Here is a 144,179-nt window from a genome sequence, read left to right as displayed (position 1 = left end):
TATATGTGAACATGTGAACAGCACAGAGTCATACAGTTTCAGGTTATGTACGAACCACACATGGATTTACCTTAATGCATGTTTAGAATTGTAATCAAAAAGCAGGTATTGTCCTATAATTACAAATATATTTGCTGAACCCACATAACCATGCACATCAAGTAATTCGGTCCAAACTCTTATAAAATAGTCAGAGACCAAATTCATTCAGCAAAACATCAAATTTTTATTGATAAAATACACAGACAACGAATAAATATAGGATAAAAAGTACCTCCATACTGTGAGGGAACGACCATTACATATACGTGCCTAGTATGATATGTATTTTGTGTGGAATAAATACTGTATTACTATATAATGCTAAAATGCAAACTGTGAGTAAAGATACTCTAACAGTGCAGAATGCAAAAGATAAAATAACAGGATAATAGACATACCACAGAGCGGCTGTATTGCAGGCACACAAGTTATGCAGCGTCCCTCTACCCCAAAGCACGTTTCATCACGTTGACTTCTTCAGTCACGCTGACTATTTTATCAGAGTTTGGACCGAATTACTTGATGTGCATGTTTAGAATTGGTTACTTATTGACCTCATGCACAGGGACTCATTAGCAGAAGTCATATCAGCAGACTATATATGCCTCTTATTTGCAGGCTCTGCTATATCCATTAGAACATCTCATATATGTGATGATATGATTTGACCACATCATAGTACATAGAGCTACCGGGTAGGACTACAGTTCTCCAACATGACATTGTCACCTAACCTGGGGTAAGGGTGCGAATGAGACCATACCAGGTACCCGAAGCCCGGAGGCAAGCCATCACGGCTGAGGTAAAACACATGCTCCAGTTAGGCGTCATCGAGGAATCACGGAGTGAGTGGGCTAGCCCGATCGTACTGATTCCGAAACCAGACGGATCGTTACACTTCTGTAACGATTTCCGGAAACTAAATGAAGTGTCAAAGTTTGACCTTTATCCAATGCCCAGGGTGGATGAGCTGATTGAGAGACTGGGTCAGACCCAGTACTTTACCACGCTCGATCACACCAAGGGTTACTGGCAGGTACCTCTCACGGAATCGGCGAAGGAAAAGACCGCCTTCATAACTCCGGAGGGTCTATATCACTATGTGGTCTTACCTTTTGGGTTGCATGGGGCCCCGGCTACATTCCAGAGGTTGATGGACATAGTGCTCAAGCCTCATCAGGAGTACGCGTCCGCGTAGCTAGATGATATTATCATCTTTAGCATACGCATCTATCCCAGGTACAAGCAGTGCTGGATTCTCTCAGAGCCGCAGGGTTAACGGCAAACCCCAAAAAATGTGCGAAAGGGCTACAGGAAGCCCGATATTTGGGGTATGTGATTGGCCGAGGTGTTATCAAGCCCCAATTCAATAAAGTTGAGGCCATAAAAAATTGGCCTAAACCGTCAAGTACAAAGTAGGTGAGGGTGTTCGTTGGCATCCTTGGGTATTACCGCCGGTTTATACCTAATTTTGCTAGGAGAACGGCGGCCCTGACCGATCTCTTGAAAGGAAAAAAATCGGTAATGGTTCGGTGGAACCCTCAGTCAGAAGAAGCCTTTCAGTCCATGAAGTTGGCCCTGTGTGGACAGCCGATCTTCATCAGCCCAACCTTCAAGGAAACCTTCATTGTACAGACAGATGCCTTGGAGGTAGGCCTAGGGGCGGTATTGTCACAAAAAGTGAATGGTGAAGAGTAGTGTTGAGCCACCCCCATAGTGTTCGAGTTCGGTTTAGTTCATCGAACACCCATATGTTCGACGAACTGTTCGTCGAACTGTTCGACGAACACCTTCGAACACCGTTAAAACCAATGGCAGGCAAACAAAAACACATAGCAACACATAGAAAACACATAGAAAACACATCAAAGGTGTCCAAAAGCTGACAAACTGCTCAGAAGACACAACTAACACATGGAAAAGTGACAAGTAGAGATGAGCGTTGTTCTACTCGAACTGTTCGCCAATCTCAAATTCGAGCTGTTTTGGGCGGTGTTCGAGCCGGTCAGCGAACACGAACAATTTGAGAAAAATTCGGCTGTTCGAGGTTATGTTCGATAACTGTTCGTGCACCAAAATCATAACTGGATTTTTTCTCAGTAATGATGAAAATTAATGTTAATACGCAGTTTGAGTGTACAGCGGGGCGGGGGGAGGGGCAGGGGATGGATCTCTGCAGGAACAATGAAGATCTCCATTTTTTTTTCTCTTTCCCGCATTTGCAGTGGGGAGGTGCAATCTGTCAGCCTATCAGCAGCGCACACACGGAGCGAAGTGCTTTTTTTCACACAAGCAAGGGCATGTGTGATTGGCAGTGTATGTCACATGTCCTTGCCCTATAAGACCAAGCCATTTTCCCCGTCGCCACCATTTTCTCACTGCTGCAGCTGCGTGTTAGACGGCACCGCTGTTGCTGTGTGCGCTATACCTTGTTAATTTCAAGCCAATTTTCGCACAAATATACAGATAGCTTGGGAGTAGGGAATAGTTGTGATTGCAGTCCTTTTAAGGACTAGGTTACAGCATTTCCTACGACTTTTATCAGGCAGGTCTGTGCTCTTAAATAGATAGATTGTGGGAGTAAAGACTAATTGTAATTGGAGTCCTTTTCAGGACTAGGTTACATCAGTTCCTATCAGTTTTTGCCAGGCAGGTCTGTGCCAGTGCTGTGCAAGTTTTTTTCACAGCATTTGGCTGAATCTAGCAAAGCTAATCCTTTTTGGCCTATTGCAGAGTGTGTTAGTCAGTGGAGTAGCCTATCTGTGTTGCAAGATATACCACCTGTGTATAGAATACCAATTTTTTTACTGCACCTAGTGAAGTAAAATCTTTTGGGCATAGCATCATTCTATTAGTCCATCTATACTGACCTCCATCAGGTTGCAAACTGAATATAATTTTTTTCTGCATCTAGCTCTGAAAAAATATTTGGGCTTCTAGCAGTGTGTGGGACTTGGTCTATTAGTCCATCTATACTGACCTCCATCAGGTTGCAAATTAAAAATAATTTTTTTCTTCATTTAGCTCTGAAAAAATATTTGGGCTTCTAGCAGTGTGTGGGACTTGTTCTATTAGTCCTTCTATACTGACCTCCAGCAGGTTGCAAATTGAATATAATTTTTTTCTGCATCTAGCTCTGAAAAAATATTTGGGCTTCTAGCGGTGTGTGGGACTTGGTCTATTAGTCCATCTATACTGACCTCCATCAGGTTGCAAATTAAAAATAATTTTTTTCTGCATCTAGCTCTGAAAAAATATTTGGGCTTCTAGCAGTGTGTGGGACTTGGTCTATTAGTCCATCTATACTGACCTCCATCAGGTTGCAAATTAAAAATAATTTTTTTCTTCATTTATCTCTGAAAAAATATTTGGGCTTCTAGCAGCGTGTGGGACTTGTTCTATTAGTCCATCTATACTGACCTCCATCAGGTTGCAAATTAAAAATAATTTTTTTCTGCATCTAGCTCTGAAAAAATATTTGGGCTTCTAGCAGTGTGTGGGACTTCGTCTATTAGTCCATCTATACTGACCTCCATCAGGTTGCAAATTAAAAATAATTTTATTCTTCATTTATCTCTGAAAAAATATTTGGGCTTCTAGCAGCGTGTGGGACTTGTTCTATTAGTCCATCTATACTGACCTCCATCAGGTTGCAAATTAAAAATAATTTTTTTCTGCATCTAGCTCTGAAAAAATATTTGGGCTTCTAGCAGTGTGTGGGACTTGGTCTATTAGTCCATCTATACTGACCTCCATCAGGTTGCAAATTAAAAATAATTTTTTTCTTCATTTATCTCTGAAAAAATATTTGGGCTTCTAGCAGCGTGTGGGACTTGTTCTATTAGTCCATCTATACTGACCTCCATCAGGTTGCAAATTAAAAATAATTTTTTTCTGCATCTAGCTCTGAAAAAATATTTGGGCTTCTAGCAGTGTGTGGGACTTGGTCTATTAGTCCATCTATACTGACCTCCATCAGGTTGCAAATTAAAAATAATTTTTTTCTTCATTTATCTCTGAAAAAATATTTGGGCTTCTAGCAGCGTGTGGGACTTGTTCTATTAGTCCATCTATACTGACCTCCATCAGGTTGCAAATTAAAAATAATTTTTTTCTGCATCTAGCTCTGAAAAAATATTTGGGCTTCTAGCAGTGTGTGGGACTTGGTCTATTAGTCCATCTATACTGACCTCCATCAGGTTGCAAATTAAAAATAATTTTTTTCTGCATCTAGCTCTGAAAAAATATTTGGGCTTCTAGCAGTGTGTGGGACTTGGTCTATTAGTCCATCTATACTGACCTCCATCAGGTTGCAAATTAAAAATAATTTTTTTCTTCATTTAGCTCTGAAAAAATATTTGGGCTTCTAGCAGTGTGTGGGACTTGTTCTATTAGTCCTTCTATACTGACCTCCAGCAGGTTGCAAATTGAATATAATTTTTTTCTGCATCTAGCTCTGAAAAAATATTTGGGCTTCCAGCGGTGTGTGGGACTTGGTCTATTAGTCCATCTATACTGACCTCCATCAGGTTGCAAATTAAAAATAATTTTTTTCTGCATCTAGCTCTGAAAAAATATTTGGGCTTCTAGCGGTGTGTGGGACTTGGTCTATTAGTCCATCTATACTGACCTCCATCAGGTTGCAAATTAAAAATAATTTTTTTCTGCATCTAGCTCTGAAAAAATATTTGGGCTTCTAGCAGTGTGTGGGACTTGGTCTATTAGTCCATCTATACTGACCTCCATCAGGTTGCAAATTGAATAAAAAAATTTTCTGCATCTAGCTCTGAAAAAATATTTGGGCTTCTAGCGGTGTGTGGGACTTGGTCTATTAGTCCATCTATACTGACCTCCATCAGGTTGCAAATTAAAAATAATTTTTTTCTGCATCTAACCCAGCCAATAGTTTTGGCCTAATACCACAGTTTGGCCACTCAGCTCTGCTCGGTTACCATCCATTGTTTTTTTGTGCAAACAACTCCAGAGTTGTGAATTAGTTAACCACCAAAATGAGTGGAAAAAGGCCTGCTGCTGGTGGAAAGGGGAATAGGCGTGTTGGGAAGGGGAAAAAAGGTTGTGTCCGTGGGGTAGGTGCAGAAGAAAGACCATCTTCCAGCCAAACTAAAATGTCTACTTCTTTTAGCGGACAATGTGATAAGATCCCTTTCTTACGGCCACGCCAATCGCTACAAATTCCAGATGAGGCACAAAAACAGCAGGTGTTTCAACGGATATCAAGTGCTCCTTTAAGTGGGCTCTCCTCCACATCAACTTCAACATCACAAAAACTCCAGTCCTCAAAGGTGTCACCCAAATCGCACTTGCTTCCTCACAGCTCCCAAATCTCCAGCTGCCCGTCTGAGTATGAGGTAGAACAGATGGTTGAGTCTGCAGAGCTGTTTACTCATACTATAGCCTGGGAATCAGAGGTCCACTCCAGCGCTTCTGTGAATCCAGACGAGGAAATGATCTGCACTGATGCCCAGAATCTTTATGAGTCGGATCCAGGACCAGACGCAGAAGGTTCTGACCATAATGTAGACCCTCATTCCCAAACTGTAACTCCTGTTGGTGGAGACAATGAGGAAGACGATGATAAGACTCAAATACCTGATTGGAGCGACAACTTTAGTTTTTTGTCAGGGCAGGAACAGGTTGGCTCTGAGGACGACGGGTGTGATAACGCACAGGGTGATGATGATGAGGTCGGAGATCCCACTTACTGTCAACCCACAGTCAGCCAAGAGATGAGGTCAGCAGAGGAGGTGGAGGAAGATGCTAGTGACGACGAGGTCAGGTTGCGCCTTCCTGGACAGAGACGTAGTACTGGAAGCACGTCAACAACTGCATCCTCAAACACAACTCTGCCTCTCACCACAAGTCGTGGTGGCTCTTCAGGTCGCATGGGTGCTAAGCCTTGCATAGCCTGGGCATTTTTTCAGATCGATAAAGATGACCCAACTCGTGTTATCTGTAACATTTGTCAGCAAAAGCTAAGTAGAGGCCAAAAAATACATAGTTTGAGTACTTCATGCATGAACCGGCACATGGACATGAAGCATAAGTTGCAGTGGGAAGCTCAGTGTGCTACAATGCGGTCTAGCCAGCCGGGCCAACCACCGTCTGCCATATCTTGTGCATCCGCGGCCTCTTCATCCTCTGTGACTGGGGGGACAGCAGTCACACCTGTTTTGGGGCGCAGACCTGCCACCTCTTTACCCGCAACAGCCAGCGTGATTGGCAGGTCATCATTTTCTTTGGAGGTGGTAACACCAGCTGGTCTTGAGCGCTGTCCGACATCGATAGCACCACCTTTGGATCAAGGCAACCTAACATGTCCGCCTGCATCTTCCTCACAGACCGGCAGTTTGCCGGGGACACCCTTATCAACCCCGTCTAAGCACAATAGCCAGCCCTCGGTCCCTCAGATGTGGACAAGTAAAAGACCATTTCCTCCTAGCCATGAGAAAGCTAAGAGGTTGAATTTCACCATCTGCAAGCTCTTGGCTACAGAAATGCTGCCTTTCCGCCTGGTGGACACAGAGGATTTTCGAGACCTTATGTCCGTCGCAGTGCCCCAGTACCAGATGCCCAGTCGGCACTACTTCTCAAAGAAAGGTGTGCCTGCGCTCCACCAGCATGTCGCACACAACATCACCGCTTCTTTGAGAAACTCTGTGTGTGACAGGGTGCATTTCACCACAGACACTTGGACGAGTAGGCATGGACAGGGGCGTTACATGTCGCTGACTGGGCACTGGGTAACTATGGTGACAGCAGGACAAGGGGCTGCTGTCCAAGTCTTGCCGTCCCCACGAGTTGTGCGTCAATCCTCTTTATGTCATTTTTCCTCCACTGCTTCTGCCTCCTCAACCTCCTCTCGGTCTTCCACCTGCACCCAAAGCCTGTCTGGTCATGCCACAAGCTTTCTAACTGCGCAGAAGGGATCCTGCACACCTCCTTACTATGCTGGCAGTAGGGCTCAACGTCATCAGGCGGTTTTTACATTGAAATGTCTGGGAAATGTGAGTCACACAGCTGAGGAGTTGTGGTCAGCTCTGGAGAACCAATTTCATGAATGGTTGTCTCCACTGGACCTGAAACCAGGGAAGGCCGTGTGCGACAATGCTGCAAACCTGGGTGCGGCCCTTCGCCGGGGCAATGTCACACACGTGCCTTGTATGGCTCACGTGTTGAACCTGGTTGTCCAGCAATTTTTAGCCCACTATCCCAGACTAGATGGCCTTCTGCAGAGGGCACGGTCGCTGTGTGCTCACTTCCGCCATTCGCATCCCGCAGCTCAGCGACTTACATCTCTACAGAAGTCGTTGGGCCTGCCACTTCACCGGCTAAAATGCGATGTGCCTACCCGGTGGAATTCAACTCTGCACATGTTGCAGCGACTGTGGCAGCACCGACAAGCCCTGGTGCAATACGTTCTGACGTATAGCCTGGGCCAACGAGATTCAGAGGTGGGGCAAATCACGCTGGAGGAGTGGTCTCAGATCAGGGACCTATGCACCCTTCTGCACAGTTTTGAAATGGCGACGAAGATGTTTAGTGCTGACGATGCCATTATCAGCATGACTATTCCGGTGATTTACATGCTGGAGCACATGTTAAACAGAATTCGGAGTCAGGTGGTGGCACAAGAGGAGGTGGAGGAAGTAGAGGAGGAGGAGTTGTATGCGGAAGGGCTAACATCTGCAAGGTCCAGACGGTCGGCAGCACCAAGGCGGCAGGCATGTGAGGGTGGGGGAGATGGTTTTACCAGGGCGCATGGTAGCAGCCAAACTAGTGAGGAAGGTGCAGGAGCCCAGGAAGAAGTGGAGGACGAACTGATGGAAGACTCATCAGATGAGGGAGACCTTGATCACATTTATGTTGTGCGAGGTTGGGGGGAGAGGACAGAGGAAGGAAGCATGATTGTTACCTCGCCACCAACACAACAGGGACTTGGTGCTCCTGGATGCGCAACACACATGAGTGCCTTCTTGCTGCACTACCTGCAACATGACCCTCGAATTGTGAGAATTAGAAATAATCCTGACTACTGGGTTGCCACACTGTTAGATCCCCGGTACAAAAGTAAATTTGCAGAAATTATTCCTGCCATAGAAAGGGATGCACGCATGCAGGAGTATCAGCAGAGACTGTTGCAGAATCTTACATGTGCTTTTCCACAAAATACCAGTGGTGCACGTAGTGAATCTCACAGTTCCAACTTGCCAACCGTGGGACCGTCAAGTGTTCAGCACTCAAACCGTAACAGAACCACAGTATCTGCTGGTAACATCAATTTTGCGGAATCATTTCACCACTTTTTTAGCCCATCCTTTGCAAGGCCACAGGAGACAAGAAGTCTGACACATAGTCAACGCCTAGAGACGATGGTACAGGAGTATCTCCAAGTAAACATTGAAGCCACGACTGTGTCACTGGACCCTTGCTCTTTTTGGGCTTCCAATCTGGATAAATGGCCGGAGCTAGCCACTTACGCCTTGGAGATCTTGTCATGCCCCGCAGCCAGCGTTCTGTCTGAACGTGTGTTCAGCGCTGCTGGTGGTGTGCTGACAGATAAGCGCACGCGGCTCTCCACTGATAATGTAGACAGACTCACGTTCATAAAGATGAACAAATCATGGATCCGAAACGACTTTTCTACCCCTGTGTCATCCTGGGGAGAGTAAAAGCTTGATGATTGGTTAAAATCACCCTACCAACCGTTTTAAGCTTTCAAATTACTAATCATGTTTATCTGTATCTTGACTGGAAAATAATTTGGGCTTTGTAGCAGTGTGCAGCACTGATCCTATTAGGCCATCTATAATAAGCTTCACCAGATTTAAAATTAAAAATAATTTTTAGCTGCATCTAGCCCGGAAAATAATTTTGGGGCTCCGAGATGCGCAAGACACATAAGTGCCTTCTTGCTGCACTACCTGCAGCATGACCCTCATATTGTCAGAATTCGAAGTAATCATGACTACTGGGTTGCCACACTCTTAGATCCCCCAAACTTTTCGATCAACCTTTTCATTTTAATAAAGACCAAAAAAATGGTCATTTTTGAAATTATAAGCATTAGCAGGTTGTTAGAAACTGAAATCAAACAGTTTTCAACTCAAAACTTTATTCTAGGTGATGTTACATTTTCACATAGGACCCCTTGTTCGAAAGGAGCTTCTGAACTCTCTCGTCCATTGAATTTGTCAGGTTTTGGATGGTTTCTGCTTCAATTGTTTTGCATGAGGACAGAATACCCTCCCAGAGCTGTTGCTTAGATGTGAACTGCCTCCCGCCATCATATACACTCCTTTTAATGATGCTCCAAAGGTTCTGAATGGGGTAGAGGTCAGGGGAGCATGGGGGTCACACCATAAGTTTGTCCCCTTTTATGCCCATATCAGCCAGAGATGCAGATGTTTTATGTGCAGCATGAGATGGTGCATTATCATGCAGAAAAATGATCTTGCTGTGAAATACACGGTTCTTCTTCTTGAACCATGGCAGGAAGTGCTGTTTGAGAAAATCCACATACATTATGGAGTTCATCTTTAGCGCCTTCAGGGATCCTAAAGGGGCCGACAATCTCTCTCCCCATGATTCCAGCCCAAAACATTACTCCACCTCCTCCTTGTTGGCGCTGTAGCCGTGTTTGCGTGCGGTGTCCATCAACCAGCCATCCTCCACTCCATTCATCTGGACCATCGAGCGCTGCACGGCACTCATCCGTGAACAAAACAGTTTTGAAATCAGTCTTCATGTAATGTTTGGCCCACTGGAGCCGTTTCTGCTTGTGTGAAGTGGATAGAGGAGGTCGACAAGATGGCGTATGCACAGCTGCAAACCTCTGAAGGACCCTGCATCTTGTTGTTCGGGGGACGTTGGAGGCACAAGCAGCTTCAAAAACTTGTCTGCTGCTATGACAAGGCTTTTTTGCCGCTGCTCTTTCAACCTGACGTAATTGCCTGTAGGAAAGAGTCCTCAATTTGCCCTTATCAGCACGCACACGTGTGTACTGTGAATCAGCTACATACTTCTTGATTGCCAAGACACTTCATCCTGATCATCGCACAATGTTGATTGTAGTCATGCCTTGACCTAAACACTCCACAATTTGTTGCTTCTCAGCAGCCGACACATCCTTTTTCTTTCCCATTTTGGCAGAAAATGTAGGCTGCTTAATAATGTGAGAGAGCCTTCTTAAGTAGTCTTGCCTTTCATTGGACACACCTGCCAAACTAATTAGCACAGGTGTCTGCAATTGCTTACAGTGATATAAAGAGCCCTGACACACATCACCATCAATGAGTTTAACTGACAAACAAACAAATTCTTCCCTTATCACTCCTAAACACTTTTTGCATAATAATTTGGAACGCGGTGTACATGTGCTTTTCCACAAAACACCAGTGGTTCACGTAGTGAATCTTACAGTTCTAACTTGCCAACCGTGGTCTGTATGGAATTGTTCAATAAAGGGCCCAAAATTAAGATAACATAGATGGGAGAGGTCTCTATGAATAGGAATTCCTAAGTATTTGATACCCTGTGAGGGCCAGGCAAAGGGAAAGTTGGACTGGATGGAATCCTATATGGATTTAGGGAGGGAGACATCGAGGGCCTCAGACTTCGCTGCATTGATTTTAAAATTTTACCATGTAACAAAGTGATCTATTTCAGCCATAACAGCAGGGATGGATATATGTGATTGATTGATATATACTAGGACATCATCAGCAAATAGAGAGCACTTGTACTCGGTGCCTCCCACCTCAATCCACCTAATATTGGGGTTATGGCGAATTGATGAGAGCAGGTGCTCCGTCACTAGGATGTATAAGAGAGGGGACAGAGGACATCCCTGCCTTGTCCCATTGGTGATTGTGAAAGGTGATGAAAATGTTCTGATGCACCCCCTGGGCCTTGGGACACCCGGAGCCGGACCCTTTTTGGTGGATGCTGGTGGTTGTAGTCTTCGTGGCGGCGATCCGGTTCCGTGGCTGAGGGCGGTCAAACCAGTGGCGGAACTATTTATGTGGTTTTGATGTTTAAATGTCCGACTACGCCACCCGTGGATTGCGGTCAGAGTGAACCGCCGCTACAGGGCAGACCGCTAAGGCTGGTGTTGTGGGTGCAGCAGAGCGTAGCATAACTCCCCACGGGAGGAGTATAGCCTCAGGGCAGTGTATGCGGAGGATGGGGGTGATGGTGCATGCAGCAGCAGTAATGACACGGAGTCAGTGATGCAGTTCAGGGCCTTTACTCACAGTTCTTATTATCCAGACCACGTCTGCAGGTAACGGCTGCCCACGTCGTACTGTGCTCACCAGGTGAGGGGCTCAGACAACTCCCAGATAACTTTGGAGCGCTTCACAGGACCCCCTTTGTGTGTCCTTTGTCTGGCCTTTCTTACCAACACTTCTGTCCGGCTGCCTCGGCCTCCTCTTGGTAAACTTGGCGCCAGTTTCCCTGACCCTGTGTGGTGCCTTCCTAGCGGGTGGAGCAAGGGGATGCGCCACATAAAATGTCAGAGCCTCCGGTTTCTAGCTGAGGGTCGTTTCCTGCCTCCACTAGTTCGGGGACCGGTCTCCCCCTTTGGCCTGACCCCTCCACGCAGGTGGATTCGGGCGTGCGGTGGCGACTCGCCCGTCCGCACCCCTGGGATCCCTTCATTCCTCGTTCCTGGAGCCTTCTCCGCTCCTCTTCCTTCCTTCTCCCTCTTGCAGGCCTGGGCCTCTGTTACTAGGCCCGCCTCCGGAGCAGAGCTCATGCAGAGCCCCTGCTCCCTGCCACTTCTGCTCAGACTTCTCTGCACTGAACTAAGATGGTGCCCACCTTTTATACTCCCTTCTCAATGCACCCAGGAACTGCTTCCTCCCTGCTCCTGCACTGCAGGGTTCCCCTTCCTCAGTGTTCCCTCCCCCCACTCCAGCCAGGGACAGGGACTGTCGTGCCTATCTCAGGGGCATATTGGTCGCCCTGCCCCACGGCAATGTGGTGTAATGCATGCAGGTGTCGGGTCCTGATCCACACTCCATCCTTATCTGAGAGTGAGATATCACACCTCTGGGTGAGGTGCAATACGTCTGTAGCAACCGAGCCCTCGGTGCTACAGTTCCATTTATCTTCAGCCTAGGTGACGTATTGTGATACAGGGCCGTGATTTTGGCTATAAAAGGGTCCACTAGACCCCTACCCCAAGCTTTTTAAGAGAATCATATATGGCGTGCCAGGAGACTCTATGGAATGCTTTCTCAGCATCCAACGAGAGTATCTACTTACAAATTTTTAACTGCATCTAGCCCAGGAAATACTTTGTGCCTAGTAGCAGTGTCTGCTAGTCAGCGGATTATCCCGGCTGTTAAGCAAGCTACACCACCTGTAGTTTGGACACTTAATTTTTTCAAAGGAAATGCTTCGGGACCATGGGATACTTAGTGAAGAGCATCAGGAGGCACCCCAAGGCATAGGGGCTGGGACTGGCACTAGGATGCCTTGCGGTGGACAGCCGAGCTCGATCCTTATAAAAGCTTTTTAACTGCAGCAGCTTTAGTGGACGCTACTGGAGCTGGAATTACGCGGCAGCTGGCATGAGACTTGCCCTCCAATAGATCCTTGTAAATGGATTTAAAGAGTATTCATTCAAATTAGAGGGACAATTTAAATTAAAAAGCTTAGAGCTGCCTCCACCACAGGGGGGCTCTCTCGACCCACCAGCGGACAGGCACCAGTATTGGGAGAGGGGGGCTGGCCGTCAGGGTTCACCGCGGCTCTGGCACAAACCCGGCGACACGGAGGTGGCACGGGCAGGAGCGGACTGGCCGTCTCGGCTTCTCACTTTTTGGATTTTAGAAGGGCATGACATGCCTATATCTGTGTCTCCCCCTCCTTTTACTCCTCCACCTCTTTTCTTTTCGCATGACTATATGTACTTGTCACTTTTCCATGTGTTAGTTGTGTCTTCTGAGCAGTTTGTCAGCTTTTGGACACCTTCGAAGGTGTTTTCTATGTGTTTCTATGTGTTTTTGTTTGCCTGCCATTGGTTTTAACGGTGTTCGAAGGTGTTCGACGAACAGTTCGACGAACAGTTCGGCGAACACACGGGTGTTCGACGAACCGAACCGAACTCTAACACTACGGGGGTGGCTCAACACTAATTGGCACCCTCCAAGTTATGAAAGGTTAAATAGCAGACAGTTAAAAAAAGGATTCATCGGACTTTCCAAGTCACCAGTAGGTGCTTGTTTCTTTTATATACTGTATATACAGATATAGATATCTAAAGATATATAGATAAGTGATGACCGAGCATGTTCGCTACTGCTCGGTCCTCGCCTGAGCATCTCACTGCTCAACATGCTCAGCGCTCGCCGAGTATTTCCGGGGTTGCTCGGCGGGAGCTCGGGTCTCCTCCCTGCATGTTTGGTGCTCTTTAGAGCGCCAATGAACATGCAGGGATTGCCTGCCACTTACTGTAATGCCATAGCCATGTTGGTTGTGGCATTACAGTGATTGGCTGGCTGCACAGCGTCATCAGGTCTATATCAGACCTGGCGCCGCCATGCTCGTCACAGACAGTATAGGGAGAGCTGCTGCTGAGCTAGGGAGAGATTCGCTTGTTTCTAGTTAGTGTATGTGTACAGACTATATTAGAGACACATATCCATCTCAACAAACAGTCCTTCTGAGGACTAATCCATCTGCAGAGATATCAGGCAGGCAGTGTTTATAGCCAGGCAGGGTACATAGCAGACTGCAGTGCACATAGCACAAGAGGCTCCATTCCAGTTCTGCCTTCTGCTGCTGTTAGATATTTCTAGACAAAGGCCCAGGAAGGCTGACGGGTGGTCTGGGTAGATAAGCAGGCTGGTTCGGCAGATAGCCAGACGAGTGCTCCGGGTAGGCAAGCTGCCGGGCACGACAGGTAACAGGTAGGTGCTCCAGGTAGCCTGGCTGGAGTGCACTACAGGTAACAGACAGGTGCTTCCAGGTAAGCAGGCTGGCGGGCATGGCAGGTAACTGGTAGGTGCTTCCAGGTAAGCAGGCTGTCGGGCAGAACTATAGACAGACTGGCTGGCTGGACTGTAGACAGACTGACGAGCAGGACTGACAGGCAGTGGGACCTGAGGGCTGAAGCAAGTGTTGGCACACAGAACAACGACCTTGCACAGGCACCTCCATTTTGGAGGAGGTGCCTTATACAGGGGCAGTCCTCCGGCCATTGGCCGGGGACTCTAAGCACAGAGCCCGGGAAGCTGCGCATGGTGCGCGCCACAGCAGCAGGGGAGCGGGAGGACGCAGGACCTGGACCGCAGCGGTGAGGGGAGCGGTGTCTCTGCCCAGCAGGAGGCAGAGACACCGATGTTACAACCATCTTTTCAGTTAGCCATTAAAAGGTATCAACCACTGAGGACTCTCAAATCGTAATATTTTTCTGTCTACCGGCTAATACAGTACAAAAATATATATTTTCCCTGTGTAAAAATAATAATCTTTCTTTAATCTTTGAACTTTAGATTCCCCTAAGCTCCATTTTTAAATTGTCCCCTACTATCCATTAAAAGTGTAGATGATCAAATCGATTCGATGAACTTTGAATCTGTATTAAATCAGAACACGGGAAAATAAATGACTTTGGAGGAGTAAATTATATATCAACCAAAAGGAGTAAACCCCATATTAGAATCCCACATTAGCAAGCCATAAAACTTAATTTTTATTATTAATTATGTTTAAAATGCAGCAGGATATTAATAAAATATTGCCCCTATTTTATATAGCATTGAATTTGAGTCACAATTAATTAAACTTGCAGGTATCAGTGAATAAAAACTATTTGCAACTTGATTGGTACACAACCATGTTAGGCACAACCATGAGGTCTTCCTCATAATGCCTTTCAGCTATCACATCACATTGCATTGAGTAATCAATCATTAGAGAATATCATGGCCTGTATAAAAGCCTAAGCAGGAAATGGAGCAGCCATTTTAAGGTTATTGTTGGATAATGAGAGTTTAACAATGGAGATGGGAAAAGCAAGCCCCAAAACATTGGACAAATTCTCCAGAAAGGATTATGTTTAATATCTGCAGCACTGCAGAAGAAAAATATAGTAGTGGGCGAATAATGCAGAAATTAAAGGTGCCATCAGCAGTGCCAGATTCAGTGATATTGATAAGTGATATTGTTTTTTAACCCCTTTACCACATTGGGATTCTCCGTTTTTGTGTTTTCTTTTTTTGCTCCCCTTCTTCCCAGAGGCATAACTTATTATTTTTCCATCAATATGGCTGTGTGAGGGCTTGTTTTTGCGGGACGAGTTTGTACTTTTTACACCATTGGTTTTGCAATACTGGAAAACGGGAAAAAAATTCCACGTGCTGTGAAACTGTAAAAAATTGCACTTTCACAATTTTTCTTTAGGTTGTTTATTCACCATGTTCACTAAATGCTAAAACTGACCTGCCATTATGATTCTCCAGGTCATTACGAGTTTGTAGATACCAAACGTTCTTTTTTATTTAAGTGGTGAATAACAATCCAAAAGTTAAAAAAAAAAAATTAACCATTTTCCGAGCCCAAGGTCGTCTCCATTTTTTGGGATCTGGACCTGGGTGAGGGCTTATTTTTTGCTCGCCGAGCTGATGTTTTTATTGATACAATATTAAGCTAGATACAATATATAGATCACCCGTTATTGCATTTTAATGCAAAGTTGCAGCAACCAAAAAACTTAATTTTGGCGGTTTGATTTTTTTTCTTGTTACATCATTTACCAGTCGAATTAATTATTTTTATATGTTGATAGATCCTGCGATTCTGAATGCAGCAATACCAAGGATGTGTTTTTATTTTTTAAAAATACTGTTTTATTTTGAATGGGGCAAAAGGAGGTGATCTGTACTTTTATATATTTTTTATTTTTTTTTATATTTTTAAAAACATTTTTTTTTAGTTTTGACTTGAATCAATAGTCTCCTTAGGAGACTAGAAGCTGCAATCATCCGATCGCTTGTGCTACACATAGCAAAGCTTTCAAATCATGCTATGTGTCAAATCAGCTGTCATGTGCCTGAAAAGGTGCAGGCTCAGCACTGGAACCCACACCAAAGAGTGGGAGGCGACCTATGATGTACCTATACATCATAGGTCAAAAAGGGGTCAATGATATGAAAGAAAATTCTGCAAAACCCAAACATTTAACTGTGACTGTCTACCTTATAAAGTGTGGGTATGTCTCTTACAATTTTATTTTTTTTGCACATCTGTTCATAGTCAAATTTTATATCAGTATATGCCACATTAAAACAGCTCCCAGTTGCAGGTTCAGGCTTTTTGCATGAGTACCTGTCTATAATTTCTTATTGTCATTTTTTTTCAGAAGGGATTGAATTTTTTGGAAAAAATAGAAAATAAACTGTATAAAATGTAGACAATTGAATGTTTTACTAGTCTAATTAACAACCATGCAAACCACACCTATTTTGTGTAGCCTACTGACGCATTGTGCTTTCCTTGCATTTACCTATCTACCTAGGATTTCTTATAGAGTCCTTTTTGGCAAGAGTTGAATAATTAAGGTTGAGAAAATTCTCAAAATAAATTACAGTGTTGTACAAAATTTATGGCAAAAGAAAAAGTGGCAATGACAATGGAAGGGGTAGTGTAAAAGAAAAAAAACATGCCACGTTTAAGAATGTGGGCTCCCTAACAGCAGAAAAAGCACCACCTTTGATACAAGCTGTCCAGGCAGTAATAGTGCAAAACAGAGGCCACAATTGACCTCCTTTGCCTGTGGACTTGCTTATCAGTGGGAGCAAGTGTAGGGCATAAAGGAATATGTGGTACATCACTTGTCCAAGTTATAGCAGAATAATGTTACCTCTAACAGCGACACCATCAGTTTGAGGCAGTACGAACCGAACCGAACTCGAACACTACGGGGGTGGCTCAACACTAGTGACAAGTACATATAGTCATTCGAAAAGAAAAGAGGTGGAGGAGTAAAAGGAGGGGGAGACACAGATATAGGCATGTCATGCCCTTCTAAAACCAAAAAAGTGCAAAGCCGACACGGCCAGTCCGTTCCTGCCCGTGCGACCTCCGTGTCGCCGGGTTTGTGCCAGAGCCGCGGTGGGCCCTGACGGCCAGCCCCCCTCTCCCAATACTGATGCCTGTCCGCTGGTGGGTCGAGCGAGCCCCCCTGCGGTGGAGGCAGGTCTAAGCTTTTTCATTTAAATTGTCTCTCTAATTTGAATGAGTACACTTTAAATCCTTTTACAAGGATCTATTGGAGGGCAAGTCTGATGCCAGCAGCTGTGGGAATTCCAGCTCCAGTAGCGTCCACTAAAGCTGCTGCAGTTAAAAAGCTTTTATAAGGATCGAGCTTGGCGGTCCACCGCAAGGCGTGCTACCGCCAGTCCCAGCCCCTGTGCCGTGGGGTGCCTCTCGATGCTCTTCACTGAGTATCCCGGGGGCCCGAAGCATTTCCTTTGAAAAAATTAAGTGTCCAAACTACAGGTGGTGTAGCTTGCTTAACAGCTGGGATAATCCGCTGACTAGCAGACACTGCTACTAGGCACAAAGTATTTCCTGGGCTAGATGCAGTTAAAAATTTGTAATTAGATACTCTCGTTGGATGCTGAGAAAGCATTCCATAGAGTCTCCTGGCACGCCATATATTATTCTCTTAAAAAGCTTGGGGTAGGGGTCTAGGGGACCCTTTTATAGCCAAAATCACGGCCCTGAATCATAATACGTCACCTAGGCTGAAGATAAATGGAACTGTAGCACCTCCCGAGGGCTCGGTTGCTACAGAGGTATTGCACCTCACCCATAGGTGTGATATCTCACTCTCAGGTAAGGATGGAGTGTGGTTCAGGACCCCGACACCTGCATGCATTACACCACATTGCAGTGGGGCAGGGTGACCAATATGCCCCTGAGATGGGCACGACAGTCCCTGTCCCTGGCTGGAGTGGGGGGAGGGAACACCGAGGAAGAGGAACCCTGTAGTGCAGGAGCAGGGGGGAAGCAGTTCCTGGGTGCATTGAGAAGGGAGTATAAAAGGTGGGCACCATCTTAGTTCAGTGCAGAGAAGTCTGAGCAGAAGTGACAGGGAGCAGGGGCTCTGCATGAGCTCTGCTCCGGAGGCAGGCCTAGTAACAGAGGCCCAGGCCTGGAAGAGGGAGAAGGAAGGAAGAGGAGCAGAGAAGGCTCCAGGAACGAGGAGCGAAGGGATCCCAGGGGTGCAGACGGGCGAGTCGCCACCGCACGCCCGAATCCACCTGCGTGGAGGGGTCAGGCCAAAGGGGGAGACTGGTCCCCGAAACTAGTGGAGGCGGGAAATGACCCTCAGCTAGAAACCGGAGGCTGTGACATTTTATGTGGTGCAGCCCCTCGCTACACCCACTAGGAAGGCACCACATAGGGTCAGGGAAACTGGCGCCAAGTTTACCAAGAGGAGGCCCGAGGCAGCCGGACAGAATCGTGGTCACTGGTGGGGTAAGAAAGGCCAGAGAAAGGACACACAAAGGGGGTCCTGTGAAGCGCTCCAAAGTTATCTGGGAGTTGGCCGAGCCCCTCACCTGGTGAGCACAGTACGACGTGGGCAGCCGTTACCTGCAGAAGTGGTCTGGACAATAAGAACTGTGAGTAAAGGCCCTGGACTGCATCACTGACTCTGTGTCGTTACTGCTGCTGCCCTGCACCATCACCCCCATCCTCCGCATACATTGCCCTGAGGCTATACTCCTCCCGTGGGGAGTTATACTACGCTCTGCTGCACCCACAACACCAGCCTCAGCGGTCTGCCCTGCAGTGGCGGTTCACCCTGACCGCAATCCACGGGTGGCGTAGTCGGACATTTAAACATCAAAACCACATAAATAGTTCCGCCACTGGTTTGACCGCCCTGAGCCACGGAACTGGGTCGCTGCCACGGAGACTACAACCCCCAGCATCCATCAAAAAGGGTCCGGCTCCGGGAGTCCCAAGGCCCAGGGGGCGCGTCAGAACATTTTCATCACCTTTCATAATCACCAATGGGACAAGGCAGGGATGTCCTCTGTCCCCTCTCTTATACATCCTAGTGACAGAGCACCTGCTCTCATCAATTCGCCATAACCCCAATATTAGGTGGATTGAGGTGGGAGGCACCGAGTACAAGTGCTCAGCATTTGCTAATGATGTCCTAGTATTTATCACTCAATCACATATATCCATCCCTGCTGTTATGGCTGAAATAGATCACTTTGTTACATGGTCAAATTTTAAAATCAATGCAGCGAAGTCTGAGGCCCTCGATGTCTCCCTCCCCAAATCCATACAGGATTCCATCCAGTCCAACTTTCCCTTTGCCTGGCCCTCACAGGGTATCAAATACTTAGGAATTCGTATTCATAGAGACCTCTCCCATCTACAGTACAGACCAAAAGTTTGGACACACCTTCTCATTTAAAGATTTTTCTGTATTTCATGAATTTGAAAATTGTACATACACACTGAAGGCATCAAAACTATGAATTAACGCATGTGGAATTATATACTTAACAAAAAAGTGTGAAACAACTGAAAATATGTCTTATATTCTAGGTTCTTCAAAGTAGCCACCTTTTGCTTTGATGACTGCTTTGCACACTCTTGGCATTCTCTTGATGAGCTTCAAGAGGTAGTCACCGGAAAAGGTTTTCACTTCACAGGTGTGCCCTGTCAGGTTTAATAAGTGGGATTTCTTGCCTTATAAATGGGGTTGGGACCATCAGTTGTGTTGTGCAGAAGTCAGGTGGATACACAGCTGATAGTCCTACTGAATAGACTGTTAGAAGTTGTATTATAGCAAGAAAAAAGCAGCTAAGTAAAGAAAAACAAGTGGGCATCATTACTTTAAGAAATGAAGGTCAGTCAGTCCGAAAAATTGGGAAAACTTTGAATGTGTCCCCAAGTGCAGTTGCAAAAACCATCAAGCGGTACAAAGAAACTGGCCCACATGAGGACCGCCCCAGAAAAGGAAGACCAAGAGTCACCTCTGCTTCTGAGGATAAGTTTATCTGAGTCACCAGTCTCAGAAATCACAGGTTAACAGCAGCTCAGATTAGAGACCAGGTCAATGCCACACAGAGTTCTAGCAGCAGACACATCTCTTCAACAACTGTTAAGAGGAGACTTTGTGCAGCAGGCCTTCATGGTAAAATAGCTGCTAGGAAACCACTGCTATGGACAGGCGACAAGCAGAAGAGACTTGTTTGGGCTAAAGAAAACAAGCAATGGACATTAGACCAGTGGAAATCTATGCTTTGGTCGGATGAGTCCAAATTTGAGATCTTTGGTTCCAACCACCGTGTCTTTGTGCGATGCAGAAAAGGTGAACAGATGGACTCTACATACCTGGTTCCCACCGTGAAGCATGGAGGAGATGGTGTGGGGGTGCTTTGCTGGTGACACTGTTGGGGATTTATTCAAAATTGAAGGCATACTGAACCAGCATGGCTACCACAGCATCTTGCAGCGGCATGCTATTCCATCTGGTTTGCGTTTAGTTGGACCATCATTTATTTTTCAACAGGATAATGACCCCAAACACACCTCCAGGCTGTGTAAGGGCTATCTGACCAAGAAGGAGAGTGATGGGGTGCTACACCAGATGACCTGGCCTCCACAGTCACCAGACTGGTTTGGGGTGAGCTGGACCGCAGAGTGAAGGCAAAAGGGCCAACAAGTGCTAAGCATCTCTGGGAACTCCTTCAAGATTGTTGGAAGACCATTTCCGGTTACTACCTCTTGAATAGTGTTGAGCCACCCCCATAGTGTTCGGGTTCGGTTCGGTTCGTCGAACACCGGGATGTTCGAGGAACTGTTCGTCGAACTGTTCGTCGAACACCTTAGAACACCGTCGAACACCGTTAAAACCAATGGCAGGCAAACAAAAACACATAGAAACACATAGAAAACACCTTCAAAGGTGTCCAAAAGCTGACAAACTGCTCAGAAGACGCTCTCTTTAAAAAAGCCGGCCGGCAATTCAGCAGCGGCATACACCGGTACCCGACAATTTAGACAAGAAGGAATAGAGCATCACACATAGATTAGATAGATAGAAACATGTCAGTCACACATATAAGAAGCACAGTGACAGTGTTGGTTACTGTACTTGTCATTTAGTGTAAAGCATTTATTTAAAAATATAATAGTGTTTTCATGCACCGTCTCTTTAAAAAAGCCGGCCGGCAATTCAGCAGCGGTACCCGACAATTTATAACAGAAAGATAGAGCATCACACATAGATAGATATAAACATGCCAATCACATATATAATAAGTACAGTGATAGTGTTGGTTACTGTACTTGTCATTTAGTGTAAAGGATTTATTTAAAAAAATAATAGTGTTTTCATGCACTGTCTCTTTAAAAAAGCCGGCCGGCAATTCAGCCTCGGTACCCGACAATTTAGAGCAGAAAGATAGAGCATCACACATAGATTAGATAGATAGAAACATGTCAGTCACATATATATGAAGTACAGTGACAGTGTTGATTACTGTACTTGTCATTTAGTGTTAAAATAAAGGATTTATTAAAAAAAAAATTGGCGTGGGGGTCCCTGTAATTTTAGGCTCTAGCGGAGGTTAAGCAGACGGCTGGGGCAGATGTTTGAAGCCTGGGAAGGGGGTAATACCCACGGAGCTTCCCAGGCTACTAATATCAGCCCCCAGCTGAATACCTAGCCTTTACTAGCTATTTAAATGGGGGACCCCCCCAAAAAAATGACGTGGGGTCCCCCCTTTTTTAATAGCTAGCAAAGGCTAGGCAGACATCTGCGGGCTGATATTAATAGCCCAGGAAGGGTACCATGAATATTGGCCCCCTCCCAGGCTAGAAACACCAGCCGTCAGCCGCCCCACTTAGCCGTCAGCCGCACTTAGCCTCGCTCTTCCACGCTGCCCTGGTGCGGTGGCAGGGGGTAATAGGGCTGGGGTTGATGTCAGCTTATAATGCCAGCTGACATCAAGCCCAGGTTAGTAATGGAGAGGCGTCTATAAGACACCCCCATTACTAACCCCATAGTCAAAGTTAAAAAAAAACCACAAACACCCAGAATAAAGTCCTTTAATTGAAATAAACACACAATTCTTTATTGTTCAAAATTAAACCATACTTACCACCACGCCCATTCCAGTTGAAGCCAACGATCTCCTGCAATAAAAGTAAAATAATAAAGCAACCTCATCCTTACCTTTCCATGGTTCCCACGACAGCTTCAGCTCTGCTACATCGAGATGACAGGCTGGACCGCAGCAGAACGCTGCCATCCAGCCTGTCATCCCGCAGACACTGTGAAGCGCAGGCATGCTTGCGCTCCTCAGTGTCTCTCTGTGACGGCATAAAGATGAGCCGAGGTCATGTCCAATGAACTCAGCTCACCTCATGCACGTCACTGACAGCGTGGGAGAATTCTCCTGCACTCAGCGCTTCAGCGTGAGAATTTTCCCACGCTGTCAGTGACGTGCATGAGGTGAGCTCATGTCCAATGAACTCAGCTCACCTCATGTACGTCACTGACAGCGTGGGAGAATTCTCACGCTGAAGCGCTGAGTGCAGGAGAATTTTCCCACGCTGTCAGTGACGTGCATGAGGCTGATATTTAAATTTGGCGCACAAACCGGTGATTTGTCGCGGACAGCGTCCGCGACCAATCAGCACGGTAGTGTTTAACTTTGGCGGCAAGATCAGTGATTGGTCGCGCGCCAAGACCGCGACCAATCACCGATTTGGGCGCCATATTTAAATATCGGCCGCGACCAATCAGCACAGCGTTGTTTAAATGTAGATCAAAGATCGGTGATTGGTCGCGGCCGATATTTAAATTTGGCGCACAAATCTGTGAATGGTCGCGGGCAGCGTCCGCGACCAATCAGCACAGTAGTGTTTAACTTTGGCGGCAAGATCAGTGATTGGTCGCGGTCAAGACGGCGACCAATCACTGATTTGTGTGGCACATTTAAATAGCGGCCGCGACCAATTGGATGTCAGCGCAGCTCCCCGGTCCTCCCTTCACACCCTAGCCGCTGATGTCCCCACATGGTGTTACAAAGGTCCGGACATTTGTGTTAAAAATCGCTGATTGGTCGCTGGCGCTGCCCGCGACCAATCACCGATTTGGGCACCAAATTTAAATATCAGCCGCGACCAATCACCGATTTGGGCGCCAAATTTAAATATCCTCCGCGACCAATCACCCATCTTGGCTCCACATTTAAACACCGCTGTACTGATTGGTCGCGGACGCTATTTAAATGTGGCACAGCACAGCGGTGTTTAAATGTGGAGCCAAGATTGGTGATTGGTTGCGGCCGATATTTAAATTTGGCGCCCAAATCGGTGATTGGTCGCGGGCAGCGCCAGCGACCAATCAGCGATTTTTAACACAAATGTCCGGATCTTTGTAACACCATGCTGATACTGTGGGGACATCAGCGGCTAGGGTGTCAAGGGAGGCCCGGGGAGCGGCGCTGCGGGTCGAGATACTTCTGCTGCGAGCAGTCGCGCATCTCCCGGCTTCTCGCAACGGAAGTATCCGACCAGGCAGCGGCGCTCCCCGGTCCTCACCAATACGATTAGCTGATTGGTCGCGTTCTCCGCACGCGACCAATCAGTGATCTTGGCGCTAAAGTTAAACACCGCTCTGCTGATTGGTCGCGGACGCTGCCCGCGACCAATCACCGATTTGGGCGCCACATTTAAATAGCGGCCGCGACCAATCAGCGAGCTTGGCGCCAAATTTAAACAGCGCTCTGCTGATTGGTCGCGGACGCCAGACGCGACCAATCAGCGAGATTGGCGCCAAATTTAAACCCCGCTCTGCTAATTGGTCGCGGATGCCGGCCGCGACCAATCAGCAGTATTGGCGACAAATTTAAACCCTGCTCTGCTGATTGGTCACAGTTGCCTTCCGCGACCAATCAGCGATTTTGACGCCAAATTTAAACACCGCTCTGCTGATTGGTCGCGATGCCGGCCGCGACTAATCAACATTGTTGCCGCCAAATTTAAACACCGCTCTGCTGAATGGTCGAGGTCGTGACCAATCACCATTATTGGCGCCAAATTTAAACACCGCTTTGCTGATTGGTCGCGACCACAACCTATCAGCATTATTGGCGCAAAATTTAAACCCTGCTCTGCTGATTAGTCGCGACCGCCGGCCTGACCAATCAGTGATATAGTTGCCAAATTTCAACACCGCTTTGCTGATTGGTCGCGGTTGCTGGCCGCGACCAGTCAGCGATTTTGGCGCCAAATTTAAACACCGCTCTGCTGATTGCGCCGGGTCTGCCGCATACATATTCTAGAATACCCGATGCGTTAGAATCGGGCCACCATCTAGGTTCATGAAATAATTTTAAAAAAAATTGACGTGGGGCTTCGCACTATATTTGTGTCCAGCCAGGTACAGCAGGCAGGAACGGGCTGCCCCCAACCACCAGCTGCCTATTTGTACCTGGCCGGACACAACAATATAAGGAAGCCCTTTTTTTCTTAATTATTTCATGAATTTCATGAAATAATTAAAAAAAAAAATACGTGGGGCTTCGCCCTATTTTTGTGTCCAGCCAGGTACAACTAGGCAGCTGGGGGCTGGAATCTGCAGCGCAGGGAGGCCCAAGCTTTCTGGGTCCCCCCAGCTGCAAATTGCAGTCCGCAGCCACCCCGGAAAATGGCGCATTCATAGAAGCGCCATCTTCTGGCGCTGTACCCAACTCATCCAGGGCCCTGGTGCGGTGGCTCACTGGGTAATAAAGGGGTTAAGGCCAGCTTGGCATTATCAGCTGGCCCTAAGCCCGAAATTCATGGGGTCACGCCAATATTAGACATGACCACTATGAATTTCTAGTAAAGTATTTAAAAAAAACACAACACCCAGAATAAAGTCCTTTAATTGAAATAAACACACAATTCTTTATTGTTCTAAATTAAACCATACTTACCGTCACACCCATTCCAGCTGAAGCCAACGATCTCCTGCAATAAAAGTAAAATAATAAAGCAACCTCATCCTTACCTTTCCATGGTTCCCACGACAGCTTCAGCTCTGCTACATCGAGATGACAGGCTGGACCGCAGCAGAACGCTGCCATCCAGCCTGTCATCCCGCAGACACTGAGAAGCGCAACCTCATGCCAGCTGTGGCCGAGTGTCCATACTCGGTCTCCAGCCACCACTGTTTCTCCCGGTGTCGTCTCCGCCTTCGACAAGCACGGGTCCCACAACATTATCCGTGCCCTACCCAGTGCACTTACTGGGATGGTCCGCCTAACCACAAACATGTGGTCAAGTGAATGTGGCCAGGGACAGCATGGAGCCAGTCCACAGCTTGTCGGTGAGTTGTATTTCATCACAGCCATATTTTTTTAGCTCGGTAAAAGGACTGACTTTTGGGAAACAGTATCTACTCCAGCTGTCATTTCTCCCAGGAAGTCCTCTAAAGCTGCTTGCACTTGAAATGTGTGCTTTTAGGCTTGAAGAGGCGGAAGCTTTTCACTACCTCATGCCGGCGGCGGCCAGGTGTCCATACTATGTCCCCAGCCGCCACTATTTCTCCCGGTGTCGTCTCCACCTTCCAAAAGCACAGGTCCTACAACATTACCCGTGCCCTCCCCAAATTACTTACTGGGGAGGACCGCCTAACCACAAATATGTGGACAAGTGAATGTGGCCAGGGACAGTACGGAGCCAGTCCACAGCTTGTCGATGAGTTGTGTTTCACCACAGCCATATTTTTTAGCTTGGTGAAAGGACTGACTTTTGGGAAACTGTATCTGCTCTAGCTGTCATTTCTCCCATGAAGTCCTCTAAAGCTGCTTGCACTTGAAATGTGCCCTTTTAAGCTTGTGGAGGAGGAAGCTTTTCACAACCTCATGCCGGTGGCGGCCGGGTGTCCATACTCAGTCCTCAGCCACCACTATTTCTCCTGGTATCTTCTCCGCCTTCCACAAGCACAGGTCCCACAACATTACCCGTGCCCTCCCCAGAGCACTTACTGGGAAGGACCGCCTAACCCCAAACATGTGGTCATGTAAATGTGGCCAGGGACGGTACGGAGCCAGTCCACAGCTTGTCGGTGAGTTGTATTTTACCACAGCCATATTTTATAGCTCGGTGAAAAGTCTGACTTTTGGGAAACCGTATCTACTCCAGATGTCATTACTACCAGGAAGTCCTCTAATGCTGCTTGCACTTGAAATGTGGCCTTGTAGGTTTGTGTAGGAGGAAGCTTTTCACAACCTCATGCCGGCGGCGGCCGGGTGTCCATACTCGGTCCCCAGCCGCCACTATTTCTCCCAGTATCTTCTCCGCCTTCCACAAGCAAGGGTCCTTGAACATTACTGCTTGTACTTTTCTGCAGGAATCTACTTGCCTCCTACCAGCCTGTAATATTTCCAGTGAACTATGGTACGACGCCATGGAATTAGCACTGCCCCCAGCACCAGTAGCGAAGCAATCCCCAATTTCCTTTTCAGGAATTCTATTTGGTAGACTGAGTGGCTGTCCAAATACATTAGTTTCTCACAAAGGAGCTGAATATAGAGTGGCAGTAGGTGCTAGTTTCTCCAGCCTGTTAGATATCAGAGGGTGAATGGCAGCACATTGTCTCAGTGGTTAGCACTGAAGCCTTGCAGTGCTGGGATCCTGGGTTCAAATCCCAGCAAGGACAACATCTGCAAGGATTTTGTATGTTCTCCCCGTGTTTGCGTGGGTTTCCACCTCAGAAAAATAAGGAGCCATAGAGTGTCCGGGAACCTTCCCACACACTTTTCTTAGCCAGTACTGCTTCTCGGCAGGGTTGGACAGTCCCACAAGAGAATCCTCGGGTGGGCCCTGGCTTCTCCATCAGGAGAATTCAAGATAGTGCAAACTTTGCAGCAGCTCAGCGGTGAGAGCCATAAATCAGGCTGCTGCTGTGTTACAGCTTTCAACAACTCTGCAGCGCTTTGTCACCTAAGCATTAAGCATGTTATCTTCAGCACAGCCTGTTGCCGCTTGGCCAAGGCAGTGCTGCAGTCCTTTCAGCTTGTGACTGATGTGGTCATTTCGGAGATGGAGGATGAAAAGAAGGAGGAGGTGCTGGAGCTGAACAATGTGATTACATTGAGGCTACATTGGCGACTCTGGTTTTTATACTAAAGAAAGATCCTACTTTTTTTTGTGCTACCTTTTAAGACAAATGCATTAACCGGGAAATGTCTTTTTAACATTTTACAACCTTATCTGGCCATGTCGTGTTTGACACATCATCAGACACATCCTATTTAATTTATGATGGAGGGATTCTGAAAGTCACAAAGCCTATTTTTATAGGGCCATCAGGCGGCCCTTACTATTCATAAAGGGCCAGCAGTTTGCCCTCGCTAATGTTAGAGAGCCAACAGCCGGCTATGCTTTGTTGTTCCTATTATTAACAAGTGGGTCTCCAATACTGTTATTGCATATGCAGTGTCTGCAAGGGCTGCCAAAAATTCGGACGCAATCCAATACACCTTTGAAGAGACATAGAGGAGGGTCTCAGTAAAAAAAAATGCTCCCATTATAAAGTGGTAATGCCCATGCTGTGACTGCAAGGGCTGCCAAAATTTGGGAAAAAAACCACTAACAATTTAAAGACACAAAGAGCAGGGCCACAGTAATTACATGCTTCCATTACAAAGGAGCAGGTGTGCTATACAGTTATAGGGTATGCAGTGAGTCCAACGGCTGCCAAAATTTAGGAAAAACCCCACTAACAACTTAAAGACACATAGAGCAGGGCCACAGTAACGACATATTCCCATTAAAAAAGAGAGGGTCTCCCATACTGTTTGCCTATGCAGTGAAGCAACGGCTGCCAAAAATTAGGAGGGACTCCAATGCACCTTCCAAGATATGTAGAGGTCAGAGAGCCTCCTAAAAACAATGTTCCCATTATTAGGATGTGAGTCTCCCATAGTGTTTGCCTATGCAGTGAAGCAACGGCTGCCAAAATTTTGGATGAACTCCAATGCCCCTTGCAAGAGGCGTAGAGGTCGGAGAGCCTCCTAAAAACAATGTTCCCATTATTAGGAAATGGGTCTCCCATAGTTTTTGCCTATGCAGTGAATGCAAAACATGCCAAAAATTTGGAGGAACTCCAATGCCCCTTGCAAGACACGTAGAGGAGGTAATATGGTAGATATGGTGGTGAATGATATTGTGATGGAGGATGAGGAGAAGGAGGAGAACAAGAGCAAATAGACAATATCAGGAAGCGTATACCCATGTCTGGGTGTGAAGACAGAGGTGCATGGGAATAGAATTAGACCTCCCAAAAAGACACTGTTTTTGAGTTTAGGTTATGCTGCTATCATTCGGTGGTGTTGAGAAGTCTGGCCCAATCCAACCCTTGTTCATTTTTATAAGAGTCAACCTGTCAGCATTTTCAGCTGCCAGGCAGATGCGCCTATTGGTTATAATTCCACCGGCGGCGCTAAAAACCCGCTCTGATAAAACGCTAGCGGCAGGGCAGGCCAGGACCTCCAAGGCGAAGAGAGCCAGTTCATTCCATGTGTCCAGCTTGGATACCCAATAATTAAAAGGCACAGAGGAATCATGGAAGACGTTGGTACGATTGGCAAGGTACTCCCTCACCATCTTCCCAAACTTTACACTCCTTGTGAGAGTACCCCGTGCCTCAGGGCCTGTAAGATGGGAGGGTCTGAGAAAACTGTCCCAGAACTTTGACAGTGTTCCCCTGCCTCTGCTGGATTGGAGTTGTGTCTCTCTTGCCTGTACTCCTTGGTTGTCCAACGAACTGTGACCTCTGCCACCAGTGTTTTCAGATGGGAATTTTTTTAATAATTCCGCAACAAGGGCCTTCTGGTACTGCCCCATTTTAGTAGACCTGTCCGCCTCGGGAATAAGAGATAGAAAGTTCTCCTTGTAGCGTGGGCCTAGAAGTGTCACCAACCAGTAATGACTGTCACCCAAAATTTTGAGAACACGAGGGTCAAGGGAAAGGCAGAATAACATAAACTCAGCCATGTGTGCCAGACTGCTAACAGGCAAGACTTCCGTGTCCTCACCAAAAGGATGACTGACCATGCTCTCCTCCTCCTCCTCCTCCTCCCTGTCCTCAGGCCATTGTAGCACCCCGAGGACTTGGCTGCTACAGGGGTATTGCACCTTGAACCAGAGGTGTGGTATTCCACTCCCGGGTAAGGATGGGGCGTGGAACTGGGCTCAGATAGCTGCATGCACTACACTCACCCCATTTCCGGGGGACAGACCAACGGTACTCCCACCAGATAGATGTGCAGGTACGACAGCTTCTGTCCCTGGCTGGAGTGGGGAGGGGGGAGGAACATCCCAGTGGTGTAGGAGCAGAGAGGGGAGGGACTCTGGGCATAGGTAGGAGCCCATTGGGTGCTAGTCACCTGGGCTCGGGTGTCAGAGGGGAGTATATAAGGGGGGCACCATCTTGGATCAGTGGTCAGTTCAGAGAGGAGCTCAGCCAGAGAGGGCTGACAGGGAGCTGTGGCTCAGTCTGGGCCCAGCTCCAGAGTCAGGCCTGGAGTGGAGGCCTGAAGCTGAGAGAGGGAGAGAGAGAGAAGTCAGAGGAAGAAGGAACAGAAACACCAGGAAAGGCCCAGAGACGCAAGAGAGAGGGAACCCTAAGATCCCACGAAATAACGGGTGAAGGGTTGGCAGAACAGGGTGCCGTATCCCAAACTGGTGGAGGCCAATTATCCTTAGCCAGGAACCGGAGGTCGTGGACAAGTTTTGGCGCGACCCCTCGCCATATCTACTAGGAAGGCATACCATATAGGGTCAGGGAAACCGGGAAAGGTTTCACCACCAGAAGGCCCGAGGGAGCTGGACAAAGGTGGATCCCTGGTGGGGACGGCCAGTAGAAAGGAAGAGAGGGGAGCTCAGGACCACGCTCTGGAACTGCCTGGGAGTTGGCCGAGTCCCGTACCTGGTGGACGCAGCACGGCTCGGGTGGTCCTAGCTGTACACAAGGGACCTGATAAAGAACTGTGAGTAAAGCTGTGAAAACTGCAATTGCACATCTCTGAGCTTCCTTGTCACACCACCACTACCACTATCATCTTTTCCTGCTTCATCAGCTGCCCTGAGGCCATACCCCTCCCGTTGGGGGTTATACCATCCACGCTGCACATCCGTACCACCGGCCTCAGCGGACTGCCCTGCAGCGGCGGCTTCATAGCCGCATTCAACGGGTGGCGTAGTCGGACACTAATACCATCATACCAATAACTGCCACTTGGTTTGACCACCCTGGGCACGGACCGGGTCCCCGCCACTCGGAGACTACAACCCCCATCGGATCCGGCTCCGGGTATTCCCCCCCGCGCACACGCGCGCCGTACTACAACATGGCCCAGGGGGTGAGTCAACTTTGGCGTAGTCGGCAGGATTACGTACCCGCAACCACCGGGTACTGCGTGCCTGAAGAAAAGTTAACATGTACCTCAAAAAGAAGTCTCCCACCAATTCCGGAGGGTTCCCGCCATCGGACGCCGTCCGGAGTCGTTTCCCGCCGTTTGCCCGCCATTTGCAGCCTTTACCCGCCATCCGCGGAGTTTCCCGCCATCAGGAGACGATTCCCGCCATCTGAGAAGGTTTCCCGCCCTGGCAGAGCGGACGCCATTATGGGCGTGCCAGAGGGTGGCAAGAGACCACCTCCCATCGTGGGCATGGCCCCAGAGTGGCGCCAAAGGAAGAGACCGCCCCCACCAGCCGAGACTACAATAATGGAGATGTCCATCAGAGTGGGGGGTCTGCCCCTGAAACTGACTGTCACTAAGATGCCCCGGGACCACTCCCAATGGGGGCGGATAGGGAATAAAGCTGAGAAGATGGGTGCGGCCTGGAGGAGTCTGGACAGATCGCACCCGGGGATGGAGGAAGAGTCGAGCAGCACCGACCCCGTGGTTCGGAGCCTGTTGCAGGCCGCCACCCCAGAAGGCCTGGTGGAGATCCTGGCACAACTCCCCAGAGATCGGGAGCGTGCACAGACCGCGCTGGAGGCCTTGGCCCGGAAGATGGCCCGAGTACAGCAAGAAGCACTGGCCGAATGGAGGAGGGAGATGGCCCAGCAGGCTGGAACCCGCCAGCAGAGGACGCCACCCGCAACGTGGGGCATGTCTGCCCCTGAGGATGGTGCAGGAGGGACGAAGGCCGGAGACGACGCCGCGGAGGGAGCTGCAAGGAAGGAAGCAGGTAATGGGGACGTCATCACCCCGTGCCCAGTAGTCGTAAGCCTGCCCCAGCTCCCCGTTGCAGAGCCCGAACTCATACTCCCCGTGCCCGTTGCTGCACCACCGACGCTCCCAACTAGGCCTCAAGCGGCAGGAGCCGCGGTCACGCCCTCTGTTACGCCACGCCCCTTGACCCTGAGCGCGGCAAAACAGGAAGTGCCACCGGTCTGGTCGCAAGGCCGAGTACCCCCGGGCGCCGCGGTCTCCACAGCGCCCTCTACCTCCACTGTGCCGCCGGCCTGGTCGCAAGGCCTGGTGCATCCGGGCGCCGCTGCCCCCACAGCGCCCTCCTCCCCAAAGGTGCCATACCTGGACCCAAAGAGGATGCCTCCGGTCTGGACGCAAGGCCGGGTACCTCCGGGCGCCGCTGCCCCCACAGCGCCCTCGACCTCCACAGTGCTGCCCCTGGGCGAAGATCTCTTTGCGCAGCATACTAGCCCGGACGGGCTGCCCTTCGTGTGGCCACCGGAGTACATCAACCTCCGACTCCGGAGGGAACGGCCCCTGTGTGAGCCTCTGATCCCGGCACCGGCACCCGCCAAAATTGTCCCGCTCCCGTTGGAAGACGCCCAATTCGCATGGGATCCCACCGGTGAGGACCTCATGGGATTCACCAAGGAGACCCGGGCGGCCGCAGCCCGGCGGGAGGAGTGCTGCCGTCAACAGCTGGAGGTCTTTGGGAGAGAACGGCGAGAGAGGCGGATCCGTGAGGAACAGCTGCAGGTCCAAAGCGCCGAGCAGAAACGCCGGGCCCGACGAAACCCCCGTGCGGCCCACGGTCCCCGCGCCAACGGGACCGTAATAAAGTTCCAGTTGGAGCATGGCTGGGGCTTTATCCGGGATCACCGAACCCCCGGCGACGTCTTTGTCACCCGCAGGGATGTCGAGAGCCACCTGCCGGAGGGACACCGCGGACGTGACCTCTACCCGGGTGATGAGGTCACCTTCACCCGGCATCAGTGTGCTAAAGGACCGTACGCCCTTCACGTACACCGGCTGACTGAGGAGGAGATACAGTATGAGGAAAGCCAAGAGGACCCGGACGGGTCTGAAGGCTACCCTCAGGAAGGAGCACGAAGAGGACACCATTATTAGAGTGTGGTAAAGAAGGACTGTATATAGTTACCCGTCGGGGTACAAGAACTGTCGTAAAATTGGTGTTTGTGTGAACTGTTACTTGTGTGCCCCTTCCTAAATTACCAGGCTGAGGACTGTGAGCAGCCACTCCCTTATCCCCACTGGCCGAGGACTGAGAGCGGCCACCCTGTAAATAGTTGCGCTTCCTAAGGCGCCCCCTACTGGTTTTATAGAAGAACTGCTTTCTACTTTAGAACTAGAGATTGTTGCACTTTACCTGGTCACAAGTTGCACGGTGGCCAGAGATCAAGAACGTGTTGGTCAAGAATGTTTTATATGAAAAAGTTTTATATGATGCTAAAAGAGTTAATGGTATTTTATAAGTGTGTGCAGAAAGTCTGATAATGTTTCCGTAATGTTTTATACCTGTAACGTTAAGAAGAACAGAGTACCTCCCATAAAGGGATGATTGAAAGTTAATATGTCTTACATGCGAGTGTACACTTTAAAACTTTTGTATGTTTTAATTTGCTTTTGCTCTTTTCCAGCCCGAGGACGTGCTGTGATTTACCAGGGGGGAATGTAGCACCCCGAGGACTTGGCTGCTACAGGGGTATTGCACCTCGAACCAGAGGTGTGGTATTCCACTCCCGGGTAAGGATGGGGCGTGGAACTGGGCTCAGATAGCTGCATGCACTACACTCACCCCATTTCCGGGGGACAGACCAACGGTACTCCCACCAGATAGATGTGCAGGTACGACAGCTTCTGTCCCTGGCTGGAGTGGGGAGGGGGGAGGAACATCCCAGTGGTGTAGGAGCAGAGAGGGGAGGGACTCTGGGCATAGGTAGGAGCCCATTGGGTGCTAGTCACCTGGGCTCGGGTGTCAGAGGGGAGTATATAAGGGGGGCACCATCTTGGATCAGTGGTAAGTTCAGAGAGGAGCTCAGCCAGAGAGGGCTGACAGGGAGCTGTGGCTCAGTCTGGGCCCAGCTCCAGAGTCAGGCCTGGAGTGGAGGCCTGAAGCTGAGAGAGGGAGAGAGAGAGAAGTCAGAGGAAGAAGGAACAGAAACACCAGGAAAGGCCCAGAGACGCAAGAGAGAGGGAACCCTAAGATCCCACGAAATAAAGGGTGAAGGGTTGGCAGAACAGGGTGCCGGATCCCAAACTGGTGGAGGCCAATTATCCTTAGCCAGGAACCGGAGGTCGTGGACAAGTTTTGGCGCGACCCCTCGCCATATCTACTAGGAAGGCATACCATATAGGGTCAGGGAAACTGGGAAAGGTTTCACCACCAGAAGGCCCGAGGGAGCTGGACAAAGGTGGATCCCTGGTGGGGACGGCCAGTAGAAAGGAAGAGAGGGGAGCTCAGGACCACGCTCTGGAACTGCCTGGGAGTTGGCCGAGTCCCGCACCTGGTGGACGCAGCACGGCTCGGGTGGTCCTAGCTGTACACAAGGGACCTGATAAAGAACTGTGAGTAAAGCTGTGAAAACTGCAATTGCACGTCTCTGAGCTTCCTTGTCACACCACCACTACCACTATCATCTTTTCCTGCTTCATCAGCTGCCCTGAGGCCATACCCCTCCCGTTGGGGGTTATACCATCCACGCTGCACATCCGTACCACCGGCCTCAGCGGACTGCCCTGCAGTGGCGGCTTCATAGCCGCATTCAACGGGTGGCGTAGTCGGACACTAATACCATCATACCAATAACTGCCACTTGGTTTGACCACCCTGGGCACGGACCGGGTCCCCGCCACTCGGAGACTACAACCCCCATCGGATCCGGCTCCGGGTATTCCCCCCCCGCGCACACGCGCGCCGCACTACAACATGGCCCAGGGGGTGAGTCACCATCCACGCTGAACAGACGGAATGACAGTTGTGCAGGTAGTACCATCTATAGCACATGAAACAAACTCTTTCTCCTCTTCCTCATTGTCACCCAATCGACGTTGGGATGAGATGAGGCTGGGCTGTGTGTAATCACCCTGTATGGTTCCTTGCTCCATCTCATCGTGCTCCGCCTGCAATGCATCCTCTTTGATTGTGAGCAGAGAGCATTTCAGAAGACAGAAAAGTGGCTAATTATGGCGTCATCGCCGCTCACCATCTTGGTGGAGTCCTCACAGTTTTGGAGGATGGTACATATGTCTGACATCCATGTCCACTCCTGATGTGTTATGTGTGCAGTCTGAACTGAATACCGATGGCCTTGTTGATGCTGGTGCTCAACAACTGCCCTCTTCTGCTCACAAATCCTTCCCAACATCTGCAATCTAGAGTTCCAACACGTGGCGACATCACACACCAGTCGGTGAGCCGGAAGGTGCAAATGCTGCTGAAACACGGCAAGGGCAGCGGAAGCTGTAGGTGACTTTCTAAAATGGGCACACAAGCGGCGTACTCTGACAAGAAGATCCAGCAGCTCCAGGTAGATTTTGAGAAACCGCTGAACCATGAAGTTAAGCATATGGGCCAGGCATGGTACGTGTGTGAATTCACCTCGCCTCAGAGCCGCCACCAGGTTCCGGCCATTATCACACACAACCATGCCTGGATGTAAGTTCAGCGGTGTCAGCCACAGATCTGCCTGCTCTTTCAGAGCTGTCCACAAATCTTCAGCGTTGTGTGGTTTGTCACTTAAGCATAGTGTAATGCACACGCCCGGGCTGAGCGGCATGTGCGTGTATATGTAGTGATTCCACTGGACCGTGCCGGAGAGTGAATGCCTGGAGGGGCGTAACTAAGTATTCACCCAATCCGACCAGGGTCGCACGACGGCATACGACGCCAGTGCACCAAGGAGGAACCGAGCAGAGGGACCAGGTGCTACTCCAGGACAGACCCCAGACACGGCTGTTGACCCACACCGGGGAACACAGGAACAGACAGGCTAGGCTGGCACACAGACTGGTGGGTATAGCCAGGCACGACCTGGCGTCAGAGGCGTGCCTAGGTTGCCGTGGCAGCAGAGGCGGAGGACGTTGTCCTCCTCCCTGCTGTGCGCGGTGTGCCCGGGCCCGCCCAGCCGCCGAAAGAGGCGCGGCACCGGAGTTTACAAGCATGCTGATTGGTCTAACACCATCACCGAGGCATATTTATACACCCACTAATACATATTTAGCCACGCCTCCTGATGAAGCCACGAAGGCGAAACGAGCGTTGAGGCGCGCAATCAGCTCCCTCCTGACAGTACCTGCACACCGTATCGAACACAAGGTAACCATTTACTGTTATATATGTGAACATGTGAACAGCACAGAGTCATACAGTTTCAGGTTATGTACGAACCACACATGGATTTACCTTAATGCATGTTTAGAATTGTAATCAAAAAGCAGGTATTGTCCTATAATTACAAATATATTTGCTGAACCCACATAACCATGCACATCAAGTAATTCGGTCCAAACTCTTATAAAATAGTCAGAGACCAAATTCATTCAGCAAAACATCAAATTTTTATTGATAAAATACACAGACAACAAATAAATATAGGATAAAAAGTACCTCCATACTGTGAGGGAACGACCATTACATATACGTGCCTAGTATGATATGTATTTTGTGTGGAATAAATACTGTATTACTATATAATGCTAAAATGCAAACTGTGAGTAAAGATACTCTAACAGTGCAGAATGCAAAAGATAAAATAACAGGATAATAGACATACCACAGAGCGGCTGTATTGCAGGCACACAAGTTATGCAGCATCCCTCTACCCCAAAGCACGTTTCATCACGTTGACTTCTTCAGTCACGCTGACTATTTTATCAGAGTTTGGACCGAATTACTTGATGTGCATGTTTAGAATTGGTTACTTATTGACCTCATGCACAGGGACTCATTAGCAGAAGTCATATCAGCAGACTATATATGCCTCTTATTTGCAGGCTCTGCTATATCCAATAGAACATCTCATATATGTGATGCTATAATTTGACCACATCATAGTACCTAGAGCTACCGGGTAGGACTACAGTTCTCCAACATGACATTGTCACCTAACCTGGGGTAAGGGTGCGAATGAGACCATACCAAGTACCCGAAGCCCGGAGGCAAGCCATCACGGCTGAGGTAAAACACATGCTCCAGTTAGGCGTCATCGAGGAATCACGGAGTGAGTGCGCTAGCCCGATCGTACTGATTCCGAAACCAGACGGATCGTTACACTTCTGTAACGATTTCCGGAAACTAAATGAAGTATCAAAGTTTGACCTATATCCAATGCCCAGGGTGGATGAGCTGATTGAGAGACTGGGTCAGACCCAGTACTTTACCACGCTCGATCACACCAAGGGTTACTGGCAGGTACCTCTCACGGAATCGGCGAAGGAAAAGACCGCCTTCATAACTCCAGAGGGTCTATATCACTATGTGGTCTTACCTTTTGGGTTGCATGGGGCCCCGGCTACATTCCAGAGGTTGATGGACATAGTGCTCAAGCCTCATCAGGAGTACGCGTCCGCGTAGCTAGATGATATTATCATCTTTAGCATACGCATCTATCCCAGGTACAAGCAGTGCTGGATTCTCTCAGAGCCGCGGGGTTAACGGCAAACCCCAAAAAATGTGCGAAAGGGCTACAGGAAGCCCGATATTTGGGGTATGTGATTGGCCGAGGTGTTATCAAGCCCCAATTCAATAAAGTTGAGGCCATAAAAAATTGGCCTAAACCGTCAAGTACAAAGCAGGTGAGGGTGTTCGTTGGCATCCTTGGGTATTACCGCCGGTTTATACCTAATTTTGCTAGAACGGCGGCCCTGACCGATCTCTTGAAAGGAAAAAAATCGGTAATGGTTCGGTGGAACCCTCAGTCAGAAGAAGCCTTTCAGTCCATGAAGTTGGCCCTGTGTGGACAGCCGATCTTCATCAGCCCAACCTTCAAGGAAACCTTCATTGTACAGACAGATGCCTTGGAGGTAGGCCTAGGGGCGGTATTGTCACAAAAAGTGAATGGTGAAGAGTAGTGTTGAGCCACCCCCATAGTGTTCGAGTTCGGTTTGGTTCATCGAACACCCATATGTTCGACGAACTGTTCGTCGAACTGTTCGACGAACACCTTCGAACACCGTTAAAACCAATGGCAGGCAAACAAAAACACATAGCAACACATAGAAAACACATAGAAAACACATCAAAGGTGTCCAAAAGCTGACAAACTGCTCAGAAGACACAACTAACACATGGAAAAGTGACAAGTACATATAGTCATTCGAAAAGAAAAGAGGTGGAGGAGTAAAAGGAGGGGGAGACACAGATATAGGCATGTCATGCCCTTCTAAAACCAAAAAAGTGCGAAGCCGACACGGCCAGTCCGTTCCTGCCCGTGCGACCTCCGTGTCGCCGGGTTTGTGCCAGAGCCGCGGTGGGCCCTGACGGCCAGCCCCCCTCTCCCAATACTGATGCCTGTCCGCTGGTGGGTCGAGCGAGCCCCCCTGCGGTGGAGGCAGGTCTAAGCTTTTTCATTTAAATTGTCTCTCTAATTTGAATGAGTACACTTTAAATCCTTTTACAAGGATCTATTGGAGGGCAAGTCTGATGCCAGCAGCTGCGGGAATTCCAGCTCCAGTAGCGTCCACTAAAGCTGCTGCAGTTAAAAAGCTTTTATAAGGATCGAGCTTGGCGGTCCACCGCAAGGCGTGCTACCGCCAGTCCCAGCCCCTGTGCCTTGGGGTGCCTCTCGATGCTCTTCACTGAGTATCCCGGGGGCCCGAAGCATTTCCTTTGAAAAAATTAAGTGTCCAAACTACAGGTGGTGTAGCTTGCTTAACAGCTGGGATAATCCGCTGACTAGCAGACACTGCTACTAGGCACAAAGTATTTCCTGGGCTAGATGTAGTTACAATTTGTAATTAGATACTCTCGTTGGATGCTGAGAAAGCATTCCATAGAGTCTCCTGGCACGCCATATATTATTCTCTTAAAAAGCTTGGGGTAGGGGTCTAGGGGACCCTTTTATAGCCAAAATCACGGCCCTGTATCGTAATACGTCACCTAGGCTGAAGATAAATGGAACTGTAGCACCTCCCGAGGGCTCGGTTGCTACAGAGGTATTGCACCTCACCCATAGGTGTGATATCTCACCCTCAGGTAAGGATGGAGTGTGGTTCAGGACCCCGACACCTGCATGCATTACACCACATTGCAGTGGGGCAGGGTGACCAATATGCCCCTGAGATGGGCACGACAGTCCCTGTCCCTGGCTGGAGTGGGGGGAGGGAACACCGAGGAAGAGGAACCCTGTAGTGCAGGAGCAGGGAGGAAGCAGTTCCTGGGTGCATTGAGAAGGGAGTATAAAAGGTGGGCACCATCTTAGTTCAGTGCAGAGAAGTCTGAGCAGAAGTGACAGGGAGCAGGGGCTCTGCATGAGCTCTGCTCCGGAGGCAGGCCTAGTAACAGAGGCCCAGGCCTGGAAGAGGGAGAAGGAAGGAAGAGGAGCGGAGAAGGCTCCAGGAATGAGGAGCGAAGGGATCCCAGGGGTGCAGACGGGCGAGTCGCCACCACACGCCCGAATCCACCTGCGTGGAGGGGTCAGGCCAAAGGGGGAGACTGGTCCCCGAAACTAGTGGAGGCGGGAAACGACCCTCTGCTAGAAACCGGAGGCTGTGACATTTTATGTGGTGCAGCCCCTCGCTACACCCGCTAGGAAGGCACCACATAGGGTCAGGGAAACTGGCGCCAAGTTTACCAAGAGGAGGCCCGAGGCAGCCGGACAGTATCGTGGTCACTGGTGGGGTAAGAAAGGCCAGAGAAAGGACACACAAAGGGGGTCCTGTGAAGCGCTCCAAAGTTATCTGGGAGTTGGCCGAGCCCCTCACCTGGTGAGCACAGTACGACGTGGGCAGCCGTTACCTGCAGAAGTGGTCTGGATAATAAGAACTGTGAGTAAAGGCCCTGGACTGCATCACTGACTCTGTGTCGTTACTGCTGCTGCCCTGCACCATCACCCCCATCCTCCGCATACATTGCCCTGAGGCTATACTCCTCCCGTGGGGAGTTATACTACGCTCTGCTGCACCCACAACACCAGCCTCAGCGGTCTGCCCTGCAGTGGCGGTTCACCCTGACCGCAATCCACGGGTGGCGTAGTCGGACATTTAAACATCAAAACCACATAAATAGTTCCGCCACTGGTTTGACCGCCCTGAGCCACGGAACCGGGTCGCTGCCACGGAGACTACAACCCCCAGCATCCATCAAAAAGGGTCCGGCTCCGGGAGTCCCACGGCCCAGGGGGCGCGTCAGAACATTTTCATCACCTTTCATAATCACCAATGAGACAAGGCAGGGATGTCCTCTGTCCCCTCTCTTATACATCCTAGTGACGGAGCACCTGCTCTCATCAATTCGCCATAACCCCAATATTAGGTGGATTGAGGTGGGAGGCACCGAGTACAAGTGCTCTGCATTTGCTAATGATGTCCTAGTATTTATCACTCCATCACATATATCCATCCCTGCTGTTATGGCTGAAATAGATCACTTTGTTACATGGTCAAATTTTAAAATCAATGCAGCGAAGTCTGAGGCCCTCGATGTCTCCCTCCCCAAATCCATACAGGATTCCATTCAGTCCAACTTTCCCTTTGCCTGGCCCTCACAGGGTATCAAATACTTAGGAATTCGTATTCATAGAGACCTCTCCCATCTACAGTACAGACCAAAAGTTTGGACACACCTTCTCATTTAAAGATTTTTCTGTATTTCATGAATTTGAAAATTGTACATTCACACTGAAGGCATCAAAACTATGAATTAACACATGTGGAATTATATACTTAACAAAAAAGTGTGAAACAACTGAAAATATGTCTTATATTCTAGGTTCTTCAAAGTAGCCACCTTTTGCTTTGATGACTGCTTTGCACACTCTTGGCATTCTCTTGATGAGCTTCAAGAGGTAGTCACCGGAAAAGGTTTTCACTTCACAGGTGTGCCCTGTCAGGTTTAATAAGTGGGATTTCTTGCCTTATAAATGGGGTTGGGACCATCAGTTGTGTTGTGCAGAAGTCAGGTGGATACACAGCTGATAGTCCTACTGAATAGACTGTTAGAAGTTGTATTATAGCAAGAAAAAAGCAGCTAAGTAAAGAAAAACAAGTGGGCATCATTACTTTAAGAAATGAAGGTCAGTCAGTCCGAAAAATTGGGAAAACTTTGAATGTGTCCCCAAGTGCAGTTGCAAAAACCATCAAGCGGTACAAAGAAACTGGCCCACATGAGGACCGCCCCAGAAAAGGAAGACAAAGAGTCACCTCTGCTTCTGAGGATAAGTTTATCTGAGTCACCAGTCTCAGAAATCACAGGTTAACAGCAGCTCAGATTAGAGACCAGGTCAATGCCACACAGAGTTCTAGCAGCAGACACATCTCTTCAACAACTGTTAAGAGGAGACTTTGTGCAGCAGGCCTTCATGGTAAAATAGCTGCTAGGAAACCACTGCTATGGACAGGCGACAAGCAGAAGAGACTTGTTTGGGCTAAAGAACACAAGCAATGGACATTAGACCAGTGGAAATCTATGCTTTGGTCGGATGAGTCCAAATTTGAGATCTTTGGTTCCAACCACCGTGTCTTTGTGCGATGCAGAAAAGGTGAACAGATGGACTCTACATACCTGGTTCCCACCGTGAAGCATGGAGGAGATGGTGTGGGGGTGCTTTGCTGGTGACACTGTTGGGGATTTATTCAAAATTGAAGGCATACTGAACCAGCATGGCTACCACAGCATCTTGCAGCGGCATGCTATTCCATCCGGTTTGCGTTTAGTTGGACCATCATTTATTTTTCAACAGGATAATGACCCCAAACACACCTCCAGGCTGTGTAAGGGCTATTTGACCAAGAAGGAGAGTGATGGGGTGCTACGCCAGATGACCTGGCCTCCACAGTCACCAGACTGGTTTGGGGTGAGCTGGACCGCAGAGTGAAGGCAAAAGGGCCAACAAGTGCTAAGCATCTCTGGGAACTCCTTCAAGATTGTTGGAAGACCATTTCCGGTGACTACCCCTTGAAGCTCATCAAGAGAATGCCAAGAGTGTGCAAAGCAGTCATCAAAGCAAAAGGTGGCTACTTTGAAGAACCTAGAATATAAGACATATTTTCAGTTGTTTCACACTTTTTTGTTAAGTATATAATTCCACATGTGTTAATTCATAGTTTTGATGCCTTCAGTGTGAATGTACAATTTTCAAAGTCATGAAAATACAGAAAAATCTTTAAATGAGAAAGTGTGTCCAAACTTTTGGTCTGTACTGTATGTTATCTTAATTTTGGGCCCTTTATTGAACAACTCCATACAGACCACGGTTGGCAAGTTAGAACTGTAAGATTCACTATGTGAACCACAGGTGTTTGGTGGAAAAGCACATGTACACTGTGTTCCTAATTATTATGCAAAAAGTGTTTAGGACTGATAAGGTAAGAATTTTTTTGTTTGTCAGGTAAACTCATTGATTGTGATGTGTGTCAGGGCTCTTTATATCACTGTAAGCAATTGCAGACACCTGTGCTAATTAGTTTGGCAGGTGTGTCGAATGAAAGGCAAGACTACTTAAGAAGGCTGTCCCACATTATTAAGCAGCCTACATTTTCTGCCAAAATGGGAAAGAAAAAGGATGTGTCGGCTGCTGAGAAGCAACAAATTGTGGAGTGTTTAGGTCAAGGCATGACTACAATCAACATTGCCAAGACACTTCATCCTGATCATCGCACAATCAAGAAGTATGTAGCTGATTCACAGTACACACGTGTGCGTGCTGATAAGGGAAAATTGAGGACTCTTTCCTACAGGCAATTAAGTCAGGTTAAAAGAGCAGCGGCAAAAAAGCCTTGAAATAGCAGCAGACAAGTTTTTGAAGCTGCTGGTGCCTCTAACGTCCCCCGAACAACAAGATGCAGGGTCCTTCCGAGGTTTGCAGCTGTGTGTAAGCCATCCTGTCGACCTCCTCTATCCACTGCACACAAGCAGAAACGGCTCCAGTGGGCCAAACAATACATGAAGACTGACTTCAAAACTGTTTTGTTCACCGATGAGCGCCGTGCAACGCTCGATGGTCCAGATGGATGGAGTGGATTATGGCTGGTTGATGGACAACCCATGCAAACACGGCTACAGCGCCAACAAGGGGGAGGTGGAGTAATGTTTTGGGCTGGAATCATGGGGAGAGAGATTGTCGGCCCCTTTAGGATCCCAGAAGGGGTAAAGATGAACTCCATAATGTATGTGGAGTTTCTCAAACAGCACTTCCTGCCTTGGTTCAAGAAGAAGAACCGTGTATTCCGCAGCAAGATCATTTTCATGCATGACAATGCACCATCTCATGCTGCACATAACACATCTGCATCTCTGGCTGATAAGGGCATAAAAGGGGACAAACTTATGGTGTGACCCCCATGCTCCCCTGACCTCAACACCATTGAGAACCTCTGGAGCATCATCAAAAGGAGTGTCTATGATGGCGGGAGGCAGTTCACATCTAAGCAACAGCTCTGGGAGGGTATTCAATATAATATTTCATACAATAAATATTTGCAATTTAAGCTGATCCTCTTTTCTTGGTATACCATTGCTATTAATATCCCTTATATATTGATCCAACAACAAAACTGTGTTGGAAGAAACAGAATGAGTGAATCTTAGATTGTAATTATTGTCATTAATGTATATGATAAAGTTCGGTATGGCCTCCTCGTCACCTCTCCATACACTAAATAAAATATTGAAACAGACATACAAAACCAGGAAATCACTGTATGGATTGTTTTCAGAAAAAACATATTTTTCTTCCCACCATGTCACATATAAAATTGCCAATGATGGTGAGAATTTTGACTCCATTAGGGCTCACTGTATCTGTAAAAAATATTCACTATTGAACATGAAATGTGAGAAAGTAAATACTCAGTAGCCAATAATAAGAACTGATATAGAAAATACAGCGCACTGAATCCTGCTTTGAGCAGGGGGCTGGACCAGATGACCCAGGAGGTCCCCTCCAACTCTTCTATGATTCTATGATTCTATGACACTACAATACCCTAACATTTACACTGGAGGGAAAAAAAAGTAAATAGGAATGCATCTTTAATCTTTGACTCACTATATTAATCTTGAGTCCAGATGATAGTCCAACAAAATGTCTTCGACTAGATTATTACAAAACTGTTAGAAAAACCCCACACATACTGTATTTTGAAAATGATGTTCCGATCTCAGACATAATAATATATAATATTTTTATTTCTATATAACAGAATTTTGAAAATTAGAGGGGACATGTACGACCTATATAAGACACTAAACAGCAACACATTATTCAGCAACACAAATAAGAGGAGTGAGGGCCCTACTGACAAGCTTACAGTCTATGAGGTAATTGGTGTAGCCATGATTATAATAAATAAATAGGGGCAATCAAATAAAGCTACATGAACCAGTCATCAGCCGGTATCTGCATAAGTGCAGATACTAAGTGCCATTGAAGTCCAGGAGCATGTGGGTACAGATGATAGAAGGGTCTAGATTCTGAGGAAAAGTTAGGAAGGGAGAACAGGGAATAGTTAGAATCAGACATCATAGCATAGCTACAGTGTCATAGATGTCTATTAGATGGTGGCCCCGCCCGTGGGACCTGCAGCTATGTCCAGAACAGATCGTTGCTGCATCTGGATGGAGAATGAATGAAGAGAGGGACACTTATGAATGAGTTTCTTTCTTTTCACTTCTGTGCTTTCATCTACTTGCGAGTTACAAAAACAGAACTTCATGCCCACATTTAAGGCTTATCGTATACAAAAAATACCACTTAAAAAAAAAATTAGGCACAGATTTTATACTTTGAAAATAAACTATATATAATCTTTAGTGATGGGCGAGCAATAAAATGCTCTGGTGCTCGATGCTCGGGTCAAGCACATTGCAATACTCGGGTGCTCGACCCAAGAAACGAGCCCAATGTAAGTCTATGGGAAACTTGAGCATTTTTCAGGCGGCTCCCCCCGGCGGTCTGCAGAGGGCCTAAAAATTGCCCAAATTGATGGGAACAGTGCTCAAATGACATGGGAACAGCATGGGGAAGACCCCTGGAAGCATTTCTGACTCCCAGGTCACTGCTGTCAACAATATTGTCAGAGTATTACGCCACTTTTACGGACTCACAATAAAACATACAAAAACAAAACCAAAATGGATTTTCCTGAGAAATATGTTAAGGAACATCCTTTCCAGGCTAATGACTTGTATATAAGGCAAAATAAATATACAAAAACAAAAATTCTCCTCTACACCTTGGGCTATGTTCACACGTAGCATTTTTGGTGCGTTTTTGCACTTTTGCATTGCTTTCAACCAAGACAAATGCATTCACTGGGAAATGTCATTTTAACATTTTACAACCTTATCTGGCCATGTGGTGTGTGACACATCATTTGACACATGCATACAGTGTTGAAAAAACATGGGAAAAGCATGGGGAAGACCCCTGGAAGCATCCCTGACTCCCAGGTCACTGCCTAAAAGTGTGCCCATCAAAAGTGATCCTTGGCGCATGCGAAGATGCCTCCCGCTATGCACCTGTCATTGCAGACTTGCAACAATCACCATCCAAGTCCTTGTGCAGCATTCAGTTGTCCCTACCCGATTTCTTGGAATGCAAGCGCATGTATGCAGCCAGCCAGCCACCCACCCACCCACAGGCTGCAATACCATACTGCCAAATTTTTGACAGCTGCTTGCACTTTAAATGTGGCCTTTTTGGTTCGTAGAGGTGGAAGCTTTCCACAACCTTATGGCGGCGGCGACCGGGTGTCCATACTTGGTCCCAAGCCGCCACTATTTGTCCCGGTGTCGTCTCCGCCTTCTACAAGCACAAGTCCTACAACATTACCCGTGCCCTCCCCAGTTTACTTACTGCGAAGGACCACCTAAACACAAACATGTGGACAAGTGAATGTGGCCAGGGAAGGTACGGAGCCAGTCCACAGCTTGTCGGTGAGTTGTATTTCATCACAGCCATATTTCTTAGCTTGGTGAAAGGACTGACTTTTGGGAAACCGTATCTGCTCTAGCTGTCATTTCTCCCAGGAAGTCCTCTAAAGCTGCTTGCACTTAAAATGTGGCCTTTTAGGCTTGTGGAGGTGGAAGCTTTTCACAACCTCATGCCAGCTGTGGCCGAGTGTCCATACTCGGTCTCCAGCCACCACTGTTTCTCCCGGTGTCGTCTCCGCCTTCGACAAGCACGGGTCCCACAACATTATCCGTGCCCTACCCAGTGCACTTACTGGGATGGTCCGTCTAACCACAAACATGTGGTCAAGTGAATGTGGCTAGGGACAGTATGGAGCCAGTCCACAGCTTGTCGGTGAGTTGTATTTCATCACAGCCATATTTTTTTAGCTCGGTAAAAGGACTGACTTTTGGGAAACAGTATCTACTCCAGCTGTCATTTCTCCCAGGAAGTCCTCTAAAGCTGCTTGCACTTGAAATGTGTGCTTTTAGGCTTGAAGAGGCGGAAGCTTTTCACTACCTCATGCCGGCGGTGGCCAGGTGTCCATACTCTGTCCCCAGCCGCCACTATTTCTCCCGGTGTCGTCTCCACCTTCCACAAGCACAGGTCCTACAACATTACCCGTGCCCTCCCCAAATTACTTACTGGGGAGGACCGCCTAACCACAAACATGTGGACAAGTGAATGTTGCCAGGGACAGTACGGAGCCAGTCCACAGCTTGTCGATGAGTTCTGTTTCACCACAGCCATATTTTTTAGCTTGGTGAAAGGACTGACTTTTGGGAAACTGTATCTGCTCTAGCTGTCATTTCTCCCAGGAAGTCCTCTAAAGCTGCTTGCACTTGAAATGTGCCCTTTTAAGCTTGTGGAGGAGGAAGCTTTTCACAACCTCATGCCGGTGGCGGCCGGGTGTCCATACTCAGTCCTCAGCCACCACTATTTCTCCTGGTATCTTCTCCGCCTTCCACAAGCACAGGTCCCACAACATTACCCGTGCCCTCCCCAGAGCACTTACTGGGAAGGACCGCCTAACCCCAAACATGTGGTCAAGTGAATGTGGCCAGGGACGGTACGGAGCCAGTCCACAGCTTGTCGGTGAGTTGTATTTTACCACAGCTATATTTTATAGCTCGGTGAAAAGTCTGACTTTTGGGAAACCGTATGTACTCCAGATGTCATTACTACCAGGAAGTCCTCTAATGCTGCTTGAACTTGAAATGTGGCCTTGTAGGTTTGTGTAGGAGGAAGCTTTTCACAACCTCATGCCGGCGGCGGCCGGGTGTCCATACTCGGTCCCCAGCTGCCACTATTTCTCCCAGTATCTTCTCCGCCTTCCACAAGCAAGGGTCCCTGAACATTACTGCTTGTACTTTTCTGCAGGAATCTACTTGCCTCCTACCAGCCTGTAATATTTCCAGTGAACTATGGTACGACGCCATGGAATTAGCACTGCCCCCAGTACCAGTAGCGAAGCAATCCCCAATTTCCTTTTCAGGAATTCTATTTGGTAGACTGAGTGGCTGTCCAAATACATTAGTTTCTCACAAAGGAGCTGAATATAGAGTGGCAGTAGGTGCTAGTTTCTCCAGCCTGTTAGATATCAGAGGGTGAATGGCAGCACATTGTCTCAGTGGTTAGCACTGAAGCCTTGCAGTGCTGGGATCCTGGGTTCAAATCCCAGCAAAGACAACATCTGCAAGGATTTTGTATGTTCTCCCCGTGTTTGCGTGGGTTTCCACCTCAGAAAAATAAGGAGCCATAGATTGTCCGGGAACCTTCCCACACACTTTTCTTAGCCAGTACTGCTTCTCGGCAGGGTTGGACAGTCCCACAAGAGAATCCTCGGGTGGGCCCTGGCTTCTCCATCAGGAGAATTCAAGATAGCGCAAACTTTGCAGCAGCTCAGCGGTGAGAGCCATAAATCAGGCTGCTGTGTTACAGCTTTCAACAACTCTGCAGCGCTTTGTCACCTAAGCATTAAGCATGTTATCTTCAGCACAGCCTGTTGCCGCTTGGCCAAGGCAGTGCTGCAGTCCTTTCAGCTTGTGACTGATGTGGTCATTTCGGAGATGGAGGATGAAAAGAAGGAGGAGGTGCTGGAGCTGAACAATGTGATTACATTGAGGCTACATTGGCGACTCTGGTTTTTATACTAAAGAAAGATCCTACTTTTTTTTGTGCTACCTTTTAAGACAAATGCATTAACCGGGAAATGTCTTTTTAACATTTTACAACCTTATCTAGCCATGTCGTGTTTGACACATCATCAGACACATCCTATTTAATTTATGATGGAGGGATTCTGAAAGTCACAAAGCCTATTTTTATAGGGCCATCAGGCGGCCCTTACTATTCATAAAGGGCCAGCAGTTTGCCCTCGCTAATGTTAGAGAGCCAACAGCCGGCTATGCTTTGTTGTTCCTATTATTAACAAGTGGGTCTCCTATACTGTTATTGCATATGCAGTGTCTGCAAGGGCTGCCAAAAATTCGGACGCAATCCAATACACCTTTGAAGAGACATAGAGGAGGGTCTCAGTAAAAAAAAATGCTCCCATTATAAAGTGGTAAAGCCCATGCTGTGACTGCAAGGGCTGCCAAAATTTGGGAAAAAACCCACTAACAATTTAAAGACACAAAGAGCAGGGCCACAGTAATTACATGCTTCCATTACAAAGGAGCAGGTGTGCTATACAGTTATAGGGTATGCAGTGAGTCCAACGGCTGCCAAAATTTAGGAAAAACCCCACTAACAACTTAAAAGACACATAGAGCAGGGCCACAGTAACGACATATTCCCATTAAAAAAGAGAGGGTCTCCCATACTGTTTGCCTATGCAGTGAAGCAACGGCTGCCAAAAATTAGGAGGGACTCCAATGCACCTTGCAAGATATGTAGAGGTCAGAGAGCCTCCTAAAAACAATGTTCCCATTATTAGGATGTGAGTCTCCCATAGTGTTTGCCTATGCAGTGAAGCAACGGCTGCCAAAATTTTGGATGAACTCCAATGCCCCTTGCAAGAGGCGTAGAGGTCGGAGAGCCTCCTAAAAACAATGTTCCCATTATTAGGAAATGGGTCTCCCATAGTTTTTGCCTATGCAGTGAATGCAAAACATGCCAAAAATTTGGAGGAACTCCAATGCCCCTTGCAAGACACGTAGAGGAGGTAATATTGACGCGCCCCCTGGGCCATATTCTTTAGGGGAATACCCGGAGCCGGATCAGATGGGAGTTGTAGTCTTCCGAGTGGCTGTGACCCGGTCCGTGCCCAGGGTGTCAAACTCAGTTGTATGTGGCAGTCCTACAGATGTTATTAAGTTCTTAATGTCGACTACGCCACCCGTTGTATTGCGGTCACTATGGCCGCCGCTGCAGCAGGGTCCGCTGAGGCTGATGGTATTGGTGCAGCTTTTGATAGTATAACCCCCAACGGGTGGGGTATAGCCTCAGGGGGTCAGGTGCAGAGGATGGGGGTTGTGGTGGTGCGGCATGGATGTTAAATGAAGACAGAGTCGGGTTGTGCAGTTTAGGGTATTTACTCACTGCTGATGTTCCGGTCACTCCAGCTTCAAGTGACCACCCGAGCCGTGCTGCGTCCACCAGGTCCTGGATTCAGCAAACCCCCAAACAAGTCCGGAGCGTGACCCTGAGCTCTCCTTCTGTCCTTTCCTCTGGCCGTCCCCACTAGTGATCCACCTAGGTCCAGCTCCCTCGGGCCTTCTGTTGGGACACCCTTGGCCTTGGGTTCCCTGACCCTCCACGTGGTATGCCTTCGGGGTGGATGTGGTGGGTGGCCGTGGCAGACGCTGCCCACGGCCTCCGGTCTCTTGCTAGGGTGTGCTTTTGCCCCCACCAGCTTGGGATCCGGTACCCTATTGCCGACTCTTCACCCGGGGATTGAATTTGGGTTCTCAGAGTCCTCTCTTTGCTCTCTCTGGGTCTTTCCTTCTCTGCTCCACTCTCTCTCTCTCTGGGGCTTCTCTGCTCCTCTTCCTCCTCTGACTTCTCTCTGCAAAGGCTGACAGACTGACTGCTCTGCAAAGACTGACCCTGTTCTTTGATGGTGCCCACCTTATATACACCCTCTATGTGTGAGCTCAGGCGACCAGCACCCAATGAGCTCCTATCTTTACCCAGGCTGCTCCCCCTATCTGCCCCTACACTACTTGGGATGTACCACCCCCCTCCCACTCCAGCCAGGAACAGACTCGGTCGTACCTGCACATTTCTAAGTGGGAGTACCGTCGGTCTGCTCCTCGGAAATGGGATGTGTGTAGTGCATGCAGCCTACCGAGCTCAGGTCCACACTCCATCCTTACCCGGGAGTGGAATATCACACCTCTGGGTTGAGGTGCAATACCCCTGTAGCAGCCGAATCCTCAGGGTGCTACATTCCCCCCTGGTAAATCACAGCACGTCCTCGGGCTGTAAGAACAAAACACCACAAAACATACAAATTTTTGCATAAACATATAAAACATATAAAACAACATATATTAGCATAATAAAACATTCTCGTTGCCTCTGGCTCCTCCTCCGGTCACTGTGCAACGTGTGACCGGGTAAAGTGCGACAGTCTTTTCTTGAAACATGGTTTTCCTATAAAACCGGTAGGGGGCGCTTTAGGACGCGCAACTATTTACAAGGGAAGGTGGCCGCTCTCAGTCCTCGGCCAGGGGATTTAAGGGAAATACGGGTAAACAGTTCACACTTGCTGGTCCCAACGGGGACTATATTAGCAACAGTTACAGTTCACTGTGCCCCGACGGGCAACTATATACAGCTTGTACTCTGCTGTACTTAACGACGGCGTCCTCCTGCTCTTTCTTTATGTTTTCCTTTGGCTTCAGACCCGTCCGGGTCCTCTTGCTCTTCCTCCTCACACCGCAGCTCTTCCTCCGTCAGACGATGCACATGGAGGGCGTAGGGTCCTTTGGCACACTTGTGCCGGGTGAAGGTGACCTCGTCCCCGATGTAAAGGTCACGACCTCTGTGTCCCTCCGGTAGGTGGGACTCAACGTCTCTCCTGGTCACGAAGACGTCGCCTAGGGTGCGGTGGTCTCGGATGAAGCCCCACCCATGCTGCATGTTAAACTTGATCACAGTCCCGGTGGTGCGGGGACTATGCGCTGCACGGGGGTCTCTCCTGGCCTGGCTCTTCTGCTCCGCGCTCCTTATTTGAGCTTGCTGTTCCCGGACCCGCCTCTCTCTCCGCTCCCTCTCGAAGACCTCGAGCTGTTGGCGACAGCACTCAGCACGCTCCGCTGCAGCTGCCCGAGTCTCCTGAGTGAACCCCATGAGGTCTTCTCCGGTGGGGTCCCACTCAAACTGCGCTTCTGCTAGCGGGGGCGAGATCCTCTTAACGGGCTTTGGAGCCGGGATCAGGGGTTCATCAAGGGGTCTCTCTCTCCGGAGTCGGGGATGGTGAAACTCCGGTGGCCATATGAAGGGCTGCCCATCCGGGCACGTATGTTGGGCAAACAGGTCCTCTCCCAGATGCGGCACTTTTGGTCTTATGGGCGCGGTGGTGTTAGCGCCCGGGTTGCCCGGGCCTTGCGGCCAGGCCTGGGGTATCTGGAAGGTGAAGGGCACCGTAAGGACGGCGGCGCCCTGGGCTACTTGGCCCTGCGACCAGGCCGGGGGCTCCGCGGAGGTAGGGGGCGCTGTTGGTATTGCGGCGCCCGGGGGTACTAGGCCTTGCGACCAGGCTGGTGGTACTTCCTGCTTGGTCACGCTCGGGGTCGAGGCGTGTGACGTCACAGGGGTCGCGGCTCCCGTTTGAGGCCTAGTCTGCGGCGGTGACGTTGCAGCGACGGGCACGGCAGGATAGACTTCGGGCTCTGCGACGGGGAGCTGGGGCAGGTACGCGGTTTCCCGGTTTGGGGTATAGACGTCCCCTTTACCTGCCTCCACTCATTCGGCTCCCTTCTCGGCGCCGTCTCCGGCCTTCAGTCCTCCCGCGCCATCCTCAGAGGCGGTCTGTCTCCTCGTCTCGGGTGGCGTGCTCCGCTGACAGGTCTCGGTCTGCTGGGCCATCTCACGGCTCCACTCCGCTAACGTCTCTCGCTGCACCCGGGCCATCCTCCTTGCGAGGCCCTCCAGAGCGGTCTGTGCACACTCCCGGTCTCGGGGGAGCTGTGCTAGGACCTCCACTAGGCCTAGTGGGGTCGTTGTTTCCAGCAGGCTCCTGACCAACGGGTCGGTGCTGCTCTGCTCTCCTACAGTTGTCTCCAGCAGGCTCCTGGCCAGCGGGCCGGTGCTGCTCTGCTCTCCCTCCTCTGTTACTAGCAGGCTCCTGGCCAACGGGCCGGTGCTGCTCTGCTTTCTCGCCATCTCCGGGTAAGCTCCTCCGATACTCTTCTCCAGGCTTCTTGCCTCCGGGTGCGCTCTCTCCAGACTGCTCCAAGCGACACCCATCTTTGCTCTCTTCTTTCGTCTCCTCCCACTTCGAGGGCGGTCCCGGGGCCGCTTGGTGATTGTCAGCTCCAGGGGCAGTTCTTTCACGCTGACAGACACCTCTAGCATCACAGTCTCTGTTGGTGGGGGCGGTTTCCACTTTTGGCGCCATTTTCGGTCCTGGCCCACGATGGGAGGTGGCCTCTTGCCACCCTCTGGCACGCCCATAATGGCGTCCGCTCCGACAAGGCGGGAAACCTTTGGAAATGGCGGGAATCGTCTCCCAGTGGCGGGAAACTCTGCAGATGGCGGGAAAAAGCTGTTAATGGCGGACAACCGGCGGGAATCGACCTGTGATGGAGTCCGATGGCGGGGACCCTCCGGAACCGGCAGGAGACTTCTTTTTGAGGTAAACTTGTTCTTTTCTTCAGGCACGCAGTACCCGGATGTTGCGGGCACGTAATCCTGCCGACTACGCCAAAGTTGACGCGCCCCCTGGGCCATATTCTTTAGGGGAATACCCGGAGCCGGATCAGATGGGAGTTGTAGTCTTCCGAGTGGCTGTGACCCGGTCCGTGCCCAGGGTGTCAAACTCAGTTGTATGTGGCAGTCCTACAGATGTTATTAAGTTCTTAATGTCGACTACGCCACCCGTTGTATTGCGGTCACTATGGCCGCCGCTGCAGCAGGGTCCGCTGAGGCTGATGGTATTGGTGCAGCTTTTGATAGTATAACCCCCAACGGGTGGGGTATAGCCTCAGGGGGTCAGGTGCAGAGGATGGGGGTTGTGGTGGTGCAGCATGGATGTTAAATGAAGACAGAGTCGGGTTGTGCAGTTTAGGGTATTTACTCACTGCTGATGTTCCGGTCACTCCAGCTTCAAGTGACCACCCGAGCCGTGCTGCGTCCACCAGGTCCTGGATTCAGCAAACCCCCAAACAAGTCCGGAGCGTGACCCTGAGCTCTCCTTCTGTCCTTTCCTCTGGCCGTCCCCACTAGTGATCCACCTAGGTCCAGCTCCCTCGGGCCTTCTGTTGGGACACCCTTGGCCTTGGATTCCCTGACCCTCCACGTGGTATGCCTTCGGGGTGGATGTGGTGGGTGGCCGTGGCAGACGCTGCCCACGGCCTCCGGTCTCTTGCTAGGGTGTGCTTTTGCCCCCACCAGCTTGGGATCCGGGACCCTATTGCCGACTCTTCACCCGGGGATTGAATTTGGGTTCTCAGAGTCCTCTCTTTGCTCTCTCTGGGTCTTTCCTTCTCTGCTCCACTCTCTCTCTCTCTGGGGCTTCTCTGCTCCTCTTCCTCCTCTGACTTCTCTCTGCAAAGGCTGACAGACTGACTGCTCTGCAAAGACTGACCCTGTTCTTTGATGGTGCCCACCTTATATACACCCTCTATGTGTGAGCTCAGGCGACCAGCACCCAATGAGCTCCTATCTTTACCCAGGCTGCTCCCCCTATCTGCCCCTACACTACTTGGGATGTACCACCCCCCTCCCACTCCAGCCAGGAACAGACTCGGTCGTACCTGCACATTTCTAAGTGGGAGTACCGTCGGTCTGCTCCTCGGAAATGGGATGTGTGTAGTGCATGCAGCCTACCGAGCTCAGGTCCACACTCCATCCTTACCCGGGAGTGGAATATCACACCTCTGGGTTGAGGTGCAATACCCCTGTAGCAGCCGAATCCTCAGGGTGCTACAATATGGTAGATATGGTGGTGAATGATATTGTGATGGAGGATGAGGAGAAGGAGGAGAACAAGAGCAAATAGACAATATCAGGAAGCGTATACCCATGTCTGGGTGTGAAGACAGAGGTACATGGGAATAGAATTAGACCTCCCAAAAAGACACTGTTTTTGAGTTTAGGTTATGCTGCTATCATTCGGTGGTGTTGAGAAGTCTGGCCCAATCCAACCCTTGTTCATTTTTATAAGAGTCAACCTGTCAGCATTTTCAGCTGCCAGGCAGATGCGCCTATTGGTTATAATTCCACCGGCGGCGCTAAAAACCCGCTCTGATAAAACGCTAGCGGCAGGGCAGGCCAGGACCTCCAAGGCGTAGAGAGCCAGTTCATTACATGTGTCCAGCTTGGATACCCAATAATTAAAAGGCACAGAGGAATCATGGAAGACGTTGGTACGATTGGCAAGGTACTCCCTCACCATCTTCCCAAACTTTACACTCCTTGTGAGAGTACCCCGTGCCTCAGGGCCTGTAAGATGGGAGGGTCTGAGAAAACTGTCCCAGAACTTTGACAGTGTTCCCCTGCCTCTGCTGGATTGGAGTTGTGTCTCTCTTGCCTGTACTCCTTGGTTGTCCAACGAACTGTGACCTCTGCCACCAGTGTTTTCAGATGGGAATTTTTTTAATAATTCCGCAACAAGGGCCTTCTGGTACTGCCCCATTTTAGTAGACCTGTCCGCCTCGGGAATAAGAGATAGAAAGTTCTCCTTGTAGCGTGGGCCTAGAAGTGTCACCAACCAGTAATGACTGTCACCCAAAATTTTGAGAACACGAGGGTCAAGGGAAAGGCAGAATAACATAAACTCAGCCATGTGTGCCAGACTGCTAACAGGCAAGACTTCCGTGTCCTCACCAAAAGGATGACTGACCATGCTCTCCTCCTCCTCCCTGTCCTCAGGCCATCCACGCTGAACAGACGGAATGACAGTTGTGCAGGTAGTACCATCTATAGCATATGAAACAAACTCTTTCTCCTCTTCCTCATTGTCACCCAATCGACGTTGGGATGAGATGAGGCTGGGCTGTGTGTAATCACCCTGTATGGTTCCTTGCTCCATCTCATCGTGCTCCGCCTGCAATGCATCCTCTTTGATTGTGAGCAGAGAGCATTTCAGAAGACAGAAAAGTGGCTAATTATGGCGTCATCGCCGCTCACCATCTTGGTGGAGTCCTCACAGTTTTGGAGGATGGTACATATGTCTGACATCCATGTCCACTCCTGATGTGTTATGTGTGCAGTCTGAACTGAATACCGATGGCCTTGTTGATGCTGGTGCTCAACAACTGCCCTCTTCTGCTCACAAATCCTTCCCAACATCTGCAATCTAGAGTTCCAACACGTGGCGACATCACACACCAGTCGGTGAGCCGGAAGGTGCAAACGCTGCTGAAACACCGCAAGGGCAGCGGAAGCTGTAGGTGACTTTCTAAAATGGGCACACAAGCGGCGTACTCTGACAAGGAGATCCAGCAGCTCCATGTAGATTTTGAGAAACCGCTGAACCATGAAGTTAAGCATATGGGCCAGGCATGGTACGTGTGTGAATTCACCTCGCCTCAGAGCCGCCACCAGGTTCCGGCCATTATCACACACAACCATGCCTGGATGTAAGTTCAGCGGTGTCAGCCACAGATCTGCCTGCTCTTTCAGAGCTGTCCACAAATCTTCAGCGCTGTGTGGTTTGTCACTTAAGCATAGTGTAATGCACACGCCCGGGCTGAGCGGCGTGTGCGTGTATATGTAGTGATTCCACTGGACCGTGCCAGAGAGTGAATGCCTGGAGGGGCGTAACTAAGTATTCACCCAATCCGACCAGGGTCGCACGACGGCATACGACGCCAGTGCACCAAGGAGGAACCGAGCAGAGGGACCAGGTGCTACTCCAGGACAGACCCCAGACACGGCTGTTGACCCACACCGGGGAACACAGGAACAGACAGGCTAGGCTGGCACACAGACTGGTGGATATAGGCAGGCACGACTGGTATGCAGGCAAGCGGGTATGCAGGCCGGGCGGTACAGGCAAGCACGGCTAGAGTGCAGACAGGGAGGCACTAGCAGGTAGGAACACAGGCGGGATACGACCCAGTACACACTGGGACTCAGGAACAGAACCACAGATGTGGCGGACAAACACAGCAGAGTGAGGCTGCCCAGAGTGGTGAGCGAGAGCAGGGCAAGACGAGACCGCCTAGAGCGGTGAGCGAGAGTAGAGCAGGACGAGGCCGCCTGGAGCGGTGAGCAAGAGTAGAGCAGGACGAGACCGCCTGGAGCGGTGAGCAAGAGTAGAGCAGGACGAGACCGCCTGGAGCGGTGAGCAAGAGTAGAGCAGGACAAGGCCGCCTGAAGCGGTGAGCAAGAGTAGAGCAGGACGAGGCCGCCTGGAGCAGTGAGCAAAGGGTCAAAGCAGAGCGAGACTGCGGGAGCAGCGAGCAAAGGGTCAGAGCAGAGCGAGACTGCCAGAGCAGCGAGCAAAGGGTCAGAGCAGAGCGAGACTGCCGGAGCAGCGAGCAAAGGGTCAGAGCAGAGCGAGACTGCCGGAGCAGCGAGCAAAGGGTCAGAGTAGAGCGAGACTGCCGGAGCAGCGAGCAAAGGGTCAGAGCAGAGCGAGACTGCCGGAGCAGCGAGCAAAGGGTCAGAGTAGAGCGAGACTGCCGGAGCAGCGAGCAAAGGGTCAGAGCAGAGCGAGACTGCCGGAGCAGCGAGCAAAGGGTCAGAGCAGAGCGAGACTGCCAGAGCAGCGAGCAAAGGGTCAGAGCAGAGCGAGACTGCCGGAGCAGCGAGCAAAGGGTCAGAGCAGAGCGAGACTGCCGGAGCAGTGAGCAAAGGGTCAGAGCAGAGCGAGACTGCCGGAGCAGCGAGCAAAGGGTTAGAGCAGAGCGAGACTGCCGGAGCAGCGAGCAAAGGGTCAGAGCAGAGCGAGACTGCAGGAGCAGCGAGCAAAGGGTCAGAGCGGAGGAAGACTGCCAGAGCAGTGAGCAAAAGGTCAGAGCAGGCCAGAACCGCCGGAGCGGTGAGCAAAGCAGAGCAGGGGGGACAGGGCTCTGTTCACACGGAACAGACAGGAAGGGAAAGGCAGAACCAGATACCCACAGGGTACTTGCAGTGAAGTAACGAGTGGACCACAAACTCACAAACGGGAGTACAGGGACAACGAGTAGGATTTAGGTACGAGTTCAGACTCTGCAGAAAAAGGAAAGGTAAGGACATAGAGAACAACAGGAAACAGGCTAGAAGAGTATACAGACAAGAACAGACACAGTAGCAAGATACAGGAGCGGGTCTAGGTATGCAGCCCCTAGAAGGCAGAAGGAACAGGCTAGGAGCGTGTTCAGACTGGACAGACGAGATACAGGAGCGGGTCTAGGTATGCAGCCCCTAGAGGGCGGAAGGAACAGGCTAGGAGCGAGTTCAGACAGGCCTGGAAATACAGCCTCCAGGAAAGGCAGGCAAGCAAACACAGAAAGGGACCTGGTACATTCAGAGTGAAAGAGCACACTGAAGGAACACAATGGCAGGGTTTCCTGGGAGGAGCTGGGTTAAATACCAGGTGACAGACAGCAATAGGCTGAGGACGCACAAGGGGTGTGCCCGCAGCAGGTACAAGAACAGGAAGTGATCGGGCGCCACCCTTAAGCAGCAGAAACAGAGGCAAGCAAACAGCATGGAGTGAAGCCAGGCTAGCAGACTGGACTGGAGATCAAGTGCGCGCTCTTGCACAGTGGGAGATGGACCACTATGCAAGGACGCCGCCAGGTATGTTACACATATCTTCAGCACAGCCTGTTGCCGCTTGGCCGAGGCAGTGCTGCAGTGCTCCAGCTTGCGACAAATGTGGTCATTTCGGAGATGGATGCTGAGGAAGAGGAGGAGGAGGTTCAGGAACTGTAGAATATAGGGGCAACCCTGATTGACCCAGGGCCGGCAATCCTCAGCGTCAGGAGGACGTGTTCCGTCCCAAGGTCCGACTGTGTCCCGGCTTCCACTATGTTAACAAGGTGTGCCGTCAGCTAAATGTACCATCCCTGCCCACAAGCACTTGTCCACGTGTCCATGGATAGTTGGACTTTTCCAGTAACTGCGTTGTTGAGGGCATGGCTAATGTTGTGGGACACGTGCTTGTGTAATGTGGGGATGGCACACTGGGAGAAATAGTGGCGGCTGGGGACCGAGTACCGAGGGATGACCGCAGCCATCAGGTTGTGGAAAGCTTCCGTCTCCATTAGCCTAAAAGGCAAAATTTCGAGCACAAGCAGTTGCGAAATGTGTGAATTTAGTAGTGAGGCCTGTGGGGTGTTGGCTGCGTATTTGCGCTTGTGTTCCAAGGACTGGGGTAGGGACAACTGAACGCTATGCTGGTACAAGGATGTGGACATGCTTGCTGATGGTGCTTCTTGAGAGTGTGCAATGACAGATGCAGGGCAGGAGGCATCCTTGCATGCGCCATGGACAGAGGATTGTCTTGCACGCACAACAGCAGAAGAAGCAGTGGTGCCACCCGTAGACACTGTTCCTGGACCCTGGGGGTCAGCCCACTTAGTTGGGTGCTTTGCTGCCATGTGCCTGATCATGTTGGTGGTGGTCAGGCTGGTAGTTTTACTACCTCTGCTGATGCTGGCCTGGCAGGTGGTGCAAATGTCCTCGCTTTGTATGTCCCCCGGCCAGGTTGGGTCAGTTACTATATCATCCACCACCTCGTTTTTTACTTCCTCCTCCTGAATTGCAGGCAATTGTGTCTCAGCATCGTTTACCTCTTGTGACAGTTTCTCACCATGTCTTTCATGTGACCGTGGCTGCTCAAATATTTGGGCATTGCTACATGCGATCTCCTCTTGCCCCGCTTCAAGTGGACTGGGCAAGAGGCCTGAATCTATAAATGGAAAAGTGAATAACTCTTCGGAGTGTCCAAGTGTGGGATCAGTTGTCTCCAGGCACTCGGCATGGTGGGAGGAAGGAGGATCAGGGTGAGGAATATGCAGTCCAGACTCACGGCTACTGAGACTTGACTGTGTAGATGACAGGGTGGTGGTGGTGGTGGCTAAGTGACTCGAAGCATTATCTGCTATCCAACCAATAACCTTTTCACACTGCTCTGTGTTCCACAGTGGTGTGCTGCGGTCCCCTAGGAATTGGGACAGGAAGGTCGAGCGAGAAGATGTGGGTGTTTGTTGTGGCACAATTTCAGCTAGACCAAGGCCTCGGCCTCGTCCTCTGCATGCACCATCATCACCATCACGTCCACTTCCCCATTCCTTGCCACGCGCCTTGCCCATTTTAAATGGAGGACAATATTTTCCACATTCAGTACAAATGGCTGGATTTGAGCCACAGTGATATGTGACACGTGTGATGGAAAACCACAGTTTTAAATAGCTGGCATGTAGGTAACTATTTTTATCAGTGACCTCGTGTCAATAACTTCACTGACACTGTTACGGATCCTGGTGGTGGAACCCCTGTGCTGCGGTGCAAGGAGGGACCAGAGGGGCGTAACTAGGTATCAACTCGGACCGACCAAGGTCGTACGGTGGCTCAATCGACTCCGTGACCAGGGAAGGACCGAGCTGAGGGACCAGGTGCTACTCTGGGGACCGACCTTGTAAGAGAGCAGGTGACTCCCACGGGTCAGAAGGCAGAGACTGACCGGTACAGTAGATGACCACAGCAGGCAGGCTGACGGGAGATTCGGGCAGACGTGCTGGCAGACACGGCAGGTAACTAGCAGGAGCCTCTAGGTAGGCTGCTAGGTGGTCACGGCAAGTGACAGGCAGGAGCCTCTAGGTAGGCTGTCAGGTGGTCATGGCAAGTGACAGGCAGAAGCCTCTAGGTAGGCTGTCAGGTGGTCACGGCAAGTGACGGGCAGGAGCCTCTAGGTAGGCTGTCAGGTACACACGGCAGGTGCAGGCAGGAGCCTCTATGTAGGCTGTCAGGTATACACGGCAGGTGCAGGCAGGAGCCTCCAGGTAACAGGCAAGTTCTCCAAGTAGGCAGGCTAGCCTAGCCCATAGACAGACTGGCGGGTTTGACCGTAGGCAGACCGTCGGGCTGGAGAGTGTCCTTGGCAGGCGGAGACAGGTAGCAGATGGAGGCTCCGGATAAGCAGACTGGCCAAGCCCATAGACAGACTAGCGGACTGGGCTGTAAGCAGACTGTTGAGCTGGACTGGTAATCAGGCTGGCAGACTGGACTGATAGTCAGATGGGCTGGACTGGTAGTCAGACAGGCAGCGGGACCTGTGGGCTAAAGCAGAGTTTAACATGCAGAGCAACAACCTTGCACGGGCACCTCCATATTGGAGGAGGTGCCTTTTATAGGGGAAGTCCTCCGGCCATTGGCTGGGGACTTTTTAGGACGACGAGCGCGACCCCTTTAAGAGGGAGGGAGCGCGCGCACGCGCGCCCTAAGCACAGGGCTGGGCAGGCTGTGTGCACCAGCAGCAGCTGCGGGGAGGCCAGAAGACGCCGGAGCAGGACCGCAGCGGTAAGGGGGACGGCGTCTCTGTCGTGCAGAAGGCAGAGACGGCGATGCTACAGACACACTGTAACAAAATTTCAATGGAGGCCAGAAATGGCAGAATTTTCAAAGTACTTATATGTGATCCGTGTGACAGACAAACCACAGTTTTAAATAGCTTGCCTGTAGGTTACTACTTTTAACAGCGACTTCATGTCAATAAGTTTGCTGACACACTGCAACAAAATTTCAATGGAGGCCAGAAATTGCAGAATTTTCAGCACAATTATATGTGATCCGTGTGACGGACAAACCACAGTTTTAAACAGCTGGCCGGTAGCTAACTATTTTTAACAGTGACCTCGTGTCAATAACTTCGCTGACACACTGCAACAAAATTTCAATAAAGGCCAGAAATGGCAGAATTTTCAGCTTAATTTTATGTGATCCGTGTGACGGACAAACCACAGTTTTAAATAGCTGGCCTCTAGGTAGCTATTTTAACAGTGACCTTGTGTCAATAACTTCATTGACACACTGCAACAAAATTTCAATGGAGGCCAGAAATGACAGAATTTTCAGCGCAATTATATGTGATTCGTGTGACTGGCAAACCACAGTTTTAAATAGATGGATTTTTAGCGCTGTAATATGGAAAGGATCTGGCTGTGTTCTGCAGTGCCAACAAGCAAATGGAGCAGAAAAACTGTGTTCTCTGGATTGCTTTTTAAGCAAATAATCAGGATTAAGATCCAAAAGAAAATTATTCCTGGCCCCTGATACCTGGGGCTATTTCTAGAAATATCTGTAAAAGCACCAGCAGGCAGAACTGGAATGGACCCTCTTGCTATATGCACTGCAGCCTGTCACATACCATGCCTGCCTGCCTAGCACTGATATCTATGCAGCTGGATTAGTCCTCAGAAGGATTGTTAGTTGAGATGGATATGTGTAGAATATGTTGTGGTATACCTACACTAACTAAGAAACAAGGGAATCTCTCCCTAGCTCAGCAGCACCTCTCCCTACACTGTCTGATTCCGGAGTAGACTGTGACGAGCATGGCGGCGCCAGGTCTGATATAGACCTGATGATGCTGTGCGGCCAGCCAATCACTGTAATGCCACAACCAACATGGATGCGGCATTATGGTGTGTGGTAGACAATACCTGCATGTTCATTGTCTCTCTAAAGAGAGCTAAACATGCAAGGAGAGGACCTGAGCTCCCGCAGAGCATCTCGAGCAGTGGGAGCATGCTCGCTCATCACTAATAATCTTACATTTTCATATTCAATAAATATTTGCGTTTTCCTAGATTGATTTCTTTTGGGATGCAATTAGTCTAAATGTTATTGATGCAATTACTTATGATGATGTGTTATCTGGTATACCCTTGTGTATGGCTTAAAATACTCATACACTTTTTTTTATACATACTGTATATATATGTAGCAATACCTTTCTGGTAAGGCATAATATAATCTAAAATAACATGTGCAATAATCAGTGTGCAGTGTGTTCCCTCGCTTACTTCTTTCCTCGTAAGTATACAGTCGATTGTACAAAAATACATGCATGTGAATAAGTGAGGAAAATTAAAACAATAGGATAACATTGCTTTCAGTAATAAATTGCATAATGTTATGCAATGGAAGTGTTTCTCGTCCCTCAGTTTTATTAAATCTTTGTTTTTTGTTTCTTTTTATTTAAAAAAAAATTAAGAATTAAAGAATTCCCCAGTTTCATTGGGATATAGATGTTTTTCATCTTAAACTATGCATACATTAATTATTTCAACTAGCCATCTTCTCACAGACTTGTTATTTAAGGTTTGTCTGTGGCAGTTGCTGTTTTGCATGACTTGCATAATCTGTGCTTCTATTAATGGGATTCACACCTGTAAATTATATAGTGGAATGTAAAAGTAAGGGCAACCTTGGTCAAAATTACTGTTATTATGAACAATTAAGCAAGATGAAGATGAAATGATCGCTAAAAGGTCTAAAGCTAAACATGACATTTCCTTTGCATTTTAGGCAAAAAAAATATATATATATTGTCATTTTTTACAATTTAATAATTGACCAGTATATATATAGACAGATAGACATCTTGTTTGACTTGAATACTCCTAAGCAGAAGATATGTAAATCAACATTTTTTTGACAACTGAAGTTTCTAGTGTATGGCTAACTTAATCTCGCTTATACATTGTTACATAATGCATATTAGATTTCTTAAAACAATTTGGCACATAAAAGCCATAATGACCTTAAAGGACATAATTTGGTAACCTACATTTTTTTTACTTTTCTACACAATATATTTGGGACATTTATTTTAAGCTGTTAAATTTTTCATTCAAATACCATTCATCAAAATATTAAAACTTAGCTGCAGGCAATGGTTTTTAAAAATATATAATTTTACACTTATCCTTGAACAGCAATATTCACTACTTGTTATTACCACTACAGCTCTCATAGAGATGGTCAACCACCTTTCATAAATCCCTGGAATGTAAATCAGATTGGGAACTCAAGGATTTGTGCTGGCCAAGCCTTTTAGAAAGAAGTTCTTGAAGCGAATACAGACCACAACAAATTACCCAACAGTATAATGTGAGGATATCCAAGAGAGACAATAACAGAACCAAAAAACACTATACGCCTGACCTGATGAGCATTCTTAGAAATTTGACTTGGGAATTACTGTTCTAGCACATGCATTATGGACGTGCATTATAGGGTACTGTAAGAGTGAACAGTATATTACTGTATCTCCTTATGCTTCTATATTCATTTGGATGATTTGTTTTATTGGTTTATGAACACAACCACAAAATAAAATTGTGGCAAAAAAAATATATCCAAATAATAAAATTGTTCTATTGCATTTCATTCTTAGAGTCATATTCTACACTAGAAGCATTGTTTTTTTCTCAACAGTTGGCATCCAAAGGAATATTATATGGTCCTACTTATTCCCTATGAAGCTGTAGGGAGCTCTGTGTGTCCTCAAGAGGCCTCCTACAAGTGGCATTATGGAGTGCATAATGCCTAACAAAAAGTAAAAGACCTTCCATTATGTTTTTTTGTGTGCAATATTTAAGGAGAAAAATATTTACATTAAAATTGTTCCTATTTTACTTTTAAGTATCATGGAGACGAAAAGTATAAATAACACTCAGGTTACAGTCTTTTTCCTCTTGCAGCTTTGGGATACGTCTATTGCACAAGTTGTTTTTATGATATCTTTCACTATCATTTATGTATTAACATTATCTGGAAACCTCATAATTATCCTCATCTGCAGGTTTGAAAGAACGCTTCACACGCCAATGTACTTTTTTCTCAGTCATCTAGCTGCTCTGGAAATGTGCTACATTTCTGTCACTTTACCCAAAATGCTTCATGGTTCAGTGACTGGAAACAGCACAATATCATTTGTGGCTTGTCTTACTCAGTTATATTTTTTTGGATCTCTAGGATCTACTGAATGTTTTCTGCTTGCCATAATGGCCTATGATAGGTTTGTAGCCATATGTAAGCCTTTACGTTATCACAATGTCATGACTACTAAGCTTTGTACTGTTTTGGTTAGTTCTTGCTGGTCTTCAGGATTCATATCAACTATGTCTTCTATCCTTTTTATTTCCACATTACAGTTTTGTGGCCCTAACAATATCCAACATTTTTTCTGTGATATCACTCCACTTCTTAAGTTATCATGTACAAATGTCCATCAAACAGAGACTTTGATTTTCCTCTTAGCTTCTGTAATATTGGTTGGTTCTTGTTTGGTGACATTGTTTTCATACTTCAGAATTCTTACCACTGTATTGGCTATTACTTCAGGGAATGGAAGAAGAAAGGCAAGCTCAACCTTTGCTTCTCATCTCACAGTTGTAACTATTTACTACAGCACCATGATTTTTGTCTATGTTCGGCCAACCACTAGTGGAGCTTCTAGCTTTAATAAGATACTGTCTGTGTTGTATACTATCCTTACTCCTTTGCTTAATCCTTTCATATATACTTTGAGGAACAATGAGGCTCAATTAGCACTGAGGAGAACAAAGGACAGAACTATATTACATTTCAAAAAGTGTTTCTCATTGTAGCCATATCATTCAAGAAAGCCATAAGTCTACTGACACTTTTTTTTTCAAATACAAATGACTGTTCATTAGTATCTATTTCCTTTTTTATTCAAGAGTAACTAAACCTTTTTAAACATATTTATACATATTTTCATGTCCATTTAATTGCAAGCTGATTGGTGGAGGGTCTGGTTCCATAGCCTATGCATTCTATTAAATCTTTATCTGCTCCATTTGCATGCTGAAGCGCTAGCTCTTGTTACCTGTCACCTGTGGTTTAGCAAAAAGGGAAAAGTATTTTTGTGACTTGTTGTCTGCAACTTGCTATTAATTATTATAGAACTGCAATTTGTTTTCAGAAAACAGCCAAATTACAAATAGGTAGCATGAGAGTATCAAGTCATACATGACTTACATTGAAGTCTTTAGGGCAAAGTTGTATGTGACTTATGACTTGCAAGCAAAAATAAAAAATGTGACACAATGTCAAAGTTTTCATGTCATCATGTACTGTAGCCTTGGCCTTATTCCTTCATAATTTATAAATGTGAAGGTTGTTGTTAAAAATTAACTTTCACTAATCTGCGCATGTTAACTTTGCCAGCCACACCATGGAATAGAGGCTGTAGAGCTCAGTAAAGCGTAGTTTTTATTTTTTCATTTCTCCTGTCCGTTGCAGAGATATTGGCTTGTAAAGTTTAAGTTATTATTTATGATAAACCCAACTGGGTGTTATCAGAAAATTTTCACTGGGGGGCATGTACTTCTTCCACTGCAAAATGTTTACCAATCATAAGCAGGCAGCAACATGTATCGGGAAAAAAAACACTCCACCTCAATAGTTTAGGGTAAGTTTTCTCCTGTGTGAGTGAGTCATGCTTTGACAGACAATCAGATCTCTTCACTGTTCTTACTGCAGAGTTGTGTGTGATTGCAAAATGAAGAGACTAGAGCAAAGATGGGTGTGATTGCTAACACTTCTTCAGCATTCATCTCATGGCAAGCAGTTTTGCATGGAGGGGGACAGATAAGATTTGTCTCATTACAAACACTTCTAGCAGCTCTCCTCTCAAAGTGCTGTCAGCACTGTTGTACAGCCCTTCTTTGCAGACAGACTGCCATAAGATTAAAGTTGAAGAAGTGTTAGTAATAACATTCATCTCTGCTGTAATCATGACATTTTGTAATCACCCACTGCAGTTAGATCAGTGAGAGCAGACTGTCTGTCATTACATGTTTCACACAGGAAAATGCCTGTTCTAAGCTATTGTGGAGGCATGTTCTTTTTTCCCCTGTATGTTGCTGCCTGCTTATGATTAGTGAACATGATACAAGGGAAGAAGTACACACCCTCAGAGAAAAATCTCTGCTAACACAGATATAAGCTTAGCATAAATTATAATCTAAACTTTACAAACAAAGCAAGTGTTTTATTTAGCTGTGCAGCCACCATTGCATGATACTGCCAGTTTAGCATGCTAAAAGTGGTGAACGATCCTCTTTAAGAAAGTTTCAACATTCCCTATGGTTTTCGCTTGGAAATATCAGTAAAGGACCAGCTAATACTCTCTTATTAAACTTCAATATTTAGATTAAATGTAGCTATGTAGCATGAAGTAAACTAATAGAAAAAACATCACAAGCAATCCGTTTCTGTAGAAAAGGAATGTGTAACAATTAGTGTTGAGCATTCCGATACTGAAATATCGGGTATCGACCGATATTCGCTGTATCGGAGTTCCGATACTGAGTTCCGATACTTTTAGAATAGCGAATACCGGAATCGGAAGTTCCCATAATGCAATGAGCCAGTTTGATTTTATTCAGCCAATGAGGATCCTAAGAAGTGTGGGCACATCGTGTTAGGCATGTTATGCATGTTAACTAATGGCATGGCTGTGATTGGCTGCTAAAATGATGTCATGATGCACTATAAAAGCCGCCGCCGCCATTTTGGGTTCACTCTGCTGTGAATTCAGTTAGGGACAGGACGCTGCTGTTCTGAGGGACAGTTTGAGATAGCGATTTGCTTTATTGTGCTTTACCCAGGCTACTTTATAAACTGCTGTGCGAGAAGCTTTCTTTTGCCTTGCAGCGCTAGTGCACAGTTCTCTGCACAGTTCACGGCTGTCTGCGAGGTCTCTGTGTGTGAGTGCAGCTCATGCTGTAGTGTGTTTGCAGCCACGTCCGGTTGCAGTCTGCTCAGCGTGCGTCACTGTCTCATACATTGTCCTTTTTTGCATTAGTGCTGCTCATTTTTCCTGATTTCTCCTATTAGTGTGGTTCCATCCGTATCCAGCTAGATTGCTTCCAAACACACTATATAGGAGTAGATAGAGAAGCTTTCTTTTGCCTTGCAGCGCTAGTGCACAGTTCTCTGCACTGTTCACGGCTGTCTGCGAGGTCTCTGTGTGTGAGTGCAGCTCATGCTGTAGTGTGTTCTGCAGCCACGTCCGGTTGTAGTCCGCTCAGCGTGTGTCACTGCCTCATACATTGTCCTTTTTTGCATTAGTGCTGCTCATTTTTCCTGATTTCTCCTATTAGTGTGGTTCCATCCGTATCCAGCTAGATTGCTTCCAAATACACTATATAGGAGTAGATAGAGAAGCTTTCTTTTGCCTTGCAGCGCTAGTGTACAGTTCTCTGCACTGTTCACGGCTGTCTGCGAGGTCTCTGTGTGTGAGTGCAGCTCATGCTGTAGTGTGTTCTGCAGCCACGTCCGGTTGTAGTCCACTCAGCGTGCGTCACTGCCTCATACACTGTCCTTTTTTGCATCAGTGCGCTCATTTTTCATGATTTCTCCTATTAGTGTGGTTCCATCCGTATCCAGCTAGATAGCTTCCAAACACACTATATAGGAGTAGATAGAGGAGCCTTTCTGGAGCCTTGTGCCCTGCAGCCCCAGCCAGATTAGTATTAGCCTATTTTTTGTAGCCCCATCTATTGCATTGTAGGTTACCTTCCTGCATTGTAATAGCTACAAAAAGTTTGTGATACTATCGGTTTTACATCTTTGGGCACATCCAGTGTCTTTTTGTGAAAAAAAAACCGTAAATAAAGTTCACCAAACACTCCACTTTACAGTTGTGTAGGCCACATTAGCTCATATTAAAGTCTAGTCCACACTTTATAAAATTAGTGTTTCTTATACTTGTTAGCAGCTGTTCAGGAATAAGCACACTAAGCCCTTAGTACTTTTCTGCCTATCTTTATCAGTCTACCAAGATGAAGAAGGCAGGGAGTAAGGCATGTGGGCGTGGGCGTGGGCATCGAGTTTCTGCAGGGAGAGGACGTGGGGATTCCGTGCCTGCTGCAGGCACCAGTGACTCAGCATCCCCCAGTTTTACCAGGGAACAATCCTTTATGCGCAGCTTTGTAGGAGCTAGCCGTACCCCACTGCTGCGGGATGACCAAATTGAAGCCGTTGTCGGATGGATGGCAGCTAACGCATCGACTTCAATTAGTTCCAGATTCTCTCAGGTCCTGAGCACTGAAGAGCACCCATCTGTCTCTTCACCACCTGCCAAATTGCCCAGGCAGTCAGAGAACCCTGGACAGGAGCCATCTCTACTTCTGTTCTCTGAATCTCTTGGCTTGGAAAGAGGGGGCCAGCCAAGCAGAATTCTAGAATTTGAAGAAGAGGTAGCATGCAGTGATGCGCAACCGCTTTTTCTCTCTGAATCTGAAGAGGCGGGTGGGCCAGTGCCTATGGTCAGCACACCTCAGTACGCATCTGATGATGAGACTCAGGTGCCACTTTCTGGTGCGTACTGTGCTCTCGAGACTACCCAGGAGAAGCAGTTGTTTGAAGAGGGTAGTGTAGATGATGAGGTCCTTGACCCATCATGGCGTGAGGTACAGGAAGGTGGTGGGAGCAGCTCTGAGGAAGAGATTCCCCGAACGGCCCAAAAAGGAGGGAGAGGGAGGGGGCAGACTTGGTTGCCTGTAGCCTCCACTTCGGCACCCATTAGGAGCATGCATCTTCCAAAACCCAAAACGGGCGCTCCCAAGACTTGCAGTGCCTGGTCCTTTTTTGACACAGTTGCAGATAACATTTGCTTTGTCAAATGCAAGCTGTGTAATCAGAAAGTGAAAAGAGGGAAAAGTGTCAGCAACCTCAATACCACAAATATGTGGAAACATGTGCGGACCAAGCACATGGTGGAGTTACAAAGACACACTGAAGACCTAGGCCAACCTACAGCGCCACCTACCACCTCTTCAGCTCGTGTTGTAGCCTCTTCCTCCAGCTCACACACAGCTGATTCGGCTCCCTCACAGGATCGCCATGGAAGAACCTCTGGCACTGTTGTACAGAGACACAGTGTCATTCCACCCACAGCACCACGTTACCTGTCATCCTCACACTCCCAGGCCAGTCTACAGCCATCGTTAGCACAGGCATGGGAGAAAAGGCGCCCATACTCGGCAAACCACCCCCGAGCACAGGCTCTGAATGCTGGCATTGCAAAACTACTGTCCCTTGAAATGCTATCATTCAGGCTGGTGGAGACTGACACCTTCCGTAACTTGATGGCATTGGCAGTCCCACAATACAACGTGCCCAGCCGCTTTTATTTCAGCAGGCAAGCCGTCCCTGCCCTGCAACAGCATGTGGAGGGAAAAATTAAACATGCGCTACAAAACGCCGTCAGTAGCAAGGTCCACCTGACCTCCGATGCGTGGACCAGTAAGCATGGACAGGGACGATACCTTTCCCTCACTGCCCATTGGGTAAATGTTGTGGAGCCGGGTACAGATCTTGAGAGTGGCGCTGTACGTGTTCTGCCAACTCCAAAGATTGCAGGAATCCAGTCTGTACACATTGACTCCTCCTCATACTCCAGTTCCTCTGAATCAGTGCTGCAGGAGCCGTCACGGTCTACCTCCATATCGACCCGTGAACGGTTACCTGTTACGACCGATATGAGCACAGCCGTGGCCAAACTTCAACAGGCCGTATTGAAATTAATTTCTTTGGGGAATCGAAGCCACACAGCGCAGGAGCTCTGGAATTCCTTCAAGCAGCAGAGCGACGTGTGGTTTGTGCCAGCGAATCTCCAGCCAGGCATGGTAGTGTGTGACAATGGCCGAAATCTGGTGGCAGCTCTGGGCCTAGGCAACCTCACTCACATCCCATGTTTGGCACATGTGCTCAACTTGGTCGTGCAGAGTTTTTTGAGGGACTATCCGGATCTTGATGCACTGCTGCACAAGGTCCGCATAGAGTGCGCTCACTTTCGGCGTTCCAGCATCGCAAGATCGCGCATTGCAGCTCTGCAGCGCTGATTACGCCTTCCGGAACATTGCATATGTGACCTACCCACCAGGTGGAATTCAACGTTACATATGTTGGAGAGGTTGTGTGAGCAGCAGGCAGCAGTAATGGAGTACTAGCTGCAGCAGGCGCAAACAAATCGCACTGCGCGCCATTCACACTTCACCACCACTAAGTGGGCCTCTATGAAGGACATCTGCCACGTTTTGCGTGCCTTCGATTATTCCACGCGGATGGCGAGTGCAGATGATGCACTAGTCAGCATGACTATCCCCCTTATCTGCCTGCTTGAAAAAACACTGCAAGCACTAAGGGACGAGGTTTTGGAAGAGGTGGAGGATGAGGAGTCACAAATGCCATCTGCTTCTGTATAGTCTGTGCAACATGGTTCCTCACAAAGGCCTAGGCAGGGGACACTTTGTGAGGCGGATGAGGAGTCAATGGAGGAGGAAGACATCTGTCCAGAGGAGGGAGGTACACAATGCTCTAGTAGTCAGTATCTAGAGCGAGGGTGGGCTGATGCAGAGCAGGCAGAGATCACGCCTCAAGCAGGGGACAGCGTTTCTTGGCCAGTTGGCAGTCTGCAGCACATGGTTGATTTCATGCTTCAGTGCCTGAGAAACTACCGCCGCATCGCCCACATTCTCAACACAGCTAATTATTGGGTGTCCACCCTCCTAGATCCTCGCTACTGGGACAACTTACAAAGCCTCATAACACCGTTGAATCGGAAGCGTAAAATGCGGGAGTACCAAGACACACTGGTGCATTCCATCATGTTCTCCATTCCACCCGAGAGCAGTGCTGCTAGTGCTTTACAAAGCAGCTCAGTGCGTTGAGGCAGTGGAGGAAGCTCTGCACAAAGAGGGAGCTGAAGCAGCGCCTCAGCACAAGGAAAGAACAGTATGGCCCAAATGTGGCAAAGTTTTGTGTCCCTGCCACAAATGTCTACACCATGGTTTTTAACAGAGAAAAATGCAAAGTACTACATCTGGGCAATAAAAATGAAAAACGCATATACAAAATGGGAGGAATAGAGCTAAGCAACAGTACAAATGAAAAAGACTTAGGTATACTAATAGATCATAGACTGAACATGAGTCAACAGTGTGATGCAGCAGCAAAAAAGGCAAACACAATTCTGGGATGTATTAACAGAAGCATACAGTCTAGATCACGTGAAGTCATTATCGCACTTTACTCCTCTTTGGTCAGACCTCATCTGGAATACTGTGTCCGGTTTTGGGCACCACATTTTAAAAAAGACATCGACAAACTGGAGCAAGTTCAGAGAAGAGCGACCAGAATGGTGACCGGTCTGAAAACCATGTCCTATGAGGAACGGTTACAGGATTTGGGAATGTTTAGCTTGCATAAAAGAAGACTGAGAGGAGACTTAATAGCTGTCTACAAATATCTCAAGGGCTGTCACATTGAAGAAGGATCATCTTTATTCTCATTTGTGCAAGGAAAGACTAGAAGCAACGGGATGAAACTGAATGGGAGGAGACACAGATTAGATATTAGAAAAAACTTTTTGACAGTTAGGGTGATAAATGAGTGGAACAGGCTGCCACGAGAGATGGTGAGTTCCCCTTCAATGGACGTCTTCAAACAGAGGCTGGACAGACAACTTTCTGAGATGATTTAGTGAATCCTGCTTTGAGCAGGGGGTTGGACCAGATGACCCAGGAGGTCCCCTCCAACTCTACCATTCTATGACCATCACAGACGGCTCCAGTCAGCAGGAGGCAACGTTTCCGTCAGATGGTGACAGACTACATGTCTTGCCCTCTCAGTATACTCCCAGACGGCTCTTACCCCTTCAAGTTTTGGGTCACTAAGCTGGATACATGGCCAAAGCTTAGCCAGTATGCATGGGAGGTGCTGGCTTGCCCTGCTGCTAGTGTATTATCGGAACGCGTCTTTAGTGCCGCAGGTGGTGTACTAACAGACCTTCGCATCCGACTATCCTCCGATAACGTTGACCGGCTTACTTTTCTGAAAATGAACAAGGCCTGGATCTCAAATGAATTTGCCAGTCCTCTTCCAGATTAAATAATTGGTTGTCAATAGTATCCAGGTCTCCTGTTGTGTTCATGTTTCTACCACCTGAACTGTAATCCCTGGGCTCCAACACCGCCAGTTGCTGCTCAGAAGTGCCGTCTGCACAGTTAACACTTCCTCCAGTGTTATTGGGGTTCAGTAACGTCAGTTGATCCCCTGCTGTGTGTCGGGCAATTTCTCCTGCTCTGTCCACATTCACACTACTACTGATTTTAAACTTGCTCCAATTAGGCCTCTGGCTCCTCTCTGTTTTCAGTATTTACCCTGGGCTCCAACACCGCCAGTTGCTGCTCAGAAATGCCGTCTGCACAGTCAACACTTGCTCCAGTGGTATTGGGGTTCAGTAACGTCAGCTGATCCCCTGCTGTGTGTCCGGCAATTTCTCCTGCTCTGTCCACATTCACACTACTAATGATTTTAAACTTGCTCCAATTAGGCCTCTGGCTCCTCTCTGTTTTCAGTATTTACTCTGGGCTCCAACACCGCCAGTTGCTGCTCAGAAGTGCCGTCTGCACAGTCAACACTTGCTCCAGTGTTATTGGGGTTCAGTAACGTCAGCTGATCCTCTGCTGTATGTCCGGCAATTTCTCCTGCTCTGTGCACATTCACACTACGAATGATTTTAAACTTGCTCCAATTAGGCCTCTGGCTCCTCTCTGTTTTCAATATTTACCCTGGGCTCCAACACCACCAGTTGCTGCTCAGAAGTGCCGTCTGCACAGTCAACACTTGCTCCAGTGTTATTGGGGTTCAGTAACGTCAGCTGATCCCCTGCTGTGTGTCCGGCAATTTCTCCTGCTCTGTCCACATTCACACTACTACTGATTTTTAACTTGCTCCTATTAGGCCTCTGGCTCCACTCTGTTTTTAGTATTTACCCTGGGTTCCAGCACCGCCAGCTGTTTCCCAGCAGTGTCTTTGGCATGGGTACTCCCTCCTGCCCAGCCTGGTTCCAGCACGCCAGCTGTTTCCGGGTAGTGTCAAAGTCACTTTGCCTCCAATACGTTGTCCTGTCGTGTTGCGGTCGGGTTAACCAACTCTATGGTGCCTGCAGTTTAGGTGACTCCTATGTGGGCTGCGAGATCTGGCAATGAAGGCTGGTTCCATAGTGCCAATAGGACAAGCACCCCCTGTAGGACTGTGGGTTTCGGTAACTCCGGCTGGCTCGCGGCCTTGCAACTTTTTTTTTCATGTGTACCTTCTGCTGCTTATATGAGTTCCAGTACCATTAGCTGGTTCTTTGGAAGTCAATCTTGAACATGTCCCCCTGGGTTCCAGTAACATCAGCTGGTTTCAGGCAGTGCCTTTGGCTTAGGTGCCTCCTTCTCGGTATCCGAGCTCTACCAACGTCTGCTGGCCCTTGGTAGTGCTTTCTGGCACAGGTACCTCCTGCTTAGTAACCGTACCATCAGCTGGTCCTCGGTAGTTCCATTGGCTCTTGTACCTTCTGCTACCCATCCGGGTTCCAGTACCATCAGCTGGTTCTCGGCAGTTTCTCAGCCTTCTTGTACCTTCTGCTACATTTCCAATTCAAGCTTTTTGAAATGGTTTTTGGTAATCACTCTGGATCTCCCTGATGACGGCCCTGAAGACGACGACCCTGAAGACCACCCCGAAGAAGACGAGGACCCCGAAGACGATGACCCTGAAGACGACGACCCTGAAGACCACCCCGAAGAAGACGAGGACCCCGAAGAAGACGAGGACCCCGAAGACGACGACCCTGAAAACCACCCCGAAGAAGACGAGGACCCCGAAGACGACGACCCTGAAAACCACCCCGAAGAAGACGAGGACCCCGAAGACGACGACCCTGAAGACGACGACCCTGAAGACCACCCCTAAGAAGACGAGGACCCCGAAGATGATGACCCTGAAGACGATGACCCTGTTGACCAACCCGAAGAAGACGAGGACCCCGAAGACGACGACCCTGAAGAAGACGACCCTGAAGACCACCCCGAAGAAGACGAGGACCCCGAAGATGACCCTGAAGATGACGACCCTAAAGACCACCCCAATGAAGACCAAGAAGATGACCCTGAAGAAGATGACCAATAGGACAAAGAACAAGAAGACAACCACCAAGATACAGAAGAACAAGAGACAGAAGACCAAGAAGCAGAAGAACAAGAAGCTGAAGAACAAAAAGCAGAAGAACATTAAGCATAAGACTAAAAATCAGAGCAAAAGATATTATCTAAATTATTAGCAGAAGAAGACTAAGCAGTGTATGTGGGTGAGTCCGTTCCTCCTCGTGGTGCCCCTGGAAAATACCTGCTGCTGCAGGCCAAACTGAACGCGGACAAATCCTGTTGTAAATCTTTTGTGACAGGCAAAACGGAAGGTGTAATCTTCAAACTTTTATAGATAACAACTGCAGGAATGCCTGTCACAACTAAGAATATGATGAAGAAGAAGAATATGAAGAAGCTGAAGAAGTAGAATATGAAGAAGGATAATAGTTGAATAAGAAGAATATGAAGAATATAAAAAAAAAGAATAATAGGAAGAAGGTGAAGAAGATGAATAAGGTGAAGAAGAAGTTGATGAAAAAGATGCTGCTGCTGAGGATGATGAAGGAGAAAGTGTGGGAGAAGTAAAAAAGAAGGTGAAGAGCATGAAAGTAGTGAAACATAAATATCTGACAAAATATAAAAAAGCTTAACATAGTCAATATCTTTGTAACTCCAAACGTCTTAAAAAAAATATTAATTCCTGCTATTCCATTTGATTGGGCTAAACCTCTATGCCTTTAATGTCTCCTACACCTCCCCCAGTACATTCTACATTATTCTTAGTTGTTTTCCTTCATGTAGAATTAATCTACAAGGAAAGAAAGGATTTATTTTCATTCCGATATTTGTGTCCCATTGACTTGCATTGGTTTCCGGTATCGGAATCGGCGATATCCGATATTTTTTGGGTATCGGTCTGATCCAATCCGATCCGACATTTCCCGATATCGGAATGTATCGCTCAACACTAGTAACAATGTGATACAAATCCTAATACAGTTGGTTCAATTCTATGTAGATAATTATTAATCAGTCCTGAGTCTATAGGACTGTGGACTGTGGTTCTAAAGAAAACCAACTTTGCTGTTTACTTCTGTACTACTTTATGAGCAGCACAGATTTTTGCAATAATACAGAACAGGAAAATTGAATTTTATACAGCTGACTTAGTTGTTTAGTTACATTGCCTGCATTTTGTCAAAAGAGAGATAAACATCAGCAGGCTTGTATCCAGCTAGGGATATCATTGAGACGGCATTCTTATAACTAAATCACTAATTTTCAAAAAGGTCTGTTTTAGGCAATTTCTGCAAATGGTAAGGCAAACCTTTAACATACTAAGGAGATGATTATTTTGGGCCTTTAGGTCTGAATGATATTTAATATTTTTCCAACACATTCAGAGAGCCTTAACTTTTCTTTTTGTTTCTTTTGACATTTTGAGGGTTTTTTAGCTGTTTTGTGGTACTGTTTGACTTATATAATTTTATTTTTACTAGGAGAATAGGAAAATCACAACATTTCAGTCTTTCTTTTAGTTTTCTTGCAACTTCCAAGATGTTTAAAATAAAATATTTTAATAAATAAATGTTTTGAATATAATCTGAATATAGAAATGATATCACAGCACTCACCAGATAATACAAATTCTTTACCTTATTGCATCCAAAGTGCAATATATGAATAAAAACAGAGAGGACACTCAGCACTTAGAAATGTGTAGCAAGAAGAAGTAAGGTGTTATAAGTAGAGATGAACAAACCTTTCAAGGTTCGGTTCGATTTGGTTCAGATTTGCAAATGTCCCGATGTTCGCCAAACAGTTTGTTGAACAGTTCCTTGAACATATCCGAACCCCATTGAATTCAATGGGAGGCAAAAGCAAATGCATAGATAACATCTTCAGGGGGCCAAAAAGCTGATAAAATAGCTCAAATTAGGGAAGACACCAGGAAAAGTGGTGCTAGTTGATCCAGAGTACAAATAGCATAATTGCGCATAATTGTTCCAGGGCCTGGGACAGGGCTTGGACCAGCATTTCCAGCTTAAGGCTGCGTGCACACGATGCATTTCTCATGAGCTTCCGCTGCGGAATTTCCGCAGCGGAAACGCATCAAAAACGCATGGTAATCCGCACCCAATGGTCCCCAATGGCATTCCGCAATGTCAATGCACATGCTGCGGATTTTTCCGCAGCGTTTCTGCAGCGCTCATAAATCCGCAGCATGTTCATTAATTTTGCGGAAGCGCCGCCATTGACTTGCATTGAGACGCATATAATCCGTGTCTGTACATTTGTACAAGCGGATAATATGCGTTTCAATGTGCGTATGGTACCCAGTTCTGGAGGAGAGAAGACTCTCATCCAGACCTGGGTACCGTTGTACCTGTAAAAAAAAGAATAAAATAATAAATAAAGTTTATATTCACCTGTCCGGCGGCCCCTGCAGCGCTTCTCCTTCCAGGACCTGAGATGACGTCGCGGTCATGTGATCGCAGGCTGTCTCGCGAGAGCCCGGCAACCAGGAAGAAGCCAGGACGAGCGCGACTGCACACGCGGCGGGGCATCAGGGGTAAGTATAGCTTTATTTTTTTATTTTTATGGTCACACTATATAAATCCATGCCGTTTGCATGGATTTATACAGTGTGACCTAGTTGTCAAGCACTTTCCAAGTGATGCTATCGCCTGGAAAGTGCTTGTCAGTCCGCATGCGGAAACACATGCATTAACGCATGTGAATCTGCTTGTGAATCCGCATATATTCTGCAGGAAAAACGCATGCACAGTCTGCATGCGTTTTTTCTGCCAGGGAGATGCAGAAATGCTGCAGAAATTTTCTGTTTCATTTCTGCATCGTGGGCACATAGCCTAAACATTGATCAGTAACAGGTGGATGAGTGACAGGTGTAGGCCTGGTGCTCTGAGAGCCCTGCCAAATTCAGCCAACACACATGAAGGAGACCAAACTTGGAGTCCAAACATTTCCAAAAATTAGGGGCACACACGGGGAAAAGTGGCATGAATTGACCCACAGTAGAAATTTTATAATGGCCCAGCAGCAGTCAGGCATGGGCAATGCATGAGACAGGGTCTGGGCAGCATTTACAGCTTTGAATTTAAGTTCAAATTAAGAGGTGGGTGAGGGACTGATATAGGCCTGCTGTGCTGGGAGCCTTGATACCTAATGCAACAGCTCAAACTGCTTTTTCTGCTCAGCCACACTCAGGTGGCACAAATATCAGCTTTGTAGACTACTATTGTTAGAAAAATGTAAAGGGAATCTGTCATCCCCTGGGACTTATTTGACCTACTAATATGGGCATACAGGTGATAGAAATGTAAATCTATTCCTGCCTGTATGCCTCATATTAGAGGTCTAATTGCTGTGAAATTTCTATTTATTCATTCATAGAATCATAGAATCATAGAATGGTAGAGTTGGAAGGGACCTCCTGGGTCATCTGGTCCAACCCCCTCCTCAAAGCAGGATTCACTAAATCATCTCAGACAGATTTCTGTCCAGCCTCTGTTTGAAGACGTCCATTGAAGGGGAACTCACCACCTCTCGTGGCAGCCTGTTCCACTCATTCATCACCCTAACTGTCAAAAAGTTTTTTCTAATATCTAATCTGTGTCTCCTCCCATTCAGTTTCATCCCATTGCTTCTAGTCTTTTCTTGTGCAAATGAGAATAAAGATGATCCTTCTACAATGTGACAGCCCTTGAGATATTTGTAGACAGCTATTAAGTCTCCTCTCAGTCTTCTTTTATGCAAGCGAAACATTCCCAAATCCTGTAACCGTTCCTCATAGGACATGATTTGCAGACCGGTCACCATTCTGGTTGCTCTTCTCTGAACTTGCTCCAGTTTGTCGATGTCTTTTTTAAAATGTGGTGCCCAAAACTGGACACAGTATTCCAGATGAGGTCTGGGCAAAGAGGAGTAAAGTGCGATAATGACTTCACATGATCTAGACTGTATGCTTCTGTTAATACATCCCAGAATTGTATTTGCCTTTTTTTCTGCTGCATCACACTGTTGACTCATGTTCAGTCTATGATCTATTAGTATGCCTAAGTCTTTTTCACATGTACTGTTGCATAGATCTATTCCTCCCATTCTGTATATGCTTTTTTCATTTTTAATGCCCAGATGTAGTACTTTGCATTTTTCCCTGTTAAAAACCATTCTGTTGGTTGCTGCCCACTCTCTCTTCTCTAGTGTTAGCTATCCCTCCTAGCTTTGTGTCATCAGCAAATTTAATCAGTTTACCCTCAAATCCTTCATCTAAATCATTGATAAAGATGTTGAACAATACAGGTCCCAGGACAGAGCCCTGTGGTACCCTACTTGAGACATTCATCCATCTGGATGTAAAGCCATTTACTCTCTGAGTCCGATCACTAAGCCAGTTATGAATCCACCTAACAGTTGCCTTGTCCATTCCATACATGGTCATTTTTTCAATTAGGATGGTGTGAGATACTTTGTCAAAGGCTTTGCTGAAGTCAAGATATACTATATCTACAGCATTTCCCTGATCCACCCAGTCAGTGATTCTGTCATAGAAGGAAATTAAGTTAGTCTGACATGACTTGTTAGTTACAAACCCATGCTGACTCTGGTTAATCACTTCATTCTTATCCAGATACATACATACATGTTGTTTAATAATTTGTTCAAAGATCTTTCCTGGTATAGAAGTCAGACTCACCGGCCTATAGTTACCTGGGTCCACCTTCTTTCCCTTTTTGAAGATAGGAGCAACATTTGCTCTTTTCAAGTCTTCTGGGACTTCTCCTGTTCTCCAAGAATTTTCAAAGATTCTGGATAGTGGTTCTAAAATTTCTTCTACGATCTCCTTCAGTACTCTGGGGTGTAATTCATCTGGACCTAGAGACTTGAACTCATTTATGTTAGCTAAATATTCCCTCACAATCTTTCTGTTTACAGATAACCTGGATTCTTCTATTCCTTTAATAGGATAGTGAAGATCATTTGATGTTACATTTTCTTTCTGAGAGAAAACTGATGCAAAATAGGAATTAAAAAGTTTGGCCTTCTCAACATCCTTTCTTACCATTTCACCATTTTCATCCTGTAAAAATCCTATAGCATCTTAGACTATTCTTTTACTTTTGACATACCCCCAAAATCCTTTTTTATTGCTTTTGGCATCTCTTGCAAGCCTTAATTCATAGTCAGCTTTAGCTAACCTGATACGTGCCCTACAGGTTCTGCAGACTGCATTATAATCTTCTTTAGATATGCCTCCCTCTTTCCATTTGATAAACATTTCATTCTTTCTTTTTAGCATGTATTTAAGTTCTGTGTTCATCCATCCTGGTTTCCTTAAATGCTTCCCATTCTTCCTACGTTTCAGGATTGCTAACGATTGTGCTTTGAGAATCTCATTTTTAAAAATCTCCCATCCTTCCTGGACATTTTTGTCCTTAAGGACATCCAGCCATTGTATCCCTCCTATTCTCTTTCTGAGTCGCTTAAAATCTGTCTTTCTAAAATCTAACCTTGAAGTTTGAGTCTTCACATGTCTTCCTCCTCTAGTTATCCAAAATTCTATAATAGCATGATCGCTACCTCCTAGGGTCCCAGCCACTTTTACCTCCTCAACCATTTCCTCCCTGTTTATAAGGATTAGATCCAAAGTAGCAGATTCCCTTGTTTTCTCCCCTACCTTTTGGAAGATAAAGTTGTCAGCAAGAGAGGATAAGAATTTGCCTGACCTGTTAGTTTTACTTGAGAGAGATTCCCAACAAATGTCTGGATAGTTGAAATCTCCCATGACCACTACGTCATATTTTTTGGAGAACTTGGTCATTTGATACATAAAGAGTTCATCCATATCTTCAGCTTGCCCAGGTGGCCTGTAGTAAATGCCTACAATGGTGTCCTTTCCATTGTTCTCTCCTTGTATTCTTACCCAAACAGTTTCCACAGAACTCCCAGTCTCTGAAGCTTCAATCTTTGTGCAGATATACACTTTTCTAACATACAATGCGACACCTCCTCCTCGTTTATCAAGTCTGTTTCTTACAAATAAGATGTATCCTTTTATCCTTGTATTCCAATCATGTGTATCGTCCCACCAAGTTTCAGTGATTCCAATGACATCATATTTCTTTTCCTGCGTTAGTAGTTCCAATTCTCCTTCTTTGTTGACCATGCTTTGTGCATTTGTATAAAAACATTTTAGTTTGTGATTGGTTTCTTTTGCACTCAAGTCCCAGGGTCTGGATGAAATCCCCGCCTCCTGTGGTAATTATAATTTTTCTCCCATCCCCTGCACGTCACAGTGCCCTGTGACATGCAGTTGCGGCAGCCAAATCCCGAGCCTGCGCGCTTCAATCTTTGCAAAAGGCGCACGTCTTCCTCTCATCTATGTTCATTGTACTGCAGGGATCTTGTGCGCAGGTGCCGGGAAGTCATAGTGACTTGCCGGTGCCAGCGCACAAGATCCCTGCAGCACTATGACCAAAGACAGGAGGAAGAAGTGCGCATTCTGTAAAAAGTGAAGTGTACAGGTTTGGCCGTAGCAACTGCACGTCACAGGGCACTGTGATGTACAGGGGAGAGGGAAAACATTATAATTAACACAGGAGGCAGGGATTTCTTTTGGGCCCAGGGCCCAAAAGGCATTAGAAGCCAGATTGAAATAAAAGACGTTTCACAGAAACAAGACCTCTAATAGGAGGCATACAAGTAGAAATAGATTTACATTTCTATCACCTGTATGCCCATATTAGTAGGTCAGATAAGTCCCAGGTGGTGACAGATTCCCTTTAAGGATAGTAACACAGGTAATTGACTGAAAGTAAGTGCAGGCCTTCCGGTATGAGAGCCCTACTGCCACACACATGAAGGAGACCCAACTTGGAGTCAAACATTTACAAAAATTAGGGGCAGATACCACTAAAGTGGCATACATTTCCCCAGAGTAGAAATAGTATAATGGGGACTGACACCCCTTCCACTACAGGCAACCCTCCATATGGAGACCCAATTTGGAGTCTCCACATTTCAAGAAAGTAGCAGTAGCAACAGCAGGCACAGAGGCCACCACAAAGGTGTCACAGACTGCAATAATACGAGATCAGTGCAACACACGAAAATCTCCACCATCACCTAGTCTGCCCAGTATGCGACTGGGGTGCAAAAGTCATTTGAGTTCCTTGACTTGTTCATTTTTAAGAAAGTTAGACAGTCTACACTTTCAGGGTACAGCCAGATGTGCTTATCCATCAGGACGCCACCAGCAGTGCTGGAGACACATTCTGAGAGAACGCTGGCTGCCGGGCATGACAAAACCTCTACGGCATGACAAGCAAGCTCAGGCCACTCTTCCATTTTTGAAGACCAAAATGCTAAAGGGTCCAAACCACTCCCTGATTGCCTTGATATTGAGTTTGAGATACTCCTGCACCTTCTTCTCCAGTCGTTCACTACATGTCAGACTTGTACTCTGTTCTGCTGGTGCAGGGGCTGGTCTAAATATGTGTGAAATGACTCACAGAATTAGCTTCTGCCACTTACACTGCTGCTGCTGTTAATGTTTTTGTGTTGAGGACTCGATGTTCTTGCGGTTGGAAGTCTAGAACTGTGATGCACACTGTGTGCCTCACTGCTGTCTAGGGGAAAAACAGTTGTAACACTATCTACAAGCGTGTTTCAATACTCCAGCATGTGCACGTCCCTTTCCAGGTGCGGAAGCATCTGGCAAAATGTACTCTTGTACCGTGGATCTAACAGAGTGGAAACCCAGTAGTCAGCACTATTTCTAATGCTAACAATATGGGCCAATGGATTCTATTTAATGATCCCACACCCATGCTCCCATCATCCCTCGTTAAAGCCAGCAAAGGCGAAACGCGCGTCGGTATACGCGGGGTTCAGTGCCAATTCACTGGTGGTAAGCATGCTTATCTCATTTCATCCTTTACCTGCTCCCCTTCTTATCATATGAGGGGTTCATTGCTCTAATTGTGGGTACTTCACCTTATTCTATGAACTGTTATCTCTTCATTTACTTTTGCATATCTGCACTTTACTTGCATTGTCACTTTACCTTTTCTCCACTAGGGGAAATAATTATGATTGTCTATTCCACTATTTTGTGGTTTACATACATTTTGAAGAGCTCCTCCTCTGTTTATTCATATTTCCACTTTCTGAGCCTTGAATATATTAATTTATCTGTATTGAGAACATGCATTTTGTGGTTTTGTCTGCATTTACCCACCACGTGGAAATTTATAATACATTTTCATGGGTATCTCATGTTTTAAAACATTAATTGCCATCTATACTATATTATACATGTCCCCATGATATTGTGTATTTGTTTATTTATTCATTTATCTTGGCACTTTACCCTATATACAACACCTGTTGGATCCTGTACTATTCTATATTTGTCTGTCTAATTTTATTCAATAAAGTTTTTTGATTTTCATTATTGTCTGTTGTGCATTCTAGTTGTAGGGGATTACAATATGGGCATCATGTTGCAGATAGTGCAGCAAGAAGACGTTCATGTCTCCGGCGCTTCCATGAATTTCAAGTCCATGGTGTGTTAGTGGCGAGATAACACTCAAACTTGCTTCCTCCGTCCCCTCCCGTCAACCATGGACAACAGAGAGGGGATCATTATCCTCTTCATCTCCTGACTGTTGCGCGTCCATCACCTCTTGCTCCTCCTCCATTTGTTTCTCGGCTCCTGAACCTTCACTAACAGTTTCTCTGGTACCATAAGCCCCCCTAAATCGCTGTGGTCCACCCTCCCTTGGCACCCACCTATGCGGCGACAGTCCGGAACTTAGAGATATTGTTATCCCTTCCTCATCCTCTGCTGTTTCCTCCTCTTACTCTGGGACCTCCACCTCCTCCCGCAGACTATTTAAAGTGTGCTCCAGCATGTAGATGACTGGAATAATGATGTTGAGTGATGACGGCATCATCAGCGATAACCATCTTAGTAGCCATTTCGAAACTGTACAGAGGGTGCAGAGGTCCTTTATCTGTGCCTACTCCGCAAACATGATTTGCACCACGTCCGTACTGCGTTGACCCATGCTATGCAAAATGAGATACTGTGTTAGGGCTCGTTGCTGCTGCCACAGTTGCTGCAAAATGTGCAGAATTGAATGCCACTGTGTTGGCATATGGCATATCAACCAGTTAACCGCTATGGTCAATGACCTCTGTAGAGATGCAAGACGATGACCGGTGGGGTGCAAATGGCGGAAGTGAGAACACAGCGAGCGTGCTTTCTGCAGCAGCGCATCCAGGCTGGGATAGTGGTGGAGAAATTGCTGTACCACCAGGTTGAGGACGTGAGCCATGCAAGGCACGTGTGTGAGGTTGCACCGGCGTAGGGCTGCCACCAGGTTCACACCATTATCACACATGGCATTCCCTGGCTCCAGTTTCAGTGAAGACAGCAATTGCTCAAACTTAGCCTGGATAGCTGTCCACAACTTTTGAGCTGTGTGACTGCGATCTGATAGTTGTGAGCCCCAGATGTGCAGTACGGAGGTGGGGGGATTCTCTCTGCACTGTTGGAACACATGTCTCATTAAAGAAGAGGTTGAGGTCATAGGTGGAGGCCCTAGAGAAGATGAAGGAGGCAGAAGCAGTGGAGGAAGTATTTGATACAGAGGTTTATCCTGAACATCGTGAGGATTCTAAGACTTGTAGAGCAGCCCCTTCCCCATACCTGCCCCCAGAGCCATCAAAGACACCCAGTGCCCAGTCAGTGAGATGTAACGCCCTTGGCCATGCTTGCTCATTCAGGTGTCTGTGGTGAAATGTACCCTGGAAGACCTTGATTTTTTCAAGGAATGGGTTATGTTGTCAGCGACATGCTGATGTAGCACAGGTACAGCTTTCTTAGAAAGGTAATGGCGACTGGGCAACTGATAGAGGGAGACTGAGACGGCCATAGCTTTCGAAAACCGTCTGTATCCACCAGATTGGAAATAGTGGAGTTAAAGCTCTTAGCTTTGGCATGTGTAGGAAGAAACAATCTTTTACATGACCACAACTGATGGACCGAAGGCTCGCTGCTGTGCAGAGAGAAGGTGGAGTAGGGTGAACAAGACAAACTGCTGGACTGTGAGTGAGGTGCAGGCAGAGATGTTATGGTGGATGGAGAAAGATGTGGTGAGCTCGGTGAAATAAAAACAGCAGGCATGTCCACTTCTGGAACAGCTGACTGGCTCTCACTCACTTGCCATGGTGATGGAGGAGAAAGAAGCGGCAGATGCAGTTGATGGATGCGGGCGGTGATTGGCGAGGTCCAGTAGTATGCATTTTAGTGCAGTAAGATTCCAAGACTAACGCATATTAATCGCGTATGTGCCGATTCATGCATGCAGTAGTCAAATATTGCAATTGTTGCCTCTACTGAGTAGTTTTTTACAAAGTTGGCAGACAATGTGAGTTGGGTCATCCTTAGTGGTTCCAAAAAAGGCCCAGGCTAGGCAACATTTGCTGCCCCTGCAAACTGCAAACTCACGAACGCTGCTGGCCACAGCCAGAGTTGTGGCTAAGGATGCAGTGCTTGTCGTGGTTGCATCACTCTATGCCTGTGCAGGAGACTGCAACGTAACCTCCTTGTCTCCCTCCTCCTTCACCTCCTCTGCTGAGCTACTCAGCTTCATGCCTCTGGGTTCACACCAAGTGGTATCTACAACCTCATCGTCATCCTCTCTGTTCTCCAACTGCTCGCCCTGAGAGTCATCCTCCTCCTCTTCCAGCCCTGACAGCACAGTACAGTCTGTGTGTGACTCAGGTATCTGAGTCTCATCATGATCACCTCCACCCCTGAGGGTTAACGTTTGATGATGAGGGTCTGGATTCTGCTCGGACCTTACTTTGTCCTGCCCCGGATCCAAGTGAAACATTTTTTGGGTATCGGTGCATATGCTTTCCTTCTCTTGAGTCTGTGAATCTTTGAAGCAGACCTCTGATGCCCATGGAATAGAATGTGTGAACAGCGCTGCAGACTCACCCATCTGTGGTTCCCCACAGTCAGTTGGGCGGTTGAAGAGTTGTGATGTGGGGGGAAACAAGTGTAATTGGGGTGCCACCTCTGAGGACTGTACTGTGTGTGATGTCACGATGAAGGAACAGGAGGAGAGACCACTTGATGCAGTGCTTGCCATCCACTGGAGCGCATGCTCTTTCTGGCCCTCATGTACAAGGTGTACCACTGTGTAGCTGACGAAGAAAGAGAGTGGAGTAGCCCGTCCAGTAACAGAAGTTGTCAGTTGTCTTTGAATAGAACGAGACAGTGTTTGTTCAGTAGAGCTTTCAGTAACATTACCACCTACCCCACGTACACCTTGAACACCAAGCCTAATAATAATATTTTTTTTTTATATAGCATCAACATATTCCGCAGCACTTTACAATTAAGCGGGGACATGTACATACAATAAATTCAATACAAGGTAAGACAGTTTAAACAGTAACATAAGGAGTGAGGTCCCTGCTCACAAGCTTACATTCTACTAGGAAATGGGTGGACACTATTCCCCTTTCCACCAAGACCTTGCTTTTTCCCACTCATGTTGGATGTACTCTTCCCTCTTTTAACCAGCTGTTTCACAACCCTAGGCCGGGACCTGTCAGTCACCTATCTCTAATTAACAATCAGCATTTTTTTGCTGAAATATTGTGGCTGGACCACACTATTTGCACAAATGATTTAGATTCTGAAATGTGGACTCCTGGCTTGACAAAAATATTCACAAAAAATATTTATACGCTGAACTGTGGCCTGGTTTCTAGACCACGCTATTAGCACAAAGAATTTAGATTCTGAAATGTGGACTCCTGGCGGGACAAAAATATTAGCACAAAAGATTTATACAGTGGTGGCCAAAAGTATTGGCACCCCTGCAATTCTGTCAGAAAATACTCAGTTTCTTCCTGAAAATGATTGCAATCACAAATTCTTTGGTATTATTATCTTCATTTAATTTGTCTTCAATGAAAAAACACAAAAATAATTGTCCTAAAGCCAAATTGGATATAATTCCACACCAAACCTAAAAAAGGGGGTGGACAAAAGTATTGGCACTGTTTGAAAAATCATGTGATGCTTCTCTAATTCGTGTAATTAACAGCACCTGTAACTTACCTGTGGCACCTAACAGGTGTTGGCAATAACTAAATCACACTTGCAGCCAGTTAACATGGATTAATGTTGACTCAACCTCTGTCCTGTGTTCTTGTGTGTACCACATTGAGCATGGAGAAAAGAAAGAAGACCAAAGAACTGTCTGAGGACTTGAGAAACAAAATTGTGAGGAAGCATGAGCAATCTCAAGGCTACAAGTCCATCTCCAAAGACCTGAATGTTCCTGTGTCTTCCGTGCGCGGTGTCATCAAGAAGTTTAAAGCCCATGGCACTGTGGCTAACCTCCCTAGATGTGGACGGAAAAGAAAAATTGACGAGAGATTTCAACGCAAGATTGTGCGGATGGTGGATAAAGAACCTCGACAAGTTCAAGCTGCCCTGCAGTCCGAGGGTACAACAGTGTCAACCCGTACTATCCGTCGGCGTCTGAATGAAAAGGGACTGTATGGTAGGATACCCAGGAAGACCCCACTTCTTACCCCGAGACATAAAAAAGCCAGGCTGGAGTTTGCCAAAACTTACCTGAGAAAGTCTAAAACGTTTTGGAAGAATGTTCTCTGGTCAGATGAGACAAAAGTAGAGCTTTTTGGCAAAAAGCATCAACATTGAGTGTACAGGAAAAAAAAGAGGCATTCAAAGAAAAGAACATGGTCCCTACAGTCAAACATGGCGGTGGTTCCCTGATGTTTTGGGGTTGCTTTGCTGCCTCTGGCACTGTACTGCTTGACCGTGTGCATGGCATTATGAAGTCTGAAGACTACCAACAAATTTTGCAGCATAATGTAGGGTCCAGTGTGAGAAAGCTGGGTCTCCCTCAGAGGTCATGGGTCTTCCAGCAGGACAATGACCCAAAACACACTACCAAAAGCACTATAAAATGGATTGAGAGAAAGCACTGGAGACTTCTAAGCTGGCCAGCAATGAGTCCAGACCTGAATCCCATAGAACACCTGTGGAGACATCTCAAAATGGCAGTTTGGAGAAGGCACCCTTCAAATATCAGGGACCTGGAGCAGTTTGCCAAAGAAGAATGGTCTACAATTCCAGCAGAGCATTGTAAGAAACTCATTGATGGTTACCGGAAGCGGTTGTTTGCAGTTATTTTGGCTAAAGGTTGTGCAACCAAGTATTAGGCTGAGGGTGCCAATACTTTTGTCTGGCCCATTTTTGGAGTTTTGTGTGAAATGATCAATGATTTAATTTTTGCTTCATTCTCTTTTGTGTTTTTTCCTTGCAAGCAAATTAAGTGAAGATAATAATACCAAAGAATTTTTTTTTACATAGTTACATAGTTACATAGTTTATAAGGCCGAAAAAAGACAAGCGTCCATCCAGTTCAGCCTATTTCTTGTGCACTGCAGCTATTCCGCAGCGTTGATCCAGGGGAACGCAAAAAAAACAAAAACAAAACAAAAAAAAAAAACATGCGGTATAGGCCAATTGACATCATTGAGGAAAAAATTCACTTCCCGACACCAATCTGGATTAATTAACTATCACTAAGCATAAGATGTAATTTTATTGTTCTCAAGAAAGGCGTCCAGGCCTCTCTTGAACTCATTAAGTGAGTTGGACATCACCACTTCCTCTCCCAGAGAGTTCCAGAGTCTCACGGCTCTGACCGTAAAGAATCCCCTTCTATGCTGGTGCAGGAACCTCCTTTCCTCCAGACGCATAGTGTGCCCCCTCGTCTTAGTCACCATCCTTGGTATAAACAGGTCATGGGAGAGATCTCTGTACTGCCCCCTGATGTATTTATACATGTTTATGAGGTCTCCCCTAAGCCTTCTCTTTTCCAACGTAAATAGGCCTAATTTTGACAACCTCTCTGGGTATTCTAGTCCCTCCATTCCCTTTATTACCTTAGTCGCCCTCCTTTGTACCCTCTCTAGCTCCAATATGTCTTTACTGAGCATCGGAGCCCAGAACTGTGCACAATATTCTAAGTGCGGCCTTACCAGCGCTTTATACAGAGGAAGAACAATGTTCTCATCATATGCCCCTATTCCTCTTCTGATGCATGCCATGACTCTATTTGCCTTCGCAGCTGCTGCCTGACACTGGGCACTCCAATTTAATTTGCTATTAACCAAGACACCCAGGTCCTTCTCCATGTCAGATTTCCCCAACGGTTTCCCATTTAATATGTATGGGTGACTGCTGTTTTTCTTTCCCATGTGCATGACCTTACATTTATCGGCATTGAACCCCATTTGCCATTTTTTGGCCCAACTCCCCAATTTATCTAAATCCTCCTGTAGCTGTGCCCTATCCTCATCTGTATTAACTACTTTACAAAGTTTAGTATCATCTGCAAATATTGCTATTTTACTATGCAACCCTTCCACTAGATCATTAATAAATATATTAAATAATATAGGGCCCAAGACAGACCCTTGAGGCACCCCGCTAGTAACCCTGACACACCCTGAGCTTACTCCATTGATAACCACCCTCTGCTTTCTATCACTCAGCCAGCTATTTACCCACTTGCACACATTATCCCCCAGACCAAGCATTCTCATTTTATATACCAATCTTTTGTGTGGCACGGTATCAAACGCTTTGGAGAAGTCAAGGTATACAACATCCACTGACTCTCCCCGGTCCAGCTGTGAGCTCACCTCCTCGTAGAAGGCAATCAGGTTTGTTTGGCAGGAGCGATCTCTCATGAATCCATGTTGATATGGAGTTAGACAGTTATTATCATTAAGATATTCTACAATAGCATCTCTAAGAAATCCTTCAAACAATTTACCCACAACAGACGTTAAGCTGACTGGTCTATAGTTCCCAGGGTCACTTTTAGACCCCTTTTTGAATATTGGTACCACATTTGCTTGGCGCCAGTCTAGTGGGGCAGTCCCTGTCCATAAAGAGTGCTTGAATATAAGATACAGCGGTCTGTCTATCACATTACTTAATTCTTTTAGTACCCGGGGGTGTATGCCATCTGGGCCTGGTGACTTGTCTATTTTGATATTATTTAGGCGTTTCTGAACTTCCTCCTGGGTTAGGTGGGTGATATTTAGCGGAGGGTTTACTTTATCACTTTGCATTTCCTCCGATAAATTGTTTTCTTTTGTGAAAACAGTGGAGAAGAAGCTATTGAGTAGGTTTGCTTTACCCTCATCGCCCTCTATGATTTTACCCAGGTTATTTTTCAATGGGCCAACTCCATCAGTTTTAATCCTTTTACTGTTTATATAGTTAAAGAACAGTTTGGGATTCGTTTTACTTTCTTTGGCAATTAGTCTCTCTGTCTCCTCTTTTGCTATTCTTATTTGTTTCTTACAGATTTTGTTTTTTTCCCTATAAGTTATTAGCGCTTCCTCGCTGCCTTCTTGTTTAAGTTTACCGAAAGCCCTTTTTTTGTTTTTCATTGCCCTCTTGACTTCCTTATTTAGCCACATTGGCTTCCTCCTATTCCTAGCCCTTTTATTCCCATAAGGTATGTACCTTCTACAGTGACTATGTAGGACTGTTTTGAAAATTTCCCATTTTCTCTCCGTGCTCCTATTACTGAAGATACTATCCCAGTCTATAAGGTGAAGGGCATCTCTTAGCTGATCAAACTTTGCCCTCCTGAAGTTCAGTGTTTTTGTGACTCCCTTGCTGGGCACCCTACTGAAGCACATGTGGAATTGTATAATGTTGTGGTCACTATTTCCCAGGTGCCCCCCAACCTGCACCTCAGTTATTCTGTCTGGCCTGTTAGTTAATATTAAGTCTAAAAGGGCCGTCCCTCTAGTTGGTTCCTGCACAAGTTGTGACAAATAATTGTCTTTGGTAATTGACAGAAACCTGTTTCCTTTCTGAGATCTACAGCTTTCGGTTTCCCAGTCTATATCGGGGTAGTTGAAGTCCCCCATAATAATCACCTCGTTATTTTTTGCTACTTCGTCTATTTGTCTCATTAATAGACTTTCCGTGGCTTCTGCTATATTTGGTGGTTTATAACAGACTCCTATGATAATTTTATTATTGTTTTTTGCCCCATGTATCTCCACCCATAAGGACTCAACCTCCTCATTTCCCTCCCATACATCCTCCCGTATTGTAGGCTTTAGACACGTCTTTACATATAGACAGACTCCACCCCCTTTCCGATTTCTTCGATCCCTTCTAAACAGACTGTAACCCTGTAAGTTAACTGCCCAGTCATAGCTTTCATCCAACCATGTCTCGGTTATTCCCACTATGTCATAGTTACCTGTAGATATTTCTGCTTCCAGTTCATCCATCTTGTTTGTCAGGCTCCTGGCATTTGCTAGCACGCAGTTTACACGATTTTGTTTTGTTCCAATCTTCTCCCTGTGGATTGTATTAGAAATTTTCTTACCTTCCTTCCAAGTATCTTGTCTTGGACCTTCTTTGTCGCACTTCATATCTTTCATTAGTATGTCCTCTGGTTGCATGTTCGTGTCCGGCGTTTTTCTTCCCATCCCCTCTTCGTCTAGTTTAACGCCCTCCTGATGAGTGTTGCGAGTCTCCTGGCGAATGTGTGTTTCCCGGGTTTGTTGAGGTGTAGTCCGTCTCTGGCAAGGAGTCCATCATAGAGGTAATTCACAGCGTGGTCCAGGAATCCAAATCCTTGTTTTCTGCACCATCGTCTCAGCCAGCTGTTCACATCAAGGATCCTGTTCCATCTCCTGACGCCATGCCCGTCTACTGGAAGGATAGAAGAAAAAACTACCTGCGCATCCAGTTCTTTTACTTTCTTCCCCAATGCTTCAAAGTCCTTGCAGATTGTCGGTAGGTCCTTCTTTGCCGTGTCATTGGTGCCAACATGTATCAGAAGAAATGGGTGGACATCCTTGGGACTGATGAGCTTTGGTATCCTATCGGTAACATCCTTGATCTTCGCCCCTGGGAGGCAGCATACTTCTCTTGCGGTTATATCCGGTCTGCAGATAGCTGCTTCTGTTCCTCTCAGTAGTGAGTCTCCCACCACCACCACTCTTCTTCCCTTCTTGGCTGTCCTTTTTCTTGTCGCTTCTGGGTGTTTCTGGGTGCTCTTTTCTTTTTTGCTTGCTGGTAGTTCCTCATCCTTAGGTGTGCCATCTTCGTCCTCCACAAGTCCTTGGAATCTGTTTCTCAGTTGTGTGGTTGGTGGTGTCTCCATGGTCTTCTTGCTTCTTTTGGTCACTTGCCTCCACTTGTCTGCCTCTGGAGGTTCTCTGATGCTTCCTTCACTTTCTGTGACCAGTAGTGACGCTTCTGTTCTGTCCAGGAAGTCTTCATTTTCCTTGATGAGTTTTAATGTCGCAATTCTTTCTTCCAGTCCCCGCACCTTTTCTTCTAAAAGAGCCAGTAGTCTACACTTCTGGCAGGTGAAGTTGGTTTCAGCTTCTGGTCGATCTGTGAACATGTAGCACATGTTGCAGCTCACTATGTAGGTTGTCACATCTGCCATGCTGCTCCTTGTCCCTGCTGACTTGATGACAATTTGTGATTGCAATCATTTTCAGGAAGAAACTGAGTATTATCTGTCAGAATTGCAGGGGTGCCAATACTTTTGGCAACCACTGTATGCTGAAATGTGGCCTGATTTCTGGACCACACATTTAGCACAAAGGTTGATTTCACACAGGATCCTTATCTGAACTAGCTGACTGACAATCAACCACCTAAATAACTATCGACTATCCTGTAGCAGCAGCAGGAACAGCCTCTCTGTGCTGTTTGTTACGGGTCCGGGCGGTGGAACCTCTGTGCTACGGTGCAAGGAGGGACCCAGAGGGGCGTAACTAAGTATCAACCTGGACCGACCCTGGTCGTACGGCGGCTAACGACTCCGTGACCAGGGAGGGACCGAGCCGAGGGACCAGGTGCTACTCTGGGGATGACCTTGTAAGGGAGCAGGTGACTCCCACGGTACAGATGGCAGGGACTGACCGGAATAGCAGGTAGACACAGCAGGCAGGCTGGTGAGCGGAAGCCTCCAGGTAGGCTATCAGGTAGACACGGCAAGTGATGGCAGGACTCTCTAGGTGGGCTGCAGGTGGTCACGGCAAGTGACGGCAGGAGTCTCTAGGTGGTCACGGCAAGTGATGGCAAGAGTCTCTAGGTGGTCACGGCAAGTGATGGCAGGAGTCTCTAGGTGGACTGCAGGTGGTCACGGCAAGTGACGGCAGGAGTCTCTAGGTGGTCACGGGAAGTGATGGCAGGTAACATGCAGGTCACAGGCAAGTGCTTCCAGGTGAGCGGGCAGGCAGGCACGGCAGGTAACAGGCAGGCAACAGGCAAGTGCTCCCAGGTGAGCGGGCTGCCAGGCACGGCAGGTAACAGGCTGGCAACAGGCAAGTGCTCCCAGGTGAGCGGGCTGGCAGGCTTGGCAGGTAACACAGTACCCGGGAAGCTGCGCGCGCCGGCCGCAGCAGGAAGAGGAGCGCTGGAGGAGGCTGAGCAGGGAGTGCGGGGAGTGAGGAGGTGAGAGGGATGGCGTCTCTGCCTGGCAGGGGGCCGAGATGCCGATGCTACACTGTTACATTGACAAAATGGTGCCAAAACATTTCCCCTCTGTATGTGGAGCTTGGTGTTTGCCACATGTTTTTTTTTTGCCTTCCTCTGGATCAACATGTTAGGCTATGGGTTGAACTAGATGGTCTTATTCTTCCTTCAACCTTAAAAACTATGTTACTATGTGACTTCGACAGCCAATGACACAAGCCCTTGTGTCTGGACTTTGTGGATGGTTTCTGTGAACTGATTGGCTGCCGGAATCTCCACACATTAAGTTAATAATAAAGAATAAAAGTCCGCCGCTCTTCTAACCTCTCCCCAGCCCCTCCCCTCATCAAACACATCCCCCCACTCATCATACAGCACCACTACCCTAGCCAAAATCCTAATAAAAGTATTAGTGGAAACGTGATCATTTACCGAACTTTGGCCGAATTTTGCCGATTTTAAGGAAAATGCCCGAAGATCTGAACACGAACCCGAATGTGCAATATTTGTGCCGACTTTGAGATTGACAAACGTTTTCTGAACAAGTTCACTCATCTCTACCCAGGGCACAAGGGGGGCTTGGGCCATTAGTACACTACAGTATAAGTGGGCACTTATCGCATTATTACTTCATTAGGGGAAATTTGCTGCATTATTTCTTTACCAGGGTCTGCAGGGGCAATATACTGTAACCTGCAAAAAGGCACAAGGTACTTCCATGATTTATTTGCATAGAATATGGCTCTCAATCATCTTTCAGAACTGAAAGGGCTCTAAAGGTAGGAAAGGTTGGGGAACACTGAACTATACTAACATAGCTTTTGTACAAAAAAAATATGTCACACATACTTTGTCTTGTCAGACACTGGGATTAAATTTTTTTTCTTTTAGCAATATTGTTGGCTAGCTTATGCATGAAGAATAAAAAAATATGTATAATTGAAATTAAAATGTGGTAAAAATGCAGTGATTGCAGCAAAAAAATGCATTGGGAACATATTATGTGAACACGACCTAATATACGTAATTACTGTTATGACCAATCATAGATATCAGCTCTCCTCACTCTTTCTCCCCTATCAATTAAACCTATGTATTATTTTCTCTTCTTCAGAGACAACAGTACAGGCTCTGAATAATTCCTGATTGCCAGTGTGAGTACTATGTGATAACTGCAAGGCATGATGGGTAAGCCAAGCCAACTACCCTACCGTCATGTGAGCTTTCTGCTGCTAATGCAAACTTATGCTTTGTGCAAAATGGCGGTATTCATTTTACTGATTCACAGTTAGAAAATCACAAATTGTTTGAATTCCAAAAAATTCAACATGATTCTAATTAGAACCAAATGGATTTAGTCATCTATAGTGTATGGCAGTGGCTTATTTCCTATACTTAGTGAAAATATAATTAGGCTTTTGTGTATGTATGTGAAGATCTGAAGAAATATTTGTCGACTAACAGCTATCTAAGGTTTATGGCCACCTTTACATGTACATAGTACACTGTATACATTTACTGGCATTACCAGATATTGTGGACAGATAGGGAAGCCATAGATGTATAATTTGTAACATTAATAGTATGGTTAATTCATTTCTATTTCTAAGTCAATGTTTTTCTAACACTTTTAATTGGCATTGAGATAAGCTGTGCAATTATGTATTATGCTCCCTAGACCTTTTTCTTCAATGAACACATTCAGAGGGGACAGGAGCTGTTAATAAGAATACAGCAAATTAGCTTGGTCAAATTTGCAATTATTGAACTCATTAGGGAGTCTTTGCTTGTAATTGATGTAAGCACCTAATCAACAAAGCAAAGAAATTGTTTTTACAATTATGAAGGAAAACTGAATATCAATTAACTCTTATCTCTAAAACAACTCACAATTCCTAACACAGAATCCACAGTCTTATGCATAGACATATTTTACCACTGGACTAGATTGTATTTTCATGAGCCTTCTAGAAACTGAATTACATAAGGCAATACTTTTCAAACATGGATGCGATAAACAAACAAACATACATGTAATATACAGATGCATCCATGTTTTTAACACTCATAGACTTCAGAAATGTATAGTAAAAAACAGACAGGGCAGGTTAGTGTTACGGGTCTGGGTGGTGGAACCTCTGTGCCGAGGTGCAAGGAGGGACCCAGAGGGGTGTGACTAAGTATCCACCTGAACCGACCCTGGTCGTACGGCAGCTAACGACACCGTGACCAGGGAGGATCCAGGCTGAGGGACCAGTTGCTACTCTGGGGACGACCTTGTAAGAGAGCAGGTGGCTCCCACGGGTCAGATGGTTGGGACAGACCGGTATGGCGGATGGACACGGCAAGCAGGCGGAAGTCTCAGGTAGCTGACAGGTGGACACAGTTCGAGAAAGCAGGGCAAGTAGCAGTCTTTAGGTTTACCAGGAAGGTGGTCACAGCAAGTGACGGCAGGGTCTCCGGGCAGGCTGGCAGGAAACAGGCAGGTGCTCCCAGGTGAGCGGGCAGACAGACGAGGCAGGTAACTGGCAGGTAACTGGTGGGCGCTCCCAGGTGAGCGGGCCGACAGACACAGCAGGTAACAGGCGGGTGCTCCCAGGTGAGCGGGCAGACAGACGAGGCAGGTAACTGGCAGGTAACTGGTGGGCGCTCCCAGGTGAGTGGGCAGACGGACTCAGCAGGTAACAGGTGGGTGCTCCCAGGTGAGCGGTCTGACAGACGAGGCAGGTAACAGGCAGGTAACTGGTGGGCGCTCCCAGGTGAGCAGTCTGACAGACAGGGCAGGCGGATGCTCCCAGGTGAGCGGACTGATAGCCAAGACAGGTAACAGGCAGGTAACAGGTGAGCGCTCTAGGAGAGCAGGCTGGCAGGCTCGGCAGGTAACGGGCAGATAACAGGCTGGCTGGCAGGACGAGGAGTCAGGCTAGCAACGGGACCTGAGGGCTGAAGCACAGATCAGACACAGTGCAAACAACTTTGCTCGGGCACCTCCATTTTGGAGGAGGTGCCTTATATATGGGAGATCCTCCGGCCATTGGCTGGGGACTCCTTAGGACGGCGCGCGCGGTCCCTTTAAGAGTGGGGCAGCGCGCCCTAAGCACAGACCCCGGGGAGGAGCGCGCGCCGACAGCAGTGAGGAGGGGAGCGCAGGAGGACGCCGCACCAGGAGCGGGAAGGTGAGAGGGACGGCGTCTCTGCCTAGCAGTGAGCAGAGACGCTGATGCTACAGTACCCCACCCTTTAGGCCCCCCCTTTTTTAGGCCAGAGAGAAATTTCTCAAGAAGAAGCGGGGCGTTGATGTTCTCCCTGAGTTCCCACGTTCTCTCCTCAGAACCAAACCCCTTCCAATCCACCAGAAAAAAAGTTCTCCCCCTTACCCTTTTGGTGGCCAGAATACTCTCTACCTCAAAGACGTCCTCAGCAGAAACCGGAGCAGGAGGAGTACCTGGATTGTTGGAAAACGTGTTAAGGATAACGGGTTTGAGGAGAGATACGTGGAAGGAGTTGGGAATGCGTAGGGTGGCCGGGAGTTTTAATTTGTAGGCTACTGGATTAATTTGCGTGAGAACTTCGAAAGGACCGATGAATCGAGGACCCAACTTGTAGGAGGGTAATTTGAGCCGCACTTGTTTGGAGGAGAGCCAGACCTTGTCTCCTCGCGAAATAGAGGTGGATCCAGACGTCTCTTATCAGCATATCTCTTCATTCGCTCGGAAGACAGAAGAAGAGCGGACCTAGTACTCTCCCAAATGGTAGAAAATTCGCTGACAAGAGACTCCGCAGCAGGGTTGTCCACAGGAGCGGAGACGGGAACCAGAATCCGGGGATGTTGGCCACAAACTATAAAGAGCGGGGACTTGGAAGAGGATTCGCTCTCATGGTTATTATAAGAGAACTCGGCCCAAGGTAGGAGGTCCACCCAATCGGAATGGTGGGCATTAACGAAATGCCGGAGGTAGCTGGTAAGGATCTGATTGATCCGCTCCACTTGGCCATTGGACTGTGGGTGGTAAGCGAAGGAGAAATCCAGGGTGATGTCCAACAGCTTACATGTGGCTCTCCAGAAGCGTGAGGTGAACTGAACCCCTCGATCCGACACGATGTGGAGGGGTAGGCCATGGAGACGGAAAATGTGGCGGATAAAGTCCTTAGCCAGCTCGGGTGCAGATGGGAGACCAGGCAGGGGAATGAAGTGGGCCATTTTAGAAAAGCGGTCAGTGACCACCCATATGACTGTACACCCGGCAGAAACAGGAAGGTCGGTGATAAAGTCCATAGCAATGTGCTGCCATGGAGCAGCGGGTACGGGAATGGGCAGAAGATGACCGGCTGGTAGATGTTTGGGAACTTTGTTGCGGGCACAAGACGAACAGGCCGTAACGAAGTCTACAACATCCTTACGCAGGGTAGGCCACCAGTAATGCCGGGTAATGAGCAGGAAGGTCTTCTTTTGGCCAGCATGGCCAGCTAGTTTAGAAGAATGACCGCAGCGAAGAACCTTCTCACGATCTGGTACAGCTACAAACGTCTTACCGGGTGGAAGACGAGTCAGATCCAAGGGGGCCACATTCATCACCTTGGAGGGGTCGATGATGTGCAAAGGCTCTTCCTCTTGATCGGAGGACAGGAAGGATCGGGACAAGGCATCAGCTTTGACATTCTTGTCTGCCGGGCGGAAATGTAAGATGAAGTCGAAGCGGGCAAAAAACAAAGACCACCGGGCCTGACGCGGATTAAGTCTCTGGGCATTTTGGAGATATGCCAGATTTTTGTGATCCGTGTAGATGATCACCGGATATAGAGCCCCTTCAAGCAGGTAGCGCCACTCCTCCAGCGCCAATTTGACGGCTAGCAATTCACGGTCTCCTATGGAGTAGTTGCGCTCAGACGAGGAGAAGATTTTGGAGAAGAAGCCACAGGTTACCATTCTCCCGGTTGGAGAAGGACTTACTTTTGTCTAGGGCGACCTCTCCGAGCGGTCCTAGACACTGGAGTTTCCCGGCCTCTCCGGACAGGAATGGATCAGGTGCCCCTTACTGCCACAATAGAAACAGTTCCCCTCGGCTCGGCGTGACTCTTGGCGAGATTTGACCATCTTGGTCTGGTCGATCTGCATGGGCTCGGGTGAGCGCTCCAGGAAAGCAGGCTGGCAGGCTCGGCAGGTAACGGGCAGATAACAGGCTGGCTGGCAGGACGAGGAGTCAGGCTAGCAGCGGGACCTGAGGGCTGAAGCACAGATCAGACACAGTGCAAACAACTTTGTTCGGGCACCTCCATTTTGGAGGAGGTGCCTTATATATAGGAGATCCTCCGGCCATTGGCCGGGGACCCCTTAGGACGGCGCGCGCGGTCCCTTTAAGAGTGGGGCAGCGCGCCCTAAGCACAGACCCCGGGGAGGAGCGCGCGCCGACAGCAGTGAGGAGGGGAGTGCAGGAGGACGCAGCGCCAGGAGCGGGAAGGTGAGAGGGACGGCGTCTCTGCCTAGCAGTGGGCAGAGACGCCAATGCTACAGTTACTACTAGTGATGAGCGAGTATGGCTCATTAACCCTTTCGTCGAGCAAGCCGAGTATTTTGATGTGCTCGGTGTTTCATTCATTGTCGCCGCGCCTGCAAGTGTCACGGCTATTTGACAACTGTGACACATGCAGAGATAGCCTGTTCGCCAGGCTCAAAACAGCCTACCCATCCGTACCTGAATTCAATTCCCCTTTTCTCCCATGTTACAAGAGAGCCCCTAATATTAGAGATCGGTTAATTCATGCTGAGATCGGCACGGGAAAAACAGGCCATGCTAGAGATTCTTGGCAGTACCCAAAATGGGAACATTCCTTTGTCTATATTGCTACCAATGTAGTAATATTATTCGGGGCAATAATAATAATCATCCACATTCAGGGAAACAATATCCCATTAAAGATTACCACATGTTCAATTCCTCTTATGTTGTATACCTGATTAAGTGCCCCTGTGGCCTTGTATATGTCGGTGAAACTACTCATCCCATTAAAGACCGAATCTCTAAGCCTAAATCCACCAAGACATGGAGGGGACCGTATCCGCATGCTCAAGTAGAGGGAGGCCTACTGGATACACGAGCTACAATCTTTGAGTCCAAAAGGGTTAAATAGGGAGTATGACCTCCTTTTTTATCTGACGGATTTATTGATATTCTCAGGATAATATACCCTCTTATGTCATTATAATTGAGTGACCAGACTCAGACTGGTGATTTCCTAAATTTAAATCACTTACAAAAGTGAGCAGAATATTCGTTAGTATCACCTGTAAGGACCCCACTTGCAGTGAGAGAGCATGGTCTTTCTCTTTCCTTTAATCCTCCACTATTGCATATTTTACTAAATAATGATGAAATGGGGCGTGGCCTACACTCATTCCATTCAGCAGCAGTAAGACTGAGCTCCCAGGGGAAAAGCTAAAAAAGCAACTTTAAAGCAGACTATTAGTGATGAGCGAGCACTAAAATGCTCGGGTGTTCGTTGCTCGGGTCGAGCAAATTGGAATACTCGAGTGTTCGACCTGAGCAACAAGCCCAATGTAAGTCTATGGGAAACTCGAGCATTTTTCAGGCGGCTCCCCCCGGCGGTCAGCAGAGGGCCTAAAAATTGCCCAAATTGATGGGAACAGTGTTCAAATGACATGGGGACAGCATGGGGAAGACCCCTGGAAGCTTTTCTGACTCCCAGGTCACTTCTGTCAACAACGATGTCAGAGGTATTATGCCACTTTTACGGACTCACAATAAAACATACCAAAACTAAAGCAAAATGGATTTTCCTGGGAAATATGTTAAGGAACATCCTTTCCCATGACATGTACAATGTATATAAAGCAAAATAAATAACCAAAAACAAAAATACTCCTCCACACCTTGGGCTATGTTCACGTGGACAGGTGAATGTGGCCAGGGACGGTATGGAGCCAGTCCACAACTTTTTTTGCTAACAGTTGCATTTAGCTCGGTGAAAGGACTGGCATAGAGGGAAACCCTATCTACCCTGCATGTCATTTCTCACAGGAAGTCCTGTAATGCAGCTTGTTGCAGAAGCAATGGCAGACCATCCAACATCAACTCGCCCTTGTCGGTGGTGCTTTGACACACACACATCTTTCTTTGCGCATTTAATTTCTTGAGGCAGGGTTGGACGGGCCCACCAGAGAAGCGGAGACTCCTCCGGTGGGCCCTAGCTTCTCCTTCAGGAGAGTTCATAGTGCCGAGGTGAGGCCATGATGATGATAGAGGACACCATCTGCTTAGTTTTCTGTTACTTGGAATGCAAGTACAAGTATGCAGCCAGCCATCCACCCACCCACAGGCTGCAACACTAAACTGCCAGATTTCTGGGCAGCTTTTTGCACTTGAAATATGGTCTTTTAAGCTCGTGGAGGTGGAAGCTTTTCACAACCTCATGCTGGCGGCGGCCGGGTGTCCATACTCGGTCCCCAGCAGCACTATATTTCCCGGTATCGCCTCCGCCTTCCACAAGCACGGGTCCCACAACATTCCCCGTGCCCTCCCCAGTGCACTTATTGGGAAGGACCGCCTAACCACAAACACGTGGACAGGTGAATGTGGCCAGGGACGGTACGGAGCCAGTCCACAACTTTTTTTGCTGACAGATGTATTTAGCTCAGTGAAAGGACTGGCATAGAGGGAAACCCTATCTACCCTGCATGTCATTTCTCACAGGAAGTCCTGTAATGCAGATTGTTGCAGAAGCAATGGCAGCCTGTCCAACATCAACTCGCCCTTGTCGGTGGTGCTTTGACACACACACATCTTTCTTTGCGCATTTAATTTCTTGAATACAGAGTTGGACAATGGCCTGATCTGTAATGCGGTTTGAGAAATAACATGCATAAGCATGGCCAATGCACATTAAAAAAGCAGCCATAGAGTGTCCGGGAACCTTCCCCCACACTTTTCTTAGCCAGGGTTGCTTTTTGGCAGCGTTGGACGGGCCCACCAGAGAACCGGAGACTCCTCCACGGGGCCTGGCTTCTCCTTCAGGAGAGTTCATAGTGCCGAGGTGAGGCCATGATGATGATAGAGGCCACCATCGGCTTAGTTTTCTGTTACTTGGAATGCAAGTGCAAGTATGCAGCAAGCCAGCCACCCACCCACAGGCCGCAACACTAAACTGCCAGATTTCTGGGCAGCTTTTTGCTCTTGAAATATGGCCTTTTAAGCTTGTGGAGGCGGAAGCTTTTCACAACCTCATGCCGGCGGCAGCCGGGTGTCCATACTCGGTCCCCAGCCGCCACTATATTTCCCGGTATAGCCTCTGCCTTCCACAAGCACGGGTCCCACAACATTCCCCGTGCCCTCCCCAGTGCACTTACTGGGAAGGCCTGCCTAACCACAAACACGTGGACAGGTGAATGTGGTCAGGGACGGTATGGAGCCAGTCCACAACTTTTTTTGCTGACAGTTGTATTTAGCTCGGTGAAAGGACTGGCATAGAGGGAAACCCTATCTATCCTGCATGTCATTTCTCACAGGAAGTACTGTAAAGCTGCTTTCACTTAAAATGTGGCCTTTAGGCTCGTGGAGGCGGAAGCTTTTCACAACCACATGCCTCATGCCTCGTGTCCATACTCGGTCCTCAGCCGTCACTATTTCTCCCGGTGTTGTCTCCGTCTTCTACAAGCGTGGGTCCCTGAACATTACTGCTGGTACTTTTCTGTGGGAATTTGCTTGCATCCTACCAGCCTGGAATATTTCCAGCAAATTATGGTACGACGCCATGGTATTAGCACTGCCCCCAGTACCAGTAGCGAAGCCATCCCCAATTTCCTTCTCAGGAATTTTATTTGGTAGACTCAGTGGCTGCCCAAATACATTTTCTCACAAAGGAGCTGAAGATAGAGTGGCAGTAGGTGCAAGTTTCTCCAGCCTGTTAGATATTAGAGGGTGAACGGCAGCACATTGAATCAGTGGTTAACACTGAAAACTTGCAGCGCTGGGATCCTGGGTTCAAATCCCAGCAAGGACAACATCTGCAAGGACTTTGTATGTTCTCCCCGTGTTTGCGTATGTTTCCTCCTCAGTAAAAAAGCAGCCATAGAGTGTCCGGGAACCTTTCCACACACTTTTCTTAGCCAGGACTGCTTCTTGGCAGGGTTGGACGGTCCCACCAGAGAATCCTCTGGTGTTCCTTGGCTTCTACCTCAGGAGAGTTCATGATAGCGCTAACTTTGCAGCAGCTATGGGGCTCTTGAGCGGGGGGAGAAAGGTTAGCCCTCAGAATCAAATCCTCTGGTGGGCACAATGTTTTTCAATCTGAAACAGCTTCTCAGTGGGAGTTGTATTTCACCACAGCCATATTCTTTAGCTCGGTGAAAGGACTGGCATAGAGGGAAACCGTATCTACCCCGGCTGTCATTTCTCCGTCACCAGGTTCCGCCCATTGTCACACACGGCCATGCCTGGCTGTATGTTCAGCGGTGAGAGCCACAGATCAGGCTGCTGTGTTACAGCTTTCAACAACTCTGCAGCACTGGGCGGTTTGTCAATTAAGCATTAGGCATGTTATCTTCAGCACAGCCTGTTGCCGCTTGGCCAAGGCAGTGCTGCAGTGCTGTCAGCTTGTGACTGATGTGGTCATTTTGGAGATGGAGGAGGAGGTGCATGAGCTGAACAATGTGATTACATTGTTGTTAAATTGGTGACGCTGTTTTTTATACTAGAGAAAGATCCTATTGTTTTGTTTTTTTTACGTTTTTTTTTTTTAAGACAAATGCATTCACCGGGAAATGTCATTTTAACATTTTACAACCTTATCTGGCAATGTGGTGTGTGACACATCATCAGACACATCCTGTTTTATTTATGATGGAAGGACTCTGAAAGTCATAAAGCCTATTATAGGGACATCAGACGGTCCTTACTATTCTTAAAAGGCCAGCAGTCGGCCCTAGCTATTGTTAGAGAGCCATCAGCCGGCTATGCTTTGTTGTTCCCATTATTAACAAGTGGGTCTCCTATACTGTTATTGCGTATCCAGTGACTGCTAGGGCTGCCAAAAATTTGGACTCAACCCAATACCCCTTTGAAGAGACATAGAAGAGGGTCTCAGTAAATAAAATGTTCCCATTATAAAGGAGCGGGTCTCCTAGAGTTGTAATGCCCATGCTGTGACAGTAAGGGCTGCCAAAATTTGGGAAAAACCCCACTAAGAATTTAAAGACACACAGAGCAGGGCCACAGCAACAAGGTATGACATGTTCCCATTAGAAAGGAGAGGGTCTGCTATACAGTTATAGGGTATGCAGTGAGTCCAACAGCTGACCAATTTTAGTAAAAACACCACTAAGAATTTAAAGACACATGGAGCAGGGCCACAGTAACAAGGTACGACATGTTCCCATTAAAAAGGAGAGGGTCTGCTATACAGTTATAGGGTATGCAGTGAGTCCAACGGCTGACCAATTTTAGTAAAAACACCACTAACAATTTAAAGACACATGGAGCAGGGCCACAGTAACAAGGTACGACATGTTCCCATTAGAAAGGAGAGGATCTGCTATACAGTTATAGGGTATGCAGTGAGTCCAATGGCTGACAATTTTAGGAAAAACACCACTAAGAATTTAAAGACACATGGAGCATGGCCACAGTAACAAGGTAAGACATGTTACCATTAGAAAGGAGAGGGTCTGCTATACAGTTATAGGGTATGCAGTGAGTCCAACGGCTGACAATTTTAGGAAAAACCCCACTAAGAATTTAAAGACACATGGAGCAGGGCCACAGTAACAAGTACGACATGTTCCCATTAGAAAGGAGAGAGTCCGCTATACAGTTATAGGGTATGCAGTGAGTCCAACGGCTGACAATTTTAGGAAAAACCCCACTAAGAATTTAAAGACACACAGAGCAGGGCAACAGTAACGACAAATTCACATTAGAAAGGAAAGAGTCTCCCATAGTGTTGGCCTATGCAGTGAATGCAAGGGCTGCCAAAAATTTGGAGGCACTTCAATGCCCCTTGGAAGAGACGTGGAGGAGGGCCTCATAAAAAATTGCTCCCATTAGAAAGGAGCGGGCCTCCTATACTTGTAATGCCCATGCACTAAGTGTATGGGCTGACAAACATTTACCCCTGGGGGTATACATGAACATACTGTATAAAAAAATTTTTTTACGGGCATCATAAACACCCTTTACAAAAATTAGGTGGGTGTTGCATCACGGACCACGGTCACCCTGGTGATATGGTGTTGGAGGATGAGGAGAAGGAGGAGGACAAGAGCAAATAGCCAAAATCAGGAAGCGTATACCCATGTGTGGGTGTGAAAAGGTGCATGGGAATACACCTCCCAAGAAAAGACACTGGATTGGAGTTTATGTTACGCTGCTATCATTCGCTGGTGTTGAGAAGTCTGGCCCAATCCAGCCCTTGTTCATTTTTATAAGAGTCAGCCTGTCAGCATTTTCAGTTGACAGGCGGATGCGCTTATCAGTTATAATTCCACCAGAGGCACTAAAAACCCGCTCTGATAAAAAGCTGGTGGCAGGGCAGGCCAGGACCTCCAAGGCATAGAGAGCCAGTTCATTCCACGTATCCAGCTTGGATACCCAATAATTATAAGGCACAGCGGAATCACGGAGGACATTGGTACGGTTGGCAAGGTACTCCCTCAGCATCTTCCCAAACTTTGCACTCCTTGTGAGTACCCCGCGCCTCAGGGCCTGTCCGATGGGAGGGTCTGAGAAAACTCTTCCAGAACTTTGACAGTGTTCCCCTGCCTCTGCTGGATTGAAGTTGTGTCTCTCTCGCCTGTACTCCTTGGTTGTCCAACTAAGCATGCCCTCTGCCGCCAACGTTTTCAGATGGGAATTTTTTTAATAGTTCCTCAACAAGGGCCTTCTGGTACAGCCCCATTTTTGTAGACCTGTCCGTCTCAGGAATAAGAGATATAAAGTTCTTCTTGTAGCGTGGGTCTAGAAGTGTCACTAACCAGTAATGGCTGTCACCCAAAATTTTGAGAACGCGAGTGTCATGGGAAAGGCAGCGTTACATAAACTCAGTCATGCGTGCCAGACTACTAACAGGCAAGACTTCCGTGTCCTCACCAAGAGGATGACTGACCATGCTCTCCTCCTCCTCCTCTATGTCCTCTGGCCATCCACGCTGAACAGACAGTATGACAGCTGTGCAGGTAGTACCATCTATAGTGCATGAAACTAGCTCCTGTCCTTCCTCCTCCTCCTCTTCCTCATTGTCACCAAAACCCACGTTGGGATGAGATGAGGCTTGGCTGTGTGTAATCACCCTGTATGGTTCCTTGCTCCATCTCATCGTGCTCTGCCTGCAATGCATCCTCATTGATTGTGAGCAGAGAGTGTTTCAGAAGACAGAGAAGCGGGATGGTAACGCTAATTATGGAGTCATCGCTGCTCACCATCTTGCTGGAGTTCTCAAAGTTTTGGAGGATGGTACATATGTCTGACATCCATGTCCATTCCTGAGGTCTTATGTGTGGAGTCTGAACTGAATACCGATGGCCTTGTTGAATCTGGTACTCAACAACTGCCCTCTTCTGCTCACAAATCCTTCCCAACATCTGCAGTGTAGAGTTCCAACGCGTGGGGACAACACACACCAGTCTGTGAGCCGTAAGCTGCAAACGCTGCTGAAACACTGCAAGGGCGGCGGAAGCTGTAGCTGACTTTCTAAAATGGGCACCCAGGCGGCGTACTTTAACAAGCAGATCCGGCAGCTCTGGGTAGGATTTGAGAAACCGCTGAACCACAAGGTTAAGCACATGGGCCAGGTATGGTACGTGTGTGAGCTCACCTCGCCTCTGAGCCGCCACCAGGTACCGGCCATTGTCACACACGACCATGCCTGGCTGTAAGTTCAGTGGTGTGAGCCACAGATCTGCCTGCTCTTTCAGAGCTGTCCACAACTCTTTAGCATTGTATGGTATTTCACCTAAGCATATTAGCTTCAGCACAGCCTGTTGCCGCTTGGCCGAGGCAGTGCTGCAGTGCTTCCAGCTTGTGACTGATGTGGTCATTTCGGAGATGGAGGCTGAAGAGGAGGAGGAGGCTGAGGAGGATGAGGTGCAGGAGCTGTAGACCGTGGGGGCAACCCTGATTGACAAAGGGCCCACAATCCTTGGCTTTGGGAGGACGTGTTCCATCCCAAGGTCTGACTGGTTCCCGGTTTCCACTATGTTAACCCAGTGTGCCGTCAGCGTGATGTCCCGTCCCTGCCCACAAGCACTTGTCCACGTGTTCGTGGTTAGGTGGACTTTACCGGTAACTGAGTTGTTGAGAGCACGGCTAATGTTTTGGAACAAGTGCTTGTGTAATGCGAGGACGGCACACCTGGAGAAATAGTGGCGGCTGGGCAACGAGTACCGAGGAACGGCCGCCGCCATCAGGTTGCGGAATGCTTCCGTCTCCACGAGCCTAAAAGGCAACAATTCGAGCGCAAGCAGTCGTGAAATGTGACAATTTAGTAGTGTGGCCTGTGGGGCGTTGGCTGCATATTTGTGCTTGCATTCCAAGGACTGGGGTATGGACAACTGAACTCTGCGCTGGGACAAGGACATGGACGTGCTTCATGATGCTGCTACTTGAGAGTGTGCAACGACAGGTGCAGGGCAGGAGGCATCTTCGCATGCACCATGGACAGGGGATTGGCTTCCATGCACAACAGCTGAAGAAGCAATGGTGCCACCCGCAGACACTGTTCCTGGCCCCTGGGGTTCGGCCCACAAAGTCGGGTGCTTTGCTGCCTTGTGCCTGATCATGCTGGTGGTGGTCAGAGTGGTCGTTTTGCCACCCCTGCTGATGCTGGCCTGGCAGGTGGTGCAAATGGCCTTTTTGGGGTTATCGGCAGAGTCTTTAAAAAACAACCAGACTCGGGAAGACCTGACAGTTGTACTGGCAACTTCCTTCGTGTTGGTGTTACGGGGAACGGTTGCCTGCTTCTGTCTGCGGCCACCACACTGCTTCTTCCTGCCTGTTGGCATGCTCTGCCTCCCTCCCCCTGTGTGCTGCTGTTCTCGCTCTGCATGTCCTCCTGCCAGGTTGGGTCAGTTACTATATCATCCACCACCTCATCTTCCACTTCCACACCCTGGTCCTCCTCCTGACTTTCTGGCAATTGTGTCTCATCATCGTCCACCTCTTGTGACACTTTCCCACCGTCGCCTTCGTGTGACCGTGGCTTTTCGAATATTTGGGCTTCGCTACACGCGATCTCCTCTTGCCCCGCTTCAAGTGGACCGGGCGAGAGGCTCGAATCTATAAATGGAAAAGTGAATAGCTCTTCAGAGTGTCCAAGTGTGGGATCAGTTGTCTCTGGGTACTCGGCATGGTGGGAGGAAGGAGGATCAGGGTGAGGAATATGCGGTCCAGACTCACGGCTACTGAGACTTGACCGTGTGGAAGACAGGGTGGTGGTGGTGGTGGCTAAGTGACTGGAAGCATTATCCACTATCCCACCAACAACCTTTTGACACTGCTTTGGGTTCAATAGTGGTGTGCTGCGGTCCCCTAGAAATTGGGACAGGAAGGTCAGGCGAGAAGATGTGGGTGTTTGTTGTGCCACAACTTCGGCTTGCACACGGCCTTGTCCTCGGCCTCTGCATGCATTACCATCACATCCAGTTCCCTGTCCCTTGCCACGTGCCTTGCCCATTTTGATTGGAGGACAGTATCTTCCACTCTAACTACAAAAGACTGAGTTTGAAGCGAATTTATATGTGATCCGTGTGACGGAGAAAACAGAGTTTTAAATTCCTGGCCAGCAAAGTAAGTAGTTTGACCAGCAAACTGCTGTGAATTGCTTCACTGACACACTGAAAGAAATTTTTAATGGAGACCAGAAATGGCAGTATTTTCTGACAACGTATATGTGAGCCGTGTGACGGAGAAAACACAGTTTTAAATACCTGTACTGTAGGTAACTATTTTTAACAGCAGTCTGGTGTCAATTGCTTCAGTGACACACTGAAATTTTTTTTAATGGAGGCCAGAAATTGCAGTATTTTCTGAAAACGTATATGTAATCCGTGTGACGGAGAAAACACAGTTTTAAATATCTGGCCTGTAGGTAACTGTTTTGAACAGCAGTCTGGTGTCAATTGCTTCACTGACACACTGAAATTTTTTTTTAATGGAGGCCAGAAATGGCAGTATTTTCTGAAAACGTACAGTACAGACCAAAAGTTTGGACACACCTTCTCATTTAAAGATTTTTCTGTATTTTCATGACTATGAAAATTGTACATTCACACTGAAGGCATCAAAACTAGGAATTAACACATGTGGAATTATATACTTAACAAAAAAGTGTGAAACAACTGAAAATATGTCTTATATTCTAGGTTCTTCAAAGTAGCCACCTTTTGGTTTGATGACTGCTTTGCACACTCTTGGCATTCTCTTGATGAGCTTCAAGAGGCAGTCACCGGAAATGGTCTTCCAACAATCTTGAAGGAGTTCCCAGAGATGCTTAGCACTTGTTGGCCCTTTTGCCTTCACTCTGCGGTCCAGCTCACCCCAAACCATCTCGATTGGGTTCAGGTCTGGTGACTGTGGAGGCCAGGTCATCTGGCGTAGCACCCCATCACTCTCCTACTTGGTCAAATAGCCTTTACACAGCCTGGAGATGTGCTTGGGGTCATTGTCCTGTTGAAAAATAAATGATGGTACAACTAAACGCAAACCGGATGGAATAGCATGCTGCTGCAAGATGCTGTGGTAGCCATGCTGGTTCAGTATGCCTTCAATTTTGAATAAATCCCCAACAGTGTCACCAGCAAAGCACCCCACATCATCACACCTCCTCCTCCATGCTTCACGGTGGGAACCAGGCATGTAGAGTCCATCCGTTCACCTTTTCTGCGTCGCACAAAGACATGGTGGTTGGAACCAAAGATCTCAAATTTGGACTCATCAGACAAAAGCACAGATTTCCACTGGTCTAATGTCCATTCCTTGTGTTCTTTAGCCCAAACAATTCTCTTCGGCTTGTTGCCTGTCCTTAGCAGTGGTTTCCTAGCAGCTTTTTTACCATGAAGGCCTGATGCACAAAGTCTCCTCTTAACAGTTGTTGAAGAGATGTGTCTGCTGCTAGAACTCTGTGTGGCATTGACCTGGTCTCTAATCTGAGCTGCTGTTAACCTGCGATTTCTGAGGCTGGTGACTCGGATAAACTTATTCTCAGAAGCAGAGGTGACTCTTGTTCTTCCTTTCCTGGGGCGGTCCTCATGTGAGCCAGTTCTTTGTAGCACTTGATGGTTTTTGCAACTGCACTTGGGGACACTTTCAAAATTTTCACAATTTTTCGCACTGACTGACCTTCATTTCTTAAAGTAACGATGGCCTCTCGATTTTCTTTACTTAGCTGCTTTTTTCTTGCCATAATACAAATTCTAACAGTCTATTCAGTAGGACTATCAGCTGTGTATCCACCAGACTTCTGCACAACACAACCGATGGTCCCAACCCCATTTATAAAGCAAGAAATCCCACTTATTAAACATGACAGGGCACACCTGTGAAGTGAAAACCATTTCTGGTGACTACCTCTTGAAGCTCATCAAGAGAATGCCAAGAGTGTGCAAATCAGTCATTAAAGCAAAAGGTGGCTACTTTGAAGAACCTAGAATATAAGACATATTTTCAGTTGTTTCACACTTTTTTGTTAAGTATGTAATTACACATGTGTTAATTCATAGTTTTGATGCCTTCAGTGTGAATGTACAATTTTCATAGTCATGAAAATACAGAAAAATCTTTAAATGAGAAGGTGTGTCCAAACTTTTGGTCTCTACTGTATATGTAATCCGTGTGACGGAGAAAACACAGTTTTAAATACCTGGCCCGTAGGTAACTATTTTGAACAGCAATCTGATGTCAATTGCTTCACTGACACATTGAAAAATTTTTTTAATGGAGGCCAGAAATGGCAGTATTTTCTGAAAACATATATGTAATCCGTGTGATGGAGAAAACACAGTTTTAAATACCTGGCCTGTAGATAACTATTTTGTACAGCAATCTGATGTCAATTGCTTCACTGACACACTGAAAAAAAAAATTAATGGAGTCCAGAAATGGCAGTATTTTCTGAAAACGTATATGTGATCCATGTGACGGAGAAAACGCAGTTTTAAATAGCTGGATTTTTAGAGCTGTAATATCGAAAGGACCTGGCTGTATTCTGCAGTGCCAACAAGCAAATGGCGCAGAAAAAATGTGTTCTCTGGATTCCTTTTTAAGCAAATAATGAGGATTAAGATGCAAAAAAAATTATTCCTATTTTCTCCCTACACTACCTAATACACAATCAAATCTCTCCCTGACACAGCAGCAGCTCTCCCTACAACGTCTGATCCGGAGTGACTGTGACGAGCATGGCGGCGCCAGGTCTGATATAGACCTGATGACGCTGTGCGGCCAGCCAATCACTGTAATGCCCACAACCAACATGGTTACGGCATTACAGTGCATGGCAGGCAATCCCTGCATGTTCATTGGCTCTCTAAACAGCGCCAAACATGTAGGGAGGGGACCCGCTTGTCGAGCACCATGATGCTCGGGCGTGTACCGAGTAGTGGTGAGCACGTTCGCTCATCACTACAGACTATCGAAGGAAATAATTGGTCATTAGTAGTGATGACCGAGTATGTTTTGTTAACCCTTTCGGCCGAGCACCGAGTATTTATAGCGTGCTCGGGCTTTAAGTTTTTGTCACTCCGTGAACATGATTTTCAACTGTTTGACAGATTTAATACATGTGAGGAATGTGTAAGAAATAGACATTTCTCACATGTATTAAAGCTGTCAAACAGTTGCAAATCATGCACACGGGAACGATTCAAACACTCGGTGCTACTCGGTGCTCGCCCGAGCATACTCGGCGAAAGGCTTGACAGAACATACTCGCTCATCACTAGTGGTCATCCACGTTCATAAGCTCTCCTGGACTACAAAGATGCCATCGAAGGGCCCCAAAAAACCCAAAGAAGAAAGAGATTCCCCCAAGAAAGTTGCGGCCTATTGCAAGCTTCCTCAGCCTGAGGGTAAAGTACAGCATGGCCTGAGAGGCCCACAGGACAAAGGGAAGGCTCTAACCCCTTTCCAGGGTCCTGTCCAAGACCAATTTCCAGCACTACCATCAGCTAATAAGAGCTGCCTGAAAAAAGAAGAGGATAGGACATCAAAGTACCCACACTCACAGAGAGTGCTGCAACAAGAGGGGAGAAGATACACTTAGATGCCTGAGTCCACCTCTCCAGACACCTGGGATCCCTGCAGTCACAATGATCAAGCAAAGCAAGGTAATGTCAGGGAGCTGGGCTAAGGCACTTACCTTAAAATCAGAGGCACCGCCTGCTCCCCCTACTAGCCGCAGACAAGGCACAGGACTTCCCAGCAAGCAGAGGAAGGGATGACATCAGGCCGCTCCTCATGGAGCTGGAGTCAGCAAGCAGAGGATAGCAGCTACAAGCAGTCTGGACAGACTGTGTCTGATGACTCATTATATACACAATCCTCCGGCACAAGTGAGGACAGTAGCAGATATCAGCCATCACAGACAGAGGGAACAGAAATGGAAGTACAAACTCTTCAAAAACAAAGTGTTAAAAAAAAGACTGGACTCAACCAGTGCCTTCCTTAAAGGGGAAGCTGCAGAAGAGGGGGATTTTGAACAAAATGAAGAAGATTCTGAATACTCATCTCCCGCAAATAGCCCAAACAAAGAATAAGGAGGGACTTTAATAACTCACCTAATGTAAAATTATCAGTATACCACCGCACATTAGAAAAAAATCAAGGAGACCCATGGGAGAATATTAGACCACTGGGGAAGAATTTATCAACAGAAGAGTATATTACTGAAGCCCTTAAAGCATTTGGCAAGTCAATTCAAGCAAGCATAGAAAAACAATTTAATGCTATCCAAAACTCAATAGAAAATATTAATACAAAACTGGAAGTGTATGATAGAAAGATAAATAACATGGAACAACCATAGAATCAACTAATAAGGACCAGAAAGAATTGAGTGAGGAAATAAAAGATCTAAAAGCAAAGATGGCAGATCTGGAGGACCGAAACAGAAGAAACAACCTGAAGATGAGCAGTATCCCTGAGAGTATCACACAATCCAAATCCAACCTTTCATTCAGGATTTAATCAAGAAAACAATTCCAGACATTAAGGAAATGGACACAAAGGTGAACAGAATTCATAGACTGCAAAAACCAAAAAACATCTCCCAGAGTTACCAAGGGACGTTATAATGCGTTTTCACTTTTATTAGACAAAAGAAAAGATCACGGAATACATAGCGGAAAATGCCAATCTCCCAGCTACTTTTGAAAAGATTAAGGTATTCTTAGACTTTTCTAAAGAAACACTGGCAACAAGAAGAGCATTTGGTGATGTTACATGCTTTCTGAGATGAGAAGAGATCCCCTACAGGTGGGGCTTTCCCACGAAAATCATCCCTATTTACAGACCAGAAAATGGAAAAGAGACACTAAAAAGGAATGGAAAGAACTATCTACGTTCAACTGACAGAAGAATTCACCCTCCAACAGGATGAATCATAAAGCCCAATCTTTAGGTTTTATATACATTTGGGGTCTCACAAGCCCAACCTGTGGTGAAGATTTACAAGGATCCAGGAGCCAAGAAATATCCTTTATATTTTCTTCACTGATCTTTTATTCTTTTTTTCCAGGGATAATGCCAGAACTGTGCACCCAGAGGTTGAGAGCCATTTAGTTTTAGTTTCTTTGGCACCACCTGGAGTCAATAGAAATAGTGTTAACTGACTTCTTTTCTCCTATATACCAACAAGGAATATATTGTGGTTGTGTTATCGTTTTTTTTTTTTACTATCAGTAATATTAATACATAATACTTAATTTTGCTGTAACAAGCGTACTGTTTTTTCTTTCCTTTGTATTAACCTTTTTTACACAGATTGGGGGGGGGACTTTCCAGCCACCTGAGGACCCAGAGGTATAAAAATGAAAGTAATTTTTTTATCATTAAATGTAAAGGGTTTGCATAGCCCAAATTAAAGACACATATTATGGAAAGAAATTAAAGAATCCAATGCAGATATAATTGGCTTACAAGAAGCTAAATTTGCTCAGGGGAAAAACCCCAAATTCACAAACAAAGACTTTCCACACATTATATCATCTTGTAATAATAAAAAAAAGGCAGGAGCCACGCTGATTATAAAAATACTATAAATTTTCAAATCATAGACCAAATAATTGATAATGAAGGCAGGTTCATAATTTTGGTGTGTACAATTGACTATACATTATACACTATAACCAATATTTATGTACCTAATAAAGGTCAGATTACATTCTTAAACAAAGTAATAGAAAAAAATAAAGAAATCCAAAAAGACAAAATATTAATATTTTGAGATTTTAATGCAATTCCAGATGAGAGTATAGACTCAACTTCGACAATAAGAAACCCAAAAACGAATTTAAATAAATGGCTACACAAAGAAGACCTTTATGACACCTTTATGTGTTTAAACACAATGTCAAAAGAGTATACATTCTATTCTAATAGGCATAAAAGCTTTTAAAGGATTGACCTTTTACTTGCCAATATATATATATACGCTGCAAAAAATTTAATCTGTAGAAATTGGTACGATCACTTGGTCGGATCACGCCACATTGAAATTTGAGATCGAATCAAGAAACACTATTAAAAATTCCATAATCTGGAAATGCAATAATTATATACTTCAACTCCCTCAGTATAAAAAGGAAATTGAAGAGGCATTAGAAAATTATTTTAAAGAAAATTCATCAAATAATTTGTCACCACATACAGTCTGGAGCGCCCATAAGGCCATTATGAGAGGGCCAGGACCAAGTAGGATTTGTATATGGTCGACAGGCCTTTGATGCTACCAGAAGGCTTATCAACATCATTAGCCTAGTAGGGGTTGAGCAAATGCCTTCTCTGTTCCTCACGCTGGATGCGGAGAAGGCATTTTATAGGATTCATTGGGGATTTCTCACTTCCACCCTTGAAAAATTTGGCTTTACTGGTCCCATCATGAATGAAATAATGGCACTGTATAAAAATCATTCAGCTAAAATAATAACAAATAACTATACTTCAGAAATCTTTAACATCACCAATGGAACGAGACAAGGTTGCCCTCTCTCCCCCATATTATTTGCAATAGTAACGGAACCATTTGCAGAAAAAATTAGAACAAATCTACTAATTAAAGGTATTCCAACGAACGTCAGAAACTATAAAATAAGTCTATTTGCAGATGTAGTAATTCTCACCATAACTAACCTTCTAGAATCACTTAGAGAGATAAGATAACCAAAACAATAGATGAATTTTCCAAGATCTCATTTTATAAAATCAACCAGAAAAACCAGATTTATACTTGGATGAGGAACAAAAGGAGAGTATTAAGAAAGAATTCAAGCATGTATGAGAAAAAGACACTACCACATTCCACATATTTGGGAATTCAAATAACTAGGAAACATAATACTTAATAGATACAAATCTGGCCTTAATTCAGAACAACATAAAGATTGATATCATAAAGTCTGCCAAACAACTTATTATAAACTGATCACAAGATGGTATTTTACCCCAGTTGGACTAAATACAATCTTCCCAGCACAGTCACCCTTGTGCTGGAGGGAATGCAGGAAAAAAGGAGACTTCAAACATATCTTTTGGGAATGTACCTCCATTAAAGAAACATGGAAAAAAGTGGAACAACTGATACAACAGATTACACACAATAATATAAGACTCCCTCCACAATTAACAATTCTAGCAATATTGATAAATGATATATCAAAAGAAAATACCTATATAGTCTCACATATAATAATGATAACAAATAATTTAATTGCATCCCACTGCAAAAGGAAAGATCCTAAAAAAATAGATGACATCATAGAAAGAATAGCTACACATAATTTGTACAAATTTAATCATGCCGTAAGACACAATAGATTTCCCAAATATATATTTAAAAAATTGGCTGCCCTGGAATAAAGAATTCACAACACCATTCACCTAGTCCCCTCTAATCACAAAAAGTAAAGAGGAAAAAAATAAATAAAAATCAGTATGAGAAATCCTTGGGTGGCTGACAAGGATCCCTCCTTGGCAACAGGAGAATTAACAATTGCAAAAGAAATATAGCTTGGAATACAAGAGTTTGTTTTATTAAATGTAGAATTTTTAGAAATGTACCATATTTTTCGGACTATAAGACGCACAGGACCATAAGACGCTCCCCAAATTCTGGGGTGGAAAATAGGAAAAAAATATTTTTTATAAGATGGGGGTCCGTCTTATAGTCTGAATAGGTATCTTACCTGGGGGGTGTTGAAGCGAGGGTCACAGGAGGCAGGGTCCTTCAGGAAGCCGGCGGAAGTGGATGAATGCTGTGGACCCTGGATGCGAGAAGCTGGTGCTCCAGCCACGGGGAGGTGTGGTGGTGGTGGAACAGCATCACAGGGCCCTCAGTTCCCTCCCTCAGGAACCTGGCGGCTGCAGCAGAAGAGGTGAGATGCTGTGGGGCCAGGGCCTGTGGTGGGGCCAGGGCCTGTGGTGGGGCCTGGGGCCTGGGCCTGTGGTGGGGCCTGGGCCTGTGATGGGGCCTGTGGCCTGTGGTGGGGCCTGTGGCCTGTGGTGGGGCCTGTGGTGGGGCCTGGGTCTGTGGTGGGGCCTGGGGCCTGTGGTGGAGCTTGGGGCCTGTGGTGGGGCCTGGGTCTGTGGTGGGGCCTGGGGCCTGGGGCCTGGGCCTTTGGTGGGGCCTGGGACCTGTGGTGGGGCTGGAGCCTGGCTAGGGCCTGTGGCGGGGCTGGAGCCTGTTGTCCGGATGGGGCCGGGTCCTGGGCCTGTGAGCGGCGTGCGCTGCCGTCAAGTGGCTGCGGCTGAGCGGTGCGGCAGAGCAGTAATGGGTGCTGCGGTGCGGCTTTCCGGTGGCTGCGGCCATCTTCATGAAGCTGTGATCCACAGAAAAATGGCCGCCCGAGCTCCCAGACGGCCATTTTCCTGTAGATCACTGTGCACCCACCGTCGCTCTGCCTCGCCGCCGCAGTGCTGCACATCCACTCTGCCTCACCACCGCACAGCCGCTCCGCCTCGCCGCCGCACCCACTGCCGCTCTGCTGCATCTTCCCTGCCGCCGCACCCACCACCACAAGTATCTGGTAAGGTACAGACCATAAGACGCACCCCCCATTTTCCTCCTAAATTTGGGGGAAAAATGTGCGTCTTATGATCCTGAAAAAATACGGTAATTAGAAGTTAATATATTGTATATTATTGGTGGATATAAAGTTGGTATAAATGTATTTTCTCTAGTTAATAATAGGTAATAGAATATTTTTACCTGTTTAAACAGATCAATTTTTTTTGGAGAAAATGGAATACAGCATTAACTCCTGTTTTTATTCTAGATTTGGATACACCCATTTACCCTTCTAATCCCTCCTCCTTAATAAAATTTGCTGTTTTAGATCTTTCTAATGATCTTTTTACACCTAGGCCTGCAATGATGACAAAAGGGTATCCTCTAAATCTAGAGGAAAAAAGGTTTAATCAGAATCATTGACGGCGGTGATTCTTTTCTTGATAAATAAAATATTACAGGTTATGAGAACTACATTCTGTGATAGGACTTTGATCCAGAGAACTAGTCTGATATGGAGTCATTAAGGAATTTTCCCCTAATATGTAGCTATTAAAGACTATTAAACTGCTTAGTGGTCAGTTGGAAAAGTGTAATTTTATTATAGTAGCTCCCTTTTAAGATACACAGATAATAGACGGTGCTGTGATTTAAAGAAGTGTAAAATATTTATTCTAAAATGACATACGTATAAAAACATCATTATCGCAACAGATGTTGTCCAAAGTATGGGTGTTACCAATAGCCAATGTTTAAAATCCTCCTTGCATACAGCTCTAAGAATTATCTGGATCTCAAAAACAACAATCTCTCTAAACATAGAGTCTTACTGAAAAATCTCTTGGGAAAAGAATCTCTTTAGAGATCAATCGAATGGGATTGGGAATTGGACTGTCATGGCAAAGTGTATATAAGTGCAGGTGCTGGTCTTATTGTCTAATATGCTGGTTTTGATTAGAAGTATGGTTTATTAAGCTCAGACAAGATTACCAAGAATACTGTTAACTTGGTTATGGCCATTCCAAGTAATGTGACTCGACATGCTCCAGCAAGCCTGATACACACATTGAGGTAACTGTACCACATCATTTATATGACTGCAAGAGTAACAATCATGAGCAACGGTACGGATATTAAAGTGTTCTACCTCCACGCCTTTGCAGACATGAAATTCAAGGGCTTGTACTTTGCCTTGTTCCTGATTATATACCTTGTCACAGTTATCGGTAATATTTTTATAGTGGTCCTCACAATAATAGATCAAGTTCTTCAGACACCAATGTATTTTCTTCTTCGAAATTTGGCATTTCTAGACGTCTGCTACACCTCTACAACACTGCCACAGATGCTTGTCAATTTATTATTAGAACATTCAGCTATTTCCCTACCTGCGTGTATTGTCCAGTTATTTGTCTTCCTCTCATTAGCCGCCTCTGAGTCGTCCTTACTGGCTTCAATGGCTTATGATCGATACGTTGCTATATGTAATCCATTGAGATATACAGCCATTATGAGTAGAGATTTTTGCCTCCACATGGTTGCTGGGACATGTTTAATTGGGGTCATTTTTGGGACAATTCATACTGCTAACACTTTTCGATTGCCTTTTTGTGGTTCAAATGTTCTCAACCATTACTTCTGTGATATTCCACCGTTGTTGAAGATTTCTTGTATTGATACTTTTCCTAATGAGGCTACTGTTTTTGTGGTTGGGGGCATCCTAATGCACGGATGCTTCTTACTGATATTCGGATCTTACATACAAATTTTGATTTCAGTCCTCAGTATTCCAAAAGGATGTGGGAGAATGAAGGGCTTGTCAACATGTGTGTCCCATCTTATTGTTGTATTGCTGTTTTATGGAAGTGGCAGTTGTATGTACTTCCGCCCCAAATCTAAAGTTCTTGCAGATAAGGAATGGCTTCTGTCTCTGTTTTACACGAGCTTTACACCCCTCTTAAACCCCCTCATATACAGTTTGAGAAACAAAGAAATTCAAGGGGCATTCCAAAAACATTTTAAGAAAAATCAAATGCATGAGCATTTCTAGAATTTATGTTACAACTACACATGATTGAATCGATTAGACGCAAATTGAATTCAATTTGAATTTTATGATATTCTCAATTCCTGAGGATTACGAACAATTTGTGATAAAAAAAAAAATGAATGCCACCTTTTTACACATTACAGAAGAATGCATCTTTCAGGGAAGGCTAACGATCTCAGCCGTGACCGATCGGACTTCCCCAAAATGCACTGAAGCTATTACATGGTATAGCGCAGCCAATTAAGAGGGACTAGCATAGCCTGTATAAAATCCAGAGCAGTGAATGCAGCAGCCATTTATGTGTGATAACTGAATATTGAGAGGATGTCAGAGCTCAAAGCGCAGCAAAAGAGAAAGAAAGAGAAACCTTAAAACAGTGGAGAAATACTCCAGAGAGTAATATGTAGAACAACTGCAGAAGTAAAGAAGATGGGAGTAGTAGTTTGTGAATAATAGAAGGATTTAATTTATAAGGGTAAGGATAAGGAAAGATAGGGGTGGTACCAGCAGCAATACCAGTGTGATTGACCAGCGAGATGGTGTAGCTGGCATCTGCATTGCTTTATTTGAATTAAAATGATACGTTTTTTCTTCATTATTAATGCACTAAAAAGGAAAACAGCACAATATTTCCCCCCACCCCCCAAAAAAGTGAAATCAGTGTTAGACTGGGTGCTTGCTTGTCACAAACAGCTGTATTTAGCTTTCAAATTTTTTGGGCAATGTTTTTTGTGAAGAGGCTAATATGTTTTTTAAAAATACAAAAGAAAATTCTCCAAAATACAGACATTTAAATGTCACTGTCTACCTCAAAAAGTGTGTACGTCGTAAATGCACTTATTTTCTTTGCACATCGGTTTTACTAGTAAGATTCTACCTTGTACACACCACATTACATGTCAACATGTTGCAGGTCCTAGTTTTTTGGTCGTACACCAACATAATATCTCTTATTTTATAACTTTTGGAAAAAAGGTTGAACTTTGTTGAAAAAAAATAGAAAATAAATGTAAAAATGTAGACATATAACTGCTTATCTGTTGATACCCACCTGTTTTACTAGTCCAATTTGCCAACCATAGATGCCACACCTATGCAACGATTTGCTGCCAGATGTTACTATTTTATAGGTACCTACCTACCTATCTACCATTTCTTATACTGTTATTTTTGGAAACAGTTCAATAATTGAGATTGAAGGAATTGTCAAAGGCAAATAACCGCGTTGTACAAAATGTATAGTAAAAGAATGATTGGCAATGGCATTAAATGAGTTAGTGTGGAAAAAAAACATATCATGGCTACGAATGTGGGAGTCAGCAGTAGCAGAAGCTCCACCACTGATACCAGACTTCTGGGCAGTGATACTACCAAATGCAGGCCACAATTTGCTTTATTTGCCTCCGGAAAAAATATTAGAGGGTAGCAAGCGGAGGGCATTATGGAATATATGGCACATCACTGGTTTTAGTCACAATAAGATGATGTTACCTCTAACAACAACACCATCGGCTTGAGTCAGTGTTCTTTACAGAATTGTTTGCCTGATCATAAATTACTAAAAGGGGTAATTTTTGGCCCGTTTTTTTAAATTTATTTAAAAAAAGAAAATATGAAAAATCTGTCGGTGCACTGTTAGTAACTGGGCTGCTGGTTACTATTGGTTTGACATCTGTTTCTATGGCTAAATCACTTTGACATTTTCACGGCTGTGCTTGCTTTAAAGTGTAACTTTCACTATATAAAAGTTTTTATATATGACAGCTGCTGCACAATTCTTATTGGTGAGACTCCTAATGATCAGTCAAAATACTGCACTGCAATCCACAGCTTTGGCTCAAGGGTTGCTCGGACGAGTGCTATTCAATATTATACTATGGAGCAGTGCCGACTAGCATTTATTTTCTTATGCTGAGTCGGAATGAGAAAAAAAATCCCTGCGTTCTACGATTGGCAGTGTATATTGGACAACACCACGTGTGCAAAATATCGTACTGCACTTGGATGTCGTCCGTGTAAGGTGCGATTTCTGCGGATTCTGGCAATGGAAGAGATGGAGAAAAAACTTTCTCCGTCTCCTCCGCACCTATGCTGCGAATATGGAATGCGAGAGGATCAGAGCCCAATAGCATGACACTCGGCTAATGCTCGCAGCAGAGTCTGAGCTGAGGGTCATTTGCATATAGCGTCCGATTCTCTCTCATGAAAGAATCATCGGGTGCTATATATGCCAGACTGAGCGAGCCCTAATAGTAAGTCAATGGATCTGTACATTCACTCTCACAGAGCTGTCTATGGACCCACAGACTTACTATTTAGCCCTTAGACAGCTCTCTGCATGCATTCATGCAACAGCTTCAAACCTGAGAACAGTATTTTGACTGATCATTAGCTGTTTGCAGAACCTGTCATATTTAAAAACTTTTATATAATGACAGTTACATTTTATAGAAACTGAAAGAGGTTGAATATAGTCCTGGGAGACTTTAGAGTGTTATACACATATTTCAGGGTAAGTGGAGTATTTGCAATTCACTGCAAATTTATTCATCACAAATTAAATTTTGGGGAAAAATTCATTGAACCCAGAGACTTCAAATTTCAAAAGATCATCTCTAGTTACAATTAATTCCAGTTGTTTTAAACTAAAATATAACCTTATAAGTAAGTTACCCTTAGGCTGCGTGCCCACTATGCGTTTTTCAAGCGTTTTTGCGGCGGAATTTCCGCAGCGAAAACGCTTAAAAAACGCTTGGTAATACGTGCCCCATGGTTCCCAATGATAATCCGCATGTGCTGTGCGGATTATCATTGCGGAAAAATACGCAGCATGTCCATTAATTTTGCGGACACGCAGCGTAATCGCCGCCATTGACTTGCATTGGACCACGTGACATCCGCATCACTGCATCTGCACAAGCGGATATCACACGGTTCAATGTGCGGATGGTACCTGGGTACCATAGAAACTGTAAAAAAAAAGAATTTAAAATCAAAAATAAAGATTATACTTACCTTCCGATGTCCTCCCGGTGTTTTCTCCCCTTCGTCTGGTCTGTTGTGTGGGTTGCGTTGTTGTGAAGGACCTGCCATGACGTCATTGAGTCATGTGACCTGTCACATGACTCAATGACGTCACCGCAGGTCCTTCACACCACCGCGAACCGCCCAAGACACTGGACGCAGCGGAGAAAACACCGGGAGGACATCGGAAGGTAAGTATAATCTTTTTTTTTTATTGTTTACCATTCTTACTCTTTTTTTTTTAACTAACTTGGTCACACTACTATAAATCCATGGATTTTATATAGTGTGAATAAGTTGTCAAACACTTTTCCAAGTGATGCTAAAATCGCTTGGAAAAGCGCTTGATAACCCGCATGCGGAAATGCATGCAAAAACGCTTGACAAACGCTTCTACCTGGCGGGAAAAATGCATGTAAAAACCGCATGAGTTTTTCTTGACAGGGAGAAGCGGAAAAAATATGCAGCATTTCAGCATCGAGGGCACATAGCCTTAATTACTCTATCTAACTATCTATCTATCAATCTATCTATCTATCTTTCTACTTATCTACCTATCTATCGATCTACAGTAGGGAAAATAAGTATTTGATGCCCTGCCGATTTTGCTAGTCTTCCCACCTACAAAGAATGGAGAGGTCTTTTATCGTAGGAACACTTCAACTGTGAAAGACAGAATATAAAAAAAAATTAAAAAATCACATTCTATGATTTTTACATAATTAATTTACATTTTATTGCATGAAATAATTATTTTATGCAATAGAAAAACAGAACTTAATATTTAGTGCAGAAACTCTTGTTTGCAATTACAGAGGTCAGATGTTTCCTGTAGTTCTTTACCAAGTTTGCACACACTGCAGCAAGGATTTTGGTCCACTCCTCCATACATATCTTCTCCAGATCTTTCAGGTTTCGAGGCTGTTGCTGGATAACATTTAGTTTCAGATACCTCCAAAGATTTTTTATTGGGTTCAGGTCTGGACACTGGCTAGGCCACTCCAGGACCTTGAAATGCTTCTTATGGAGTCACTCCTTAGTTGCCCTGGCTATGTGTTTTGGGTCATTGTCATGCTGGAAGACCCAACCACGACTCATCTTCAATGCTCTTACTGAGGGAAGGAGGTTGTTGGCCAAAATCTCACGATACATGACCCCATTCATCCCTCCTTCAATACGGTGCAGTCCTCCTGTCCCCTTTGCAGAAAAGCACCCCCAAAGTATGATGTTTCCCCCACCATGGTTCATGGTTGGGATGGTGTTTTTGGGGTTGTACTCATCCTCCTTCTTTCTCCAAACACGGTGAGTAGAGTTGATACCAAAAAGTTCTATTTTGGCCTCATGACCTTCACCCATGCCGCCTCTGGATCATCCAGATGATCATTGGCAAACTTAAAATGGGCCTGAACATGTGCTGGTATGAGCAACGTGCCCTGCAGGATTTTAATCTATGACGGCATAGTGTGTTACTAATGGTAATGTTTGAGACTGTGGTCCCAGCTCTATTCAGGTCATTGACCATGTCCTCTCATGTAGTTCTTGGGCTGATTCCTGACCTTTCTCAGAATGATCATGCATGGAGCCCCAGACCAAGGAAGATTAACAGTCATCTTGTGTTTCTTCCATTTTCTAATAATTGCACCAACAGTTGTTACCTTCTGAACAAGCTGCTTGCTTATTGTCCTGTATCCCATCCCAGCCTTGTGCAGGTCTACAATTTTGTCCCTGGTATCCTTAGACAGCTCTTTGGTCTTGGCCATGGTGCAGAGGTTGGAGTGGGATTGATTAAGTGTGTGAACAGGTGTCTTTTATACAGGTAATGAGTTTTACCAGGAACAGGTGCAATTAATACAGGTAATGAGTGCAGAGTAGGAGGGCTTCTTAAAGAAAAAACAACAGGTCTGTGAGAGCCAGAATTCTTGCTGGTTGGTATGTGATCAAATACTTATTTTATGCAATAAAATGCTATTTACTTTCGCCACTGTTGATAGAAAGCCTGTCAAGAGAAAGCCTACATCAACAGTGGCGAAACGCGCGTCGAGGTCTCTTCTTGGACAGATGGCGACTTGATCATGCTTTATCTTCAGTCTACCTGTCCTTCCCTCCTGGCTTCCCTGTGCAACTGGCCGGTAAGCGGAACCCTGAAGTGAATACTATTTCACCTCATCTGCACACAGGTGCGGATAGTACTGTGTGGTGGCTTGCCGCAAGTGCAATATGTCTATCAGGGCTCACACTCTGTGTTAGTCAGCCGGGATTATGTCACTTATATATAGATTGTACTTCACCATGTACTGTTTTTAATAACTTATATTGTGACACCACTTTTGTGGATTACATTTTAATTATATTGAATAAAGAAATCTGTTTTATGCCATTTAAGACTCTGTTTCTCCTGTTATACATATAGTATTGAGTAGGCACGTGTTTGATAGACACTATGCACTGTCTAGATATCTATCAACCTTTTTTCTAAGAATGAAGGCCGCCTTTTGTTTATTATCTACTTCTTTCTGCAGCTTTGCGCCGAATTCACCTCAGGTTTGGCGCGCTCGACCGTTATATTTAAAAACTCCTCACTGGACGTCACCTGACCGGGTCTCACGTTCAAATCTATTCCCCCTTCAACATTCCTAACGCATCTTGGTTCCGTTTGATTGCGGTCAACCAGCAGATGGAAATAAGGCTTTTTGACTTACAGTAGCACAAGCAACATATGGCCTAGCGTTGTCGTGTTGAAAAAAGTTTCCTGGAAAACTTGTAGAAATGGCCAAACTATTGGTTGCATAGAAAAATTTATGTCACGTTGATCTGTTGGTGTACCTGGAATGAAGACTAGACGGGTTAGACTACCGTTACATTATGCCACTTTACAAAATAATTCCAGGAGTAGGACTAGTGTGATGTTCCCTTGTAATGTAATTTTTTTCCAACATATTTTCAATGTAAAGAACATTGAACACAGTCTGACATTGTTAATGTAGAAAATATTTTCTATAATAATATAATAATTACTTGAGGTGGAAAGTGATTAATTACAGAATACTTCATCAGTAATTCAATGTATGTAATTCAATGTTTACACGAAATAACCTGTTTAATGAGTTTTCTTGGTATTACTGTCTCTTTAGATACCCAATATGTATAAGTTTTAGTTATTTTTCTAACATATATTTTATAAAATGCAAGTAATAAGAAAAAATGTGGATGTTTTAAATGATTTATTGCTATGTTGTTTTTTTACATAATTGATCATCAAAGTTCTTTTGGGAAAATTTTATTTTACTTTATTGTAACTGTAACTGAGACATCCATAAAAGTCCTGGTAACAGGGGAAACCAGCACAGTACAGCAACATAAGTCACTGGCAGAGCTGATCTAGTTCTCAGCAATCATGTGCTTGCCTGGTCCCAAAGAAGCATCAGCACTCCTGATGCTTTATACATTAAATAGCATTCATTCAATGTTATGTAGCCCATAAAATAAAAGACAGAAATGGTAATAAACCACTTCTTTCTTTGACTAAGGGTCCCCAGTTATGTCTGACACATAAGTTGGGCACAGAAGCCCTAAAGGACCAAAGTCCCGGGCAAGAACTAGGCTAGATTTAGTGACTGATCTGTAAAGATTAGAAGAAAATATAGACAATTATAGAAATCTGCAAAGAAAAATCACCATAGTAAGTGCCTGATATATGTCTATAATGCCAAATATTCAGTATAAATGTAGTAAACAAATTATACAGCAGAAATGTAGAGAGTAAGACACTCCACTGTTATACCCCAACACCAACACCAATAAAGAACTGCAGTGACCGCAGTGACTGTTAGATGAATTATACATATAAACACTGCAGCCATAGAATATACCTTAAACACCTTTTATTGCACAGCAAGAAGTATGGTGATGGCCTCTGCCACAAAAGAAATGAGGACTTTTGCAGAACAATAATAAACATGTACCGTATTTTTTGGACTATAAGACGCAGTTTTTTCCTCCAAAATTTTGGAGGAAAGTGGAGGGTGTGTCTTATAGTCCGAATACTATATTATTGTATGGCCACATGGTGGTGGGTATGGGGGAGCGGCAGCGGGGGATCAGCGGGGCACAGGAGGCAGCAGCCGCCTGCTGCAGCCTAGCTGTGCCCGCTACTAAAGAAAATGAATATTCCCTGCTCCCCACGCCCATGGGCGTGGAGAGTAGAGATTAGCGGTGTTCGACACGAACTGTTCGCCAATCTCAAATTCGAGCTGTTTTGGGCGGTGTTCGAGCCGTTCGGCGAACACGAACAATTTGAGAAAAATTCGGCTGTTCGAGGTTATGTTTGATAACTGTTCGTGCACCAAAATCATAACTGGATTTTTTCTCAGTAATGCTGAAAATTAATGTTAATACGAAGTTTGAGTGTACAGCGGGGTGGGGGGAGGGGCAGGGAATGGATCTCTGCATAAATAATGAAGATCTCCATTTTTTTTTCTCTTTCCCGCATTTACAGTGGGGAGGTGCAGTCTGTCAGCCTATCAGCAGCGCACACACGGAGCGAAGTGCTTTTTTTCACACAAGCAAGGGCATGTGTCATTGGCAGTGTATGTCACATGTCCTTGCCCTATAAGACCCAGCCATTTTATTGTACTGCACTTGGATGTCGTCCGTGTAAGGTGCGATTTCTGCGGATGCTGGCAATGGAAGAGATGGAGAAAAAACTTTCTCCGTCTCCTCCGCACCTATGCTGCCAATATGGAATGCGAGAGGATCAGAGCCCAATAGCATGACACTCGGCTAATGCTCGCAGCAGAGTCTGAGCTGAGGGTCATTTGCATATAGCGTCCGATTCTCTCTCATGAAAGAATCATCGGGTGCTATATATGCCAGACTGAGCGAGCCCTAATAGTAAGTCAATGGATCTGTACATTCACTCTCACAGAGCTGTCTATGGACCCACAGACTTACTATTTAGCCCTTAGACAGCTCTCTGCATGCATTCATGCAACAGCTTCAAACCTGAGAACAGTATTTTGACTGATCATTAGCTGTTTGCAGAACCTGTCATATTTAAAAACTTTTATATAATGACAGTTACATTTTATAGAAACTGAAAGAGGTTGAATATAGTCCTGGGAGACTTTAGAGTGTTATACACATATTTCAGGGTAAGTGGAGTATTTGCAATTCACTGCAAATTTATTCATCACAAATTAAATTTTGGGGAAAAATTCATTGAACCCAGAGACTTCAAATTTCAAAAGATCATCTCTAGTTACAATTAATTCCAGTTGTTTTAAACTAAAATATAACCTTATAAGTAAGTTACCCTTAGGCTGCGTGCCCACTATGCGTTTTTCAAGCGTTTTTGCGGCGGAATTTCCGCAGCGAAAACGCTTAAAAAACGCTTGGTAATACGTGCCCCATGGTTCCCAATGATAATCCGCATGTGCTGTGCGGATTATCATTGCGGAAAAATACGCAGCATGTCCATTAATTTTGCGGACACGCAGCGTAATCGCCGCCATTGACTTGCATTGGACCACGTGACATCCGCATCACTGCATCTGCACAAGCGGATATCACACAGTTCAATGTGCGGATGGTACCTGGGTACCATAGAAACTGTAAAAAAAAAGAATTTAAAATCAAAAATAAAGATTATACTTACCTTCCGATGTCCTCCCGGTGTTTTCTCCCCTTCGTCTGGTCTGTTGTGTGGGTTGCGTTGTTGTGAAGGACCTGCCATGACGTCATTGAGTCATGTGACCTGTCACATGACTCAATGACGTCACCGCAGGTCCTTCACACCACCGCGAACCGCCCAAGACACTGGACGCAGCGGAGAAAACACCGGGAGGACATCGGAAGGTAAGTATAATCTTTTTTTTTTATTGTTTACCATTCTTACTCTTTTTTTTTTAACTAACTTGGTCACACTACTATAAATCCATGGATTTTATATAGTGTGAATAAGTTGTCAAACACTTTTCCAAGTGATGCTAAAATCGCTTGGAAAAGCGCTTGATAACCCGCATGCGGAAATGCATGCAAAAACGCTTGACAAACGCTTCTACCTGGCGGGAAAAATGCATGTAAAAACCGCATGAGTTTTTCTTGACAGGGAGAAGCGGAAAAAATATGCAGCATTTCAGCATCGAGGGCACATAGCCTTAATTACTCTATCTAACTATCTATCTATCAATCTATCTATCTATCTTTCTACTTATCTACCTATCTATCGATCTACAGTAGGGAAAATAAGTATTTGATGCCCTGCCGATTTTGCTAGTCTTCCCACCTACAAAGAATGGAGAGGTCTTTTATCGTAGGAACACTTCAACTGTGAAAGACAGAATATAAAAAAAAATTAAAAAATCACATTCTATGATTTTTACATAATTAATTTACATTTTATTGCATGAAATAATTATTTTATGCAATAGAAAAACAGAACTTAATATTTAGTGCAGAAACTCTTGTTTGCAATTACAGAGGTCAGATGTTTCCTGTAGTTCTTTACCAAGTTTGCACACACTGCAGCAAGGATTTTGGTCCACTCCTCCATACATATCTTCTCCAGATCTTTCAGGTTTCGAGGCTGTTGCTGGATAACATTTAGTTTCAGATACCTCCAAAGATTTTTTATTGGGTTCAGGTCTGGACACTGGCTAGGCCACTCCAGGACCTTGAAATGCTTCTTATGGAGTCACTCCTTAGTTGCCCTGGCTATGTGTTTTGGGTCATTGTCATGCTGGAAGACCCAACCACGACTCATCTTCAATGCTCTTACTGAGGGAAGGAGGTTGTTGGCCAAAATCTCACGATACATGACCCCATTCATCCCTCCTTCAATACGGTGCAGTCCTCCTGTCCCCTTTGCAGAAAAGCACCCCCAAAGTATGATGTTTCCCCCACCATGGTTCATGGTTGGGATGGTGTTTTTGGGGTTGTACTCATCCTCCTTCTTTCTCCAAACACGGTGAGTAGAGTTGATACCAAAAAGTTCTATTTTGGCCTCATGACCTTCACCCATGCCGCCTCTGGATCATCCAGATGATCATTGGCAAACTTAAAATGGGCCTGAACATGTGCTGGTATGAGCAACGTGCCCTGCAGGATTTTAATCTATGACGGCATAGTGTGTTACTAATGGTAATGTTTGAGACTGTGGTCCCAGCTCTATTCAGGTCATTGACCATGTCCTCTCATGTAGTTCTTGGGCTGATTCCTGACCTTTCTCAGAATGATCATGCATGGAGCCCCAGACCAAGGAAGATTAACAGTCATCTTGTGTTTCTTCCATTTTCTAATAATTGCACCAACAGTTGTTACCTTCTGAACAAGCTGCTTGCTTATTGTCCTGTATCCCATCCCAGCCTTGTGCAGGTCTACAATTTTGTCCCTGGTATCCTTAGACAGCTCTTTGGTCTTGGCCATGGTGCAGAGGTTGGAGTGGGATTGATTAAGTGTGTGAACAGGTGTCTTTTATACAGGTAATGAGTTTTACCAGGAACAGGTGCAATTAATACAGGTAATGAGTGCAGAGTAGGAGGGCTTCTTAAAGAAAAAACAACAGGTCTGTGAGAGCCAGAATTCTTGCTGGTTGGTATGTGATCAAATACTTATTTTATGCAATAAAATGCTATTTACTTTCGCCACTGTTGATAGAAAGCCTGTCAAGAGAAAGCCTACATCAACAGTGGCGAAACGCGCGTCGAGGTCTCTTCTTGGACAGATGGCGACTTGATCATGCTTTATCTTCAGTCTACCTGTCCTTCCCTCCTGGCTTCCCTGTGCAACTGGCCGGTAAGCGGAACCCTGAAGTGAATACTATTTCACCTCATCTGCACACAGGTGCGGATAGTACTGTGTGGTGGCTTGCCGCAAGTGCAATATGTCTATCAGGGCTCACACTCTGTGTTAGTCAGCCGGGATTATGTCACTTATATATAGATTGTACTTCACCATGTACTGTTTTTAATAACTTATATTGTGACACCACTTTTGTGGATTACATTTTAATTATATTGAATAAAGAAATCTGTTTTATGCCATTTAAGACTCTGTTTCTCCTGTTATACATATAGTATTGAGTAGGCACGTGTTTGATAGACACTATGCACTGTCTAGATATCTATCAACCTTTTTTCTAAGAATGAAGGCCGCCTTTTGTTTATTATCTACTTCTTTCTGCAGCTTTGCGCCGAATTCACCTCAGGTTTGGCGCGCTCGACCGTTATATTTAAAAACTCCTCACTGGACGTCACCTGACCGGGTCTCACGTTCAAATCTATTCCCCCTTCAACATTCCTAACGCATCTTGGTTCCGTTTGATTGCGGTCAACCAGCAGATGGAAATAAGGCTTTTTGACTTACAGTAGCACAAGCAACATATGGCCTAGCGTTGTCGTGTTGAAAAAAGTTTCCTGGAAAACTTGTAGAAATGGCCAAACTATTGGTTGCATAGAAAAATTTATGTCACGTTGATCTGTTGGTGTACCTGGAATGAAGACTAGACGGGTTAGACTACCGTTACATTATGCCACTTTACAAAATAATTCCAGGAGTAGGACTAGTGTGATGTTCCCTTGTAATGTAATTTTTTTCCAACATATTTTCAATGTAAAGAACATTGAACACAGTCTGACATTGTTAATGTAGAAAATATTTTCTATAATAATATAATAATTACTTGAGGTGGAAAGTGATTAATTACAGAATACTTCATCAGTAATTCAATGTATGTAATTCAATGTTTACACGAAATAACCTGTTTAATGAGTTTTCTTGGTATTACTGTCTCTTTAGATACCCAATATGTATAAGTTTTAGTTATTTTTCTAACATATATTTTATAAAATGCAAGTAATAAGAAAAAATGTGGATGTTTTAAATGATTTATTGCTATGTTGTTTTTTTACATAATTGATCATCAAAGTTCTTTTGGGAAAATTTTATTTTACTTTATTGTAACTGTAACTGAGACATCCATAAAAGTCCTGGTAACAGGGGAAACCAGCACAGTACAGCAACATAAGTCACTGGCAGAGCTGATCTAGTTCTCAGCAATCATGTGCTTGCCTGGTCCCAAAGAAGCATCAGCACTCCTGATGCTTTATACATTAAATAGCATTCATTCAATGTTATGTAGCCCATAAAATAAAAGACAGAAATGGTAATAAACCACTTCTTTCTTTGACTAAGGGTCCCCAGTTATGTCTGACACATAAGTTGGGCACAGAAGCCCTAAAGGACCAAAGTCCCGGGCAAGAACTAGGCTAGATTTAGTGACTGATCTGTAAGATTAGAAGAAAATATAGACAATTATAGAAATCTGCAAAGAAAAATCACCATAGTAAGTGCCTGATATATGTCTATAATGCCAAATATTCAGTATAAATGTAGTAAACAAATTATACAGCAGAAATGTAGAGAGTAAGACACTCCACTGTTATACCCCAACACCAACACCAATAAAGAACTGCAGTGACCGCAGTGACTGTTAGATGAATTATACATATAAACACTGCAGCCATAGAATATACCTTAAACACCTTTTATTGCACAGCAAGAAGTATGGTGATGGCCTCTGCAACAAAAGAAATGAGGACTTTTGCAGAACAATAATAAACATGTACCGTATTTTTTGGACTATAAGACGCAGTTTTTTCCTCCAAAATTTTGGAGGAAAGTGGAGGGTGTGTCTTATAGTCCGAATACTATATTATTGTATGGCCACATGGTGGTGGGTATGGGGGAGCGGCAGCGGGGGATCAGCGGGGCACAGGAGGCAGCAGCCGCCTGCTGCAGCCTAGCTGTGCCCGCTACTAAAGAAAATGAATATTCCCTGCTCCCCACGCCCATGGGCGTGGAGAGTAGAGATTAGCGGTGTTCGACACGAACTGTTCGCCAATCTCAAATTCGAGCTGTTTTGGGCGGTGTTCGAGCCGTTCGGCGAACACGAACAATTTGAGAAAAATTCGGCTGTTCGAGGTTATGTTTGATAACTGTTCGTGCACCAAAATCATAACTGGATTTTTTCTCAGTAATGCTGAAAATTAATGTTAATACGAAGTTTGAGTGTACAGCGGGGTGGGGGGAGGGGCAGGGAATGGATCTCTGCATAAATAATGAAGATCTCCATTTTTTTTTCTCTTTCCCGCATTTACAGTGGGGAGGTGCAGTCTGTCAGCCTATCAGCAGCGCACACACGGAGCGAAGTGCTTTTTTTCACACAAGCAAGGGCATGTGTCATTGGCAGTGTATGTCACATGTCCTTGCCCTATAAGACCCAGCCATTTTATTGTACTGCACTTGGATGTCGTCCGTGTAAGGTGCGATTTCTGCGGATGCTGGCAATGGAAGAGATGGAGAAAAAACTTTCTCCGTCTCCTCCGCACCTATGCTGCCAATATGGAATGCGAGAGGATCAGAGCCCAATAGCATGACACTCGGCTAATGCTCGCAGCAGAGTCTGAGCTGAGGGTCATTTGCATATAGCGTCCGATTCTCTCTCATGAAAGAATCATCGGGTGCTATATATGCCAGACTGAGCGAGCCCTAATAGTAAGTCAATGGATCTGTACATTCACTCTCACAGAGCTGTCTATGGACCCACAGACTTACTATTTAGCCCTTAGACAGCTCTCTGCATGCATTCATGCAACAGCTTCAAACCTGAGAACAGTATTTTGACTGATCATTAGCTGTTTGCAGAACCTGTCATATTTAAAAACTTTTATATAATGACAGTTACATTTTATAGAAACTGAAAGAGGTTGAATATAGTCCTGGGAGACTTTAGAGTGTTATACACATATTTCAGGGTAAGTGGAGTATTTGCAATTCACTGCAAATTTATTCATCACAAATTAAATTTTGGGGAAAAATTCATTGAACCCAGAGACTTCAAATTTCAAAAGATCATCTCTAGTTACAATTAATTCCAGTTGTTTTAAACTAAAATATAACCTTATAAGTAAGTTACCCTTAGGCTGCGTGCCCACTATGCGTTTTTCAAGCGTTTTTGCGGCGGAATTTCCGCAGCGAAAACGCTTAAAAAACGCTTGGTAATACGTGCCCCATGGTTCCCAATGATAATCCGCATGTGCTGTGCGGATTATCATTGCGGAAAAATACGCAGCATGTCCATTAATTTTGCGGACACGCAGCGTAATCGCCGCCATTGACTTGCATTGGACCACGTGACATCCGCATCACTGCATCTGCACAAGCGGATATCACACGGTTCAATGTGCGGATGGTACCTGGGTACCATAGAAACTGTAAAAAAAAAGAATTTAAAATCAAAAATAAAGATTATACTTACCTTCCGATGTCCTCCCGGTGTTTTCTCCCCTTCGTCTGGTCTGTTGTGTGGGTTGCGTTGTTGTGAAGGACCTGCCATGACGTCATTGAGTCATGTGACCTGTCACATGACTCAATGACGTCACCGCAGGTCCTTCACACCACCGCGAACCGCCCAAGACACTGGACGCAGCGGAGAAAACACCGGGAGGACATCGGAAGGTAAGTATAATCTTTTTTTTTTATTGTTTACCATTCTTACTCTTTTTTTTTTAACTAACTTGGTCACACTACTATAAATCCATGGATTTTATATAGTGTGAATAAGTTGTCAAACACTTTTCCAAGTGATGCTAAAATCGCTTGGAAAAGCGCTTGATAACCCGCATGCGGAAATGCATGCAAAAACGCTTGACAAACGCTTCTACCTGGCGGGAAAAATGCATGTAAAAACCGCATGAGTTTTTCTTGACAGGGAGAAGCGGAAAAAATATGCAGCATTTCAGCATCGAGGGCACATAGCCTTAATTACTCTATCTAACTATCTATCTATCAATCTATCTATCTATCTTTCTACTTATCTACCTATCTATCGATCTACAGTAGGGAAAATAAGTATTTGATGCCCTGCCGATTTTGCTAGTCTTCCCACCTACAAAGAATGGAGAGGTCTTTTATCGTAGGAACACTTCAACTGTGAAAGACAGAATATAAAAAAAAATTAAAAAATCACATTCTATGATTTTTACATAATTAATTTACATTTTATTGCATGAAATAATTATTTTATGCAATAGAAAAACAGAACTTAATATTTAGTGCAGAAACTCTTGTTTGCAATTACAGAGGTCAGATGTTTCCTGTAGTTCTTTACCAAGTTTGCACACACTGCAGCAAGGATTTTGGTCCACTCCTCCATACATATCTTCTCCAGATCTTTCAGGTTTCGAGGCTGTTGCTGGATAACATTTAGTTTCAGATACCTCCAAAGATTTTTTATTGGGTTCAGGTCTGGACACTGGCTAGGCCACTCCAGGACCTTGAAATGCTTCTTATGGAGTCACTCCTTAGTTGCCCTGGCTATGTGTTTTGGGTCATTGTCATGCTGGAAGACCCAACCACGACTCATCTTCAATGCTCTTACTGAGGGAAGGAGGTTGTTGGCCAAAATCTCACGATACATGACCCCATTCATCCCTCCTTCAATACGGTGCAGTCCTCCTGTCCCCTTTGCAGAAAAGCACCCCCAAAGTATGATGTTTCCCCCACCATGGTTCATGGTTGGGATGGTGTTTTTGGGGTTGTACTCATCCTCCTTCTTTCTCCAAACACGGTGAGTAGAGTTGATACCAAAAAGTTCTATTTTGGCCTCATGACCTTCACCCATGCCGCCTCTGGATCATCCAGATGATCATTGGCAAACTTAAAATGGGCCTGAACATGTGCTGGTATGAGCAACGTGCCCTGCAGGATTTTAATCTATGACGGCATAGTGTGTTACTAATGGTAATGTTTGAGACTGTGGTCCCAGCTCTATTCAGGTCATTGACCATGTCCTCTCATGTAGTTCTTGGGCTGATTCCTGACCTTTCTCAGAATGATCATGCATGGAGCCCCAGACCAAGGAAGATTAACAGTCATCTTGTGTTTCTTCCATTTTCTAATAATTGCACCAACAGTTGTTACCTTCTGAACAAGCTGCTTGCTTATTGTCCTGTATCCCATCCCAGCCTTGTGCAGGTCTACAATTTTGTCCCTGGTATCCTTAGACAGCTCTTTGGTCTTGGCCATGGTGCAGAGGTTGGAGTGGGATTGATTAAGTGTGTGAACAGGTGTCTTTTATACAGGTAATGAGTTTTACCAGGAACAGGTGCAATTAATACAGGTAATGAGTGCAGAGTAGGAGGGCTTCTTAAAGAAAAAACAACAGGTCTGTGAGAGCCAGAATTCTTGCTGGTTGGTATGTGATCAAATACTTATTTTATGCAATAAAATGCTATTTACTTTCGCCACTGTTGATAGAAAGCCTGTCAAGAGAAAGCCTACATCAACAGTGGCGAAACGCGCGTCGAGGTCTCTTCTTGGACAGATGGCGACTTGATCATGCTTTATCTTCAGTCTACCTGTCCTTCCCTCCTGGCTTCCCTGTGCAACTGGCCGGTAAGCGGAACCCTGAAGTGAATACTATTTCACCTCATCTGCACACAGGTGCGGATAGTACTGTGTGGTGGCTTGCCGCAAGTGCAATATGTCTATCAGGGCTCACACTCTGTGTTAGTCAGCCGGGATTATGTCACTTATATATAGATTGTACTTCACCATGTACTGTTTTTAATAACTTATATTGTGACACCACTTTTGTGGATTACATTTTAATTATATTGAATAAAGAAATCTGTTTTATGCCATTTAAGACTCTGTTTCTCCTGTTATACATATAGTATTGAGTAGGCACGTGTTTGATAGACACTATGCACTGTCTAGATATCTATCAACCTTTTTTCTAAGAATGAAGGCCGCCTTTTGTTTATTATCTACTTCTTTCTGCAGCTTTGCGCCGAATTCACCTCAGGTTTGGCGCGCTCGACCGTTATATTTAAAAACTCCTCACTGGACGTCACCTGACCGGGTCTCACGTTCAAATCTATTCCCCCTTCAACATTCCTAACGCATCTTGGTTCCGTTTGATTGCGGTCAACCAGCAGATGGAAATAAGGCTTTTTGACTTACAGTAGCACAAGCAACATATGGCCTAGCGTTGTCGTGTTGAAAAAAGTTTCCTGGAAAACTTGTAGAAATGGCCAAACTATTGGTTGCATAGAAAAATTTATGTCACGTTGATCTGTTGGTGTACCTGGAATGAAGACTAGACGGGTTAGACTACCGTTACATTATGCCACTTTACAAAATAATTCCAGGAGTAGGACTAGTGTGATGTTCCCTTGTAATGTAATTTTTTTCCAACATATTTTCAATGTAAAGAACATTGAACACAGTCTGACATTGTTAATGTAGAAAATATTTTCTATAATAATATAATAATTACTTGAGGTGGAAAGTGATTAATTACAGAATACTTCATCAGTAATTCAATGTATGTAATTCAATGTTTACACGAAATAACCTGTTTAATGAGTTTTCTTGGTATTACTGTCTCTTTAGATACCCAATATGTATAAGTTTTAGTTATTTTTCTAACATATATTTTATAAAATGCAAGTAATAAGAAAAAATGTGGATGTTTTAAATGATTTATTGCTATGTTGTTTTTTTACATAATTGATCATCAAAGTTCTTTTGGGAAAATTTTATTTTACTTTATTGTAACTGTAACTGAGACATCCATAAAAGTCCTGGTAACAGGGGAAACCAGCACAGTACAGCAACATAAGTCACTGGCAGAGCTGATCTAGTTCTCAGCAATCATGTGCTTGCCTGGTCCCAAAGAAGCATCAGCACTCCTGATGCTTTATACATTAAATAGCATTCATTCAATGTTATGTAGCCCATAAAATAAAAGACAGAAATGGTAATAAACCACTTCTTTCTTTGACTAAGGGTCCCCAGTTATGTCTGACACATAAGTTGGGCACAGAAGCCCTAAAGGACCAAAGTCCCGGGCAAGAACTAGGCTAGATTTAGTGACTGATCTGTAAGATTAGAAGAAAATATAGACAATTATAGAAATCTGCAAAGAAAAATCACCATAGTAAGTGCCTGATATATGTCTATAATGCCAAATATTCAGTATAAATGTAGTAAACAAATTATACAGCAGAAATGTAGAGAGTAAGACACTCCACTGTTATACCCCAACACCAACACCAATAAAGAACTGCAGTGACCGCAGTGACTGTTAGATGAATTATACATATAAACACTGCAGCCATAGAATATACCTTAAACACCTTTTATTGCACAGCAAGAAGTATGGTGATGGCCTCTGCCACAAAAGAAATGAGGACTTTTGCAGAACAATAATAAACATGTACCGTATTTTTTGGACTATAAGACGCAGTTTTTTCCTCCAAAATTTTGGAGGAAAGTGGAGGGTGTGTCTTATAGTCCGAATACTATATTATTGTATGGCCACATGGTGGTGGGTATGGGGGAGCGGCAGCGGGGGATCAGCGGGGCACAGGAGGCAGCAGCCGCCTGCTGCAGCCTAGCTGTGCCCGCTACTAAAGAAAATGAATATTCCCTGCTCCCCACGCCCATGGGCGTGGAGAGTAGAGATTAGCGGTGTTCGACACGAACTGTTCGCCAATCTCAAATTCGAGCTGTTTTGGGCGGTGTTCGAGCCGTTCGGCGAACACGAACAATTTGAGAAAAATTCGGCTGTTCGAGGTTATGTTTGATAACTGTTCGTGCACCAAAATCATAACTGGATTTTTTCTCAGTAATGCTGAAAATTAATGTTAATACGAAGTTTGAGTGTACAGCGGGGTGGGGGGAGGGGCAGGGAATGGATCTCTGCATAAATAATGAAGATCTCCATTTTTTTTTCTCTTTCCCGCATTTACAGTGGGGAGGTGCAGTCTGTCAGCCTATCAGCAGCGCACACACGGAGCGAAGTGCTTTTTTTCACACAAGCAAGGGCATGTGTCATTGGCAGTGTATGTCACATGTCCTTGCCCTATAAGACCCAGCCATTTTCCCCGTCGCCACCATTTTCTCACTGCTGCAGCTGCGTGTTAGACGGCACCGCTGTTGATGTGTGCGCTATACTTTCAGTGTTAATTTCAAGCCAATTTTCGCACAAATCTACAGATAGCTTGGGAGTAGGGAATAGTTGTGATTACAGTCCTTTTGAGGACTAGGTTACATCATTTCCTACGACTTTTATCAGGCAGGTCTGTGCTCTTAAATAGATAGGTTGGGAGTAAAGACTAATTGTAATTGCAGTCCTTTTGAGGGCTAGGTTACATCAGTTCCTATCACTTTTATCAGGCAGGTCTATGCTCTTAAATAGATAGGTTGGGAGTAAAGACTAATTGTAATTGCAATCCTTTTGAGGGCTAGGTTACATCAGTTCCTATCAGTTTTTGCCAGGCAGGTCTGTGCCAGCGCTGTGCAAGTTTATTTCACAGCATTTGGCTAAATCTAGCAAAAAAAAAGCAAATCCTTTTTGGCCTCTTGCAGTGTGTGTTAGTCAGTGGAGGAGCCTATCTGTGTTGCAAGCTACACCACCTGTGTATAGAATACAATTTTTTTTACTGCACCTAGTGAAGTAAAATCTTTTGGGCATAGCATCATTCTATTAGTCCATCTATACTAACCTCCACCAGGTTGGAAATTCAAAATAATTTTTATCTGCATCTAGCTCTGAAAAAATATTTTGGCTTCGGCTTGCAGCAGTGTGTGGGACTTGTTCTATTAGTCCATCTATACTAACCTCCACCAGGTTGCAAATTCAAAATAATTTTTATCTGCATCTAGCTCTGAAAAAATATTTGGGCTTGGGCTTGTAGCAGTGTGTTGGACTTGTTCTATTAGTCCATCTATACTAACCTCCACCAGGTTGCAAATTCAAAATAATTTTTATCTGCATCTAGCTCTGAAAAAATATTTTGGCTTCGGCTTGTAGCAGTGTGTGGGACTTGTTCAATTAGTCCATCTATACTAACCTCCACCAGGTTGCAAATTCAAAATAATTTTTATCTGCATCTAGCTCTGAAAAAATATTTTGGCTTCGGCTTGTAGCAGTGTGTGGGACTTGTTCTATTAGTCCATCTATACTAACCTCCACCAGGTTGCAAATTCAAAATAATTTTTATCTGCATCTAGATCTGAAAAAATATTTTGGCTTTGGCTTGTAGCAGTGTGTGGGACTTGTTCTATTAGTCCATCTATACTAACCTCCACCAGGTTGCAAATTCAAAATAATTTTTATCTGCATCTAGCTCTGAAAAAATATTTTGGCTTCGGCTTGTAGCAGTGTGTGGGAATTGTTCTATTAGTCCATCTATACTAACCTCCACCATGTTGCAAATTCAAAATAATTTTTATCTGCATCTAGCTCTGAAAAAATATTTTGGCTTCGGCTTGTAGCAGTGTGTGGGACTTGTTCTATTAGTCCATCTATACTAACCTCCACCAGGTTGCAAATTCCAAATAATTTTTATCTGCATCTAGCTCTGAAAAAATATTTGGGCTTGGGCTTGTAGCAGTGTGTGGGACTTGTTCTAATAGTCCATCTATAATAAACTCCACCAGGTTGCAAATTCAAAATAATTTCTATCTGCATCTAGCTCTGAAAAAATATTTTGGCTTCGGCTTGCAGCAGTGTGTGGGACTTGTTCTATTAGTCCATCTATACTTACCTTCACCAGGTTGCAAAATCAAAATAATTTTTATCTGCATCTAGCTCTGAAAAAATATTTTGGCTTCGGCTTGTAGCAGTGTGTGGGACTTGTTCTATTAGTCCATCTATACTAACCTCCACCAGGTTGCAAATTCCAAATAATTTTTATCTGCATCTAGCTCTGAAAAAATATTTGGGCTTGGGCTTGTAGCAGTGTGTGGGACTTGTTCTAATAGTCCATCTATACTTACCTCCACCAGGTTGCAAAATCAAAATAATTTTTATCTGCATCTAGCTCTGAAAAAATATTTTGGCTTTGGCTTGTAGCTGTGTGTGGGACTTGTTCTATTAGTCCATCTATACTAACCTCCACCAGGTTGGAAATTCAAAATAATTTTTATTTGCATCTAGCTCTGAAAAAATATTTTGGCTTCAGCTTGTAGCAGTGTGTGGGACTTGTTCTATTAGTCCATATATACTAACCTCCAACAGGTTGCAAATTCAAAATAATTTTTATCTGCATCTAGCTCTGAAAAAATATTTTGGCTTCGGCTTGTAGCAGTGTGTGGGACTTGTTCTATTAGTCCATCTATACTTACCTCCACCAGGTTGCAAATTCAAAATAATTTTTATCTGCATCTAGCTCTGAAAAAATATTTTGGCTTCGGCTTGTAGAAGTGTGTGGGACTTGTTCTATTAGTCCATCTATACTAACCTCCACCAGGTTGCAAATTCAAAATAATTTTTATCTGCATCTAGCTCTGAAAAATATTTTGGCTTCGGCTTGTAGCAGTGTGTGGGACTTGTTCTATTAGTCCATCTATACTAACCTCCACCAGGTTGCAAATTCAAAATAATTTTTATCTGCATCTAGCTCTGAAAAAATATTTTGGCTTCGGCTTGTAGCAGTGTGTGGGACTTGTTCTGTTAGTCCATCTATACTAACCTCCACCAGGGTGCAAATTCAAAATAATTTTTATCTGCATCTAGCTCTGAAAAAATATTTTGGCTTCGGCTTGTAGAAGTGTGTGGGACTTGTTCTATTAGTCCATCTATACTAACCTCCACCAGGTTGCAAATTCAAAATAATTTTTATCTGCATCTAGCTCTGAAAAATATTTTGGCTTCGGCTTGTAGCAGTGTGTGGGACTTGTTCTATTAGTCCATCTATACTAACCTCCACCAGGTTGCAAATTCAAAATAATTTTTATCTGCATCTAGCTCTGAAAAAATATTTTGGCTTCGGCTTGTAGCAGTGTGTGGGACTTGTTCTGTTAGTCCATCTATACTAACCTCCACCAGGGTGCAAATTCAAAATAATTTTTATCTGCATCTAGCTCTGAAAAAATATTTGGCCTTGGGCTTGTAGCAGTGTGTGGGACTTGTTCTACTAGTCCATCTATACTAACCTCCACCAGGTTGCAAATTCAAAATAATTTTTATCTTCATCTAGCTCTGAAAAAATATTTGGGCTTGGGCTTGTAGCAGTGTGTGGGACTTGTTCTATTAGTCCATCTATACTAACCTCCACCAGGTTGCAAATTCAAAATAATTTTTATCTGCATCTAGCTCTGAAAAAATATTTTGTCTTCGGCTAGTAGCAGTGTGTGGGACTTATTCTATTAGTCCATCTATACTAACCTCCTCCAGGTTGCAAATTCAAAATAATTTTTATCTGCATCTAGCTCTGAAAAAATATTTTGGCTTCGGCTTGTAGCAGTGTGTGGGACTTGTTCTATTAGTCCATCTATACTAACCTCTGTAACATACCTGGCGGCGTCCTTGCATAGTGGTCCATCTCCCACTGTGCAAGAGCGCGCACTTCATCTCCTGTCCAGAATGTCTCTCTGGCTTCCCTCCATGCTGTCTGTTTGTGTCTGTTTCTGCTGCTTAAGGGCGGCGCCCGATCACTTCCTGCTTTTTGTACCTGCTGTGGGTCACACCCCTTGTGCGTCCTCAGCCTATTGCTGTCTGTCACCTGGTATATAGCCCAGCTGCGGCAATCAATCCCTGCCTGAGCATAGTGTTTCATTCAGTGTGTGCTTGCACTCTGAAGGTGCCAGGTCCCGTTCTTTGTCTCCTGCCTTGCGGTATCAGTTCCCGTGTCTGAACTGAGTCCTGTCTTTGTCTCCTGCCTTGCGGTATCAGTTCCCGTGTCTGAACTGAGTCCTGTCTATGTCTCCTGCCTTGCGGTATCAGTTCCCGTGTCTGAGCTGAGTCCTGTCTATGTCTCCTGCCTTGCGGTATCAGTTCCCGTGTCTGAACTGAGTCCTGTCTATGTCTCCTGCCTTGCGGTATCAGTTCCCGTGTCTGAACTGAGTCCTGTCTATATCTCCTGCCTTACGGTATCAGTTCCCGTGTCTGAACTGAGTCCTGTCTGTGTTCTCTTGTCTGCCTATCCTGGAGGCTGTATTTCCAGGCCTGTCTGAACACGCTCCTAGCCTGTTCCTCCCGCCTTCTAGGGGCCGATTACCTAGACCCGTTCCTGTATCTTGTCTGTCCTGTCTGAACACGCTCCTAGCCTGTTCCTCCCGCCTTCTAGGGGCTGATTACCTAGACCTGTTCCTGTATCTTGTCTGTCCTGTCTGAACACGCTCCTTGCCTGTTTGTCCCGCCTCTCTGGGGGCCGTATTCCCAGACCCGCTCCTGTCTCCCGCTGCAGTGTCGGTCTCCTCCGTACACTCAGTTCCAGTCTGAACTCTTTCCTATCCTTTACCTGTTTTGCCTCTATGTCCGTTCCCTTCCTTTTTCTGCAGAGTCTGAACTCGTACCTAACTCCTGCTTGTTGTCTCTGTACTCCCGTTTGTGAGTTTGTGGTCCACTCGCTACTTCACTGCAAGTATCCTGTGAGTATCTGGCTCTGCCTTTCTCTTCCTGTCTGTTCCGTGTGAACAGAGCCCTGTCCCCCCTGCTCTGACTCCTTTGCTCACCGCTCCGGCGGTTCTAACCTGCTCTGACTCCTTTGCTCACCGCTCCGGCGGTTCTAGCCTGCTCCTTCTCCTTTGTTCACCGCTCCGGCGGTTCTAGCCTGCTCTGACTCCTTTGCTCACCGCTCCGGCGGTTCTAGCCTGCTCTGACTCCTTTGCTCGCTGCTCCGGCAGCCTTGCTCCGCTCGGACCCTTTTGCTCGCTGCTCCGGCAGTCTCGCTCCGCTCTTATCCTTTTGCTCACTGCTCCGGCAGTCTTGCTCCACTCTTGCTCACCGCTCCAGGCGGCCTCGTCCTGCTTTACTCTTGCTCACTGCTCCGGCAGTCTCGCTCAGCTCTGACCCTTTGTTCACCGCTCCTGGCGGCCTTGTCCTGCTCTACTCTTGCTCACCGCTCCAGGCGGCCTTGTCCTGCCCTGTTCTCGCTCACCTCTCTGGGCGGCCTCACTCTGCTGTGTTTGTCCGCCACATCTGTGGTTCTGTTCCTGAGTCCCAGTGTGTACTGGGTCCTATCCCGCCAGTGTTCCTACCTGCTAGTGCTTCCCTGTCTGCACTCTAGCTGTGCTTGCCTGTACCCCCCTGCCTGCTTACCCGCCTGCCTGCATACCAGTCGTGCCTGCCTATACCCACCAGCCTGTGTGCCAGCCTACCAGTCTGTTCCTGTATTCCCCTGTGTGGGTCAACAGCCGTGTCCGGGGTCTGTCCTGGAGTAGCACCTGGTCCCTCTGCTCGGTTCCTCCTTGGTGCACTGGCGTCGTATGCAGTCGTGCGACCCTGGTCGGATCGGGTGAATACCTAGTTACGCCCCTCCAGGCATTCACTCTCCGGCACGGTCCAGTGGAATCACTACAATCACACGCACACGCCGCTCAGGCCGGGCGTGTGCATTACAACCTCCACCAGGTTACAAATTCAAAGTAATTTTTATCTGCATCTAGCTCTGAAAAAATATTTTGGCTTCGGCTTGTAGCAGTGTATGGGACTTGTTCTATTAGTCCATCTATACTAACCTCCAACAGGTTGCAAATTCAAAATAATTTTTATCTGCATCTAGCTCTGAAAAAATATTTTGGCTTCGGCTTGTAGCAGTGTGTGGGACTTGTTCTATTAGTTCATCTATACTAACCTCCACCAGGTTGCAAATTCAAAATAATTTTTATCTGCATCTAGCTCTGAAATAATATTTTGGCTTCGGCTTGTAGCAGTGTGTGGGACTTGTTCTATTAGTCCTTATATACTAACCTCCACCAGGTTGCAAATTCAAAATAATTTTTATCTGCATCTAGCTCTGAAAAAATATTTTGGCTTCGGCTTCTAGCAGTGTGTGGGACTTGTTCTATTAGTCCATCTATACTAACCTCCAACAGGTTGCAAATTCAAAATAATTTTTATCTGCATCTAGCTCTGAAAAAATATTTTGGCTTCGGCTTGTAGCAGTGTGTGGGACTTGTTCTATTAGTTCATCTATACTAACCTCCACCAGGTTGCAAATTCAAAATAATTTTTATCTGCATCTAGCTCTGAAAAAATATTTTGTCTTCGGCTTGTAGCAGTGTGTGGGACTTGTTCTATTAGTCCATCTATACTAACCTCCACAAGGGTGCAAGTTTAAAATAATTTTTATCTGCATCTAGCCCAGCCAATACTTTTGCGCTAATACCACAGTTTGGCCACTCAGCTCTGCTCGGTTCCCATCAATTGTTTTTTGTGCAAACAACTCCAGAGTTGTCAATTATTTAACCACCAAAATGAGTGGAAAAAGGCCTGCTGCTGGTGGAAAGGGGAATAGGCGTGTTGGGAAGGGAAAAAAAGGTTGTGTCCGTGGGGTAGGTGTTAAAGCAACAGTAACATCTGCAGAAGAAAGACCATCTTCCAGCCAAACTAAGATTTCTACTTCTTTTAGCAGACAATGTGATAAGATCCCTTTCTTACGGCCACGCCAATCGCTACAAATTCCAGATGAGGCACAAAAACAGCAGGTGCTTTAACGGATATCAAGTGCTCCTTTAAGTGGTCTCTCCTCCACCTCAACTTCAACATCACAAATACTCCAGTCCTCAGAGGTGTCACCCCAATCGCACTTGCTTCCTCACAGCTCCCAAGTCTCCAGCTGTCCGTCTGAGTATGGGGTAGAACAGATGGTTGAGTCTGCAGAGCTGTTTACTCATACTATAGCCTTGGATTCAGAGGTCGGCTCCAGAGCTTCTGTGAATCCAGACAAGGAAATGATCTGCACTGATGCCCAGAATCTTTATGAGTCGGATCCAGGACCAGACGCAGAAGGTTCTGACCATAATGTAGACCCTCGTTCCCAAATTGTAACTCCTGTTGGTGGAGACAATGAGGAAGACGATGATGAGACTCAAATACCTGATTGGAGTGACAACTTTAGTTTTTTGTCAGGGCAGGAAGAGGTTGGCTCTGAGGACGACAGGTGTGATAACACACAGGGTGATGATGACGAGGTTGGAGAGCCCACTTACTGTCAACCCACAGTCAGCCAGTCGATGAGGTCAGCAGAGGAGGTGGAGGAGGATGCTAGTGACGACGAGGTCAGGTTGCGCCTTCCTGGACAGAGACGTAGTACTGGAAGCATGTCAACAACTGCATCCTCAAACACAACTCTGCCTCTGACCACAAGTCGTGGTGGCTCTTCAGGTCGCATGGGTGCTAAGCCTTGCATAGCCTGGGCATTTTTTCAGATCGATAAGGATGACCCAACTCGTGTTATCTGTAACATTTGTCAGAAAAAGCTAAGTAGAGGCCAAAAAATACATAGTTTGAGTACTTCATGCATGAACCGGCACATGGATATGAAGCATAAGTTGCAGTGGGAAGCTCACTGTGCTACAATGCGGCCTAGCCGGCCGGGCCAACCGCCGTCTGCCACATCTTGTGCATCCGCGGCCTCTTCATCCTCTGTGACTGGGGGGACAGCAGTCACACCTGTTTTGGGACGCAGACCTGCCACCTCTTTACCCGCAACAGCCAGCGTGATTGGCAGGTCATCATTTTCATTGGAAGTGGAAACACCAGCTGGTGTTCAGCGCTGTCCGACATCAATAGCACCACCTTTGGATCAAGGCAACCTAACATGTCCGCCTTCATCTTCCTCACAGACCGGCAGTTTGCCGGGGACACCCTTCTCAACCCTGTCTAAGCACAACAGCCAGCCCTCTGTCCCTCAGATGTGGACAAGTAAAAGACCATTTCCTCCTAGCCATGAGAAAGCTAAGAGGTTG

The 144,179-nt window shown here is 46.1% G+C and overlaps 2 protein-coding genes across 2 annotated transcripts; both read left to right on the top strand.

Moving 5' to 3' along the window:
• The first annotated feature begins 34,807 nt into the window (after window positions 1-34,807).
• Window positions 34,808-115,765, top strand: LOC141258015 (olfactory receptor 6B9-like). The gene is made up of 4 exons (XM_073673043.1): window positions 34,808-34,855; window positions 63,250-64,111; window positions 69,245-69,277; window positions 115,611-115,765. The coding sequence occupies exons 1-4, from the start codon at window positions 34,808-34,810 to the stop codon at window positions 115,763-115,765; spliced, it is 1,098 nt and encodes a 365-aa protein (XP_073529144.1).
• A 691-nt stretch (window positions 115,766-116,456) lies between these two features.
• LOC141257926 (olfactory receptor 2D3-like) lies at window positions 116,457-117,392 on the top strand. The gene has a single exon (XM_073672957.1). The coding sequence runs from the start codon at window positions 116,457-116,459 to the stop codon at window positions 117,390-117,392; it is 936 nt and encodes a 311-aa protein (XP_073529058.1).
• The last annotated feature ends 26,787 nt before the right edge of the window (window positions 117,393-144,179 follow it).

Source organism: Phyllobates terribilis, unplaced genomic scaffold (genome assembly GCF_046119375.1).
Source record: "Phyllobates terribilis strain yellow unplaced genomic scaffold, ASM4611937v1 Scaffold_1__5_contigs__length_1240528914, whole genome shotgun sequence".
Taxonomy (NCBI): domain Eukaryota; kingdom Metazoa; phylum Chordata; class Amphibia; order Anura; family Dendrobatidae; genus Phyllobates; species Phyllobates terribilis.
The sequence above is the reverse complement of the archived record's forward strand: the minus strand, read 5'-3'. Positions and strand labels throughout refer to the sequence as shown.

Excerpts from the sequence above, each read along its gene's own strand:
- LOC141258015 (XM_073673043.1), top strand. The coding sequence starts at position 34,808 with ATGGGCACACAAGCGGCGTACTCTGACAAGAAGATCCAGCAGCTCCAG. Across the intron at positions 34,856-63,249 it reads AGAAGATCCAGCAGCTCCAG|CTTTGGGATACGTCTATTGC; the intron begins GTAGATTTTGAG and ends TTCCTCTTGCAG. Across the intron at positions 69,278-115,610 it reads CAACCTCACTCACATCCCAT|ATTTGGATACACCCATTTAC; the intron begins GTTTGGCACATG and ends TTTTTATTCTAG.
- LOC141257926 (XM_073672957.1), top strand. The coding sequence starts at position 116,457 with ATGAGCAACGGTACGGATATTAAAGTGTTCTACCTCCACGCCTTTGCA.